The sequence below is a fragment of the Emydura macquarii genome, unplaced genomic scaffold (assembly GCF_026122565.2).
Source record: "Emydura macquarii macquarii isolate MOO-44397 ecotype Brisbane River unplaced genomic scaffold, CSIRO-AGI_Emac_v2 contig_1305, whole genome shotgun sequence".
NCBI classification, from domain to species: Eukaryota; Metazoa; Chordata; order Testudines; family Chelidae; genus Emydura; species Emydura macquarii.
The window spans coordinates 1910213-2047501 of NW_027131442.1; the positions used below are offsets into that span (position 1 = coordinate 1910213).

At 57.3% G+C, this 137289-nt stretch overlaps 6 protein-coding genes across 10 annotated transcripts; 3 read left to right on the forward strand and 3 right to left on the reverse strand.

The window, feature by feature from the left end:
• Positions 1-8918: 8918 nt before the first annotated feature.
• Positions 8919-40176, forward strand: FNBP4 (formin binding protein 4). Of its 4 annotated transcripts, none has more exons than XM_067550657.1 (17): positions 8919-9039; positions 12299-12391; positions 14687-14823; positions 15082-15271; positions 15648-15795; positions 15910-16030; positions 19934-20272; positions 21493-21703; positions 30946-31064; positions 31688-31792; positions 32171-32304; positions 33256-33434; positions 34042-34373; positions 35544-35676; positions 35774-36036; positions 36880-37037; positions 39079-40176. In XM_067550657.1, the coding sequence occupies exons 1-17, from the start codon at positions 8919-8921 to the stop codon at positions 39167-39169; spliced, it is 2874 nt and encodes a 957-aa protein (XP_067406758.1). In that variant the 3' UTR covers positions 39170-40176. The 4 variants fall into 4 exon arrangements, with proteins under 4 accessions (XP_067406758.1, XP_067406761.1, XP_067406760.1 ...); XM_067550660.1 differs by having other exon boundaries at positions 34066-34373; XM_067550659.1 differs by having other exon boundaries at positions 31694-31792.
• Positions 40177-43467: 3291 nt separating this feature from the next.
• Positions 43468-76625, forward strand: AGBL2 (AGBL carboxypeptidase 2). The gene is made up of 18 exons (XM_067550756.1): positions 43468-43497; positions 43785-43848; positions 44750-44896; positions 46291-46479; positions 50306-50413; positions 53437-53587; positions 54993-55772; positions 56561-56720; positions 57916-58042; positions 61726-61826; positions 63358-63488; positions 64247-64319; positions 65214-65309; positions 65733-65828; positions 67281-67356; positions 68655-68861; positions 69474-69525; positions 76291-76625. The coding sequence occupies exons 1-18, from the start codon at positions 43468-43470 to the stop codon at positions 76517-76519; spliced, it is 2817 nt and encodes a 938-aa protein (XP_067406857.1). The 3' UTR covers positions 76520-76625.
• Positions 76626-78218: 1593 nt separating this feature from the next.
• On the forward strand, positions 78219-88171 carry MTCH2 (mitochondrial carrier 2). 2 transcript variants are annotated; one of them, XM_067550662.1, is made up of 13 exons: positions 78219-78395; positions 80818-80902; positions 81778-81884; positions 82358-82384; positions 82771-82827; positions 83703-83760; positions 84122-84173; positions 84380-84439; positions 85091-85184; positions 85534-85581; positions 86125-86192; positions 87636-87711; positions 87971-88171. In XM_067550662.1, exons 1-13 carry the CDS (start codon positions 78309-78311, stop codon positions 88055-88057), a joined length of 906 nt encoding a protein of 301 aa, XP_067406763.1. In that variant the 5' UTR covers positions 78219-78308; the 3' UTR covers positions 88058-88171. The 2 variants fall into 2 exon arrangements, with proteins under 2 accessions (XP_067406763.1, XP_067406764.1); XM_067550663.1 differs by having other exon boundaries at positions 78327-78373.
• LOC137154826 (basic phospholipase A2 homolog 1-like) lies at positions 79116-80269 on the reverse strand. The gene is given in 3 exon segments (XM_067550678.1): positions 79116-79211; positions 79214-79813; positions 80261-80269. Coding segments are annotated over 3 exon segments (705 nt in total).
• A 4848-nt stretch (positions 88172-93019) lies between the features above and the next one.
• On the reverse strand, positions 93020-100771 carry LOC137154859 (glycine N-acyltransferase-like protein 3). The gene is made up of 5 exons (XM_067550705.1): positions 100679-100771; positions 95194-95301; positions 94709-94835; positions 94380-94500; positions 93020-93488 (listed from the first exon to the last, which is right to left on the reverse strand). The coding sequence occupies exons 1-5, from the start codon at positions 100754-100756 to the stop codon at positions 93020-93022; spliced, it is 903 nt and encodes a 300-aa protein (XP_067406806.1). The 5' UTR covers positions 100757-100771.
• A 3786-nt stretch (positions 100772-104557) lies between these two features.
• Positions 104558-133772, reverse strand: LOC137154860 (glycine N-acyltransferase-like protein 3). The gene is made up of 6 exons (XM_067550706.1): positions 133695-133772; positions 128767-128874; positions 106746-106853; positions 106261-106387; positions 105919-106039; positions 104558-105035 (listed from the first exon to the last, which is right to left on the reverse strand). Exons 1-6 carry the CDS (start codon positions 133770-133772, stop codon positions 104558-104560), a joined length of 1020 nt encoding a protein of 339 aa, XP_067406807.1.
• Between the last annotated feature and the right edge of the window lie 3517 nt (positions 133773-137289).

A 137289-nucleotide genomic window follows, 5' to 3' on the forward strand; every position in this document is an offset into this window, starting at 1 on the left:
CTAGGCAACACTCACTGCTTCAGAAGAAATGGCTCTGTCTCCAGGGGAATGCCAGGCTGCAAAGCAAGGCCATGGGCATCTGGGATTTGTAGCACAAAAGGGTTTGAAATAGTGAGTGCTGAGCTACTGTCCACCGCCTCCCGTGCATCCTGCTGTGGGATTTATTCCCAAACAACATGTAAGGTAAGGGCCCGTTTGGATCATATAGTCTGACCTGCAGAGCACAGGGCAAGGAACCTCACCCACTCATTGCTGCACACAGCTTGGTCACTCACAGTTGAACTAACCCATCTCTCTCAGGTTAACAAGAGATACAGGGGCAGTGGGGCTGGCTTTTCCCATCACTGAATCTGTTAATCGAGGTTGCTCGCTGCTCAGCAATGTGCACCATGTAGCCATCTTCAGCTCATGTGGACAGCTAGTGGCTGAATAAAGATCTACAGATAGCCACTTCATTCCTACCACCCCCAGGCTCTGAGTCCTTTGCTTGGTTTCCACTGAAGAGCTGAGGTCCTGTGCTCCCGTGGCAGCATGTTCCACAGCCAGCACCCCCTCTGTTCCACAGAACCCCACCCCACCCAGCCATGTTAATTTGTGCTATCCGTGTGCATTCCCTTTCCACCTCCCCTCGCGGTTCTGTGTGAGGGATGGTAGTATAAAATTTAGTTTTGTATCCGTGTAGAATTTTGGGCCTGCTTGAAAGCTGAAGTTTGTGGGAAGCATATGTAAACAAAGAGAACAAAGGGCACTGTGTTACTCTTGCCTACCCACAACCAGCTGGGTTTTCTTTATTACTGTCAGAAGACATAAGGGATGTGATTAAAATGTTTCAAGGTTAATGGGGGATTGATACATGAATGCACAAATGAAAAGTAGCTCTGAGTCCCCTTCAAGACAGATGCCAGAGCCAGGTCAAGCAACCTGTTGAGAAGAGCAAAGGGAGTAAAGGGAGGTGTGACAAAGAAACACTCAAAGGCTATAAAAGTGACCCTAGCCAAAATATAACCTTGCTCCCTACTCCTCCCATGGTGTTCAAAAGAGGTGGTACCAAAGTTCTATCTTCGAGTGATTGCTCATATCCATTCCAGTATAGGTGTGTGCGCCCCGTGCACAGATCCCCGGAACCTTTTTCCCTTAGCTAGCCCCATAGGGTCAGCTCCGGCGCCCCCTGGAGTACTGCGCTCATGCCGCGGTACATAGGGTGCTGCTGACCCTCAGTTCCTTCTTTCCGCCAGTGACGGTCACACGGAACGTCTGCCTCTTGCATTCAAACGCAAGTAGCATCCCTTACAGTTAGCCTTTGTTGTTAGAGTTTTTTGTTTTGAATAGAATAGTTAACAGTTAGTTAAGAGTAGTTAGTGCCCTTAGGGGCTAGAGCGGAGCCATGCCTGACTCCACAGGCTTTAAAGCCTGCACTCAATGTGCAAAAGCCTTTCCTGTTAGCGACCCCCATGATCGTTGCCTCCGATGCCTTGGGGAGCAACACAGGAAAGAGAAATGTAAAATCTGTAGGTCCTTTAAACCAAGGACCCAGAAGGAGAGGGACGCCCGGTTAAAGGCGATCCTCATGGAGTCCGCGCTTCGACTGGACTCCGAACCGTCACGCTCCCCGGCGGCACCGAGTGTTTCCTCGGTGCGGAGCGCTCCGCCGACACCGACATCATCGGCACCGTCGAAGAAGAAGCGGCGTGAGGCCGCGCACATGGACTCCCCCCTGCTACCGGGAAAGCAGGGGGCCCGACAGGAGATGCCCCAGCCACGTGCCGTGGAGAGTACTCTGGCACCGGCATCTCCTCGCAGAGAGCCTCCCCCCGACTCCTGGGGGTGGGGCAGCGCCTCTGCAGGGGCCGTCGACACCGGAGGCTTTCGCCGCGGCTCGCGCCCTTATGGGTCTGACTACGCCTCCGTCCCCCCCTCGGCTGAGGGTTCCGGGACCAGTGTCTCGGGGTAAACCCGCATTGGGTTACCCGGTGGGTGGAGGAGACAGGAATCGAGGTCTCCCCCCAGACGGCCAGGGAGGGTCGAGAGTGTGGGCTCCCCTCCCAGCTCCAACTCCCAGTCGTCGAGCTCCCCTGCACCGCTGCACCGAGGGCGGTCCAGGGAAAAACACTTGAGGCGAAGGAGATATAGTTCCGCCTCGAGTGGGGACCTGAGTATGAGCTTTGGCACTCCGGTGCGGAGCCCGGCTACTCATCGTTCCCCTGCACCGACTGCCCCGATGCAGACCAGTCTGCCTTCCGCGGCACCGAGACTCATGGCGGCACCGAGAGCCTCGGCACCGCTCGCACCGCCTCCGTCGACACTGCCTGTTACGGCGCCAACAGTCTCGGCACCGAGCGCCACGGCGCCGATGTCGCGATCCAGATCCACGTCGCGACGTCGCTGACGGCACCGTTCCTGATCGAGATCTGGGAAGTACCTACGCAAGTCGTCTAGGGGGAGGGGCCGTGACAGCTACAGCTCTTCCAGCAGCTCCTCCCCTCACAGGCACCGCAGACGCCGGCACGAAGATCCTCCTCATCTAGGAGCCGCTCCCCTTCCAGAGCTCATAAGCATAGGCGGAGTGGCTCGGGCTCAAAAAGGGGAAGGATGGAGCTCAGCCAGCAGGCTCCTGCACCAGCACCTGCATGGCCCCAGGGCCCCTGGCAATGGCCATATTGGGGGCCGTGGGGTACCTAGATGGGGCCAGGGACCACCTCTGTGCATACCTCGGTGGCCCCACCAATGGCCCCCACAACAGACCCACAGGAGGGTCACCCCTCTGAGGAGGGGTCTGACCCTGAGGAAGGGCCTTCCACAGGACCCATTCCACAATCCTCCTCCTCTTCTCCAGACGAGGCGGCGGCCAGGGACACTAGAGCCCCCCTCTTTGATTTTAAAGGCCACCAGGACCTTCTGAGGAGGGTGGCGAATAATCTTGGTCTGGAGATTAAGGAGATGGCAGAGGAGGAGGATCCCCTATTTGGTATTTCAGACACAGCAGGCCCATCACGCTTAGCACTGCCTGTTCATGAGAGGGTAATGAAAATCGCAAAGACCCTCTGGCAAACTCCCTCCTCAGTAGCTCCCACCTCGAAAGGGGCTGAAAGGAAGTACTATGTTCCAAAGGAGGGGTTTGAATTCTTATATACTCATCCCGCTCCAGGTTCACTTATAGTGGATGCAGTGAACCAGCGGGACCCGTCAGGGTGGTCAGGGTAATGCCCCTAAAGACAAGGACAGCAAAAAGCTGGACCTTTTTGGGCGCAAGATGTATTCCACTGCGGCCCTACAACTGAGGTTAGCCAATCACCAGGCCCTCATGGGAAAATACAATTTAAACCTCTGGTCCTCGTTACAGAGGTTGTCCTCGGGGCTGCCCCCCGACCAGGCCACAGCCTTCGCCACGGTGGTACAGGAGGGAGTGGCGGTGGCTAGGGCGGCTCTGCAGTCCGCCAGTGATGCAGCGGATACAGCCAGCAGGGCGATCGCTTCGGCCATCGCCGTGCGCCGCTGCGCCTGGCTCCAAGCCTCAGGGTTGTCCCAGGAGGTCCAACAATCCATTCAGGACCTTCCTTTTGACTATTCCGGCCTCTTTTCCGAGAGGACCGATGAAAAGCTACACGCTTTAAAGGACTCACGGGCCACCCTGAGATCTCTTGGACTTTACACACCTCAGGCCTCGAGGCACCAGAACCGGCCCCAGGCACAGAGGCAGCAGCAACCTCCGCTGAGGCTGCCCCCTAGACCTACTCAGCCTAGGAGGGGTAGGGAGAGGTACCGGGCGCCTAACCGCCGCGACAGACAGGGACCCCCTCAGGGATCACAACAAGGCCCTAACAAGGGCGGTGCACCCCATAAGAAGTTTTGATGGGGTGCATGAGGGCGACACTTATTTCCCCCCCGGATCAGCCCAAACCCTTTCAACACAGACTCCGGCCATACATAGCCGAGTGGGAAGCTATTACCACCGACCAATGGGTCCTCGGCATAGTTCGCAGGGGCTATGCACTATAGCTCACAGCTTCCCCCCCACATTTTCCCCCAACCCAGTCCCTCTTCAGGGACCCATATCACGAGCAACTCCTCATACAAGAGGTCAATTCCCTCCTCATGCTGGGTGCAATAGAGGAGGTTCCTACACAGGAACAGGGAAGGGGATTCTATTCTTGGTATTTTCTAATCCCCAAGGCCAAGGGAGGCCTGAGACCTATCCTGGACCTACGTCGCCTAAACAAGTTTATCAGGCGAAACAGATTCTGTATGGTTTCCCTAGCTTCCATCATTCCTGCCCTAGATCCAGGGGACTGGTATGCCGCCCTTGACTTGAAGGATGCGTACTTTCATATAACCATCCTTCAAGACCACAGGAAGTTTTTAAGGTTTATGGTAGCTGGATTCCACTACCAGTTTTCTGCCCTGCCATTTGGCCTCTCATCCGCACCAAGAGTGTTCACAAAATGCATGGCAGTGGTAGCGGCCCACCTGTGCCGCAAAGGGGTCCAGATCTTCCCCTACCTGGACGATTGGCTGATCCGGGGCAAGTCCAGGGCCCATGTCAAGGACAGCCTAGCCTGTACCTGCGCCACATGCACCAGACTGGGATTGCTCATCAACGAGCAGAAGTCTATTCTCACTCCGGTGCAGCGCATAGAGTTTATAGGGGCCATATTAGATGCACGAGAGGCCAGAGCCTTCCTTCCTCAGACCGGTTCGAGACTATGACCGCCATAATCAATGATCTCCACAGGTCCCCCACGACGACAGCCAGGCATTGCCTTCAGCTGTTGGGACATATGGCGGCATGTACTTATGTGGTGAGGCTGGCTCGCCTCAAGTTAAGGTCTCTCCAGGGGTGGCTGGCCTCAGTGTATGTACCGGCCAGACACAGACTAAACAAAGTAGTAACGGTTCCCGCCCAGGTATTGTCCTCCCTAGATTGGTGGAAGGACCCAGGGGAGGTGCTGAGAGGTGTTCCGTTCAGGGACCTGGCTCCCTCAGTGACATTAATAACGGACGCCTCGGACAACGGGTGGGGAGCCCACATCAGCAGAAACCTGAGCACCCAAGGGCTATGGTCAATACACGAGAAAGCCCTCCACATAAACGTCAGGGAGCTCAGAGCAGTCCGCTTGGCCTGCAAAGTATTCATCAACTTCCTGAGAGGCAGGACAATTCAAGTCCTCACAGACAACACGGCGGCCATGTTTTATATCAACAGACAAGGGGGAGCACGCTCATCGGCCCTTTGCCAAGAAGCCATTCGTCTTTGGGATTTTGCCGTGAGGCACGGTTTTCACATTTCTGCCTCTCACCTCCCGGGGGTCAGGAACGACGAGGCAGATCGCCTCAGCAGGTCGTTCTTACCCCGACATGACTGGTCACTGCACCCGGAGGTGGTGACTTTCATCTTCCAGAAGTGGGGGGTTCCCCAACTGGACTTGTTCGCGTCGTCCTGGAACAGGAAGTGCCCGAGGTTCTGCTCGCTCCGAGGTTGTGAGCTGGGCTCCCTTTCCGACGTGTTCCTTCTAGACTGGACGGGGCCCCTCCTGTATGCGTTTCCCCCCATCCCGCTCCTGCCCAAGGTCCTCTTGAAAATCAAGAGGGACAGAGCGGATATGATACTGATTGCGCCAGCATGGCCACGACAGCATTGGTACAGCATGCTGCTCGACCTGTCTATCGACACGCCGCTCCCACTTCCGAGGCGCTTCGACCTGCTCTCACAAGACCCGGGTCGCCTGCTGCACCCGGATTTGGACTCCTTCCACCTGACGGCATGGAGACTCTGTGGCTGACGGAGGGAGAGAGAGCCTGCTCGGCGCAGGTCCAACGTATTCTGCTGGGCAGCAGGAAACCTTCCACCCAGGTCGTGTACCAGGCCAAGTGGAAGCGTTTCACTTGTTGGGCGGAATCCCGAGGTGTCCCCCGTCCACCTCACCCATACAGGCGATATTGGAGTATCTACTCCACCTAAAGCTCCAGGCCCTGGCACTGGCGTCCCTGAAAGTGCACCTGGCAGCTATCTCGGCCTTCCACAGGCCGATGGAGGGGCGTTCACTATTCTCCCACCCCATGTCAGTTAGGTTCCTCAAAGGGGTGGAGAGGCTGTATCCCCAGGTCCGTGACCCGGTGCCTCCCTGGGATTTAAACCTGGTCCTCACCATGTTGACAGGACCCCCCTTCGAGCCTATGGCTACATGCCCGCTACTCGTCCTGTCTTGGAAGGTAGCCTTCCTGGTGGCCATTACATCGGCTAGGAGGGTCTCTGAGCTTAGAGCTTTAACATCAGAGCCCCCCTACACTGTCTTCTATAAAGTCCAGCTGAGGCCCCACCCAGCCTTCTTACCCAAGGTGGTGTCTCAGTTCCACTATAACCAGAGTATCTTCCTCCCCGTGTTTTTTCCAAAACCACACGGTTCGGAGGAGGAGCGGAGATGGCACCTGCTGGATGTCAGACGAGCTCTGGCCTTCTACATCGAGCGGACCAGGCCATTCCAGAAGTCAACACAGCTGTTCGTGGCGGTAGTGGACCGGATGAAGGGCTCACCTGTCTCCACCCAGCGCATCTCCACCTGGATCACCGCCTGCATCAAGACCTGCTACGAGCGGGCGAAAGTGCCGCTTCCAGGAGCTGTGACAGCGCACTCAACCAGAGCCCAGGCCTCATTGGCGGCCTTCCTGGGAGGAGTGCCCCTGCAGGACATCTGCAGAGCAGCGACCTGGTCGTTGGTCCACACCTTCATGTCCCACTACGCCATCGTGCAGCAGGCGGGAGAGGATGCAGGATTCAGCAGAGCAGTACTGGCGAGAGTAGCTCAACGCTGACTCCTACCCACCTCCAAGGTCTGGCTATTTAATCACCTATACTGGAATGGATATGAGCAATCACTCGAAGATAGAAAACAAGGTTACTTACCAGTAACTGTTGTTCTTCGAGATGTGTTGCTCATATCCATTCCAAACCCACCCTCTGTCCCCACTGTCAGAGTTGGCAGAAAGAAGGGACTGAGGGGCTGCAGGGTCAGCAGCGCCCTATGTACCGCGGCATGAGCGCGGTACTCCGGGGGTGCCGGAGCTGACCCTACAGGGCTAGCTAAGGGAAAAAAGTTCCGGGGATCTGTGCACGGGGCGCGCACACACCTATACTGGAATGGATATGAGCAACACATCTCGAAGAACAACAGCTACTGGTAAGTAACCTTGTTTTCCTAGAATCAAGACCCTCCAAAATGGAACATGACCATGAGTGGTACCAGGGTGGGCACTACAGGAATAAGCAAGCCAAGGAGAGCATGAGGGAGCTCTACAGGTGTGTAGAGCTTTGGTTGGGGGGGAGGGAAAGAAGCTCTAGGGGAATATAGTTATGGCTTCATGCTTGCTTATTTAGCCCCAATAAACTTCTTGCACTGCCTCCACTTCGGATTCTGGCCTGCTGCTTTCTGTCTGCAAATGTGTCTGGGAACTGAGAGACCCTGGGAAGGAAGCACCCTAACACTCTGGCTCAGAGCTGATGATCCTCAGTGACTTACAATGAGTCAAGGACTCTGCTTTCAAGGCAGACCATCTCCTTGGGCCTGGGCTCTCATGTTCTCCGTGCAGCTTGGCTCAACCCTTCTTTTAACCAGGGAAGTGGGGGAGCTTGTGTGACGGAGGGAGTTTTCATAATATTTTGGATTAATAGTGTGTGCCTCAGTTTCCCCTATGTGGTACATGGTTAACTAGGTGGAGGGGAAAGGGTTGTTTGCACTTTACAGAAGCCCAGAGATACAGGCGTGACTGGTGCCTAGCTGCATAGGGCCCCAGGCCTATGGAGAGCCCCAGAAGATAATGGCCACTCCAATTGCCTGGACATTTGGCACCTAGCAACAAATAACCATGGAGGCCCCACCAGCTCTGTAGGAAGCCAGCTGGGTGTGATCAGCTCTGGAGCAGGAAGGACTGGGGAGAGGCCAGGTGGGGCTGTTAAGTGTGGGGCTGCTGGAGACAGGGAGAAGCTTAGTTCTGGCCTGCGATGGGACTAAGGAGGGGTCAGAGGGCTTGAGTCTGGACTGACGCAGACGGACCATGCTGTAACTTTCCGTTCTCTATGGTAACGAAGGACTTCCTAGCTGTGTTCAGACAGCTAACAAACCCCCCAGCTGTTCCAGCGCTGGCTGAGAGTCACTGCAGATCAAGGAAGGGGGGTGTCCTGCCCCCGTTGGGTGTGCGAGTCTTTCTCCGGGGTCCAATCTAGGGGGGCTCGCTGCAGGGAGCTCACGGCATGAAGCAGGGGTGCTGAAGGCTCTGAGGTCCGGTCCCAGGAGGCGGTGAAGCCAGCTGGCTTACCCTTACCCTAGTGAGTGTGACCCTAAGGGGGCCGACACGCTGAACGGGTCCCTCCCAAAGGCTGTTCAAGAGCCCCAGGCCTGCGGATCCATGACAGCTTGGACCTAGCTTCATCCGCTCATGTGCCTGGGCTTTCTCTAGGCAGCCCGGCTCGCCGGCCTAGGCTTCTGGCTTCTCCCACTCCCGGGCTGGCTTCCACTCCTGCTGCTACGGCCAGCTCTCAAGCAGGGCAGGGGCGTGTAGACTAGAGCCCTGCTCGCTGCCTCGGGGAGAGGCCTGGGGTCGAAACACCTGCAGCAAACGGGTCAAATGTCCCGGCTCTGGAGGGAGCTGGAAGCCGGCAGCAGCCCGCTCCCACCGCCACTGACTCCGCCTGTATTACTCGGCGGCTGCTCCTGCTCCTGCTCTGACCCATTGTCAGCATCAGGCCCGGCGCAAGCGCTCGCGGCCTCTCCCAGCCACGCCCCGCCTGCTGAACACAACGCTTCGCTCACGTCACCCGCTCTGCGTTCCAATCCGCGCACGCGCGCGCTCCGTTCCGCTCCGCTCCCACCCGGGCTCTGCGCGCTGTCGTCACGCGCCCCGCCCCGGCCCAGGCCGCACCGCGCGCCATGGGGAAGAAGGGTCGCGCGGCGCCGGGCCGGCGGCCCATCCTGCAGCTCTCCCCGCCCGGGCCCCGCGCCGCCCGCGACGGGCCGGCCCCGCCCGACGCCAGCTCAGGCTCGGAGGCGGGTAAGGACCGGGCGGCGCCTGCTTACGGGAGCCTGGGGCCTGCGGCCGGGCGCGGGGCAGGCCGCACGGGCCGTGGCCGGCCGGGAGGGGGGTGGAGGACGCTCGGGGGGTGTCCCTGGGGGGCGGGCGGGGTATGAGCCGGGGGGGGCGGCGGCGATGTCCCGGGTGGCGGTGCTGCCCCGACCCTGGTCCGTGCGGACTGTGGTCCCCCCCCAGCCGCAGGTGCTGGTCTCGCTGGGTGTCAGCGCTGTGTGGGGGGGTGGGTCTTTTCCTGTTTCTTGGGGGGCCCGGGGCCCTGCCTGGTGCGATGTCTGTCGCGGCCGGTCCTGGAGAGATAGCACCCGCGCTGCCCGTCTCTTGGCGGGCTCTCCCCCGGGTCCCCTCAGCCTGTCAGTTTGGCCCTAGATGCTGGGAGCTCCGCCTGGCCCGGCCAGCCTCGTGAGCGGGGGGTTACATGGGGTTGTTGTTCCCGGGGGGGGGGGGGGACATGTGGTTTAGTCCCGAGCGCTTCGTGACACAGGCAGGCGGGCAATCGCTGGTTGGTGAAGTCAGTGTGTAAGGGCAAGAAACAAACACACACAAGGTTTGGGGAAACTAAGGGCAGCTGAAGTCCGTGCCCCCCCGATGAGCAGTGGGCAGAGAGTGTTTTCCCGCTGTTCCACTGCTGGTTGGAATAACCCCGGAAGGTGATTGTTAACTGCCCCTGGCCTGTGCTCGGGACAGTTTCTGTGTTGCCTTGTAGCCCTCGCAGGCAGGCCGGTGGGTACGGGGTCACTGGGTGTGTTTCTGTATGTGTATTTTAGCCATCACTGGCAAGGCAGTGGGTATGGGGCTGCTGGGATCTGTTCTACCTGTGTATTGTGGCCCTTGCTGGCAGAGTGATGGGCACAGGGCTTTTGGTCTCAACCTGAATGGCTGAGTGCTGCCATACAGTCTAATGCATTGGTTCTCAAACTGGGGGTCGCAATGTGATTAGGTGGGGGGCAAGAACTGTGAGCCTCAGCCCCGACCAGGCACAGTGCTGTGAGCTTCCCTGCTTCTTCCTGGTAAAAGAACATGGGGCGGGTGGGCAAGTGGTGATACACAAATAATGCTCACCCCTCCCACCCCAAAGTTTCTCAGCGCCCCCCCTAGAGGGTTGTGGGGTGGGGGAGTGAGAAGCATCGCCAGGGCACCCTGCATCCAGTTCTCTTTCAAGCAGCAGTACCAGCTGCTCCGTGCATGCAGGTCTGTTTCCCCAGATTGGTGCAGGAGGGGAGGGTGCTGGGGTTAGGGATGAAGGGGGAGTGGGGAGCCCATGGGTGCTAGGGTCGCACTCAGAGGCTTGCTGTGTGGAAGGGGTCACCCATACAAAAAGTTTGATACCCTGAGCCATTAGACCAGCGGTTATCTCTGGTAGCATGTTGGTGCATCGTATTTATTCAGGAGTTCCTTTATTGGATTGCAGGCCTGCAGGGCTTTTCCTTACGCCTTCTTTTGTTTACTGTTGGACCCATGGCTTTCTGATCAGTATGGGCTGTTTCTGCCATTCCCAAATAAGAGTGGAAGCTGCTGGGGTGGTTGGCTGTGTTAAACTTTCCTGGGTTGTCTGTTCAGCCCCCATATCGCAGTAGGTTCCTTTGCTTCTGCCATGACTGATTGGATTCTCCACATAACACTGGCATGGCATCTTGGAGTTGCTTAGTGACAGTTCTAGTTTGAGAGCAAAGGGTTTGTAGATTGTGGAGGTAGGTCCTGGAAAGGATAGCACTGATGTTACATGCTGAGTTTATTTCTTTTTTTTTTTGTGCTTGCTGTGTTACTTGCATCTGACCTTGGATGGTGCCCAGCACAGATTTAATTACAGCACGTTCTGCTTTGCAGCAGCAGGCTCAGTCTTGGGTAACAGATTGATTCAGTCACTCTCAGTGGCTGTAGCAGGTCTTGGAGAATTGGGTGCACATGACAGAACAGTCCCGTCACTGACAAAACAGTATCTAGCCCTGTCCAATGCTCCCAGGAGACCATTCTGCCCTTCTTGTGGAGACTATTGTCTTCTCTTGCATTTCTCAGCCTCCCTCTCCACAGACTTTGTGCCTTCCCAGACTGACAAGACGGCTGCTCTAGTGCTCTGCCCTGTTTGCAATGATAATTTCACCATTGGCAGACCCCAACTCCTAGTCCTATCAGTGCCTGGTTGGTGCCTCACTGGAACACCAGTTGGTATCTGGTAGAAGGGAAGGAAAGATTCTTGTCCATCCGTGGAGTGGGCCACCCTGCCAGTTTCCTGAATTTGTTTCTAAAAGAAGCTTCGAGAGGAAAAATAAAGATCTCAAAATTCACTTAATAAAACAAATACGGCGCCAATGGCCGCCACACGTGCAGTGCAGTAGCACAAGGGACCAAGTGCAGAAAGGGAGGCCTAGGCTTCCTGATCGTTTTGGGTGCGAGCCAGGAATCAGTGGCATAGCATTCTGGGAGTTTCCATGGTGGGCCGGTGCTCCAGGCTCCTGCACAGCAGGGATCTGCCTCTCAGCAAAACCTGGGGGGCTTCCTGTTTAGTAGGTGACTAAGCAGCCTGGTCTCTGGGGAAATTCCTTGGAGAGATTAGCAGCGCAGTGGTGGTGGTGTTGGAGCTACTCAGGGGCACAGAATAGGGTGGTTACATGGGGAGGTTGCTGTCTGCCCCCAGAACAGCCCCTAAAGCTTGTTGGCTCCACCCCGGCAACAGCAATAGGAGCATGAGCTGTCCCTTTTCCCGCTTTGGGTCAAGCCCACAACTGGCCGTGTGTCACACCTCCTCTGCCTTCACTTCTCTCCTTAAAACAAGCTGCCTACAAGCAATCAGCCAACCCACGATGGCTGGCCTTAAGCAGGTCTCGAAAGGCACTGATCTTATTTGTTTAAGAAAGAGAAAACTTGGCAATGATTCCGAGCTGCTTGGTTGTGCACACGGCCCCTTGCTGCCATGCGTGGCTGCAGGTTATTTTCATTACTCTCCTCCACCTCCCCCCTTCCCTCTGCTTGTTAGGTTCACTCGCATTGTGTTTGAGGTTTGGCTGTAATTGTTTGGGGCGAGTGCTTCCGCAGGGCAAGTTGCAGTGATGGTCCCAGGGGAGTGCATCAAGCTGCTCTTTGTGTATTACTCTTGCAGTGAAGTACCCCACGCAGTGCTTACTGGGAAATGAGTGGGGAGTTTCCCCAGCTTCCTTTGGTGGCAGAGGCTCTTCGCGCTATGCGAGCCACTGAAATGACTGTCGCTTTTCCTTCCTTCGCCCAGATGAACCCGAGGTGGTTGGGGAGGTTCCCAGAACCGCTCCAAACCCGCCCCAGATGGCTGCGCCTGTTGGACCTACAGCTGTCAAGCCAACAGGTAGGTGGGGCATTTCTTCTCCCTTTGCTCTCTCTGGCCTTTAGTTCAGCCTGCAGTTATTAAGGGCAAACAGCCAAGTCTGCATCTGATGTCTGGCGCTGGAGGCGCTAGGCACAAAGTGCAGTTGTTGGAAGGCCACTGGCAAAAGTCAAGACGAGGTGTTTGTGCCCTGTTCTGTCTGTGTGTGAAGGAAGCTTTAAAGGATCTTTCAAAGCAAGCATCTCCTGCTTGTGCTTTTCCTTGGAAGGCTCCAGGATGTCAGGTCTTGTTTTCCTGTTTGCACTGAAGGATTTCAGAGATGACTCAGGGCTTAGTCTACACCTAAAATTTCCAGTGGCACAGCTGTACCGATACTGCTGTGCTCCTATAAGAGCACTTGTGTAGACGCATTACGTCAATGAGAGAGATTTCTCCCAGTGACGTAATAAAACCACCTAAACAAGTGGTGGTAGCTATGCGCTGTCCACACAAGCATTTATGCGGGCAAAACTTATGTTGCTCTGGGGGAGGCGGGGTGTGGTTTTTTCACACCCCTGAGCAACAAAAGTTTTGCTGGCATAAGTGCTAGTATGGACAAGGACTGAGTGGATTGTGATCTTTCTTGGCCCTAATTGATGATATGGAAGCAGGGCCCCCACATGGGGGGAAGGGTACACTTTACCGGAGGCTCTGGGGGGCCCAGCCCAGGCTGCAACCCCCATGGGTATGTGTGGGGAGGCCCATGTTACAAGTTTGTACTGGGCCCAAAAAAATTATGCTTGGGCCCTGTGTGGAGGTGTTGAGTCTTTACCCAGCAATTTGTTCCAACCTGAGTAACTTTGAGTAACTTGGTAACTCCGAGTCTCAAACTGCCTGAATAAAAATCCCTTCTCACAGTCAGAATATGTCTATGCTTAAAACAGCATTACAGTGAAGACGCTACCTCTAACCCCGTCAGCGTAGGTAATCCACCTCCCCAAGAGGTGGTAGGAAGGTCAATGAAATAATTCTTCTGTTGACCTGGCTCTGTGTACACAAGGGTTAGGTCATTATGGATCAATCTCTCAGAGATATGGAATTTTCACACCTTTGAGGGAGACAGCTATACTGATATACAACCCTAGTGCAGACCAGGCCTCAGTATCAACTCCACTAGTCCTCCATAGATTCTTCCGTCTAGCCTGTTTTTCCAGGGACTTTCAAACATGAAGAGCGAGTAGAAGAAACTCCTCAGGCTCCTTGTTAGCAATCATCATGAAGCAAAACAAGGAGTGGATACAATTGTTTTTCCCCTCTGTACTCACTGTTAGGGCCCGTCGGGGAGCTGGCTTTGGGACTTTGTGTGCATCACAGAACTAAGCACCCCAGGCTGGAATCCCGAGCTGTGTGCTCTGATGGCAGCTGGGGGGAATGGCTCTTTCTTGGCACAAAGGTTTCTGGGAGGGGAGAAGGTTGCTGGCAGAGCTTTTTTCATTTACAGCAGGCCGATGCTTACAGCCTTATTTAACTTACTGCATTTCAGCAATCTGTTGGGTGTTAGATATGTTTTGTTATTTGCACACATTTCTTCAGTAGTTAAAACAACTGAAACGCCTAAAACTTTGGGGTAGGGAACTGGCTTTCCGGATTTATAGTGCTCCTCAGAACAATTACCTCCATAAACTTTAAATCTTACAGTGCTGGCACATTCCAGACTTCCCCTGAATTAGTGCTTAGGAGGAAGTACCCTGTGAGCTTGCAGCCTCCAAAGCAAAGGGCTGGCAGGGATGTGTGGGGCCTGCACAGCATATTGGGCTTTCATTCTGCACAGCAAGCTTCTAGCCTTCATGGTTGCGAAGTTACATCTGGTTTTAAATGATGTTGTAAGCTCTTCGGGGGCCGGGACCACGACAGTGTGTCTGTACAGTGTCCAGTGCCACAAGATCCCGATCCTGTACTACATTATGGGTAATGATCAGCATCTGAGGGGAGCAGGCTGTGTTGATGGCTCAGCAATGCTTCCTGTGTACTTCGGGTCGTTGCCTTGCCTTGTGTGCATGGTGGGAGAAGTGAGAACTGGCAAGAGGGCCGTAACTTGGAAGCCAGGTACGCGTGGTGTTCAGTTGCTCGGAACCAAAGGAACCGGAGTTCTTTCTGCTCACTTCTGCGTCTTCAGAATGGCCGAGTGTGCCTTGTCTGGCACTCGGAGTTTGCCCAGAGAAGCCTGGCCGGTGGCTGTTTCACAGATCGCATTGAAATATTTTATCTGTCCTCTGCTCTAAACCCAGGCGGCAGTGGGTGGAGAAGCACTCTCACTGGTAACTCTCCTCTGCCTAGGTGGCTTGTGTTTGCTCGGTGCGTACGCGGACAGCGACGACGAGGAGGGAGAGGCACCTGAGAAACCGGTGCCATCCACTGATGCAAATGGCAATAATTCGACAGACATTGACAGCACACTGGCAAACTTCCTCGCGGTGAGTAGGAATCCCGTCCTGTTCTGAGCCAGGGCCCAGCTGGCAGGGATCTGGGGTCGAAAGGGAACATCTCACACCCTTATGACCAGGAGAAAGGTGGGCAGCTGTGCTTTTGCTGGGGCAGAGGATGAAGGAGATGGCAGGGGCAGGGTTCCGGGGCTGTCAAGGTTGGAGGACTTTGCCTGGGTTAGTAGTTGCTCTCTCCGCATGTCCAAAACTGGGGCTTCAACTCATTTGTAAACGTTTCTGTCTTTGAAGGAGATTGATGCCATTACAGCTCCACCCCAGCCTGCTGGATCCACTGCCCCCGCCTCTGCACCCCCGCCGACTCCGCCGCGACCCGAGCCCAAGGAGTCTGCCTCGAGCCATCCCACAGCTACGGCCAACGGGACAGGCTCTGCCCAGCCGGCAGAGTGGCAGTATGACACCCAGTGCTCGCTGGCAGGAGGTGAGGTCTGTGGCTGGGTTCGTATGCCCCAGGGGGTGCAGGCAGCTATTCCAGCCAGGGCAGGGGAGGCTTCATCCCTGGCAGCACGCCAGCCCCTGTGTCCTTTTCATTGACTGGAAACAGCCATGCTCTCTAGCTGTGATGTCAGAAGATGAATGTTGTGCTGTAGCCCCAAGAATGGCACTTTAGTGGCTGACACACACAGGTTTGTGTCTTCCAAGGGCTATTGGTGAGTGGCTGGCACGTGGGGCAAGTGCAGGGACCGACGATGGGATGCCAGCAGCAGCGCACCTGTCTCTTGAGGCATGTGGAGAGGGCTGGGGTGTGGGCTTCGGGCAGCCTGCTGACTCAAAGGTTTTTGATTTTCTTCCCCCAGTGGGAGTGGAGATGGGAGACTGGCGGGAGGTCTGGGACGAGAACACTGGCTGCTACTATTACTGGAACACACAGAGTGACGAGGTGACCTGGGAGCTGCCGCAGTACCTCGCCACACAGGTCCAGGGGCTGCAGCACTATCAGTCCAGGTGAGGCCGGCAGTCATGGGGCCTGGCGCCCAGAGGGGATGGTGGCTGAGGGACGGGGTGCGCTGATGTGCCTGTTCGTATGGGCTCATCGCAGTCCCTGCTTTTCCTCTTTAGCTCTGTTCCAGCTGTTGATGGGAGTTTCCTGGTGGCTGCAGACCTGTACCCTCAGGAGAAAGGGGTCGCTGTTGCCAGCGTTGCTCGTGGCACTCTCCTACCCAAGCGAGAGGTGAAGAAGGTCAGTGGGAGTCCCCCCCCTTCATTGGTTTCTGCAGGATGGCTCAGTGAGATGCTCTGTCACGCCACAGGCTGGCCTCGCTCCTGGCCTTCCAGGGAACAGATGGGCCGTGTCCTCTGCTCAGGGAAGGAAAGAGATAGAGAGCCAAGCGGGGCCTCAGCTATCGACTGAGTTTGGGCAGCTGGGTGTCTCTGAGGCCAGGCTCTCCATCCAAAACCTGCTCTAGCGATTCGATGGATGCCCCAAGTTCCGTTCTGCTCTAAAAAGGGCCCCAAGGTGCTCAGTTTTTGACCTGCCAGCCATGCAAACTCCACCTGGGCTCAGAGCGCCAGCTGGGCATGCTCCGCTCTTCTTTGTGCGCTGGAGCGGCCTGGGGATGCCAGAATGAAAACTGGCTTTGGTGGAGGGGCTGTGCAGGCTCGGAGACAAGGATTGCCTTGCTGGGTGGATCCTGCCGTACCGAGCACATTGCCAGCACTGGTAGCTTCTGCTGTGATCCCCTCTGCGGGGCTAGCACAAGTGTAACAGTGGGCAGTACGTGGCCTGGCTAGCAGGGCAGAAAGACTGCCACTTCCTCTGCTGGAGTTGTGTTGACTCAGAGAGGGCAACGGGAGTGATTTGGGTGCCCTTCGCTCAGCACGTGCTTCGGGAGCTGCCCCGGGGGGTAAGATGGTGCCAGGTGGGGGGGGGGGGGGGTCACTGTGAAGGTTGGACCTCAGGGTTTGCTGTACCAGATCGAAGTGGGGTCCCTCTTGTCTCGGACAATGGCCAGGAGCCTCCGTTTCAATGAAGGCGCCAGGAGCCCTGCACAAGGCAGTGATGGGCACCCTGCCCTCCCAGAGATGGCTTCTTCCAATAACTGGCTGTTGCCCTCCATAGAAACTCCTGCTCCTTTTTCTAACCCTACCAAACTCTTGGCCTGGCTGATAGTTTGTGGCAATGAATTTCCCAGGCTGATGATGCAGAGAAGCGTGTGATCCATTCTGAACGCGCTGCCTGAGACACTCACTGAATGTGACCTGGGGTTTGTGTGTGGGAAGGGTTCAATCTGCACTCTGTCTCCCCTTTCAAATGTCCCTGGCAGGAGAGGGGGTGAGGCGTAGTTTGGAGGAGGGCAGGCTTGCTGTTGGACGGAGGAGTTCAGGGAGGACGTTCTGGGCATCGGGGGCAACTGGAGTGGATAAAAACTACTGACCATCCTCTAGCGCCCCGATGGATTAAATGGACGTCTTCCCCTGGTGGACGGTGTTCAATTCTGGATCCCTTGCCTCGTGAAGGAAACAGGTCAGAGACAGGCAAGGAGAGAGATCAGAGGCTGGAAAAATGTCCCTGGGCAGCACGATGGATTTAATCATGATTTAAATCACCAAGAGAAAATAATTGATTTAAATCAAGTTTCCCACTGATACTTCTTCACATATTTCTTATAATGATGGTGCAAATCTGATCACTAAAACATGTTAATTTACCACTCAATACAGCTTTTTACAACATCTAGGAGGGTATGCTTTGTGTAATTTTTTAGATAACTTTATTTTTATTAATTTAGGAAATAGTACATAATACTCATTACCTGTGTCAAGCTGCAGATGCAGCAGCAGTACGTTAGGTAGGAATGGTAAGAACTAAATCACACACACAAACACAATAGCACTTATATTTTATTAAATTAAATTATGTGACATCTAAGAATGTTTCACATTTGCAGTTGCAACAGTCTCCTGAGTTGCCAGCTGATGGCTGTCCTTAAACTCTTCTTTTTTTTAAATTTCAAATTATATTAACTCTAACAGACAAGTCATCACAACACTACACATACGCTGTCCTTAAAACTTCTAGAACTAGCTCTCATCTTCCCCACTCCCACTGTCATTTTTATTCATAGACTGAAACAGAAATACGAGTTTTCATGCGTTTTCAACTCCCAGTCGATTTCTTAGCTTTGAGTGAATAATATCAAACGATGAAAATATTCCCTCTGTGCCTGCGGAGGAAGCTACTGCTGTGAAAAATTGGCTTAGCAACTGAAAGAACTTTTGTTTCAAGGTGCCTGGCTAATGATTTCCACCAATTCAGGGAGTGACTTTGTTCAAAACATCATCAGTAAACATGTACTGTTTCAATGGTTCCACTCCAGCCCTGAAATTTATTATGACTGACATAACTGAGGAGTGATTTTTGAGATGCCCATGCCATGACAGTATCATCTTCAGAAGTTAGGCTACGTTTATACTGACGGTGGCAAATTCGCTGCCGCCAGATCGATCTTTCTGGATCAATTGAGCAGTCAGCGAGACCCACTTAATCGATCAGGAAGTCGACTGAGTAAGTCCACCCCCTCAAGTAGCAATGTAAACCGTGCGCAGAAAGCAGTCGACGTGAGTTAGGCAAATTACTCTGCGTAGCTTGCATAACTTCCGTCGACTGCTGCTGAATTTCCAGGTTAGTGTAAACCAACCCTTAGGCATCTACGTTTATATCTGGTGTTGCGAGTGTTCACAAGAAAATGAGGGGGAGTTAGTGCTTGATCTATTCACTTCTTTATTGCCTGCAGTTTCACTTTCTGGTGAAGTATTTCTTCAATGTCTCTTGAAGTGCCTTCCAAATTTCGACAGCATCAGCAGTGCAGCAACAATTTCTCTGAAGTTTGTTTACGGCTATGGATGTAGGCTTCAGTATACTGAGCATATCCTCTACATTCCTCTTTAATGTTAGATACTTCGAATGAGATACTTCCGTCTATTTTATCATGGTTTTCTTCACAAAGTTTTATGAGAATAGACCAGTTCTTAATAAATTGTTCAAAACAATCAACCACAGTATTCCATCGAACATTTTGAGGGAGAATTAGTTTGGATCCTCCTGCTCTCTTCAGTGAAGCTGAAGCAAAATGGTTGTTATGGAAGTATTTTGCAACTTCAACATTTTCTTTTATTCCTGGAGAAGACAAGTGTTTGGCTAAAAGATGCATTAAAGTGTGGGGGAATATAGGAAGCTGTGTGTGTACTGAATAATGTCTTCCCTTTTTCTTTCCAGTCCACTCCACTGTTCCTTTCTATTCTGCCTCTGTCCTTTGTCTCTGTGTCTTTAAGACCGTGTCTTAACTACTCTGCCTTGCTTGGCCCAGCTCCATCATCACATAAGCACAGAACAACAACAATCCTAAAATTTAGTAGTTTATTGATGATTTTTAAAAAAATCAAAAAACTCTGATTTAAATCCAAAAAAATCCAATTTTGGGGGGATTTAAACAAAAAAATCATTTAAAAAAATTTGTTTTTTAAATTCACCATGATTGGAAGAGATTGCAAAGGCTGTGGTTGTCCAGATTAGAGAGGACATTGTGGGGGTGAGGAAGAGGAGAAGGGTCAGACGCTCGTGTTAGCCTCTTCCCCCAGGCCAAGCTCAGGGACAGTGAGTCCCTTGCTAAAAGGAAGTATCCATACACCCTGTATCATTGATCTTTGGGCCTCACAGGCCCACAGTGCACCCTGGATGTCAGTGGCTCTGAGAGTCCCAGAAGGAATTGGTCATTTGTCTGGATATTGTAACGCTGGATGTTCACTTGGTAGGATGCAGGATTGAATCTCTCACTGACGGGGCTAGGGAGATACTTTCCATAGAGGCGCATTACTCCAGAATTGTCCACTTCGGGTTCTTGCACCTTCCTCCTAAGCGTCTGGTCCTGGCCGGTATTGGAGGTAGGGTCCTGGGCTTCCTGGAGCAGTGGGCTCGTTTCGTGTGGCAGTTCCTTGATTGCTGCAAATCACTGCCTGGGAAATAGGCCTCATTGCGGGAAATGCTGCTTGTTCCTCCATTTGCCACTATCTGGGAGGCCTAGGGCTGTCAGACAGAGGCAATTCTGGAGCAGGAGAGAATCCGTGACTCCTGTCTGTCTCACAGGAGGTGAATGAAGGCGTCCAGGCCCTCTCCAGCAGTGAAGAGGAGAAGAAGGGAGTGGCGGCGTCCCTGCTGGCTCCGCTGGTGCCCGAGGTGGTGAAGGAGGAAGAGGAGCGCTGGAGGAGGAAGGTGATCTGTAAGGAGGAGGTTGAGCCAGTGCCGGAAGAGGAGACAGCCGCAGAGGGTGTGGCAGCGGCTGCTGACGAGCAGGAGCCGTCCAAGGATGCTCTGGAAGAGCCTTCCCAGGAGGGTCTGTGCAGCGTGGTGCAGTCGGGAGAGAGCAGTGAGGAGGAGGAAGAACAGGACACGCTTGAGCTGGAGATGGTGTTGGAGAGGAAGAAGGTAAGCGACCGCTGGAGAGGGGAGGAGGCGGGTGCCGTTGGGCTCCTGTTGGGACCGTGACTGGGACGGGGCTATCAAGGCTGTTGGAGGGAACCCACATGTCGTTAACAGTCGAGGCGGCCCATAGAAAACCTAGTCGCACTCACCATCCGGCCCCTGTGTGGTTTGTGTCGGAGACTGAGTGGGGGGTTTAGGGGTTGTCCCCCCATCATCTATGGGGCAGAGCGCCCAGAGAGGCGTGTCACAGCCTGCTGCTGCCTCCGGCAGCATGACCCCAAGGCCATGTCGGCCCTATAGTGGCGCAGCTACGGTGCTGCAGCTGTGCCACCGTAGCGCAGTGGTTCAGGCGCTTTGCACGGCGACAGAAGGAGGAAGGAATTTTTCCATCACTGTGGGATCTCCCCCTCCCCGAACGGCAGTAACTAGGTCATCAGAAGTGTTTTTCTGTCCACCTTGTCTCCTCTACACTGGGGGTTAGATCGGCACAGCCACGGGAGGGAGAAGGGAGGCTGTTTTTCACTCCCCTGGGCGCCATAGCTCGGTCGATGGAAATGTGAAGTGGAGACCAGGCCTGAGTAGCGCTGTGCTAGGAAGCAGGGCTGGAGCCTCCTGAAGCAGGGAGCAGCATTGGCTGGAGCATTGCACATAGAAATCTGGCTGTGGGGGCATGTTTCGTGAATCCCCGTCCATTCCCTGTCAGAGAGAATGGTCAGTGGATGGAAAGCTCTGAAGAGGGTCTTTCTCCTCTGGGAAAAGGGACTGCTCCCCCACCCCCACCCCTGGGGGCCTTCTCAGGATTGCCTTTGCCCCAGCCCCCCCTCCTCCACCCCTCTTCACCATGGGTGCACTTGTGCCAGGCTGATGTGCCCTCTGCCAGTGGATTCCTCAATTTCCAGGACAGACGGGCCCCTGACAATCTGGTCTAGTGATTCCTTGATTTTTCACTAGCAGAGCCCACCAACAGCACTTGGCCTTTTTTTTTTTTTTTTTTTTGTGACCTGCCATTACATATGTGCACTTCCTGTCCTGCAGGGCTGGGCCCGGCTCCCCGCTCTGGGCATGGCACATGGGGTCACAGCACCACTCAGGCTTGGCCTGGCCACCCCCTGTCATGATGTCACCTCCCTGTGTATCAGCGGGGGTGTAGCTCCTTGCGAGGCTTTGCCCCCTTCCCTTACAAATCTCCCCACCCACCCACCCTGCTTCTGTCCTCCTGGCAGGCGGAGCTGCGAGCCTTGGAGGAGGGAGATGGCAGCGTCTCAGGCTCCAGCCCACTCTCCGAAGGGAGCCAGTCAGCCTCCCACGATGTAGCGCCCAAGCTGGCCTCCAAGCCAGGGAAGTGGAAGCTTTTTGTCGGGGCTGCCAGCCCAGAGTCCACCAGCCGCAGCTCTAGCAAGACCGGCCGAGAGACTCCTGAAATCGGGGAAGCAGGTAATTTGAGAGACGCTTCCTGGGCCTAAGCCCTGCAAGGAGAGCCGCAGCCTGGCACACCCAGTGTACTGCTCAGCGTGGGCTAATCCTTCCCGTGGCAGGGGTCAGCAGCTCCAGAGTGCGACTGGAGCGGGCAGGGCACCGCTTGCGTCACCGCCATGCTGAGCTCCTTCCTTTCCGTGGAGCCCAGCAGCGGTAATGGCAGGGTTATTAGCAATAGGTGTCTTCTTGGGAGACTCCGTTTGCTTTCTACAGGGAAGAGCCACCCACTGGCACTTCGGGCGCTGGAACGGCTGCGGCGCTAGATGGGAGCCTGCCGTTGTGGAGCAATTCAGAGCTGGCTAGTGGGACGGAGGTTGGCATAGCTGCGTCGGTGTGCAGAGCTGGGTGGTGGTGAAGGGTCCACGCTGATTCTCTGGGAGCTACACCCCATCTGCGTCCCTGAGCCCTGTGTGGGGCATTGGGGGAGGTTCAAGTCTCTGTCTTGTATAATGGGTCTGAGGCTGCTGGAGAAGCTCCGGGGGCTTGGGTCATCAGCATATGTATCAACCCAGCTGTCTGTCCTGCCTCTGAATGGACTGGCTGCTTTCCTGGTGTCTGGCTGGGATAGGGTCTGGCTTCGGAGCATGGGAGGTGGGTGAGGCAGAGCTGATGATTTGCTTTGTTCGCCCACCCATCAGATGGTTTGGGGGTGCTCTAGACCTACAACCGCTGCTGGGGCCTTGGGCGTATTGGCCAAAAGCCCTCCTTTGCCCGTGTACAATTGGGTCAGGGCGGGAGCCGGCCCCTCTCTGGCTTGGCCTTCGCTGCCGATAGCTAAGCCAGAATCTCTCCAGACCAGAAGTGCCGCGCGCTGTCCTGGGCAGCACCTAGGAAGCTCTGCATGGGCCTGCCCACCACCTCCATGGTGCCAGCAGCAGGGAGCAGGTCCCACCTGTCCTAGCTCAGCTGTGCTGACTCCCGCTTGGCTGGCAGCACTGGTGCCAGTGTGCAGAGCTCTGGATGGCCTCAGTCCTGGCAATCGGAGAGACGCTGCTTTCCCCAGGCCCTCCTGGTCAGCATTAAACCCTCAGTGCCAATGACGCGGCCCATGCATATTGACTGCTGGGGGTGGGCTCAGATTCATGTGTAGACTTTCGGTTGCGGGAGGCAGAGCTGGCTGGGCAGGTATCAAATTGGGCCAGTTCCCTGTTGTGTTTGAATCCCTGGTCCCCGCAGGGTCGTGTGTGTGTGTGTGGCGTTTTGTGCCTGTCCTCAGAGACTGCCAGACCAGGCTCAGTTTCTAGCTTGGCTAACAGGTGTGTGGATTGAGGGAGCACCCATCCGATGGGGGGGGCACCCCAGAGCCAGAGCTGGGTAGAAGCCCCGCCTTCCTCGACTGCAGGTACAATGGTCTGACTTGTTAGGGGCGTTTGTCTGCACAGGACGGGCCGTGGATCCATGACAGTGTCTGGAGCCCTCCACGGCGCGAGACCAAACCAGACCTGCCTGGCCCTGAGTAACCCGGAGCCCCTCGACGGGGTTGAGGTTTGTTCCGTCTCCTGCATTCTCTGTTGCAGGGTATTGTATAAACCGAATCAAGTGAGGCTGCTTCTGCCCTGCTGCTTGGCTTCCTGCATTCTAACTTCTTCCTGGGCAACTTGGCCTTGAGTTCTGCAGAGCCCCTCTTCTGCCACTGAGGCAGCTGCCATCACAACTCCCAGCATGTCTGTGAAGTCCTCTGCAGCAGCTGCGCTGCACAGCCAGCCAGTGGCACAGGGAAGCTGGCAGAAGATACACAGCTCTAACTTGGCAGCAAGTACTTGAGACACTGGGCAGCTGTGCCCCATGGATTGGGTGCTGTGCCCCACTGATCGGGCCACCAATGCCCCACCATGCCCCTAAGGATTTCTGGCTTCAGGTCCCTCTGTAAAGTCCAGAGTGCACTTACGGATTCTCTCCATCTCGTGACAAAGTCTCTGAGGCCTGTATGGTGCCTAGCACCGTGGTCCCCTGATCTCAGCTGGTTCCTAGGCCCTACCGTAATGAATGATAGAAATACGAGCCCTTTCCAGAGTTGCCCTTGTACCCTGTGGCAGAGCAGCATGTGCAGTTCCCATGGTCAGTGAGGATGGAGGAGGGCGCGGGGCTCACCATCTCACCGGCCCTTGCAGCAGAGAGAGAGGAGTGCTGGGAATGCGCTCGAAAGGCATTGCTGCCTCGGCCCTGTTTGGATGCTTAGGGCAATCCCGAGTGCAGCTCTCAACGGTCACAGGGAGGCCCCCTGAAAGGACAAAGCCAGGAGGCGCAAGCAGGTGCCAGGCCCCCTGCGCCCCCCAGAAGAATGTTCCTGTGATGGGCTATATCTCGGCAGAGGGGAGTGGCTGCTCGGCAGCAACTCGTGGTACTAGAGGGTCTGAAGGCCTCATTGCTAGCAGCTCCAGAGTTAAATGAAGGACTCCACGCACTTTCTGACTGGCTGGACTCCTCTTCCCCCCAGCCGTCCCACTCTGCCTCCTGAGCCATGGAAGGGCGCAGAGTGGCTGTGGAGGGTCTGGAATAGAGGACACCATGCAGATAAATGTCCCCTTGGCTGGCTCTAGGTACACAAGCGCCTGTCTGCAGTGGAGAAAAGCCGAGCCATCGACTGGTGTGGGGCCTCCCCATGCAGTGAGGCGAGAGGCGGGCGGGACTGGAGTAGGAGCGGTCACAGGTTTGTGGTGGGATGAGATGGGACAGGAAAACTTGGGCTGGAGGAGGAGAGTTTGTAGCTGACGGGGCGTCCTTGCCAGGCCTCAGTGTTCATTGCCTTGGCTGGAGAAAGCATTCAGCGAAGACAGCGCGCTGAAATTCAAACCTCCATGGTGTGAAGAGGGACCCAGGGGGGACACAGACCCCTGACTCTCATGATGGCAACGATCATGGCTGGGGGAAAAACCACCTCGTAGCCCAGAGGCAGGCCCTTGGGCACAGACTTGGCAGGAGAAGCAAATGTGTGCAGTTTTGAGCAAGAAAGCTGTGAGCTGTTGTTTGTTCCTGCTGTGTTTAGGAGACAGGACTCTGCGTCCACTCTTCGTGAATCAACAGGATTGCGCCAAAGTACGGACCTGGTTGGTATCCTCGATTTCTTCTTCGAGTGCTTGCTCATGTCGATTCCATTATAGGTGCATGTGGGCCCCCATGCACGGTTACCAGAACTTTTTTTCCCCTTAGCAGGACCTGTAGGGCTGGCTCTGGAGCCCCGCGCACAAGCCGCAGTACATAAGGCGTCGCCCTACGCCCCCTCGGTTCCTTCTTTCCGCCATTGACAGTTACTAGAACTGCGTTCATTGCTTGCTTAATCCGCAAGTGCCTCTTAGCGTTTTAGTTTTAAGCATTCTTAAGAAGTTATGTAGAATTAGTTTAGTGTATTATAGATAAGTGGTTGTAAATAGTGTAATAGTTAAAGTTTAGTGCCATTAGGGACCTCCGCCAGGCAGCGGGGCATGCCCTGATCTCTGGGCTTCAAGCCCAGTAAGACTTGCAGCAAGCCCTTCCCGCTTAGCGACCCCCACGATAGTTGTTTGAAGTGCTTGGGGGAATCGGATAGGAAGGATAAGTGCCGGATCTGCTAGGCATTCAGGCCAAGGATGCAGAAGGATCAGGAAATTCGTCTAAAGGCCCTACTGATGGAGGCCACTTTAAGACCAGCCTTGGAGCTGTCCCGCTCCCTCTCGGTGCCAAGCACTGCCTTGGTGCCAGAGGGGCGCTTCCACGGCACCGGTCTTCTGCTTTGCCGTCAAAGAGAAAGCAGGAGAAACAGCGCTCAGAGAGGGGTCGTGCCCCCGCACCTAAGAAGGCTAAGGAAGCGGGGTCAAGTGCAGGGCTGTCACACCATCAGGCTGAGCAGACTCCGCAGGAGCAGAGCCCACCACCTAGAGCCCTCAGTCCCCCAAGGGAACTTCCTCTGACTCCAGGGGGCGGAAGAGGCCCTTTGAAGCTCATGGTGCCATTGATGCCGGAGGCATTTCAGTCAGCGAGAGACTTAATGGTACTGCCTTTGCCTCCGACCCCTTTGCCCTGGACGGGGCAGGAGAAGACAGCACTGGCGTTGAAAGGGAAGCTCCCGATGGGACCACCTCAATGGTTCCACAGCTCTCTGGAGCCTCGGAGTGCCTCCCCATGAGCCAGACTACTGAGGAGACAGTCCCCTCCATCCAGGCACCGATCTCCAAGGGTGCGTTCCACATCACCAGTCAGATCGCAGGAGAGGGAACGCCATCAGTAGGGGCATTCAGTGTCGGCGTCTTGACACCGTTCCCGGTCACCGGCACCCAGGACCTTAGACTCGGCTGGGCGGCACCGATCGCGATCGAGGTCCAGCAGATGGTCGGCACCGGTCGTGTTCCCCAGCACAGTTGAGTTCGCCCGTGTGCTCACGGCACAAAACCTGTTTGCCGGCAACGCTCCCTCAGAGATGATCGGTGCCATTGCCAATCTTTGGCACTGAGGCACTCGCCTGTGATGTGATGCTGCTCCCGCTTCTCCTCCTGACAGAGGGCTTCTCTGGCTCGGCACCGGTGTGGGGATCACCGGCACCGGTCATCAGTATCCCGCTTCCCATCGCCGGGGCAGCGGTTGCCAGAGCACCGGATGTCTTGGGAGGCCAGATACCAATCCCGCTCTCTTTGGCACCGCTCAGCAGGAAAAGAGTCAGGATCAGGCCATCGTTGGTCATCAGAGTGAGTCCAATTCCGCAGGGGAGGGTGAAACATCAGCACCCCACCCTAGCCAGCCCCATCGACCTGGAGGTCGGGACCTTACTCAGGATCCTCGGGGAAACAGTCTGTGGCCCCAGTGCCCCCAGCCAAGAGTCACAGCTCGGTCTCCGACGCAGAGTCGGACCCGCTGGAGGGCACATCTGCTGAGGTCTCCCAACAACCAAAGGGGGATGTCTTCCTCCTCTCCGGACCAGGCGGTCACGGCAGGGCCCTCAGCTCCCCTGGACGACTTTCATGCCCACCAAGAGCTCCTCGAGAGGGTTGCATCAAATTTGGGACTAGAAGCTGAGGTGCTTCAAGAGACATCGGCCAACCTCTTTGATGTGCTGGCAGCTGCAGCGCCGGCCCGGGTCGCCCTAGCAGTCCATGAAGGGGTTCTCAAGGTGGTCAGATCCCTGTGGCAGACACGATTCTCCTTACCACCAACCTCTGAAATGGCAGGGAAGAAGTACCATGTCTCCACTAAGGCATTCAAGTACTTGTTTATGCACCCTTCCCCGTCTTCCCTAGTAGTGGCGGCTGCCAACGAACTGGATCGGTAGGGCCAACCTGGCACAACCCCCAAAAACAAAGACGACAAAAAATTGGATTTGTTTGGGAGGAAAATTTATTCTACAGTGAGCCTGCAATTTAGACTCGCGAGTCAACAGGCGCTGCTAGGGAGGTATAATTATAACCTCTGGGGACTCCCTCAATCGTTTCGGTGAGGCTCTGCCCCAGGAGCAAGCACCAGACTTTACCACCCTCCTTGAGGAGGGCAAGACAGTGGCCAGGACTGCCCTGCAGGCAGCGTCGGGTCGATGGCCTCCGTGATCTTCATGTGCCACTGCTCATGGTTACAGTCGACTGGTCTGTCCCAGGAGGTGCAGCAGTCCATACAGAACCTGCCGTTCGATGGGAGTGCACTCTTCTCAGAACAGACAGACACCAAGCTCCACGGGTTAAAGGACTCTAGGGCCATCCTACGCTCACTGGGCCTTTACACACCGCAGACTGCAAGGAGGCAGTCCTGCCAGGAGCACCCGAGATACCAGGCCCAGTGTTTCGGGACCTACCGGAGGAGAGAGAACAGAGAAAAGGTTTTTATTCCCGTTACTTTCTCATTCCCAAGGCGAAGGGGCGGCCTCAGGCCTCTCTTGGATCTGCGGGAGCTCTAAACAGGCACATCAAAAAGTTGAAGTTCTGCATGATCTCCCTAGCCTGTATCATCCTCTCCTTGGATCCAGAGACTGGTATGCCGCCCTCGACCTGAAAGGCACATATTTTCATACCTCGATATTCCCTGGACACAGGTGTTTCTCCGGTTTGTGGTGGGAGGTTTCCACTACCAGTTTATGGCCCTCCCTTTTGACCTGTCATCTGCCCCAAGGGTATTTACAAAATGCATGGTGGTGGTGGCCACGTATCTCAGGTGTTGAGGGGTTCAGATTTACCCATATCTGGATGACTGGCTGATCAGAGCTGGGTCCAGGTCCAGACCCATATGGACTTAGTTTGGGCCACGTATCACTGCCTGGACCTGCTGGTGAACGAGCAAAAATCCACGCCGACGCCAGTAAGAGGATATAATTCACCGGATCATTCTCAATTCTGTGTGGGCGAGGGCATTCCTGCTGCGGTCTCAATTCAAAACCCGGTCAAGCCTGATTATGGGCCTATGAACCTCTCCCCTTACGATGGCACGAACTTGCCTGCAGTTACTGGGGCATATGGCAGCGTGTACTTAACGTGCTGTGGCACGCATGTCTGAGACTCAGGCCGCTCCAGCTGTGGCTGGCCTCTGCGTATGCCCCGAGCAGGTACCACCTGGACAGGGTGGTCACGGTGCCCCCGCAGGTCCTATCCTCCCTGGGTTGGTGGTCAGACCCCCGATCGGTGATGGAAGGGATCCCCTTTGCAGATCTGGCCCCCTCAGTGATCCTGGTCTCAGACGTGTCGGACTTGGGGCCACAGGACACAAGGGACCAGTTTGAGGGAAGACCAAGAATGGCACATAAATATCAGGGAGCTCAAAGCGATCCGCTTGGCGTACAAAGTGTTCTTACCCTTCCTGAGAGGCAAGGTGGTCCAGGTTCTGACGGACAACACTGCTGCGATGTATTATATCAATAGGGAGGGTGGGGCCCACTCCCTGGACCTGTGTCAGGAGGCGATGAGTCTGTGGAACCTAGTGATAGGGCATGATATTTACCCGGTGGCTTCTCACCTCCCTGGTATCAAGAACACCACAGCAGAGAGACTCAGCAGGACCCTCTGGCCTTGCCATGAGTGGGCTCTCCACCTCTTCGCTTCCAAGGTCAACAAGAAGTGCAGTCAGTTCTGCTCCGTTTGTGGGCTCGACGAGGGAGTGCTGTCAGACGCCTTCCTGGTTTCGTGGTTGGGGAAGTTGCTGTATGCATGCTTCAGAGCCTGAGTGGAGGTGGCACACGCTGGACATGCGCAGAGCCCTGGCCTTCTACATTGAGAGGACGAAACCATTCCGTAGGTCCACACAGCTGTTCGTGGCGATGGCCAACAGGATGAAGGGCTTAGCTGTGTCCTCGCAGCGAATCTCCTCTTGGATAACCTCCTGCATTAGGTTCTGCTACGAGCAGGTGACGGTTCCCCTTCCGAGAAGTGTCACCGTTCACTCTGCTAGAGTGCAGGCCCCTTCTGTGGCATTCCTGGCGCAAATGCCCATCCAGGACATATGCAAAGCAGCTACATGGTCGTCAGTGCCCACCTTTTAAGTCCCACTATACCATCGTTCAGCAGGTGTGGGACAATGCCAACTTCGGCAGGGCGGTGCTGCAGTCGGAGCCTCTTTGAATTCTGAACCTGCCTCCAAGGTGCTGCTTGTGAGTCGCCTACAGTGGAATGGACACGAGCAAGCACTCGAAGAAGAAAAGACGGTTACTTACCTTGTGACTGCTGTTTTTCGAGATGTTTTGCTCATGTCCATTCCATGCCTGGCCCGCCGCCGGAGTTGACGGCAGGAAGGAACTGAAGGGGCGTAGGGCTGGTGTGGCACCTTATGTACCATGGCATGTGCGTGGGGCTCCAGGGGGCGCCAGAGCCAGCCCTACGGGTACTGCTAAGGGGAAAAAAATTCTGGTAACCGTACACGGGGGCACGCACACACCTAGAATGGAACGGATATGAGCAACACATCTCGAAGAACAGAAGTTACAAGGTAAGTAACCGTCTTTTCTCCTCCTAATGGAAACAACCCAGCCCGGGCTGGAACATTGATGAACCGGAGGGGCCGTCGTAGTGCAAACGGAGGTTGCGCAGTAGCTGAGCAGGGGTTTTTTCCAGCCCCCGTAACACCCTTCCTCCCGTCCTAAAGGGAGTGGCCCCTGCTGTGTCCGCCTGGCCCTGCTGTCAGGGAGGACTGAGTCTGGGTGCTTGGTCCAGCAGTGCCATTCGGAGGGCTGGCCGTGGTAGTTGGTTTCTATTCCACGCTAACAACCAGAGGGTCCAGCCAATGTCCGGCCGCTATTCCAGGTGCGGCACAAACGTCGTAAAACAGGTTAGAGGTGAACTGCCTGGGATTTTGCTCTTCATTTGGGCGTGTTCCCTGCTCTATGTCAGACCTTCACTGACTGTGCTGGAGGGCTGCATGGGGGCAGCTCTCACGCTCTGAAGGAAGGAGGACGGGGTTGAATCTTCAACATCCTTTCCCCGTTCGTCAGTCGCTGTAGTTAAACAGTCTGTGGCAAAATGAAAGGGCTGCATAAGGTTTGCCTTGTGGCTGGGTGCTTTCGGCTGGGGAGAGAGGCTTGGTGAACACAGTGTGTGTCTACACAACAAAAAACGCACAGCTGCGAGTCCCACAGCCTGGGTCAATGACTCCAGTTCGCGCTGTGGGAGTAAAAACAGTTGTGGAGACGGTCCCACTCAGGCTGGAGCCTGAGTGCTGAAACCCAATGAGGGGGGAGGATCCCGGGGGCCAGCCTTCAACTTGTGTGGGAATGCCTACACGGCTATCTTTAGCCCATAGCATGAGTCTGAGTCAGTTGATCCAGGGTCTGAGACTAACTGCCGTGGGTTTTTTTGTTGGGTAAACGCACCCTAAGGGACTTTGGGAGTTTTGTCTGCCTGGGGGGGCTGGGCCAGGCAGGGGTGCAGGTGAGATGTATATCGGGTGCTCGGCTCTGTAGCTGACTCTAGCAAAGGCATGCTTTATTCCCCACGTTAATTGGTGACTGCAGTGAAATAGGTTATGGACGCATCAAAGCCGGCTGGCGAGATCGTGTCACTAACTTGCCGGCTGCCTTGGGCCTGGGCTACATGACAGGGTTAGATCGACGGACACAGCCTTGCATCGACCTAGCTGTGGGAAGAGACTTCACTTAAATTTGGCTTGAACTTTTAAAATGTGATCGACTAGGGCAAAGCTTTTTTAATTGACTCCCTCCCGCAGCTGCCTGCCGATGGGGAAGTGGGGGGTGTGCAGTGGGTGGTGATTACGTTGCCGTGGGGGAACGGTTAGGAAGCTCATGTGTGTTTTCTCTCCCCCAGCAGCGAGTGCAGAAGCCACCGAGGAGACTTCAGACAAAGAGCTGGAGCCAGAGGAGGTCCAGGACAAAGTGAAAGTGCAGGGGCTGCCCAAAGCAGAGGAGGAGGAGCAGGACCTGAAGGTGGGTGGTGGGGAGGGAAGAATTTGGTATTGGCAAGTGTTTGGGTCTCAACGGCGTCTCTTGGGGGTGGGGGTCCCTGATCCCCTTCCCACCCTCACCATTGAGAGGGAGCCATGTGAGAGTTGGAGCTTGGCCATGGAGCCATGGAGTGCTCTTTTGGGTTGGCCCTCTGGCCTCAGCCCCGATGAAGAAGGGACTTGGGAGGGCTGAGGAAACCTGTGGAGCTGTGTTCGGTTTATCTGACTTGCTTGTGTCTCCTGAGAAGCACTGCGGCGTGTGCTGTGGGTGTGGATGAGACAGTGGCGGTGGGGGGTTCCCTACCACTCGAGTGTAACTCATCCAAGTCGGTGAGGGAAGAGACCTCTTAGCTCATCACAGGGCAGGCTTGTTCCCTGCTTGGTAGCATGAAATGGCTCTGCTTGCAGGAACGCTAGGAGTGGGAAAAGCGGAAGCTGACCCAGGCACTCCACCCAGCCCACTTGCAGCGTCTCGCTGCCTCCCCGGCCAGCTTAGCTACCCTCTGGAGCAGGCCATAGCGGCGTGCATGCTGGCGGTCCTGCCCCAGGGCCTGCGGGCCATCTGCGAGCCGATCCTCACCCCTTACATGCCCTGTCTCTTGGCAGTTTCAGATTGGAGAGCTAGCAAATACTCTGACTAGTAAACTGGAGTTTCTGGGCATCAGCCGACAATCCATGTCCAACTTCCACATGCTGCTGTTGCAGACCGAGGTAACTGAAGCCTTTGCCCCTCTTGATGGCCTGTGCGCGCCTAGAGGAATCAAACACCCTTCCATTCCCTGAGTGCTGGGACTCCCCTGGACCCACTGCTCTAGCACTAGGTGGCTAATAATTGTGTCCCGGCCTTCAACTGGGGCCTACCCCAGCCCACCCAGATAGGACAGGTCCTGCCCTTGTCCAGCACCATCCGTGGGCTTGCTGATCAGGGCCTTCTGCTTCTTTGTCATCAGAGGGCAGCAGCGCATCCCCCGGTCACGCCCTCTGAGGTCGGCCCTTCTCGGGCTGGTTTTGAAGGGGCTCTTGTGGGCTATCGCTGGCGCCCTGTCTTTGATGCCGACGCATGACCGTGTCTCTGCTCGCTTGCCCTAGACCCGTATTGCGGACTGGCGCGAAGGAGCTCTCAATGGAAACTACCTCAAACGCAAACTGCAAGACGCAGCTGAACAGCTAAAACAGTATGAAATAAACGCCACCCCTAAAGGCTGGTCCTGCCACTGGGACAGGTACGCACGCTTCTCCCCTTTTCACCTTTGACCTTTGACCTCTCAGACATGGTTTGTGACCATCACCACCCGACGACGTGGCGCCACCCTGTCCGGAGACCGAGAGCAGCTGCAGTTAGCGGTGCTGGGCAGGCAGAGAACCTCCGGCACTCACAGAGTTTGGGCCAGCCACCAAATTGGAGAAATAAAAAGTCACTGTTAAAAGTGTTTGGAATGGCTTTGGGTCGGTGATTGGACAGAGCTCCCGAGTGTAACTGCGCTGAGGAGGGCGGGCTCGGGGGGTCGCGCATGCGAGAGCTCTGTGCACTTTGCAGGACCTCTGGATTTCTACTTCAACTAACAGCGCTGACCATAAGGAGAGCCCCCTGGCTGCGGATGGGAACCAAGCACGAGATTACTGTCTCCTACCGGCAGGTCAGACCCAAACATTTCTTTTTCTATTTGGCTTTTCTTGATTATTTTTGCTTTGTTTGAAATGTTCGCTCTTTTGTTTTTCAGCTCCCAGAGCCTCTCCCTCTCTCTAGCATTCACTGTATGTTTGACACCAAGAGTATCATACATGGGACCTCGACAGCCCATGAGGGAGCAGCCGCCTTGCCTAAATTGGGCTGCTCCCAATTTGTTCTCCGGAGGCAGTTGCTAACAGTCCTGGTCCTAGAGAGAGCTGGCCCCCCTCCCCCGGTGAACGTTAGCCTGCTTTCCCAGCCCTTCTCTCTTGGAGGGGAGGGCTCAGGGCTGGATTCACAGAGCCAGCAGTGCAAACAGCTTTGAGCGAGCCAGCTCCGAACTCCCACCTCCCTCCTCAGAGTTGTTTGTTGCCTTTGTGAATGGCAGCCCTGCTAGAAAAGGGGCTTCCCGGTGAGAGCACTGCGCTGTCACGGGCAAGGCCCACGTCTGCGTGTCGCTGCAGGGAAGGGAACGTAAAGCCGCCTGTTCTTTCTTGTGATCTAGGGACCATAGGCGCTATTTCTATGTTAACGAGCAGACAGGAGAGTCCCAGTGGGAGTTCCCGGATGGTGAGGAGGAAGAGGATGGGCAGGCCCTGGACAGTAAAGCTGAGGCTGTTCCCAAACCAGCTGCGAAGGAGAAAGCGGAGTCCAGTGGGGACTCCACGGTGGAGAACGCCACAGGTACTGCAGGGCCCGGGCTGTGAGACGGGAGGGGAAAGCAGTGGGTACTGGCTAGAGGGAGGGTGAGCGTGACTAGCGGATGCTGGAGAGCTGATGGTGCCGAGGACGGAGGCAGGCTGGTCCAATGGTAAGAGCACTACTGCTAGTGAGACCTGGTGTCTGTTCCCTGCTCCGCCATGGATTTGCTGTCTGACCGCGGGCCAGTCCCTTGATGCCATGGTTCCCATCTGTAACGGGGTGTGCGGGCCAATCTGCAAGCCAGTGAGGGGCCCCAATAGCAGGTGTCAGAGGAGCTGGTTCTGGACCTGAGACAGAGAAAGGGATGAGGGACCCTCTGCAGCCAGCCTCCCAGAAGGGAGGCGCTGTGCCTGGGACAGCCTTGGTCCCACAGCCATGCCTTTCCCCAGGAGCCCTAGTGCTCTGCCGCAGACAGGATGTGCGTAGCCCCACGGCCCGGGCTGTGGGCGTGCCATGCGCGGGGCCTGTGACGCAGGCATGGCGTATCTCTGCCACCGAAGTCCCAGTAAACAAGCGGCTTCTCGGGAGCACGGAATCGGCACAGCCGAGCGGAGGGACAGGCAAGGGCTGTTCCAGGCGCCATTGTCAGGCGTGTGTCAACCTGTCTCCTCAGGTCCTCTCAGCAAAGACACCTTCTCCAGCCAAGCGCCAGCTTCGTCTCTCGTGCCACTCACTCCCTTTTGGACTGTGCTTCAGTCCTCTGTCCCCGTGCTCCAGCCCCCTCTGCCCTTGGAGGTGCCCCCACCCCCTCCACCTCCGCCAGAGTCGCCCCCGCCGCCCCCACCGCCCCCGCCACCTGGGGAGGATGGAGAGATCCAGGAGGTCGAGATGGAGGACGAGGAGAGCGAGGAACCGCCAGCCCCGGGGACAGAAGATGCCCCTTTGAAACCTCTTCTCCGCCCAGCTGTCCCCAGCAGCCAGGTGAGGGTGGGGAGCGGCTGCTGCCTGAGGCAGGCCCAGGATCGGGGTTGGCCTCACTTGGCCTGGAGTGTTTCCCCATGGCTCTGCTATGTGTCCTTCCTGGGGAAAGCTCCTGTCATCCCATGGACAAGGGCCAGCTCCCTAGGTAATTCTGCCCCCCCTCCCCCCCCCCCCCCCGAGTCCTGAGAGAGGGGGGTTAATATTACCTCTCAAAACCTTTGCCAACGTTCCTCCCAAGAGTTAGTGGAAAGGAGGCGATCATGGGGCGAGAGGCATTGCTCAGCCCAGGATCTGGGAGGGGAACACAGATCGGTTTTTAACATGCAGAGAGGTCATTGAGTGGACTGTGGTTCTGTGCTGTGGACTGGCAAAGCAGGGCCCGGGAGAACAGTGGAGTTGCAATGGATCAGGGCAGGCCCCCCGGCAAAGCCTTCGAGCGAGCTGTCCGGCTGCCGCCTGGAGCTTGCTGTGGAAGAGCCCAAACCCCTTATTCTCTCCAGGGGGATTTCACTCATCTTGGAAGGGTTCCTCTGCCAGGAGTGCAGAATATTTCCCCCAAACACAGTGGAGAAGCATGTAAAACTGCAGAACAAAGTCGAGCAAGGTCCAAGGCCTGCTTTAGGTGAAGCCCTCCCCCCAGTGCTCCGAAGGCCCCTCTGTGTTAGCAGCTCACTCAGCTGCACTGCGCCCCCAGCGTTCGGGAGTAGCCTGGTTGGGTGGGGGCAGCAGGCAAAGCAGGACCTGGCGGGACAGGAGCTGTGGGCGGCTAAGCATTTGGAGGAGGCAATGGGTGCCAGCTGCAGCAGGGCGGTGGGGAGGGTGCTGTGCATGAGATGGGGGAGGACGAGCCCCAGGGGGCGGTGAAGTCCCGAGACAAGCCAGAGATGTAGGGGGGGCAAGGACAAGCTCAGTGTGGCGGGCCGGCATGGTGATGGGCTCCCTCCCTTGCTAGGTCACCCAGGCCTATGCTGGCTGTGAGCAGAGCTCAGCTCAGTCTGAGGCTGTCTGAGAAGTCCTGGCTCGAGTGGGGATGTCCCCTCGCCAGAGAGAGCCCTGAGTGAGGGGCGTCAGGTGTGGCTGGCTCAGAGTCAGCACAGGGGCCGTGGAGATGTCTTCTCTGCCCATGCAGAGTCATGCAGCCCCCTGACGACGCACCCCCTCTGCTTGCAGAGTAACTCCGAGGGCAGCGTCTCCGCTAAACCACAGAAGAGGAAAGCCAGTGAAATGAGTGCAGGACTGGTGCAGCGAGCAGCGACCATCGGCAGCTGTCCTGTTCTCTACAGCCAGCGCGTCATGGCAGTCAGTGAGTACCAGCCGTGGGGCGGCTTCTGAGTCCGGGGCGGCATCTGCAGGGGGCGTTCTGGGACGTACCAACCTCCTTCTCTCTGCTGTGTCCGCAGGCCCTCAGCCCCCAAGGCCGAGTCTCCAGCCGAGTTACCTGGGCGTGAACGCGCCAGCCCTCATCGGCTATTCGGAGTGTGCTGTGCCCGTTAGGCTGGCGGCCACCGTGGCGCAGCCAGCCCCTCCTCGAGGAGCCCTGCCTGCCAAAGGGACTGTGGAGCAGCCGCCTCCCCCTCCTCCACCACAGCCACCACCGCCTCCACCGCCCCCTGCCCCCAAGGCACCGCCTCCCGAGAAGCCTCGCAAGGGGAGGAAGGACAAGGTAGGGGCGGGCTCACGCTACCCAGAGCCGGGGAGCTACTGGCAGCAAGAGATGAGTCGGGAATCCTGGGTTCCCTCCCCAGGGCTTTGTGACCTTGGGAACCAATCACTTCCCTCTGATTGTGTGTAAAGGGGGCTGACTGATGTTTGACGCACTGTGGGGTCCCTGAATGAAGGGTCAAGTATCGTCCTTGCTGACTGCGAGCAGCTCACCCCGCTCCTGGGCTGTGGTTCCCTTTTATGTGAGGCAGGTCAGCTGCTGAGGACCATCAGGATGGGGCCTGCACCGGGCTAGCAGGAGTGGCTGCTGGTCAGCCCTGGAGTGGGTGGCCAAGCTGTGTTGGGGGCAAGATCCGTTCTCTCCTTGGTGGTAGCGAGAGACACCAATTTCCTGGAATTCTTGGGGCTCATCCAGCATCAAGGGGGGCTGTCTGTCCATTGCTGCCTGGGGCCCGTAGGCGCTACCATAATATGCCTAGTGAATAATGTTCCGTACCCAGCAGAGTGGGATTCTGGTCTGTGGCTTGCAGGCGCTATGGTAATATAGTAATCAGTGTGTGGCAGGGATTGTGCCTGTGGGAAAGGCCTGCCCGCCTCTTGATTCTTGCCCGTCAGTCACCCCAGGTCTCCCAGCCGGCCACTGGAGCAGGCTAACGTGCCCCCACTGGAAGCTCTGATCCGACACTGGCATCAGCTGTTTTTCCCACACGTGCTCTGCCTCCATCCTTGTGGATGTGTCTGGGTTGCCTTCCTCCCCCGCACCCTTGCCCTGTGCAGGAGAGCCACTCCTCTGTGCCCACGGTGCCACCTGCATGGTCCCACCCTTCTCCTTCTTCGTGTGCAGGGCAAGAAGGGGAAAGCGAAGATGCCGTCTCTAGTGAAGAAGTGGCAGAGTATTCAGCGGGAGCTGGATGAGGAGGAGAACTCCAGCTCCAGTGAGGAGGACCGGGAGCTCACCTCCCAGAAGCGCATTGAGGAGTGGAAGCAGCAGCAGCTAGTGAGGTAGGGTGGCTGGGGGTGGGTGGCAGGAAAGGGCCAGGAGCCTGCGCCTCATGTGTACTCTACACCTGCTCATAATCCAGTTCCTGCTACACTCCTGGCCAGGGGGGCAGGATCAGCACAGGGGTCCCAGCCCCCCTGGACAGGGCAACATGGCTGTGCCATGCTACCTCTGTCAGACCAGGACCTTCTGCTAGCGCCAGACTTGCCCCTTTTCTCTGTGCTGCAGGCCCCTAGAGAACCTCTCGCTGGCTCCAGCCTCTCAGATGCCGGCTGAGTCTGTGGCCATGCCCGGGCCCTGGAGTGGATTTGTTTCCTGTGGGTATCCCGACAGCTGTGAAGGGTTATTGCTCTCTCCTCAATGAGGCACTTCCTGGTGCCTTTCACCTATCTCCAGACCGCCGTAGATCACCCTCACCCAGATCAGCCCTCTCCAGCCTGCCTATGCAAGCAGCGTGCTTGGTCTGGTCAGCAGGAAAGGATCTTGGCTCTTCTAGCAGATGCCCCTTTCCTAGGACACTCGGCCCGTCCTCAAGGGAGCAGCAGTGCCTTGCTGGGCCACTTACTGCACATTGTGCTGAGCTGGGATTCTCCGCCAGTCCCAGCGCAGGGGCGCTGCTTGGCAATTGACCACAATGATACTTTCTTAACTACAGCCCTCAGCTCCCCTTCCAGCGCGTAGGGCCACCTGTCCCATTGCCCAGAACCATGCATGGCCATTGACCAGCACCTTTGGGCTCGCAGTCTAAAGCAGAGGCCCTGGGGAATGCGAAGGCAGGGGGAGAGGGCATAGGGGGAGAGAAGACACAGCTAGATGTGCAGCCTGCTATCATCCCGCAATGGGCTGAGTGCAGGTGGCAGGGACTAGGTCCTGCCTGTCAGATCTCAGGGCCGCGATATTTACAAAACTCCAATCGGCTGAGCTTCTTAGCCATTTCTGCTCCTCCCCCAGGGTCCTTCCAGGGCCCCCCGTAGCCTAAATGCCCCACCCTGAAGATGTGAATAAGATCTGCCCATCCCTGAGAGTGGTGGAAGCTTGAGTGAGGGGAGCACATGTAGGGGACGGGGGTTGGATAGCTAGACCCTCTCATCAGATCTGTTGCTGGGGAAGCCTGACAGCTGGACTGTTGTGGGGAAGGGGAGGAATTCCCTGCAGCAAGGGGACAGCGCAGGATGGGATTTGCTTGACTGAATCCTTCCCACCCCCCACTCCCAGCAGCCACAACTGCTCCCTGGCACAGCGCCCCTCTAGCGGCTCTGGGAGACCACAGGCAAAGGACTAGTTTCCAGCCAAAATGCACCTGTCGCTCTCCAGGGGGTTGATAAGGCCTGTCTGTGGCGTGGGAGGCAGTTGCCAACTTGGCATGGCATGCACATTCCCTGTCGTGCTTCCTCCACAAATGGAGGCTCCATGCCCCCAGCAACAGATCCGTACCCAGCAACAACAGACGGAGCAGCGTGAGGTGGCGCACGTGGGGGCTGCTAGGCAGCGCTGGCACTAGGGATGTAAAAATTGATTTAAAATCCGTTCAAACGTTCTAAAAATAAAAAGTTTAAACGCTGGGGCTGGGGGGAGGGGGGATGAGCGTGCTGGGCAGCTCTCATTCACGGGAAGCTGAGCCAAGCCCAGCTGCGGCTTGTGCCCCGCTTTCCTGCTGGGCTTCCCCTTCCCAGCCGGGAGTCGAGCCCAGCTGCGGCTCGACCCCCTCCCACCCTGCGCTGGGCTCTGTGCTTCCCTGCCAGTGAGAGCTGCCCAGCTGCCATTCCCCTCTGCCCCCCCCAGTTTAAAAGGTAACCAGCTGATTACCGTTTAAACGATTAACCTTTTACATCCCTAGCTGGCAGGTGCTTCTTCGTGCCAGATGGTGTCCTTTTCAAATCTCTTGTATTTACGATGTAGAGGAGTGTGGGATCTGTGAGGCTCTCTGTCCCAGGGAGAACAGCTGGGTGCTCTGGCTGAGTCCCATAGGGTGGACTGCGCATGCTCTGCCCGGATCCCTTTGCACGTGACCTGCAGGGTCTGAGGTGCTCTTTGTCCCCACAGTGGCAGGGCGGAGAGGAACGCCAATTTCGAGGCCCTGCCGGAGGACTGGCGAGCGCGGCTCAAGCGAAGGAAAACCACTTCCAGCACATGAGGCAGCGGCATTATTTTTTTACACGTGTACAGTTGAGCCTCTTCCCGACATGACTGTTGTCAATAAATTGTAACTTTGGGGCATCCCGTTTCAGTTGAATGGGCTGATGCAGCGATCCCCTAGACTGGAAAGTCTCGGGGGGAGGGCGGGGAGGCTGGATGTGAAAGGCCTGTTAGATAATGGGCGGCCTGGACCGGCCCTGTGCTCGCCGTTTGGCTCCTGGCACAGCAGGTGTGCTGGCCATGAATTGTCCATTTCAGGGCTGGGCTCTGGCAGCAATTGCACCAGGCAGTCGCCTTCTGCGTAAAGCTTTGCCTGGGAAGAGGAGCTGAGTTGAGCTTGGAAGCCTCTCCCTTCCCCCTACGGTTTAAGGAGACGGCGGCTCTTCCTTGGCTTTCAGACCTAGCTCTCGGATGCCTCCTGGGGTTGCCATTCCCAGCCCCTCTGCCCCTGAAGGCGCTGCAGCCCCCTCGTGTGTGCGCTTCCCCTGTCAGCCAGCCGGTGGCCAGACATCCCCGAGAGCTGGACGAGCCCTTCTCTCGTTTCCAGGGCTCTGTGTGCAGGCCTAGGGCAGCACAGCTCTTACTGCCTGGTGGTGTCAGAGAGACAAGTCCATTGTGCCTGGGCCATAAAACCTTTGATCAGCCCTTGGACATGCTCAGTGGGCTTAATCCGGGCCCATGGTAAGGCCAGGGGGCTGGGAGGTGGTGGGAGGCCAGATGCCAGGAGCCTCTCGTGGAAAAGCATTTTTGTTTGCTCTCTAGTTTTCCCCCCGTTATAGGCCCCGCCTCCTTTCGCTCCCCATCAGTCTCATGGCTTCAGCGAAAGTAGTGTTTTGTCCATGGCAAGACCCCATTCTTCCTCCCCCTCTTTCTTTGGATCAGAATCAAGTAAAAGTCACTCTTCCCACTGAAGGGAAAGCAGTTCGGGTTTCCAGCGGTTTGTTTTTCTCGTTTTTGGCTTTGTAAATTTGTACATAAACATGAATAAAACCCCTTTTTATACTTCACAAACCGCGTCTCCTTGTACTTTGACCGGGATAGACGATGCACCCTGTGAAACGGGCTGGGGGGGCATGTGGTAGAGTTGCATTCTGGGTGATGTAGGCTGTCCCAGCTGTCGCCCCGGCCAACCGGCTAGCAAAGGAGGGTCTGTCTGACCTGAGCAGGCAGTCACTCTGGGCCCCGGGAGAGGGACTCGTTGAGCACTTGGGGGCACTAAAGCAGGTGATGCAGGCTCAGCCATGCCAGGGAATCCCTCGTCGGTGAGGCTGGATGCCAGCTCTGATGATCAGCACTCAATCTCCTTGCCTGCTTGGTGGGCCTGTGACATGCTGGGTGCTGATTATGGGATTTTTTCAGCCTCGTTCATTGCATTGGCCCTTCACTCTTGCCCTTGTCCCCTGCCCCACAAGCACTTCCTGCTCGTAAACCTATGTTCTTATGTGACAAACGGAGGTTCCCAGGAGGGTGGAAAGATAGTAGGTTTTTACCAAGTCACAGCTGGGTAATCCTAGTGCAGAGGTTCTCAGCTGCGGAGCACAGGGGTGCAGAAAAATGTCCCTGTACTTCCTTGTGATAAGTGGGGGAAAGCGGAGAACAACTGTTCTAGTGAATCCTGAAGATAAAATTGAACTGGCATGATCAAAAGCAAACCCTCTCTAGGCAGTGGGGATCTGGTATATAACCTAGGCAGAGCTGTGCCAGTAGGGGGGAAACAGGCTGGTATCAGTCACAGCACAAGACTGCTCTGTGTGTAGGGAAACAAGAAGCAGCCAGAAGCAGCCAGTTCTCTCTCACACACACACACACACACACACTATTGGCAGGACCAGAGGAAGCCCCTTGGGGGTCTGCTAGAGGGCCCGGCCCACAAAGAACAGGACCAGGCAGTGCTCAGCATCTGATTCCTGTGTTGGTTTGTCGCTGCTGCCTGTGCAGGAGTCAGGGTGGCACACATGGGCATGTGCAATACACCTCCCCCAATCCCAGTGTGGCATTGAACCCTTGCTGGGGAGCAGAATCCAGCTCAACACCAGCTCCCATTTATACACCACACACTCAATCCCTGTGGGTGGGGGGAGAAGCAGGGACAGACAGTAGCCTCCTCTGCTCCTGGAGCCGGGCTGCTGCTTTCTCCAGGGCCTGCTGCTGTACTACCTTGGCTTGGTAACCCCTGTCCCTCCTCATCGCTCTCTGTTGCTAATCTCTGCCAGCGGCAGCTTCTCTGCTGGCTGCCCTCTTCTTCCTCTCCCATTACACCCTCGCAGCTTCTCACCTCCCCATCCTTTACCTTGGCTTCTACCAGGGCAGCAGAAATGCCAGCCTTGCCCATGGGGTGTCCTGACCCTTCTCTCCCCACCACTGAGATCTATGGGGACAAGGTGGATGGAGGCGGGGGAAGTCAGTGTGGTCTGTAGGGGCAGTAGGGCCTGGTTTCTACATGCACACACCTGCCAACCTCTGGGGTGCCTATAGGAGCTGTAGGGCCTGTGCACCTGTAAAAAAGTATATAAAAGTTCCTGAACTGTTACAATAACTGATGACTACAAATGTTAAGAAAAGACGTGAGACAGAGACACAAATAACTGAATTTGTCTCAACATAGAGGCCAAGTTGGTATGATTCAAGAACTCTTAAAATCACACTTGTTAAAAACCAATGTGGCGCCGGCAGTTAATGAACCAAAATTGGTATGTGGGGTATTAGGCCTAATTGGTGGACAAAAAAAATGAAGAGATGCGCTAGGCTGCCCATCACTGCCTTTTTGGGACCTTAAAAATTTTGTGGGGATAGAAGAACAGAAGGAGGCTCTTGGAGCGCGCTTCACCAGCCTGCCAGCCACCCCCACCCTTGCCTGGCATCCCGGGTCTTTGTCGTCTTGATCTGGAGAGGTGTCCTGACCTGACCCAGCCAGAGAAAGAGGGGCCCAGATGACATCGCCATCCCTACCAGTGCCAATTGAATCCCAAACATCACCTGGGGTGACAGGTTTTACCAGTGTGATGCCATCTAAGACCCAGACTGTCAAACAAGGGTTTTTTTTCCCCTTCTGGAAACTCTCTCCAGCTAAAGGGGATGGGAGAAAGAACTGTTAAAATGAAAGTTTTATTCAATGCTTCACAGTGTAAAGGCTTTAATTGTTTTTCCTTTTCTGTATCTTTAATAAAAAGTGTAAAGGATGTTTAATAAGGTGTTGGCCATGGTGCTAAGCAGCCTGAAGTCACTGTATCTCAAGCCCCATGTGTTGTTTAGCATTGTTTAATGTTGAACAATGGTTGTGTTAATGCCTTTAGCCCATATATTTCACCTAAATTAATACAGCTGGTCCAGTCCACTCATGGTCACATATGCAGGTTTTGGGGCCATGGTCTTTATACACACACACGTTCAGGTCTATGGGGCCGGTAGGGCCCAGTCTCTACATACACACGTGTTCAGGTCTACGGGGCCAGTAGGGCCTGGTCCATACACACGTGCAGGTCCTTGGGGTTATGTGAGCGGTAGTGGGACCAGGTTATTACATGCGCAGGGCTATGGGGCAGTAGGATGTGGTCCATATGCATAAGTGCAGGTCCCTGGGATTATGGGGGCAGTGGGGTCTGGTCTCTACATGTGCAGGTCCATGGGGCAGCAGGGCCCGGTCCGTACACGTACACGGTCCCTACACACACACACAGCGCGGAGGCCCCTGTCGGTGCGGGTCCGGGGAAGGTCTCCAGGTCTCCCCAGCGCGGGGGTGGGGCTGGGGGCCGGCGCGGAGGGAAGGCAAGGCTTCGATTTCACTTGGCCCCGCCCCTGAAGGATGGAGCCAATGAGGAGTGAGCGCTCCCCGGGAGCCACGCCCACGGCCGGTTGCTGGGATACCGCGTCCCGGCATGAGGAGAGGACGGGAGCAGGACGGGAGGCTGCGGTGAGGGGCGCGCGCGGGGGGTGGATCAGGGCTCCTGAGCGGGAGGGGAGGGGGAGCAGCGCGGAGGGGCTGGGGCTGGAGCACACGTGGGGCAGACCATGGGTGTAATGAGAGCGGCGGGGGGGTGCCATGTGGTTGGAGTGTTCCTGGCAGACACCGCAGGATCGGGGAAGAAGCCCTCCCCTCTGAGAAATGTGCCCTGGGTCCAGGTGCCCTGGGTCCAGCGAGGGAGCGGGATGGGGGGGTGCAGAGCTGGCGTAAGGGGGAGAGCGTGGCATGGAGGCCTGGTTTGTGTCTGGCCAGGGGCTGGGGGCTGTCAGGTCCCTTCTAGTCCCCTCGGTGACTGGTTTCTCTGCTTCCCCCTAGAACTGCCGCCTCCACCTGTCATGTGCCCAGCCCAGGAGCCAAACCCTGAGGTTAGTGCAGAGCCCAGCCCTGCAGAGCTGGGCTTGGGGGTTATGGGCGCCTTTCAGCCACTGATTTCAGCCACTGCGGCCATGCCATGGGGGACTGCAGCAGGGGGAGGGAAGCATGGCAAAAGGGGTGGCATCAGGGTGGGCAGAGGTGAAGAGACTGGGACTGGCCAGTGGCTAGAGGGGATTGGCCCTGTGCACTCTGACCTGTCTGTTCATTAAATTCCTGTGTGCTGGCATCTGAGGGCATGGGGTCCTCGGTCTCGCTTACCCTTCTCTTCCCTTCCCAGCTGCTTGCAGACCCCTATGAGAGCTTCATGCACCACCATCTCCAGTACTATGGCTACTTCAGAGGTAAAAGCACCCGGGGCAGCCTGCTGTTTTCCAGCCCACAACGTTCCACTGGTTGGCAAACAGTGACTCAGTGCCCACCGGATGCCTCTGGGTTTCACCTCCACACCCCCTTCCCTCTAGACTGCCGTCCTGCACTGGCACAGCATGGCGGGGCAGCTGTGGGAAGGGGACACTGCCAACTGGAGAGCTAGGCAGTTTACAAATGTGCTTTTTACAGTGATATTTTCCTGTATTTTAAAGTGTTTTCCCTCCCCTCTTTGGAAACACCCCCCAGGAGAACAGGCTGCCGGCTGAGTGCCCAGAGCTGCAGTGAATGACGCTGGCTAGGCTGCATGCTGTTATACAGGGATCAGTTCAGCATAGTCCTTTTTGCCTTTAACCTCTCTGGTAGGCTGGGGATGGAGCAGGCCCATCTGTGTGACTGTGGAGTGGACTGTGTCCCGCTTGAAAGCTGGCAGCTCTGGAGCAAACTTGGCACCCTGGCAGGATCCCAACACAGTACTGTGCTCCTGATTCTCTGATCACATAGCTCCTCATAGAGCCAGAAGGAGCCAGAGCTGGTATTCAAGCATCTAGTAACTGCCAGCTCTTTCTGTGCCTATAAGGAGCCATGGAACCAGGGACTCGTTCTCAGCTGGGCTGAGTGCCTCCTCCTGCATCTGGAGGCTGGCTAACCTTTTCATGTTAAATGACTGAGGTCCCGAGAGGATCCTACAGCCACTAGCTCTTCTCTCTAATGCTCAGAATCAGAGTAGCTGGAGGCTGGAAGTCCTGCTGGGTTCAATCTGGTCCACCCCCAGGAGCAGTGCTGGATCATTCCCTACAGCACGTTGGCCAGGCTAGCTTTAAATGTCCCAAGAAATGGAGCTTCCCCAGCACTGACAGCAACATCCCTTCTTAGATGAGGAAAAAACTGCGCAGAGCAGCTCCCTTGTGCCGCGAGAGCGCAGACCCGAGAGCTCAGGCTGTCTGCTGGAGCAAGAGACTCTCCGGGAGAGCGGAGCATCGGACTGCAATTCCCTTCAGGACAACAGGAAGAAGCTGATCTGTGAGTGAGCAACTCAGCATGAGGAGCCGGGTTTCCTGTGGCCACAACAGCGAGTGGCCCAGTTCAGCAGCCGTCTGCAACTCAGAGGTTGTATTAGGTTGGGGAGAGAAAGCTGGGGGCAGGATTGGGGGTGAACTGTAAGCACTCACATTAGTTGAGCCAGGCCTCGGTGAGCGTAGTCATGCTTAGCCTTGGGTTCCCTTCTGGGAACCTCCTTCCAGCCGGCAGGTTTATCACCATCTCCATCTCGGCAGGGCCACGTTCTCCCATGAAGGCAGCCTCCAACCCTCCTCTGGGGAAACGGTCAGCGGGTCGCAGCTGGCTTTTTGGCCACTCCCCCAGGCATGACTTGAGCCTGTTGCCTTTGGGCCAATAACAGTGTCACTCCCATGCTCACACTCCCTCCATGCCAGTGAGGGCCTCCCAACACCCCCTGAGAACTGACAGCACCCTCGCCCTGGGGCTGGATGGGGGGGAGGGCTGCGTGGCTTAAAGCCCCGAAGGCAAAGCTGCTTTTGAGATCCTGTTAAAACATCAAGTTTATTACAAAGACACTAGATTAAAGTTGATGCTCAGTGGCGACACTGCTATTGGCCTATGTGCCTGGCTCTGGCTTGGGAGCACAGCCTACGCAGCTCTGTGGCACAAAGACTGGTCTGTGTCTGCCCAGCGCCCAGCACAAGGGGGTCCTGGGCCATGGCTGGGGCCCCTGGAAGCTACTGCCACACAAACCATAGATCACAATGGCTTTACGGGGGGGTGGTGACACTGTCTGAACCAGTTAAAGGTAAATACATCTATAAAGGGACACACAAACTCACGGAAAGGACTATCCCCTTGAGTGTATGCCAGGGAACTTTGCTGGTGCAGGCAGATCCGCTGCCCCACACCAGACAATACCCCCAAATCCTAGGAAGGGGGAAGGGCATCCCTGGGATGGGCAGACCATTGGGATCCCACTCTCTGAGAGGCCATCCACAAGCAGCCAAACTAGAGCTGCCCCTACGCAGCCCTGGGTTGTGCTATGGCTGGGTGGCCCTGAATCACGGAGCCACCGCCAGGCCCTCTCCACCACGTCCACTGAAGAGCAGCTGGTACCAGTTCTCCTAGCCCACTGGTTGTGTCATCCCGGGCAGCGTGTCCCCGGAAGTGCTGGGCGGTTCTTATTCCTATAGCCTGCTGGCCGTGGCAGTGCTGCGCCCCCTCCTGGTTGGCAGTGTCTGCTGCCGGCTGAGACACTGGGGCCAGGTGTGTTTGTGTCCCACTGCACGAGTCTTTTCCTAGCAATGCCCAAGTCCTGGTTCTGCCGGATGCGTCAGCCATGAAATTGGGGCATCGGGCCATGCAGTGTGCTGCGAAGGAGTCCCCAGCACCCACTCCTCTTCTCTTTGTAGGTTCTCTCATGCTGGAGGCGGCACTTCTCAAGAGCAAACAGCTTCTGTTCAATCACCTTGAGGGCCCCGGGGTCCGACGCCTGCGGGAGCCGCGGGGTCTTTTTGCTGTGCCCACCTTGAGAGACCCCCTGCAGGCCCCACGCTGGCCAGTGGAGTGCGAAGTCATCGAGGAGCAAATCCAGCATATCGGTAATTAGATCTCTGTGTGTGTCTGTCACTGCCCCCTGTCCTGTGTGGGGCTGCCAGGGACTCCCATCCCATCAGGGCATCGGTAACTGGATCCTTGTGTGGGTCACTGCCCCCTGTCCTGTGTGGGGCCGCCGGGGACTCGCAGCCCATCAGGGCATCGGTAACTGGATCCTTGTGTGGGTCACTGCCCCCTGTCCCATGTGGGGCTGCCGGGGACTCCCCAGCCTGTCAGGGCGCTGGCGCTAACAGCCATTGCAAATCCTGGGCAATGTTGCTAGCTCCTGCAATGGATGGTGTGTTTTCTAAAGCTCCGGCTCCTGGAATCACATGACTACATGAGACTCTCAGTGTCCATTTTAATAAAAGACTCTTCTAGCCCTCACGGTCGCAGAGAAAAGCTTGACAGGGTGGCCCCAGACAGCACTAACACCAGAGGTCAGATAACAAGAGCCCAAATGGAGGAGGTTGTAAAATGTCTTGATTTTTAAGCCAATCTCATGATTTTGGGCATCCTGTTGCGTAAGCACATGGAACAGGGTCTCTCGGGGAGGTCAGGCAGCTCCTGGGGTGATATACAGGGGCTCCAATAAGATGGAGGCTGCGGTGAGTCTTCATACTTGAATAGTGACTTCTCTTCAGCTGAGCAGAGAACGAGGCTACCAGATTGGGCTTAGTCCATCCTCAGCATGAAATCCACCAGTACAGCCTTGAATGGGAGCCCAGCCCATAGGAGCCTGGTCAATTGCATTAATGGCTAAAGAGGTAGATCCTAACATTAACACATGAAACGCCGCCCAGCAAATTGCACACACTTGCCAGGTTTTGTTCCCCAAGGCACCCGCACAAGCTTTCAATTCCTTTGGAAAGAATAAAATTCAACCCCATTTAAAGAGCTTTAGAGCCTCGCTGAAAACCTGTATCTGGTCAGGAACGCTTTGGCCAAGAGGTCCATTCTTTTCTCGCTCATGGTTGTGTCTAGTCTGGTTTGGAGTCCCCAACACCAAAGCTCCCCCGACTCACTTGACAGACTGTTCCATGCCCTACTGCGTCTCACTGCTATCACCCCAACACTCAGGCTAGCATGGCCCTTTCTGCCTTTCGCCCTATTGTTCCTTGATCTTCCCTGTTCTCAGTAATTCCCCCCCACTCAGACAGAACACTCCCCTGTCTTTGGCACTGCTTAGCTCTCCTAGCCCACTCATCTTTTTCTTGCTTCTCTCCTCTGGCCCGCCTCTGGTTTTCAGTCTCTGCCAGGGAACGTGGTGCTCAGAGGTCAGAATGATTGGACATACACAAGTCCATGGGGCTGGCTGCAATGCACCCGAGGGTGCTGAGGGAGTTGGTTGAGGTGATTTCAGAGCCATTGGCTATTATCTTTGAAAGCTCGTGGCAACAGGGGGAGGTCCCTGAGGACTGGAAAAAAGCAAATATAGTGCCCATCTTCAAAAAAGGGAGGAAAGAGGATCCAGGGAACTACAGACTGGTCAGCCTCACTTCAATCCCTGGAAAAATCATGGAGCAGGTCCTTAAGGAATCCATTTTAAGGCACTTGGAAGAGAGGAAGGTGATCAGGAACAGTCAACACGGATTCACCAAGGGAAAGTCATGCCTGACCAACCTGATTGCTTTCTATGATGAGATGACTGGCTCTGTGGATGTAGGGAAGGCAGTGGATGTGATATATCTTGACTTTAGCAAAGCTTTTGATACTGTCTCTCACAGTTTTCTTATCAGCAAGTTAAAGAAGTATGGCTTGGATGAATGGACTATAAAATGGATAGAGAAATGGCTAGAGCATAGGGCTCAACGAGTAGTGATCAATGGCTCCATGTCTAGCTGGCAACTGGTCACAAGCGGAGTGCCCCAGGGGTCGGTCCTGGGGCCGGTTTTGTTCAACATCTTCATTAATGATCTGGAAGATGGGGTAGATTGCACCCTCAGCAAGTTTGTGGATGACACTAAGCTAGGGGGAGTGGTAGATACCCTGGAAGGTAGGGATAGAATACAGAAGGACCTAAACAAACTGGAGGATTGGGCCAAAAGAAATCTAATGAGGTTCAACAAAGAAAAGTGCAGAGTCCTCCACTTAGGAAGAAAGAATCCCATGCACAGCTATAGACTGGGGACTGACGAGCTAGGCAGAAGTTCTACAGAAAAGGACCTGGGGGTAACATTGGATAAAAAGCTGGATATGAGTCAGCAGTGTGCCCTGGTTATCAAGAAGGCTAATAGCATATTGGGCTGCATTAGGAGGAGCATTGCCAGCAGGTCACGGGAAGTGATTATTCCCCTCTATTCAGCATTGGTGAGGCCGCATTTGGAGTATTGTGTCCAGTTTTGGGCCCTCCAGTACAAAAAGAATGTAGACAAGTTGGAGAGAGTACAGCGGAGGGCAACAAAAATGATTAGGGGGCTGGAGCACAAGACTTATGAGGAGAGGCTAAGGAAACTGGGCTTGTTTAGTCTGCAGAAGAGAAGAATGAGGGGGGATTTGATAGCAGCCTTTAACTACCTGAAAGGGGGTTCCAGGGAGTATGGGGCTAGGCTTTTCTCGGTGGTGGCAGATGACAGAACAAGGAGCAACGGTCTCAAGTTGCAGTGGGGGAAGTCTAGATTGGACATTAGGAAAAAGTTTTTCACTAGGAGGTGGTGAAGCACTGGAATGGGTTACCTAGGGAGGTGATGGAATCTCCATCTTTAGAGGTTTTTAAGCTGAGGCTTGACAAAGCCCTGGTTGGGATGATATCGCTGAGGTTAGTCCTGCTTTGAGCAGCGGGTTGGACTAGATACCTCCTGAGGTCCCTTCCAACTCTAATATTCTATGATTCTATGAATGCTGTGCCTGCCTCCCAGCCAGCCAGTAGGGCCTAGTGGACTAATCGTGGTGCTAGAAACCAGACCGCTTCTCCCCCTGGGTGATGATTAGCTTCATGCCAGGTTATGCTGGTCTCTGTGGCGTTGGGGAGGATGCTCAGCACTTGGGAGAGATGTGGCTAAGAGCCAGCGTTACCCACAATTCTCTGCCTCTGCTGCAGCCCAAGTGGTGTTTTCTCTGCACAGAACTTGCCAGCCAGTATTTTTTTGGCCCTTGGGGTCTCCCATTCTTGTCAGGAGGGCGATGGGGGGGACTTGAAATGGGCGTTTCCTGTTTTTCCCATGTGTGAGTCTGGACAGGTGCGAACAGACAGGTCAGGGCAATGTTCCTGCCCCCTTGACTCCATGCATTTGCATTAAAACCCTGTGGAAGATGATTGACTGGCACACAGGGCCCCCACATGAGGGGGAAAAAGGGTACACTTTACCGGGGCCCGGAGGCCCTGGGGGGCCCGGCCCAGGCTGCAACCCCCATTACGATGAGGAAAAAATATTTCATGGCTTATGAGATTGTATGTATGGGATGAGGGATTGTGGTATGTGTGTGGGAGGGGGCCCATGTTACAAATTTGTACTGGGCCTGGAAAAATTATGCTTGGGCCCTGCTGGCACATATTCAAGAGGGGACTGGCTGGCTCTGAGACCAGGCTGCTCTCTCACTGCACAGGTGCTTCCCCTCCAAAGCAGATTTACTCCACCCCGTCCCCCAGTGGGCTATTAAAAATCACAGAGTGAGCAGGGGGGCTCCATCACAGGCATCCCTGGCTTGTCTTTGTGAAAGCGAGGATGCTGGCTGTGAACACATGGGGCAAACCCGGCCTTTCTCTCTATTATTACTTGGCAGAGGGGCTCAAGAGCTCTTTTCAGGAGGGCGCTTTTCTTTACCCTGTGGGACAGGTTCCCATATGAAACCCCTGTAAGAATAACTGGAACTGTTCCCCTGTCTCTTCAGAGTGGGTGCCATCTGAACCGGAGCCGTTCTATCAGCCCACAGGAAACGAGCTGGCACCACCAGTTGTGGGGGAGAAGAAAGGAACCATTGTCTATCACATAAACCCAGGTATTTGCTCGTGCGGCGGCACTAACAATACTGACTAACCTGGGTGTGGAATCCGGGAGTCTGTTTCGGGCCTGCTCTGGGGCAGGGCTAGGATACCCTCGGCAGGTGTCTGAGAACATTGGCTGCAAGCTGGCGTGTTCTCTCTGGTTCTGACACGGAGCAGGACGAGAGCTGCCTGCTGTCACGGGAAACGCTCTGGGGTTCTGGCCGCACACGTGCAGTCGTGCTCCACGCTTTAGGTGGTGGATCTGCAAAATTCTCCTCTCCAGCTTGTGAGATGTGAAGATAACCCAGGGCCAGATCCAAAGCACAGGGAAGCCAGTGGGAAGCCTTCTGTTGACCTGCCCAGGCGTTAATTGGGAAATCATTGGTTAAACCATAAACCTTTAGTGGGCTGGAGGCCTCTATAAATGGCTGAAAGCTGCCTTTTCTCTAGCACTCCTAATCCCCAGATCACCGCTGGAGTGGGAAAGACTCAGAAGTCCCAAAACAGGAGTGTTCCCTGGGCTAGGTTTTCTAGCTGTAAGTGTCCCAGGCAAGGCAGTTCTCACCCCTTCCTAGGAGGAGCAATCCCACAGCCTGAGCCATCTCTCTGTCGAGGAGTCGGGTTCTGATCTGCTATCCAGCAGTGCGATGCAGATTCTGGAAATCTCAGCCCATAAGCGGGTTGCTGGGAAATGGCCACCAGTCACTACCCAGCAGCTTTGGTTAGCAGGGCCCAATTCTCTTGCTGGTTTTCTGACCAAGTGGATGCTAACCATTCCCTAGGAGAGAGGCTGAGAGTGGGTAGGTGTCCCCTAAGGCACTCAGGATAGCTCCCAAGGACACATAGGGTGTTCTTTACCTCCTCTGCTCCGTCAGGAAGCACTGCTCTTGGACACCCAGTTCCAGTAAGCCAGCTCTGCCCTCCCAGTGAACTCTCCGTCACCCTTTTGTGCCCAGCTTAGAGCTGCCCTGTGCAACATTCCTGCTCGAACAGTGGGCACTCCAGGCTTACTGAGTATACATCTGTTATTGGAGCTGGAGGTGGAATTTCCAGCCTGATCAGCGCTAGAACGGGTACCTCTGTCTGGGATAGAAATTACCCCTCCAGCTCCAGTGTACATGTGCCCTTTGGATATGTCTACACCAGTGGTTCCCAACCTGTGGCCCATGGGCCAAAAGTGGCCCGCAGGGTCTTTCAAAGTGGCTGCAGAAGGGAGCCTCTGCATAAGGACCCAGGTGAAGTGCATTGCTGCGGGGCTACAAGACGAGGGGACAGGAGATCAGCGCTCCCTTTCCCCCTGGCTGCAGCAGGGAGCACAGCAAAGCGCTCTGCTTGGGTCCCTAGGTTCTGGGTCCCTGCTGGAGCCAGAGAGAGGGGAGCACTGATCTCCCATCTCCCTGGCTGCAGAAGGGAGCCCCCGCCTAGGCACCCAGGTGGAGTGCACGGGGCTACCCAGGACGCGTGCAGTTTCCCTGCTGCAGCCAGGGGGACGGGAGATCAGTGAGGAGGACTCCTTCCGTCTGGCTGCAATGGGGAGAGATGGGGAGCTGCTGGTGGAGACTGGTGGCCCTTCAGGGTTGTAAAAATGATATCTGTGGCCCTTGAGTGAAAAAGATTGGTAACCACTGCTTTATAGCGCCTGTGCCGGCTGTGCCAACATAGCCCCCTTGTGGAGACGGGAACACCGCCTCCCCACAGAAGCCCTCTTCCCTCGCGGTGGCACGCGGGGGTGTTGGCAGCACGGCGACGTCGGTTAGGGTGGTGGGGTTTTCACACCGCTGACGGCCACAGCTATGCCCATGTAACTTTTAAGTACAGACCCAGCCTACGTGTGGCCACCTTTGGGGGTTTGCCGTTAGGTCTGGCAGCTGATCAGTGCTGAGCCTAGTGCTCCAGGGAGTCGTGTCCACACACAACCCTTCACGAAGCATCACCCTTGGGGCTCTGGGCCCTTAGGGTACGTCTAACCAGCAGAAAGAACCCCCACAGCAGCAAGTCCCAGAACTGGCTCACCTGATGGGGCTCGGACGTCGGGACTAAAACCAGCTGTGTAGTTGTTCCCACTTGGGGTGAAACCTGGCAACAGGGGAGGGTCTCGAAGCCCAGCTACAGCCTGAGCAGAAGCATCTGTGCCACTACTTTTGGAACCATGGCGTAAGCCCAGATCAACTGACCCAGGCTCTGAGGCTAGCTGCTGTGGGTATTTTTTGCTGTGTAGATGTACCCGTGGTCCAGACATGTCGTAACAGAGCTGTTTCTGCGCCTGGTACGGAAATCCCATTTTCTGCAGCCCAGGGGCAGAGGCTCAGACCGGGATCCTGATCCCGCCCTGCTGGCGTGCAGGGCTAACCATGGAGGTGGGTGCTGCAGCAGGCCCACGCTCTGTCTCCATCCCTCTGCGCTCTCTCCAGTCCCGAGAGAGGTGGCTAACGTGATACCGGCACACCGCCATCCACTCTCATCCCGGCAGTGACCCTCAGCGGGAGAGGTGCATCTCATAGCTGACAGAGTGCTGGCCTGTGACTCAGGAGACCTGGGTTCTGTTCACTGGCCTGCTGGCTGTCATGTCACCATCCCAGGCCTCAGTTTCCCCATCTGTGCAATGGGGATAGTGACCCTGACCTGCTTTGTGAAGAGCTTTGAGATCTATGCATGGAAAGCGCTAGATAATCAAGGCTTGGGGATTCCATACTGCCCCCCAGGAAGCCCAGAGAAGGCAGGAAGGGGGCTATCTCATGGGTGCAGGGGAAGAATGCCCGAGGGTGAGGGGGCATGAAGCAGAGGCTGAAGCAGAGTCAGGGGGGCGACAGATTCAGCTGCAGCGGGGTGTTGGCTCAGTGGTGGGGGTTGCTTTGGGCACTTGAAGCACAGAGGTTCCCTGCCTTGGACTGGCACTAAGCCTGAGTCACCACGACAGCAAATTCCCCTTCCTGCATCGGAGGGCAGTGGACCCCGCACAAGGGCTCCGCCGTGAAGAGCAGGGAGCTGGCCCCAGCGCAGGCTACAGGTGTGACAAGGGCGTCTCCTCTCCCAGCAGCAGCCAGAGGCTCCTATTTCACCTGCTCCCGTGTTGGAGGTGCGCAGGGGCCCATCATGTCACCCACCATCAGCCTGGAAGGTCCAGAGGACACCACCCTGCTCTTTGAATCCAGGTTTGAGAGCGGGAACCTCCAGAAGGCAGTCCGAGTGTGAGTGAAACGACAGGGGGCAGAGGACGTGGGGCTGTCTTCAGTGGGCAGGGGAGGGGAGGGGGAGCTTCCCAGCTAAGCCAGGATGGCCCTGGAGGGTGGTTGTGTTACGTAAGACAGGGGCATTAGGAGAGGAACTGAAGATGTGCCTCACTCATGGTGTCCCTGAAGTGCTTGGATCAGCCCCATCCCAGGGAGCAGGTAGGGGGCGCTGCCTCCCCAGCTTTCCACGCAGCCCCAGGAGCTGCTCTGTTGGGAGCCAGAAGTGCACAGAGCAGTGCTCTTCCTTCTCTGCTGCAGCTCCCCCAGTGGTTGCCTTCTGCAGTGCAGGGGAGGAGCTTTGGGTACCTCATTGCTGGCCTCTCTGCCAGGCTGGGGGATCAGAAACAGGGCTTGACTAGCCAGGCCAGAGCCAAGGCGCTGCCTGCACCCACGCCCCACTGGAGGGGAGGAAGGAGGAGAAACTGCCCTGTGATGGCTGCCGGATTCTCTGCACCAGCCCAGGTTAGAGCAGCCTGGGAGTTGCTCTACTTTGTGCCAGCCAGCAACAGTCCCAATACCTCTGCCCCATGTCCTGTGCACCAGGAGCTGTGGGAAGGGAAGCCATCCTACACACTGCCTGAGGCTGGAGTCATCCTGTGGGGAAAAATAGCAGGGTGTTCATGTCTTTACAGCCTGTACCATAATGTGGACGCACAAGGGGGCAGAGTTCAGATTGCCTAGACATGTGTGAAGCTGGCATTTCCTAATGATCTAGTGCTGGATTTGCCATCTGAAGAACATCCTTTTAACTTAGCTCTTTGCATGACATGGTAATGAATGCTAAGAACAAAGACCTATTTCCCCAGCACAGACGAGCGCACTGTTGAAAGATTAAGGGAATCTCGGTCTTTGTTCACGGCCCACATAAAGAGAAGTGAGGTAGAAATATAGAAACCTTCTTGCTGGAAGGTTGCAATGGAATGTAACTTTATTGCTTACAATCCAGAATGTTAATGTTAACGTTAAACAGAGAGAGACAAAGCAGGCTGCTCTCTAAGGCAGCGAGGCCCAACTCATCTCATCTTACTCTAGGCTGGATCTCTATTGATTGATTGCGGAAAGACCCAGATCGCATGCTTCCTTATAGAGCCCCTGGCCTGCAAGCATGACCAGGCAACCCCCTGAAATTGAGAGTGGTAGCTTATAATTTTAACAGTTTTCAGTACACCGCAGTTCTAACTAGAGAATGCTGTTTCAATCAAAGTATCTAACACCCCCGCTCAGAAAAGCCCAATAGCCCGGCTGCTGATGTGCACAGAGCAGGTCTGCCTGTCTGTCTGTGGCCTCTCCTGACCTCTGCCCAGAGGCTTGTGCAGGGAGATGCTGCTCTGGGGGTCTGCGAGTTTCTCTTCCCTCTTTGCAGAGGCCCCTTCGAGTACGAGCTGACGCTGCGCACGGACCTGTACACGAGCAAGCACACCCAGTGGTTCTACTTCCGGGTCCAGAACACCAGGAAAGGCGTCACCTACCGCTTCACCATTGTCAACCTGATGAAGCCCAAGAGCCTGTACTGCCTGGGGATGAAGCCACTCCTGTACTCTCAGAAGGAGGCGCAGACGCACGGCGTGGGCTGGCAGAGAGAGGGAGCCAACATCCGGTACTACCGGGGCAGCTCCGAGGAGGGCCGGGCGATGTATTGTCTGACGTGGACGGTGTGCTTCCCCCATGATCACGACACCTGCTACTTTGCCCACTTTTACCCCTATACGTTCTCGGACCTGCAGCGCTACCTGCTGGGGGTGGCCAGCGACCCGGTCCGCTCGCGGTATTGCAAGTTGCGGGCCCTGTGCAGCAGTCTGGCCGGCAACACTGTCTACCTTCTCACCATCACCAGCCCGTCCCGAAACCCTGCTACCACTGCTGCCAAGAAGGCTGTGGTGCTGAGCGCCAGGGTGCACCCTGGGGAGACCAACGGCTCCTGGGTGATGAGAGGCTTCCTGGACTTCATCCTGAGCGACTCCCCGGATGCCCAGCTCCTCCGCGAGCTCTTCATATTCAAGGTGGTGCCCATGCTCAATCCAGACGGGGTGATCGTGGGGAACTACCGCTGCTCACTGGCTGGGAGAGATCTCAACCGCAACTATCAAACCATCCTGAAGGAGTCCTTCCCCTGCATCTGGCACACCCGGAGCATGATCAAGAGGTGAGGGGCGGTGCATCGCACTCAGTCTGTAGCACACAGCATCCAGACCACCGTGACGTAGCATGATAAAGAATACTCTGTTAATTAGAGGCAGTGTGACCTAATGGTAGAGCACTGGACTGGGCTTTGAGACCTGGTTCTATTCCTGGTTCTATCATTAGCCTGCTGAATGTCCTGGGACAAGACACTGCCTCGCTCCATGCCTCAGTTTCTCTATCTGTAAAATGGGGATAATGATCCTGACCCCCTTTGTAAAGTTTTTTTGAGATTTACAGATAGAAAGTGCTAGATAAGCACAAGAGATTATTATAAATATATGTACAGAGAGAGAGAGAGAGCACATACACCAAAATCTAAGATAAGAGATGGCTATTAATGCTGCAAAGTCAATCAGTCCAAAATGTGGAATGCACTGACTGAGTGAACGTGTACGCTTCAGTTAAACACCCCCGCCAGCCAGAGTCAGCTGGCACAGGCCCGCCACGGGTGTCTAATTGCAGTGTAGACATATCCTGAATGACTTCTAAAGGAGAACTCTCCCCTGCACACGTTTCTGCAGCTCAAAACTGGCTCTGTAGAAACTTTGCCAGACTAATCAGTCTCGGCAGAACTCTGGCCTGAGCAATGTCATCAGGGCTGATTTCAGATAGCTCGCTGTGGCATGCAAGAATGGAGCGTTAATTTCCCCCTCAACTGAGCAGAAGTCGGCAATACGATCTGTGTCCCACATGTGATTCCATACATGCCTCCATACACACGTGTAATTGGTTCGGCATTTCTTCCTGCAGAGTCCTGGAGGAGCGGGAGGTTCTGCTGTATTGTGACTTCCACGGGCACAGCCGCAAGAACAACGTCTTCATGTACGGCTGCAACAACAAAAGTGCTCCCGTGCAGCAGCTCCATGAGCGCGTCTTCCCACTCATGCTCAGCAAGAACGCCCCTGACAAGGTGGGTATGGAGGCAGCCCACAGGAAGGAAAGGGGCTTCCCACAGCCCTTTTCTACATGCATCCAGCCCGGAGGAGAAGCCTCGTCTCCACTCTTTGAGCCCCTCACTGGCCACCCTGGGCTGGGTAGGGTCCTGGCTGCATGACCTGGGCAACTCTACGTATGATTCCCAGAATTTTGTCTGGAGTCTGCCTGGGCAAGGCAAGCCAGCTGCTTGTGTATCAGCCACTGGAGCGGGGAGGATCACATCACAGAGCTAGGAGGCAATGGTACTCTGTTCTGGGGCCACGACAGAGCTGCACCTAGGCTGCAGCGTGCAGACTAGCCCAAAATGCACCAATAGTGCAGAGGGCAGGCTCCCCAAGAGCACAGGGTCCCTGTGGAAAAGGCAGTATGGGATCATCCAGTTACCACTGTATGTACAGCCAGGGACTGAATCTGCACTGGGGGCAGGGTTAAGGCTTCACTAGGGGTGGAGTGAAGGGTGCACAGACAACCTTAAATCTAGCATTTCCTAGCTTTAGAGTTTTTGTCTTTGCAACCCTAAATCATCTTTGAGCGCTGAATGCCCTGGCCCCATTGACATCTGTTGCAAAACTTCTTTTGACTTTGTAGAGCCAGGATTCTCCCTAGTGTGGCTGTATGAAGTGTGTTTGTGTATTTAGGCAAAGTTAAGGTTGCCTAACCCTGCCCATTCCAAGCCCCTGGTTTTCAGCTGTGTATAATTTTTCCAAACTTTAGCTCTTGGAGCTGGAACTTGCCATGGCAGGTCTCTGTCTTGGGCTGAATTTTTTGGATTGTTTTAGCTATAGTTATTCAGCAGCTTCCAAGAAGGAGGTGAGGGACACAGCTTTGCTAAGAAGCTAGTGCTGGCAGGGTAGTTACAGTAAATCTTAATGATAGTGTCGGTACCCCAGCCTGCAAGAGTCGGGTGGCCAAAGGGCGCTGGCATTAGAAGAAACAAGATGGTATTGAGCAAGGACAGAGCGGGCTGCATATCAGGAAAAGCTTCCTAATGCCGAAGGGGCTATTAAACTGTGGAATAGCGTCCCCAAGGGAAATGGGGGAAGCCCCTTCAGTTGGGACATGGGAGCCCTGGAAAAGGAGTCATCTGTCGGGAACAATACTACCTGGGGGGGTACAGCCAGGATCTCTTGCTGTCCCATCGTGGTGCTGATCCGCCCGGGGTGTTGTAGTTTTCTTTCCACAGCTGTAAGTTTAAGGTCCAGAAGAGTAAAGAAGGGACGGGACGGATTGTGATGTGGAGGATGGGAATCCCCAACAGCTACACGATGGAGTCCACCTTCGGCGGCTCAACCCTGGGTAAGGGCAGCATTGTCCCAGCAGGCAGCTGGGCCAGGAGGGAGCTGGGGTGATGGGAGACAGGAGCTCTGCTGGAACAAGGCTGTCCACTGCCCTTCAATGAGTCCGCCTGCTTCCCCTCACCACGCTGGGCTGCCACTGCCAGTTGCCCTGGGATGGCACCAGCCTGCAGCGCAGCTGGCCTGAGTCGGGGTGAGAGTTGGTGCCCCACAGCAGTCGGCACAGAGAGGTGATTGGGGCCTGCTGTGTAGTGCAGCTCTGCCCAGGGCTCCACAAACCCATGGGCAAGCTGCATCTAGCCGCGGGATGCCACCTCTGCTTGCCCCCCCCCTCCCCCCCCCCCGGCAGGGTTTGGGCACAGTCTGGGAGGCAGACGCCAGAAGGGAGCAGCTGAGGAGGAGGAGGGGGCTGTCAAGCAGCACTAGAGAATGGGGCAGCGCAGGGGGCCAGAGGGAGGAGCCAACGAGGAGTACGAAGGTGAGAGCGAGACACCTGGTTGACGAGATGGCGGGGCTGTGGGCAGGCAGCTCAGCTGGGGAAGGATGAGTCCGTGAGTCACCAGCATAGGGATGGGAGATGGAGCTCTGGGGGGATCCCCTGGAGAAAGGGAGTGAGGGGAGAGGAGGAAGGCGCCATGGACAATGTCCTGTGGGACCCTATGGAAAGAAAGATAGGGTGAGGGGCAGTGTAGGGTTCCTCCCTCTCAGGGTCAGAGCGCCCCCATCTGCGGATGGGAGATAGGTGGATGGAGGTTCATCCAGGTGGACTGACATGCGGCCACTCAGCAGGGCTTCCTGTCTCCGCCAGAGGACCCAGCACTTGGCCCGTGGGCGGGGATCCCCACTCCCTGGCTGGCGTGCACCAGCACTCTCTAACGCTGGCCCCTTGCAGTGTGGGGGTTGAGCGCCAAAACAGTCTATGGCCTCAGCCTCCTGGCTGGAGCAGGCAATAACCACACCGTCTCTGGGGCACAGCCCTCTGTGGGAGGTGGGCTGAGCAACAAGCCTACTGGCTCAGGCATCTTAGTCTAAGGTTTTGTGCCCAGCCAGCCCATAGTATGGGGTGGAGTAGGGGAACCCACGCCCACACTGCTCCACCAGGTCCCAGACCATGGCAGGCAATCCCGCCACCAGGTCAGCAGGGAAAAATGCAGTTGCTACCCCGTGTCCCACCAGCACAACCAGACCAATCTCAGTTTTCCTGGGCTACTCCCAACCAGTTCCTGCCGGTGTCGCTCTGTTGCAGCTGGGCTCTGGCTCACAGTTGGAAAACCCTTCCATCAGTCTCTCCTCGGGGTCTTCTGTCTCCTGGGGCAGTGGGTTGCTGGTCTTCTCCATCCTCGGTTCTGGGCCGTGCTCAGGGCTCAGCTCCCTGGAAGAGCAGTCTGCCTCCTTCCTGGTCCAGCCAGAACTGAGCTGCAGGGCACTGCTTTTATTCTTCTGGCCAGGCCCTGCCTTTCCTGCAAGGGGGCAGGGCAGGATCAACTGTGTCTTCCAAGAGAAGTTAACCATCTCTGCACTGGAGGGAGGCCATTTTGCCTTGCCGCTCCATCCGTGGCCCCACGAAGTTGCAGGACCTCCTCGTCAACCTCCTCCAAGCCCTGGTCAAAGTGGCCATCTACAAGACCAGGGAGAGGAGGTTGGCTGGAGGGGAGGTGCCCTGCAACTATGGGGCCTACTTCCGTTCCTCTGTCCACTCGCATCTGGACACAGTTCCTCTGGGCAGCGTCTGGCGGCTCCCTTGACACCTTCCGGGAGCAGTGGGCGCTGTCCAGGGTTCTCTGCTCGGTGTCCCATTCCAGTTCCCTCCGTTTGACCCTGTGAACCCCATGCCCGCTCCTTTTTTCATTAGTTGTCCCACAAAATTACTTGTGTCCAGTGTACTTGTGGGTTCAGTGACTCCTCCCCCCCAGGGGGAGGGGCCTTTAGCAGTGGTTGGGCTTGCCGGATCACAAATAGTACAGGCAGGGAATGCCAAGGGGCAGCCAGAGAACTGGGGAGGGCTGAGCCTGGAACACCAGGCAGGGCAAGATGTGCAGAGGGTGGGGTGCCCCCGTGTGGAGCTCTGGAGACAAGGGGATGAGGCTGGAGCTGATCTCTGAGACTGCGGTGGGAGCAGAGTGGAGAGGGCTAGATGGGGGCCCAGGGTGGAGTGGGAGAAGAGGGATGGATAGGGGCTGAGAGCAAAGTGCAGGGGTGGGAGGGCAAGGGCTGGCTTTCTGGGCCTGGGGGAAGCAGTGTGTATGAATTGGGGGGGAGGGAGGGAAGAAAGTGGGGCAGAGGGAGGTTAGCAGGGGGAGGGGATGGGGTCGAGCGGGCGGTGGGGCTTTGGATGGAGAGCCGGCAAGAACCATCTCTTCTAATGACCAAGGAGATGGAGGAGGGGCGGGGGCAGGCCTTAGCACAGTCTGTCCATCCTGGGGGCAGGCAGGTGTGAGAGCTGAAGGCTTCAGGTTAGCGACGGGTTGTGGAGAGGGACTCCGGGGGTGCAGGAGGTGAAGAACGAACGAATGTGACAGCACTGAAGGGGGAGAGCTGGGATGTGGAGTGGAGGAGGCTGGAAATGGCTGGAAGTTGAAGCTAGATACATTCAGACTGGAACTAAGGCGTCAATTAACCATTGGAACAACTTACCGAGAGCCATGGTGGAGTCTCCCTCACTGGCAATTCTCAGATCCAGCCCGGATGAGTTTCTAAAACCAGGAATGATTCTGGCCCTTGGCCGGTGTTACCCAGGAGGTCAGACACGATGATCCTGTTGGTCCCTCCTGGCCCCGCACTGGAGGGCATGTCTGCCTGCCGTGGCAGCATGCGGTGGGGGCGGAGTTCCAAACTCCTTCCTGCGCGGGGCGCTGACTGACTCGTGCAGACCCCGCTCCCATCCCACACGTCCGTGTGCCTTGGCACCCTAACCCCCGGCACGCATCGCCACACGCAGAGTCAAGCCCTGAGGCTCTACGGCTGCGGGAGCAGGAGGCAAGTGCAGGGGCTGACCTGCGTGCAGAGGACAGGGCTGAGAGGAGGGTCAACAGCAGGAGTCCCCTGCCATAGGGCACACTGTGGCCTTTACGGCAGAGCCAAGTATGGCGCTGCACGGTGCCGGCTAGGCACAGAGCCCGGCACAGCCCTGCCCCTTCAGTGCCACTGACAGCCTTGATGCATGTCATGGATCCGCAGGTCTGGTGCTCTGGAGCAGCTCTGGGACGACCCCTTCAGGGTGCCAGAGCCCCTTAGGGTCTCACTCTGTCACTAGAGTAAGCCGCTCAGCTCCACCGCCTCCTGGGACCAAACCTCTAAGCACCCCTGCTTCACGCTGTGAGCTCCCTGCAGCAAGTCCACCTGCGAGGAGCACCTGACGGGGGTCAACAGCCTTTCCCCCCCTACAGTTAACCATGTAGCATATGGGGGAAACTGAGGCGCACGCGGCATTCATACAAATGATCACAGAAAATCCCCACTTTGTCACATGGCTGCATTCAGCTCTCAAGTGCCATGGAGACAAAGGGCTGTGATAGCAGGGAGAGCCGCTGAGCAGCCTGGGGGAAGGTGGCTTGTGCTGCTGGGTTGGTGTACCCTCTGCTGGGCAAACCCAAAGCCTGCGTTGGGGTGGGAGGGGAGCGCCAGGCCTGGGCTGGCATGTTCTGAATCCAGGGTCCGCAGCCTGTGTCTCTGCCCCTCTTTTAGGCAGGAAGAGTGACTCCCACTTCACTTCGGAGGACCTCAAATCTCTGGGCTATCACGTCTGCGACACGCTGCTGGATTTCTGCGACCCTGACCGCTCCAAGGTGAGAGCAGGCTCCATGCAGCCCTGTTGCAGGGGCTGGGGTAGGCAGGGCCAGGACTGGGGGCATGAATGGGGTTGATGTCCAGGAGGTTCAGCTGGATTCCACAGCGTCTGCTCCTGCCCAGATCCCGGATGTGGGAAATGAGGTCCAAAGCCCTGAGTGCTGCACCCAGGGAATTTATACCCACCAGTCCCACAGCTCCTCCCTGGGCTCCCTCCTTTATCCCAGCCATCTCCTCGGCTTCCGTCACCCTGCCTGGGATACTGCCAAGGCTAGAGCGGCCCAACCCATTGCCTCCCTGAGCTGCCAGCCATTTGCCTGCCTCGTGTCCGTAGGAACATACACAAAGGGATCTGCCCTGGGCATCTTGTGACTGCAATGACGAGTGGCTGGCACCATATGTGTCCCAGCTGTGGGTGTGCTGTAGGCATGGGGATGTGCTCAGGGCATGGGAGAGCACAGGCAGGGGTGGGATTACACCGAGAAAAGTCATGCTGGGCCGAGGGCGTGCATGGTATTTGGTACCAGCACAGTGCAGGCAGAAGAACACGTGGAGACACTAGGACCTATCCCAGCTGTGGGCACACTGGGGGCATAGGTAGGGACGCAGGCGGAGGAGCAGCGTTACACCAGCCCTGGGCACACTGGGGGTGTAGGGATGCAGGTGGAGAAGCTGTGTTACACCAGCCATGGGAACACCAGGGGCATAGGTAGGGAGGCAGGCAGAGGAGTGGAGATGGCACCTTAACCTATGTGTTTGCAATCACCGGGTTCCTTTGTGCACTCTGTTATTACTCTGAGTTCCAGGGATCCACCTGCCAGCCACGGCAAAGGAAGTCTCTGTTGTTGTCTGTCTGTACTGGACAACTGTGGGATCTCTGTCAGCTCATCCAAATGTCTCAGCCCTGCCCGCCATGTCCCAGAGCCTAGTCACTGAGCCTGGGAGCCGGGTGGCCCCACTGGCCCAAGCAGTTTGTCAGTATTCTCAGGGCCTTGCAGTTTGTTTCCATTAGGAGGAGAAATGGATGCTGTCAGTCAGGGATGGTCTCGGTACAATGCTGTTCAACTGCAAAGTATGCATGCAAAGTCCTGTCCCCCTGATACAGCAGGAACAAACAGCATCGGGTAGTGTTCTTGCTCAGAAATCCCCCAGCCTGCCCTCCGGGGTGGTCTGCGCCCAAATAGCTGTGTCTCTGCTTCCTACCAGGGCCTCAACTGCTTGTCTTGCTGTCTGCTGGCTTTCCCTTCTCTCACACACAACTTGCCAAACCATCCCCTAGCTCATGTGTTTGCAATGAGCCATGGGTTGCCCTCAGACCACACAGTTTAACTCTTTGCCATGTGGCTAAGTGCCTTGGGTGGTAGCTTCTATTGTCTCCAGCTCTCTCCATGAAGGGGCTTAATTGCTCCCTCCCTTTAGCCTGTCTGTGCTGCAGGGGATGGGTGTGGCTAAGCAGAGACTCAAGGAGTGTTCTCCAAAGTGAAACTCCTTCCTGCTGAAGTGTCTGTGAGCTCTTGCCTCTACCCTCAGTTCCTGCAGTGTCTGTCTGAGCTACAGGAGCTGCTGCAGCAGCAAATCCATCAAAAGCTCAAGGAGTTGGGGCGTGGCCAGGACTCAGATGGCACCTGGAGTGACATCTCTTTGTCAGACATTGAATCCAGGTACCTCCTCTCCGTCGCCCTCCAAGGAGCATCCTCCTAAGCCCTCCTAAGCTGGTGGGGCTGGCCATGCCTGTCTCTGAAGGAGCCTCTGAGGGAGGAGGGTGGGCTGAGTTCATTGCACTTCTGGCTGAGGATGTGCTGTGGCTGATTGAGGGAAGGCTGGCTGGCCCCTATGAAATCCTTTCAACACCTGGCGCCCCACCCCACAGAAAAAGGCCTGTAGGTGCTTCTCTGAGTCCAGAAACCCCCCAGAGCTGCGTGGCTGTGCTCCTGTCCAGCCTTAGGGAACCCCCAAGTGAAATCTGCCCCCGTCTCATTCTGTGCCTAACCCTCCTGGGCTTTGGTTGTGCCCAGCCCCTCGGGACCTGCCAGGCAGCGTGAGTTCAGCAGGACCCTCCTGGTTCACGGTAGGGAGGAGATGTCCTGCTAGCAGGGGGCTCCAAACGGAGCGGACAGCGGCAGAGCGAGATCCAGTGGCGGGGAGTGACAAATCCAGACTGGTAGCAGGGAGGGGAATGACTGTGGGAACAGATGCCCAGGGCCAGGGTGAGTCTCCGCCACTTGGCGCCTGTAAATCCAGCCTGGATTGTCTCTCTAAAAGCTCCGCTCCAGCTCAGCCAGGGGTTCTGGGCTGGCCGCGGGGATGGCTGGGGGAGGCTCGTTCTCTCTCTTCTGCAGGGTGGTCAGAACGGGCCCTTCTGGCTTGGGAACCCAGGAGTCCGTGCAAACAGCTAACGGACTCTCTCTGCCCGGCACAGCACCAGCGGCTCCAACAGCTCCCAGTCCGATGGCCTCCCCGCTCATTTACTCAGCATGGCGGAGAAGGTGAGAGCCTCGCGGCTGCGTGAGGAATCTAACTATGGGCAGCACCCGGGTGGGAGGAGCTCACCAGGCCAGTGCGAATATCTGACCCTGGGCACTGGGCTCCTTGCCCCCCCATCCGATGCCCCATGCTCAGCCCCCGGAGGTGAGGCCATTATGCGCCACATGAGGGGGGCATTCTCCTGGCAGCTCCCAGTTCCTCACCGTGCCCACCTGCCCTTCTAGAAGGGGCTGCGTAGGGGCCATGTGGCGGCTGGAGGCAGACGGGGTGAAGCTCTCTCATGGGAGGGGGCGGGGTGCTAATACAAACATCTGCAGCACACTGGAAATGGCGGGGCAGCGTAGTCTGGCTGGGCTCCCCGATTCGCCAGCAGCCCGGCGGCGCAGCTCACCCTTCCCCATCTGCTGCTGGAGCATTGGGACTTAGGAACCCCACTGCCTGCAGCGCCCAGCTGGGGAGGATTCAAAGGCCCCTTCAGTTGCCCTGTTCCAGGGTGGAACTGGGCCCAGCTGAGCGCAGGACAGGACAGCCATTGCCTCATTGGGAGCAGCACGGGGAGGGCTGGGTCTGTCTGCGGAGCTTCCACCACCATTCAACAGGTGGGCAGCGCTGGGGTCTGCTGCTGCCAACGAATGCTGGACGCATGCACGTTCCCGAAGCACCGACAGCGAGCGGGGCGACCCACGGGCCAGGCCCTGGGCAGACGAGGGTAGCGGGATGGGGTGGATGGGGGCCACTTTTGCATGTGACATCCCCTGGGCCTTGGTTTCTTTTGATGGACTGAGAGCTGGAGCCAGTGGGTGGCAGGGATCGGTGAGTTCCCATGGGAGCAGGGCCGTCCCCTGGCAGAGCTGTGCTGAGCGTGAGGTCCTGCCTTTCCTCACCAGTTCCGTCACAAGAAGAAGAAGAAGAAGCGGCTGCGGACGAGGACAGAGAGGAATGAGCTGCGGCAGAAGTACGCCTCACGCCAGGGGCTAACGTGTCAAGACAAGGCCCCGGTAAGAAATGCACCAGCTGGGGCATGCCACAGAGCTGCTTCCTCCCGGGGCCAGTGATGCAGAGGCCTGCGAAGGGCCTGTGAAGGGCCTGCGACGGGCCAGCCTTGGGTCGCTGACCAAAGGGTGTCATGGAAGCGGTTCTGGATCTGTCCCTGTTCAGCTTCCTGCCCTGCAGGGAGACCGAGGCCTTGTCCACGCACGCACGTTGCAGAGCGACTCACATACTTTGGGTTTAAAATTCCTCAGTGAGCTCTGCGCCCCGGGGACTCTCCCATGAGTGAGTGCGGTTCCTTACTCAGAGGAGCGCCCCAGCTTGCACTCGGCCTGGTGCATGCTCACTCTGCCAGCGGCTGGCTGAAGGGCTGCGGGAGGAGGGGATTGCTTTGCTCGCTTTAGGAAATGCCTCTCTGAGTCTCATTGCAGGGGGCAGGGGAAAGAAGCCTGGGGAGCCCCACCTGCCGGAATCACCAGCCTGCCAGCACGGCAGCTCTGTGCACCGAGGACAGCTCTGGCAAACAGGTGCAGTGGAGTCTGTCCATCCCCCGTTCCCCTCCACCCCCTGTTCATGCCCCTGCTATATTGTAACAGCACCATCTGCTTTGCCCCAGTGCATAGCCAGGGCCTGGTGACTACAAGAGGATCTGCACCTGCGACACCCAGGAGGGGGTGTTGGCTCATGGGGGAGCCCCAGCTGGGGAGGGTCTGTCTCCCTGACTCTGGGCACAGTATGGAGTCTGCGAGGGCTTACGCCGCAATGAAACACTCTCCAGGTTCCACACACGCTGCGTTGAAACACCATAACACTCCTACAGAGCAGGGCGCATCCTGGCAGCAGGGGCAGCGGGGACGGACACACCCAAGCAGGGATCATCCCTGCCAGCCAGGGGTAGCAGGGACAGGGACACGGACACACACACAGACTAGGGCTCATCTCTGCCATCAGGGGCAGCAGGTACAGGGACGGACATACACAGCTGGGCATACTTCCACCAGCAGGGACAGACAGACACACACAGAGAAGGGAGCTTACCCCCACCAGCAGGGGGCAGCAGACGTGTGTGCACGCCCACACACAAACACACTGAGTAACATCTCTTGATTATTCTCCCTGCCTGCCACCCCAAGCACCCAGATCTGATGCAGGGCAGTTCAATTTTTGCTCCTTCTTTTGATGCTTATTTGCCAACTGCCCCTGCCCTGCCTGGTGAGAGCTGGGCACACCCTGCCATAACCCTGACTCCCCCATGCAGCCCCTTTGTTTGTCTCAATCACCTGTTAGGTCTGCTCTGGGGCCAAGGCCATCATGGATCCCATGTTCATGCAGCTCCCAGCACGGTGGGACCTGGCCTGGCTGAGAGGCCTCCAGCCACTACGGAGGTAGAAATGTTTGACCCCAGTAGCCAGTGGACACGGTGGATGAGGGGGGCATGGAGGAACAGCAGCTCCCTCCCAGTGCCCATCACGGCAGGGTCCCTGTTTCTATTCTGCAGGGTGGGAAGTGGGAGGGGTTAGTGGTCTCTCCCTCCTTCCCCCCCATGACAGGTCTTCCGTGTGGAGTTACAGGGTTGGAGCAGGCCTGCGGCACTGCAGAAGATCATGGCCCTACTGAAGGAGATTCACAGCACAGTAAAGTCCAAGGGGATCGGGCAGGAGGCCCAGGGCGAGGGCCAGGTGACCTGCTAGATTCTCACGGCAGATGGGGATTTTACACAAAAAAGGGGCTATCGGAGCATCTCACTCTTGCTAGAAAAATAACCGAGGGCTGGACTTTCAAACAAGCTGCTCTGAGCTCTTTGGAAACCTGGCCGTCTGCATCGCGTGGGAGACGCAGAGCCCTTCCCGGCGTGGCCCAAACGGCTTCGCTACGGTGAAGTGGCTGCCATATGCACAGCCCAGTGCCTTGTCTCCCACCCCATAGCAGGGGCCGTCGGCGTGGAGACAGGCTGAACGTTTCAATGTTTTCCCGCCCAGGGCAGGACTCTGGAAGCTGTCCTCATTTCAGATCTGCAGAGGAGAGAACCTCACACCAGCCAGGAGGAGCTACCAGGTCTGGGAGCAAGAAGGTCTTGGCACATCTTGTGCTGTAGAAAGGGTGTGTGTGTATATGCGTGTAATTATGGAGTAACCACAGCTGTTCCATAGTTAAAGTAGCTACCAAGTTTCCATTATAAGCTCAGTTTTGGCACCCCACCTAAAACCCACAAACCAAAGGAATGGCAGGCTCAGAACTGGGAGGTTGGTTCTGTGGCAGAGGTCGAATTTTTCCACCACTTTTGAAGTGACAAGACCAACCTTCTCGTTAACGATCGTCAGTTGCTAATTTGCCCTTCCTAGCAACGGAGCCCAGAAAGCAGGAGGAAGATAAAATGCAGCGTCCAGCCCCAGGTTTATACAGCCCAGTCTCCTTAAGAAGGGTTTAGGGCCCGGTCCAGCTCCCATTGGCTCAGAGAGCACCAGATGCCTGCTGGAGACCTTAGCTTAAGAGTGCAGGGTATCTCTACGCCACGGAGACCTAGCTACACTGGCACAGCTCCCTGTGTAGCCTGTCGCTGTAGGAGCTCCAGTTCCCTGAATGACAGCAGCTACATCGACGAAGCCCTCTTGACATAGCTGCGTCTACCCTGGGGTTTGTCAGCATAGCTACATTGGTCAGGGCAGTGGTTTCTTCCCCCAACCCCCGAGCAGCATGGCTATGCTGAGACAGCTTTTCAGTGGGGAGCTGGCCCCAGATGCCGTGGGGGGGAGGGGGTCGGAGGGGGAAGGTGTGGCATGGATGAAGAGAACATGTGTCCCTCTGACAGGCATAAGAGCTAAGCCTGTCTGCTAGTGTGGCTGGAGAACTGGTGGAGGGGGGGGACACACCTCTCTGCTCTGCTGCCTGAGAGTCTCTTGCTAGTCTCAGACCTCCGGTCCCCAGTCCCTGGGGTTCATAGGCGGGCAGGGCAGAAGGGGAGCAGGGAGGCAGCTGAAGAGGGAGAATGGGGCAGGGGAGCAGACCCTCAGACACTCACTGGGCCCCCTGCAGGCCACCAATGGTGGCCTCCATCCTTAGGACACTTGCTCTGCCCCCCCCCCCCACTGCTGCAAGGCATGTGCCCCCATCCACTGATTCCATAGGGTCTGCAGGGTCCCTCCTGAACCCCGCCCCTTGGAGCCCTCAGGGGCTTGCTGACGCTCTGTAAGCCGGCTGGGGCATCCCCCAGTTGTGTCTTGCTAAGAGCATGGGGGCCGGCGGGCGGGGGATGGGTGGCCACCCTGCCAGAGCAGGCCTGCCCACAACTCCCAGGTACTGGGTTGTGCCCCTGGGATCCAACCCTCTGCCCCCTGCTCTTTGTCTGCTCCCAGAAGAGCGTCTGTGGGCGAGTAAGCTCTGCCGCCAGCACAGCCCTGGGCCTGAACACCTGTGGAAGGCCCGGCAGCCCCAGCCCCTGTTTATCACCACGCTGCCCCCGCCGCAGCCACAGAGACCCGCCGGCACATCGCCCATCAGGGAGCACCCTCCGCCCTTCCACGCTCAGCTGGACAGAGAACCCCACAGCACACGGCATGCAGGTGAGTGCAGGGAGCAGGCTGCGGGCTGGCACCGCGGGGGGTAGTGCCCTCCTGCAGGGAGACGGTGTGCTCAGGGCAAAGGAAAAGGCCAGGCACCTGGCATGGGCTGGGGTCAGCCCCCCAGCCTGGCAGACCTGGGCTGTTCCCAAGAAATTCCTCTCCCGCCCCAGCCTGGCAGAGCTGGGCTCTTCCAGGGATATTCCTCCCGCCCTCCCCCGCTTGGTATAACTGGGCTGTTCCAGGGGCACTCCACCTCCCACCGACCATGAGGATGGTGGGGTGGTATTCGGGCCCCATCCCTGCTGCAAGGAAGCTAAACACAGTAACGTCACATCCCACGAGCTCAGCCTGGGTCCCACTAGGGGTAAACAGTGGGTGCAAAAGAAGCCTCTCTCCCGTCAGGGAGGGAGCTGATGATCTGTGGTGGGAGAAGGGAGAGGAATCTCTCCAGTCATGGCTCTACCCTGGAGATGCATGCGGGGGTCTCTTCCTCCCCCCACATCATGGCCCCTCAGGCCCTGCTCCCTGGGAGCCGCTCTGAGAGCTAGAGCAGGTGTTGCTGGGTCCTGTTGTTTCTTAGTGCTCTGACCTTTGTCTCCCCTTTGTCCCCAGGCAGCTCAGCGTTGGCGCACTCTGCATCCACTGTTGGAGCCCGCCCATGCAGGTACCGTGTTGCCCCCCGGCTCCGCGCCGGAGCTCCCTACTGCAGTGCTGTACGTGTGCAGAATGGAGCGGATGGGGTAGCTGAGGCTGAGCCCAGCTGTGGCCCCAAGGGGGTTTGACTGCTCAGCACATGCAGCAGCCCCACTAACGCTCCCAGCTTCCCCAGCCCTAGAGAGCACCCCTGCCTGCTTCCTCTGCAGGGACCCAGCTCCAGCCTGGTTCCTTCTGCTCTGCGGCTGAGGAGGCGGGACCGGAGCAGTCAGTCGCCAGGGAAGGGGCACTCAAAGCCTTCGAGTGGCATGGAAGCTCCATAAAGAAACAGCCAGGGGTCTCTGCAGGCATACATGCCTCTGAGCATGAAGGGGATTGGGGCAGGTACATGGCAGGGTCGAGGGGTTGGTCCAGCCAGAGATCTTTCAGGAAAAGGAAATCCAGTCTGAGCAAAGCCAGCGATTATAGCTGGCGACATGCAAAGGGGAACTTAGCTCATGGGCACGGAGCAGCAGATTACTGAGGGCATAAAAGCTACCAAGAGGCAGCTCTTCTTTGCGTGGCTGCAGACATGTTTCCACTCGGACGTGTGAGCGCCCAGAACACTGGAGCTGGAGAACCTTTGTGTGGCAGCACTAGTTGAGGCAGCTATTGCACCGTGCCTCCTCATGGCCTCTCCTGAGGCTATATGAGGGCAGTGCCCCATCCCCTGCTTGCCCCCGCCCCTGCTCTCAGTTCCTTCTCACTGTCCACAGCCTGACTCAGAGATCCTCCTGGTTACTGTGCCCCAGCGAGATTACTTTGTGTAACTAGTTCATGTTAGCCCTGTTAGCTAGTTAGGTTTAGTAGTTCGATGAGTGGTTTGCTAGTTAATAAGGCTGGCACGATGCCCTCACCAAGTTTTAAGCACTGTCCTTCATGTGGGGTGGCTATCTCGACTTGTGAGCGCCACGCTGGATGCTTGCTGTGCCTGAGAGGGGGGCACATGAAAGAAAAGGGCTCCAGCTACTGGTCATTCAGAAAGAGAACGCACATTGCCTGAGACCCACGCCTGAAGCAACACCTCAAGGAGCAACCCCAGGAGCATCTGAGACCTGGCGCAGCTCACCCGGCCCTTCAAACTACGTCAGAGCTAGTGCTGATTTCTGATAGACCACCAGGCTCAGATTCTTCTCCACGGAGAAGAAAGGACCATTCTCCTTCCTCTGGTCCTCCAAGGAAGTGAGCTCACAAAAGTAAACAGAGCCACTCCAGGGCTCAGAGAGACTCTTCCGTCTCTTCTAGGAGGAGCGTGGGGCATTACCGAGAGCCGGACCATCTATCTGCTCCCTAGTACCAAGGAGAGAACAGACTGGTATCATACTGTCGACTCTGATAACCTCCTCAGGACATCTGTTGAGTCCAGTACCAGCAATGTTGGTTTTGGCACCGACAATATTGACCACAGGCTTTTCAGGCAGCAGTTGATTTACTCTGCCTCTCTGTCCCAGATTCTCCTCTGACACAGGAGTCCTCAGCTGTGGTGGTGCCCCCTGCAGTCCTGGGTCAGTCTGTGTTGGTTGCTTTGGACTATAGACTGTTATTGGCGTCTCCCTTGTTACCTGTTAAGAAACCCACCAAAGAGATGAATCCAGTCCCATCAGCAGCACCAAGACGTCCTGCTTTGGTACCAATACCATTTTCGGCCTGATGACAGCACTAGTCCCAGTCTCCATGCCTTCAGTACCAAGCCATCCTTCGGATACGGTACCGACCTCTGCACCAGTACTGACAGCCTTCCCGGGACCGAATTTTAGTGCAGCCTCAACTTCCCAAGCAGTACTCCTGGCACTGACTACTGTTCCATCCTTGATACTGGTCCGGTCTTCTCACTGGACCTCAAACAGATTGGGGAACTTGGTAGGCCTGGCAGGTTTAGCTCATCTGTTGCCCGCAGACTATTTAGGGTTCCTTTCAGTCAAGTTCAGAATCGTTCTCTATCTCTCCGTCCCCTTCCAGATGTCGATCGCAGAAGTCCTCTAGACGTTCTCTGGAGGATCAGCAGCATTACCAAGACAATACCGGCTTTGCAGAGACAGGAATTCTTGGCCTGGTACATACTGGCCTCCTGTACCACATTAATTTCCTCACTGGCCTCCTTGGAGTGCCCCCTCTTCTTCAAGGTCTTGATCATCAGTTCACTCCAGAGCTAGGTCATTGAATCCTTCTGTTGTCTCCCCTCCTGACCCACCTAGAATGGAGACACAAACCGACATGGCTCCCACTGAATCGACTACAGCAGAACGACCCCTTATCACAGGGACAAACTTTACCATAGGAGAGTCCATCTGTTCCACTTCCTGTCATCCTCATCACCAGACGATTCCACCATGCTGGACTTGTCTGCACTTGTTTCAGAAGATTTTAAGTCTCACCAAGACCCCTTAAGGAGGATGGCTACCGCCTTGGGCATCCAAGCTGACTTTGTCCAAGGGAATACCAATAAATTGGTGGACATTCTTCAGCTTTCAGCCCCCGCAAGGCTAGCCCTCTCTATAAATGATGCTGTTTTGAAACCCGCAAAGACCTTGTGGCACATGCCAGTTTCCCCACCTCCCACAGCAAAGCATACAGACAAGTGGTGCTATGTCCCCAAGCAAGGATTTGAATGTTTCTACTCACGTCCAGCCCCAAACTCCTGTGTGGTAACTGCTGCAAATGAGAGGTTGCCACAGGCGAGATACAAGCTGAACTCCAAGAAAAGGAGACCAAGAGAGTAGGTTTAATGGGGAGAAGATTTATTCTACCTCATTGCTACACAGGCGCATTGCTAATCCACAGGCGCCTTTTTCTAAATATGATTTTGTAAACTGGGACGCACTGTCCAAATTGACTGATAAGTTGCTGGAGGATGCCATGGAGGAGTTTAAGACATTCCTGGCAAAAGGTCGACTGGTGGCTAAGATGTCACTACAATCTGCGCTCAAAGCAGCAGATGTTTCCCCCAGGATTATGGCTGCAGCTGTAAGAATGAGAAGAGCTTCTTGGCTACAGAATTCTGGGATAGCTCCCGACATCCAGTGGAATATAGAAAACTTCACCTTTGATGAGTGGTTCCTCTTTTCTAAGAAAACTGATGAAACCTCTACATTCTTGTAAGGACTCTTGAACTACAGTGTGTTCACGGGAGTCTGCACCCCAGCTAGTAAGAGACGGCATTACAGGGAACAGCAAAAATACCCTCAGTACTCCCAGTGGTATTTCAGGCAGCCAACTTATTCTTCCAGGCAACAAGACTTTTCCAAGAGGAGGCACAAATCACAGAGGAGAAGGTCCTCAGGTTTTGCCTCTAACAAGCCAGCTTGTCTCCCATCAGCTTTGAGCCAACAGACCATTTGACTCATGTCTCTAAGTCGGCATTGCAGTGGTCTGATCTTCCAGTCATATCTCCTTCCGCCTGCATCCTTTTGGTGACAGGCTATCCTACTGCTGCACTGCTTGTCCACAGACAGAGGGATTTTAAGCACTCTGGAATTGTCCAATTCCTAACCATCCCACCCTCCTACCCCATCCCTTTTCAAGGACCCATTTCATGAGTTACCACTTCTTCAAGAGCTCCAGACTCTATGCGCTTCAGGGGCCATAGAAGATGTTCCCTTCAACGTTGGGGAAAGGGGTTCTATGCAGGTTACTTTCTGATCCCCAAATCCAAGGGAGGGCTGACACCTGTATTCAACCCCCACGATCTCAACAAGTACATCAAATATATGAGATTTGCACAGTCACCCTTGTGACAGTTCTCCCCTCGTTGAACCATGACTGGTTTGTTGACCTCCATTTTCAAGACACCTGTTTCCATGTAGCAGTGTTACCAAGATACTGGAAGTTCCTTGGATTTGTAGTGGCAGGTCAACATTATTAATACTCAATACTCCCTTTTGGTGTGTCCTCGATCCTGGGGGCATTCACCCAATGCATGATTACAGTGGTGGCCTAGCTCGGGGGAATGGGGATTTGGGGCTTCTCTCACTGGGACAATTCACTAGTGAGGGGCGAATCTGAAGGTCAAGTCCTCCATCATATCCAGTTCAGACTGTGTCTCTTCAATCAACTGGGGCTGATCTTGAACAAAGGGGAAGTCACACCACTTCCAAGGCAAAGAATCAAGTTCATTGGGGCCCTACTAAACTCTCCAAGTTCAAGGGCCTGCTCTTAGCTCATTGAGGGTTCACTTGACACTGATCTCAGCGTTTCATCCCCCGATCCGAGGCAAGTTGGTATTTTCCAAACCCTTGGTTGTCCGATTTCTGCCAGGTGTTATCCACCTCTTCCCACCTGTAGAAGAAGAGGTTCTTCTGTGGGACCTTAACAATGTGCTTGCTGCACTTGTAGGGTCTGCATTTGAGCCTCTAGCAACCTGTGCTCTGTCCATCCTTTGCCAAAAAACAGCCTCACTTGTTGCCCTAACGTCAGCAAGGAGGGTAAGTGAACTGCAGGACCTGCAGATACTCAGCTATTGAAAGACAGAGGAGCCTCAAGGTCACATCCAAAATTTTTGTCTAAGTGGTTTCACCACTTCACCTTAATCAAACTGTATTCTGGACTCAAATGCAGATGAACAGGCCTTCATGTGTTGGATGTAAGACGAACCTGGGAGTTCTGACTGGACAGGACTAAGCCAGTTTGATTATCACCCTGGCATTACATCTCCTATGCAGACCAGAAGAGCAATCAAGTGGTTTCGGGTCTGACACTTTCCAGACGGATTACTTCCTGCATTACGACAGCATATGGGGTAGCAAACACCTCCACACAGGCTCTTGGTTCACTCGACAAGGGCCCAAACTGCCTTAGTGGTATTTCTTAGGGACATTCCTATATTGGAGATATGCAGGGCTGCTACTTAGTCTTTTGTGCACAGTTTTACCAAACCCTGTGTTGTCAGGAGTGCTTCTAGGGCTGATGCAAGGTGCGGAAGAGCAATTCTGCAGTCCCTATTTAAATAGATGCCGAGCACCACCTCCTTTCCATATTGCTTGCAAGTCAGCGAAGTGGAATACACTTCTGCAACCACTGGAAGAAGAAACAGTTACTGTAACCCTTGTTCTTCTAGATGCAGATGTAGATGCATACTCCATGACCTGCCCTCTGGCCCACCTGCATCGGAGTCTTCAGACAAACAGATTCCAGTGCGAAGGCATTGAGGGGGGGTTGAGAGGTACTGCCCTTAAATAGCCTTAAAGGTGTTGTGAGGGCATTTGCCACCCTAAGGGGCACTGCTACACAACGTTCTCTGGCTTCGGTGTGCTGGGCGTGCACACCTGAGTGGCATGCACGTCTGCACTCACCCCCTGGAGAACAACGGTTATAGTACAGGTCAGGAACCGTTTTCTCTGCAATCCAGTCTGAAGCCAGCGAGAGCTGGGAGATGGGTGCTGGGGTCTTGGGATTTGGTTTTCCCTGGTCGCATGCAAAGCCCTAAGAACCAGCTGTAAAATGAGGTTATTTGCGGGTGCTGTCTCCTGGGAGCCCCTTGACCCAATGACCCCAAACTTGCACCCCAGACTCTACCCCAGCTCCACAGCTGGAACAGCAGCTTTCAAGACAATCTGAGCATGAGTGTGGGTTATAGAGCGCTTGGATAAACTGAGCAAGGCTTTTAACAGCCAGCCGTAACTGTGAGAGCCCCTCCAGCAACTCCTAGTCCAGGCTCACCATGACTGTGGGGGTGAGCTTGCTACACTACTTACTGAGCTGTGCTCTAGGGGAGAAATCTGGGGGAGCCCTGCCTGAGACAGCCCCAGTGTACTGGGTTAGTCTAGGGAGCCTTCTCCTTGGGGAGCTTCCTGGGAAGGAAGGCTGGAGTCCTACTGCTGGGCCTGATGGCTCTGATCTGCCTCTTACCTCTGCAGCGCAGAGGAAACCCCACAGTGGGAATAGGGGGCCTGGTTCCTGGGAGCAGAGATGCCCCCATGGCACCAGTGAAAGGAGGGGAGGGGCAGTGTATAGCGGTCTGAGCACAGAACAGCTCATTATACTGCCCCACAGCTCCACAGGCCTGGTCCTGCATCTCAGGAGTCACGTTACAGAGGGACAAGGATGGCCTGGACCGAGGCACTTTCCCTCTGTGACTCAGCCTCCTGTTCCAGGAGGTGCCCCGCCCCCAGCTCTCTGCTATCTCCAGAGGGATGGGGCTCACCTCAGAGGAGCCCTTTCCTTCCAGCTCAGCAGCTTTGCCAGTGAACATCCAGACAGAGCTTGGAAAGTGCAGAGCCTGGCCTGGGAGTCCAAGGGCTGGATCCCTGCTGAGCTGGGGCATGTAACAGTGACACTGACACTGCAAGGAGCTCCTGGAAGAGGGGAATTTGGGGTGGGGACTGTGGGAAGAGCGGGCACAGAGGGGAGGGGACATGGAGAGATAACGACCCAGGGTGTCAAGGGAATGGGGCAGTGATGGGCAGAGCCTTTTGAGTGGGCTGGGAAATGGAGGCAGGAGATGGAGAGGAAGGCAGCTTGTGGGCAGGCAACAGGGAATGGCCCTCCTTGCGCTGAAGGAAGCAGGGGCAAGATGGAGCTGGAGGTGACAGAGCTGGGGAAGGGCCCAGGGCCAGCACCTGGTTGGGAGGGGGCACAAAGGGACTGGAGATAGAGCAGCCTGCCGGGGGAAGGAGAAAGGGGCTAGAAGGTAAGAGGCTGGTGGGCTGGAGGTGGGGGATTTGGCAGGAGAGGATGGGCTCAGGCCCCGCAGCGAGGTATCCCCAAGGCCTGAGCAGGCCCACCTGTGTCTATCCCTTAGGACTGTCTGGTGGAGCCCCGAGCTGCCAGCTGTGACTCTACTGTTGAGCAGAAACCTCTTCCCCAGACCCCAGATCCCTGGCCAGAGAGCGCCCTCTGGACCCCACAAGCTAAACCAGAGCCAATCACAGCACCTTCTGCCTCCCCGACGAGTGACGTGGAGCCTCCTGGACCTCCAGCCCCCTCACATGGAGCCAGAGAGATGCAAGAGCCCCTCCCGGCCCCAGTGAGGGGCTGCGATTCTCCCCTCCAGTGCCCCCTCCCTCCTGTTCGGCTGCATTCGCAGGCTCATTAAAGGACTTTGGAAGAGAGTCATTGGGCTTTCTCAGGGAAAGATGCTATGAAGAGTGGAGGGGGGGCAGCACAGTCTGAATGGCTTGAGGTCAGATCTGCAAGGGGTAAGCAGGGGAGCCCCACAGACTGTTCAGGAGCCCCCGTGGCTGGGGGTGCAAAATGCCAGCTGACTGCACCATGAGTGTTGCACTGTAGCCTTGCCTCGTGCGGGCCCAGAACATCAGCCCATTGGCGTGTGCAGGTAACGCTGCTCAACCGGCAGGGAGTGCAGCTGTCAGCCTGTGGCCCCAGTGCTGACTCACTGCATTCATCTCTGTCCCCATCTTCTGCAGGGCTGGCTCCATCTGGCCCAGCCCCATTAATACTATGACCTTGGTCCCCCTACTCCTTATTCTCCCCTTATCCTTGGTCCATCTCCTGGGCCAGGTGTCCGACTTGCAGCTCTCCTTTTCCACTCCCACCCACCACACTGCGCTGGAAACAGCTCCGGCAGACAACAAGGCACAGGGCATGGTGCTGTCGGAGAGTCCTGTTTATTCAAAGTATCTCCTGTGTTTTCTCAAAAAGATAATGCAGCAAGGCAGCCAGGGGCAGCTCGGCTCAAAGGGAAAACCTCCCCAGAGAAACTGGGAGCGGGGCATTATTGCAGTAGGTCTGCCAGCAGGGCCCGGGCACGCCTAGCTACCGACTGAATCTTGTTGAGATGCATTCATCGAAGAGTCTGCCTGAATGTGCGGGTCATTCAGGGCTGCATGGAGAAGGGGCAGTTAGCCACCACAGCCTCTCTGACGGTACACAGATGAGGGCCCCGCAGCCCTCCTGCTGTCCGTGGGGAGGCATCGTAGAAGAGGGGCCGTCACCCAGCAGAGACGACTCGGACACGACTCGAGCTGCACGGGAACCTCGGTGCTGCTACAATAAACAGAACCCGTCTCACGGCTGGACACGGCCAAGGGCTGACCTCGGCAGCGTGTGGGGGTTGGGGTGGCTCAATCCTCACAGGCAGCAAAGGGGTGGCACGTGCTCCTGTGTTGTCAGTGTTTGGGGTGAGGGGGGCCTGTGCCCCTGAAGGAAAGAGGGGAGCCAGGCAGTGCTGTTAGCCCCAGGCATGGGGGGTGCGGTGGGGAGGGCCGGCCACGGGGACGTTGCTGAAGTGGAAGCAGCTGAGGTGGGTCGCGGTGGGTGTGATGAGCCCGCCGTGCTCAGGAGAGGCGCTACACCAACCGCAGCAGGGCTCAGGTGAACAGAGCTGCTCGGGCAGGGGGTGGCTGCAGGGAAAGGCCTGGTCCGTCCTCCCCCCCTCCCCGCACCGAGCCTGGGCTAAGGGGGAACCAGCCCCTCCCCCCGCTCTGCCCGCACCAGGGCGACCACAGGGCGGGGCCAGAGACAGCCCCTCCCCCACCACGTGACTCCGCCCGCACGACGTCATCCCGAGAAAGAGGGGCTTGTTCTGTTCAGCCCCGGCCGCAGCCCCGCCTCCGAAGGCCTCAATTGGGCCGTTTGCTAAAGCAGGAAATGACGATCCCCAGACGGGGCGCAGCGTCGCGGGGGGAACCGGAAGTCGAAGGCCGGATACCCGGAAGTGCCCGGCCGGGAGTGGCAGCCCCGCCTCCTCGTCCTGCCCTTTGGCCCGTCACGTGGGGGAGGCGGCGGCGCGGTCGGTCGGTCGGTCGGTGACTGAGGGACGTGCCCGGCCCGGCTCGGCTCGGCTCGGCTCGGCTCGCCATGGCGGACGCGGCCTCCCAGGTGCTGCTGGGCTCCGGCCTCACCGCGCTCTCGCAGCCGCTCATGTACGTCAAGGTGCTGGTGCAGGTGAGAGCGGGCCGGGGCCCCACGTGACTCCCCCTCCCCCCCCGGAGCCGCCAGGCTCCTCCCCCCTCCCTCCCCCGCGCACAGCGCCCCCGCCCCCGCCCCCCTCGAGGAGCGCCTCCCCCCGCCCCCGCTTCAGGCAGTGGCGGGACATGGGCGGAGCGCGCGGCCGGTGCCTCCCCCCCCCCCCCCGGGCTGGGCGCGGGCCCCAGAGCAGCAGCGAGCCCCCCCGGCAGCCAGTCGGCCTGCGACGGGTGGATGCTGGGTGCGGTGCGGTGCGGTGCGGTGCGCTGGGTGGGTGGGTGGGTGCCCGGCTGGCCTGAGCAGCAGCAGCCCCAGAGCCGCCCCGGCGACGCGGTGCCCGGGTCCCTTCTCTGCTCCCCGCCCGGCTGTGCAGCCGCCAGGCTGACCCCGTTCTCTGCCCTCCAGGATGTCAGTGCGGTGTTGGGGGCACGGCCGCTCTAACCCAGCCACAGGGCTTAGCCCCTCCTCCCCCCCGCTGCCACCTCCCTTGCAGAGCGCAGGCAGTGCTAGCACAGACCGATCCCCGAGTACCCCTGCGGGGGCCGTAAGCGACCCCCCCACACACGCTCCCTGCCCTCCTTTTGAAGCCACCACGGCTCTATCCCGCCCTCTCCATCTACCCGATGGGTTTGCTCAGACCACAGCGATAGCTCCCAGCAGTTGTGGAAACAATTTACTTCTGTGCAGCAGCTTCACTCTCTATAGAAACACAGGGACCACATCTATGCACATCCCCATGAAGCAGAATCCACTCAGTTGCAGGGAGGGGTTTCGGTCCTTGGCTCCCAACTCGGCCCAGGGCCCTCGCTCTGAGAGCCAGTGGCAGGAGGGGTTGGGGAAGGCGTCTTTCTCCAGTGCAGGATTTCAGTCCTGTTGGGGAAGGTGGCCGGGCAGGAGCCCTTGGGACCGGCGCACAGCTCTCTCCTGTTGTAGAAGAAATGCCTCTTCCTAGGCTTTGCTGCCATCAGACACTCTGCAAACTGCCTGTCGCACTCGCAGGCCATCCTGCCGCAGATGCTCTGAGAGCGGCACTCTGTCCTCGACTGGCTACACGCAAACTCATAGGGCTGCCACTTCACTCTCCCCCGGCATTCCAGGGAGACCCTGGCATGGCGGTAGCAGCAGTCATGGAGGAAGCAGCACTGGTCTACTGTGTCCAGGGGTGTCCCGGAGCCCCCGGTTCCACAATGGCACCCATACAGGTTGAGGGCGAACAGTGGGGTCCGCAGTCTGTGCCGGTAACACCACAGAGTGAGACCCAGTTCCAGAAGGCTGCGTCTCCCTCGCCTGCTGCACTCAGCCTCATGGGCAGACGGAGACAACAAAGTCACCAGCACTAGCCACACAGCGACCTTCATTGGGTCCACGGGCTTCTGCCTTGGGTGAGCCTGAACGGTCTGATGGCCAGAGTGGCTGGGTCGGTTCCTGCAGCTCCCCTCCGGTCCTCTGCTCTTTAGAGCTGCCCTGCCGCACAGCCCCCTTCTGCTTTACCTGGTGTCACTGGCTGGCTGTCAAGGCCCAGCCCAGTGCAGGGGCCGTCTTGTGCCATCCCTGGCTGGAAAGACGCCACATTCCAGCGCACAAGAGCATTTAACCTTTGAGCCGCCAGGGCAGTCCCCTGAGTTCCCAGACAGTGGTCTCATGGAAGCACCATACTCTAGATCTGCAGGGCACCCAAGTGTCAGTGGAGAAATCCCTTGAAATCATTGTACAGCCAAATCCATTTGTAATCTGAAGGAGCAGCTGGGAGGTTAGCAGAACTGCCTGCAAACCAGATTGCTTGGAACGACCCGAGTTTGTCAGGGTCATGCACCGGATCATTCAGTCGGGCAGGTGCCCCTCACCAGCTTCATATCTAACCCTGTGTCTGGAATGTGTAGATATCAAGGACCATAAGTGAGAGCTCCAGAAGTGTGCAGGGTCCTTTGCAGATAGTGGGTCTCTGGCCTGAGGGACTTGCCACCTAAACTGGGAAGCTCGAATGAAAGAGGGTGATATGCTGTGTGCTGGAGAAAGTGGGGCAGGGAGGCATGTTTGGGGAAGGGTGTCATCCAGAGATGGGACATGATTTAATTCAGACATGGTCCTTAATTTTCTTTGGGGGGGGGAAATCCATGTATTTGTGACTCTCCTGTGCAATTCCAAAGGGCAGCAGCTGGGGCTCCCGGTCTCCCTGTGTCTCACTGGCAATGGGTTAAATCACAGGCCGTGCTGAATGCCTCCCACAGGCAGATTGTGGAGGCATTTGGGCACACCACTAAATATAGTGGATTTGGTTTCTGAACCCTTCAATTAGCTGCAAGGCACTGACAGTCCCAGACTGGAAGGGTGCACCAAAAAACAACCAAGCTTTGTTACGGTCCAGGGGCAGATTGCTGCAGACTGTCTGTTTCTTTTGAAGGTGGGATATGAACCACTTCCTCCGACCCTGGGCAGGAATATGTTTGGGCGACAGGTTTACCAGCTGCCGGGGCTCTTTGCATACGGTGAGTCCCTGTCTGTGATGTACCTGTGGATTTGCAGACAGGGCAGGAACGAAAGCCCCAAAGGATGAGGGTTGTAGTTATTGGAATCAGGATGAGGCCCCCCCCATGCCTGGGGGAAGAAGCCAGACCTCTCAGCTGTTCTGGATTTCATGGAGTCTGACTTGACCTCCAGATACCCTGTAGCCCTGGATAAAGTGCACTGAGCTGGGAACCAGGAGACCAGGAATTCAAAGGTCACCTCTACTCACTGCTGTCTCTATTTCCATGCACTTCACAGCCCTCATTGCCTACCACATTCCCGTAACCCATCCCCGACAGGCGAACAAGCATTAGCCACCTCTCCAACAAAGGCACTGTTCACAAAGCCATGTCAGGAAGGGCTGGGACTAGAGCCCTGGTCTCTAACATTGCAGACCCACTGCCTCTCAGAATCAGTGTGTCAAACATACGTGCCTTGGTTAACCTATTGATGAATCCTGCGCTCCCCTGCTTAGGGGGAGTTCTGCCGCCAGGCACCCTGCTGGCAAAGTATGTCTCAAGTTCCCTTTGGGGCTGGCCCGCAGAGGATGTGACCGTGACTCCTGTAGGCCCATTGCTGGAAGCCTGCCTCTCTGAAGACTCCCGGGGAGGACAAGGTCCTGGTGGTTACATGCAAAGGAACAACTCACATTTCTTTAATCACACCATGAGGAAACGTCCTTTAAAACAAGCTTCGTAGTTTTACTCCCTGAGTCTGTCTGCTGCAGAGCGGCATGCAGCAAGACGCAAGGGTCCCCCACGTTGGCTGTCTGCCCCGCGTTTGGGTTGTGGGATCCCAGGCTGGAGCAGAGCGGAAGGCACTCAGGGCAAACCCTCATGCGTGTGTTGTCTCACAGCTAAGCACATTATGAAGATAGATGGAAGAGCCGGACTCTTCAAAGGTTTGACTCCCAGACTCTGCTCAGGAGCCATTGGCACCATCGTGCACAGCAAGGTGTTACAGGTACGAGGGGCCGGTCGCTCCAGCCCCGGGCAGGTAGCAAACCCTCTTACCAGCTGCTGCTGCCCATCGCTGTCTGCATGGCCACAGCTGGCCCACCCTGGAGGTGTAGGATAATTCCTACAAGGCGGCTGGACTTGTCCAGGCCCCAGCTCCGAAGGGGGTTCCTTGTGCTCTCGCTCCACACACAGGAGGTGTCCAGTGGGCTGAGTTGTGGCCCAGCAGAGTGCTGGCTCCTCTCGAAGGGCTTGCTGTGATGTCTAGCAGCCCCATTGTGTGGCAGGTGTCCTGGGGCTGTCTCCTCTGTGGGTGTGCTGGAAGGGAGCTAGCTAAGCAGGAGGGCTGCTTGCTGTCTGTCTCCCCCAGCCTGCATGCAGGGGCTGTGAAGCCCGGGTGCGTGTGCAACCCTCTCTGACTGCCCAGGCCTCCGTACCTCAGTGCCCTGGCTGCATTAACCATGTCTCCTTGCTCCCTAGCGGTACCAGGAAGCTGACCAGGAGGAGGTGCGTGGGAGCTGGTTTCTGGGTCCTTTCCCTTGCAGGTGCCTCTCCCAGGTCTGCCTTGCCCTGGGGAGATGGTAGGAACGTACCCTGTCAGGAGCTCAGGGGATGGGGAGATGTCCACTCGTGCAGAGCCTGGCGCGTTAAGGGATGGGGGGCGGCAGTCTGGGAGGATGGGCCTAGCGGGCTGTGGGGTGGGCATGGCCTGGCTGATTTCTAGGTACTATTGCCCTGGGAATATTGAACAACAAAGGGGACCAAATAACTTTCCCGAAGGCAGTGCCTGCTGGTCTCCCTGGCAGCTCTGAGGAGGCGGGGAGTGTCATTCGGGGAGTGGGCGGGGGGATATGAACTCTCCTGCCTGAACCTGTCTCGCTCCCTCTCCCCAGGAGCCTGGAGCCAGCCTCAAGGAGCCAGTGTCCTCGCTGGAGCAGGTCATCAAAGAGGTGAGCAAAGGCCCCGCCCAAGGGAAGTTAGTGGCCGGGGCAGTGTGTGGGGCTTGTGGTCCTCCATTGATGGAGCTGGATCTCTCTGCGGTGATGTGCGTGTCGCGCTGTCTGGAGTATCTTGTCCATCAGAAACAGGGCAGCCACCCCAGGCTGGTGGTGTGTTCCATAATTGGATTTCACCGCGCTAGTAACAAATGTGAACTCCTGGATCACCCTGCCAGTCTTACCAGTGTGCATCCTCCCTCTCTCCCATCTGGAGCTGTCCCTTCTCCTCTCGGCCCAGTGAGTCGTCATCTAGCACTGCCGCCTCAGCAGGGTCCAGGCTGACCCCCACTCCTCTGGAGTGCCCGTTGCACTGTACTTCTCTCCACCCCCCCATCACTCCCCTCCCCTTCTTTCCTGCAGACTCTTGCCCCTGCCCCACATGCCAGGTTTCATCAGCAGGGCACTGCACGGCAATGTAATGCCTTCAGGCGCTGCCTCCTGCTGGACTCTAGGCGTGCCTGGCTATGTGGGGCTGAGGCCTGGGCTTGCCCCCAGTGTTAGGCGTCCTCTCGCTGTTGGGCCATGTCGCTGGGCTGGGCTGGGCTGGAGTGCGCTGGCCACGTGCCAGCAGCCGTGGTGTGGACAGGGGCAGAATGGCATTTGCCCTGCAGGGAGCTGGTTTCTGGCACCTCCCATAGTGTGCAGCCTGGGAAATTACCACCAGGCTCTGCCCCCACCATCTCCTGCGTTGCCACCTGCCCCCCATGCTCTCCCAGCCGCCCTGTCATTTCTCTCCCACCCACCCCTGCCACGGCCCCCCCACTCCCTGTTTGCTCTCAGCGGCACCTGTGCCCTGGCTGTGCCCTGATAGCCGCTGTCTATTCCAGACCTCCCGAGAGATGGTTGCCCGTTCTGCTGCAACACTCGTCACCCATCCCTTCCATGGTAGGTGCCCGGCGCTGCTGGGGGGTGATTGGGTGGGGCACACGGCGGCCCTGCTCTGGGGCCAGTGCAGGGGCAATGGGCTGGGTACAGGTCAGGCCCAGCCCTCCCTCAGCAGAGCTCTGCCCATGGCCAGGAAGTGCCTGGTGGAATCAGCCCGCTAATCCTTGGTGGCTGAGGCCCATGACCCCACACGGATGCCCTGAGCTCAGAGACTCCCACTGTTGCCGCATCTGGCCAGGCAGGACTGGTTCTGCGGGGCTGCTTGCCCTGGAGAGGGCACTCTCTGGTGGGGGCTGGAGGGGGGGCAGCCCGGCTCCCCGCTCCCCCCCGCTGACCCCGCTGTGTCTGGCTTTGCCCGCAGTGATCACGCTGAGATGCATGGTACAGTTCATTGGCCGGGAGACCAAGTACAGGTAAGGGCACGATGGGAGGGGCTGGGGGCGGGCTTGCTGGGTGCCTGCCCCCGCTGGGGCTGCCAGGGCAGCTGTTGTGGTCTGTGGGGCCCAGCTCCGGGCAGGGGGTTGCACACAGGTGGCCGGCAAGGGGCAGTTGACCCGCGGGACATGCTGACATTCCTACGTGTGTGATAGCGCATCTCTCCTCTCTTCCGTCGGCCCAGTGGCATCTTCAGCCCTTTCGTCACCATCTACCGGGAAGAGGGCATCCTGGGCTTCTTTGCGTGAGTCCTGCGGCCAGGAGGCAGTGGGAGCCCCTGGGAGGCGGGTGTGTGTGCCCAGCAGGGGCAGGAAAGGGGGGTGCCATTGGGAGGTGGGGACGGGGCCCCTGTGAGGGTGGGGAATGGGGGGGTGGCCTTGGGAGGGAGGGCAGCAGGGACTTTCCTAGAGGATCCTCCGGCTTGTTTGCTGGCCCATGGGAAGTGGCTGTGAATTCTCGTCTCAGCTCCCCCACTGGCTGCTGTGCTGTTCCCGTGCCCTGCGTCTCAGCCCTCAGTGCTGACCAGCTCCTGTGCTCGAGAGCAGCCCCTCCTCTCCCCCCCCCATGGGACAGGAGGACCCAGCCGTTAGGACACTAGCATGTGACTCAGATGCCTGGGTTCAGTCGGCCACAGACTCCCTGCGAGCGAGCCTGGCCGCATCCCCGAATCTCGCTGTGGTGTGGTCCCCATCAGTAGCTCGGGGATAATAGCCCTGCCTGTGCTGGGCGGGGGGAGACTCATCCGCGATTGTGAGGTGTGCCGGGGCTGTGGGGGGAAGGACCAGCTCATCCTTGCAAGAGAGTCTCTTGTGTTGAGGGGGCTCCTGCCGGCCAGGACTGGGGAGGGCGTCTGGGCCAGGGCAGTCCACTCACTCACCTGCCGTGTTTCTTTCAGGGGGCTCGTTCCCCGGCTGCTGGGTGACGTGCTGTCGCTGTGGCTCTGTAACATGCTGGCCTACCTCATCAATACCTATGCACTGGAGAATGGGGTAGGCCCTGCAGCATTGGGGCGTGGGGTCCGGGGGCAAACAGAGTTGGGTGGGGGGCTGGGGAGTGACTGGCCCAGCCCAGCAAGGTCCTGTCTCTGCGCTGGGTCTCGCCGGGCGCTCCCCTTTGTGTGCTGCTCCCCCCCAACCTCAGCGCCTGGCCGGGGAATCTGTCCTAACAGTGGCTGTGACCCCCGTGGGGGATAGTTTGGGTTTCAGGCGCTGGTGGAGGGCAGCGTGCGGGCTCAGCACTGGGAATCAGGGCAGAGGCAGCCCCCTGTGTCTTGGGGTGAAGGGGGTGGGGGCTGCGGCTAGGGGTCTCCTTGTTCAATGCGTTTCCCTCCCTCTCTAGGTTTCCACCATGAGCGAGATGAAGAGCTACTCACAGGCAGTCACTGGAGTGCGTGTGTAACCCCTCCTCTCCTCTGTGGGCGGGTGGGGAGCAACTGCACGGGGCAGCCCCACAGCGCTGCCCTGGGGCAGGGAGTGGGGAGGGTTAGTGCCCTTAAGTGAGTCCTAAATCACTAGCTGGTGCTGCGTGGTGGACCTACGCTCTAGCGCACCGTGGCCAGGCCCCACACCCGGGGCTCTGCCCAGACAGCCCCTCCCCTTGTCCATGCTCTGCCCGGCCCATCCTCACCCGGCTCTGTGGCTCAGGCCCTGTGTTGTCTGGAGAAACTGCCCCCTGGTGAGCAGAAGGGAAGGACAAAGACCCCCTCGCCCAGCTGTGAGTCACTGAGTGCCAGCGAGCTCCCGCTCTGGGCAGGGTCCCAGCACGTGGAGGAGACTGCCTCGGTGCCCTGCTCTGCTGGGAGCTGTACAGAGGGTCCCGGCCCCAGTCATGCGCCCTCTCTCCCTCCCCGTGCCTTGTGCTCCAGGGCGCCGGGGGTGCCGCCGAACCGGCGCCCAGCCCTGCTAACTATGGCCCATCTCATGCCTGCAGTTCTTCGCCAGTATGCTGACGTACCCCTTCGTTCTGGTCTCCAACCTGATGGCCATTAACAACTGTGGGTGAGTGCCCCGCACGCTGTCCCAAGCCAGCAGCGCCTTCTCTTTGCCACACGAGGGGTGCCTGCCCCAGCCCTGAGGAGCACGGGAAGCATCGGCTCCTGTATGGAAGGCCAGTGGGGGGACCCCGTAGGGTTTCCTCTGGGAATCCAGAACCAGGCTTCCAAGCTGCACTCTGTTTACGATGATCCGGGCCCACAGCATCAGACACTGATGTGCAGTGGGAACAGCTGGCGCAGGCAGGCCGGAGCGCTCTCCCCAGCCCGGACACGGCACCGGGGGGGGCAGATGTTATCGAAGGATGGCGCATTGAGATACAAGGAAATGGCTTTTCACCCATCGGGCGAGGGGCCTGTGGAACGTGCTGCCACAGGGAACTGAGTGAGGTTCAAAGAGGGCTTGGGCTCTTTGAGGGAGAACAAAGCTAGGCAGCGTCGAGGGTCCTGAACCTCCTGCTTTGGGCTAGAGCCCGTTCCCCGGGGATCAAGCGGCAAATGAAAGTGGCAAAAGCTGCCCAACCCCTGGCGTGAGCTGGCCAGAACCATGTAAGGGAAGGGAAATGAGCTGCGCCAGGGAGAGGCACCTTCCCCACGTATAGCTGCATCCCTGCTTGGGCTGGCACTGGGAATAATCACCCCCCCCCCCACCCGCATAGTCACCCCGGCGAAACGCCTCTGGGCCTAGCGACCAGATGGCAGGGTGAGACGGGGGACAGATCATCCCCCTCCCTGCTGTGGACTCCCGCCCTTCGCTCTGCAGCTGGCTGATGTCGGAGCTAGGATCCTGGGCTCTGACCGCATCTGTCCTCCCCCTCCCCCCCAGCCTGATGTGGAGCTAGTCCACTCCTGCCTCTCACGTAGGCTCCTCTGGCCTGTGGCTCCCCCCTTCCCCAGATGCCTGGCAGCCTCTTGGGCTCCCTGGCCCTGCGGCGCCTCCCCTCCCGCATCATTGTCGGCTGCTTGGCAGGAGCTAAATCGCAGCTTGCAGCTTCCCAGAATAGATCCAGGCCTCTTCAGCCATGACAGCCTCTCCTTACATGCCCTGCGGTAGCAGCTGGGACTTTGGGGGTGGGAGTTGGTGGTTGCAGCCCCCAGCTCTGCATGATTCCAAGGGTGCCATCGCTGCTGGCGAAACAGCCAAGGGGGGTAGCCGGGAGGTCCTGGAATCTGGCTCAGGCCCCGTTAAAGCGACGTGGCCCGGAAGTGGTGCTCGGGGGAGGGGGGGCGTGGAGGCCTCTGGGAAGTGTGCTGCCGTACAGGCCCAGGGCCGAAGCGGGGGGTGACTGGCTGCTGCTGGAGGCTGTGGGCTGTGTTTGCAGGCTCGGAGCAGGGCTGTGCCCATGCAGGAGAGCCCAGGGCACGGTGGGCATGTGGTCCAGTCCCTATGCGAGCGGGCGCCATGTGGCATGGCTCACTGCCACTCACTCCACCCTCTCCTCTCTTGCAGGCTGGCTGGCGGCCTTCCCCCCTATGCACCCACCTATTCCTCCTGGTTAGACTGCTGGAGCCAGCTGCTCAAGGAGGTTTGTCACACTCACCCCAGCTCAGCGATGGGGCAGCCAGGCCTGCCACTCGCCTCGGGACGGGGGTGGGGGTGTGTTCTCAAAGGGCTACGCAGTGTTGAAGGCAGCCCCCCGAAGTTGGCCCTGCTGTGAGAGTAGCAGGGCTATAGGGTGGGGAAGGGCTAGGCAGGCCAGGGTCTGGACCCCCTGCAGTTTGGCAGAGGGAAGCTGGCGAGGGGCAGAGCAGGGTGTCTTGACGGCTGTTTCCGCTCCGTTGCAGGGGAACATGAGCCGAGGGAACAGCCTGTTTTTCCGGAAGGTGCCTACAGGGAAGCTGTACGTGTGGGACGAGAAGAGGTTCCGCTGAAGCCGGAGCCGGGCGAGGGCCTGGGGCCAAGGCGGGGCCCGACGCACTGAATGATGGGAGAGTGATGATTTCTATACAGTTTTTTAAAATAATGATTTAATCTTGGGAAATGGAGGAGACCGTGTGCGAGTCTGAGTCCGTCATGGAGCACTGCGGGCGGTTCCCTCGCTAGGGTGTGGGGGTTTCTGCCCCGGGGGGCTGGCTCTACCCCTGGGGATGTGCCAACCCTTCTCTGCTGTTGGTTCTGGCAGTGAGCGGGCACCGTGCGCTGGCCTGCTGGCTGGGACCCCCAGCACTGACGGCTGTCACGGCTCCACAAGATTGGTGCTATGCCTGCGATGTACCAGCCCCCCAAGCGTTCTGCTCTTTTTCCAGTACAGGCCATGTGGCCTCCCCCCCTCCGACACAGAGCCTCTGGGCTCCAGCCTCTTGCTTCAGCCCGTGAGCTCTGCCCAGCACGTCCGCCTGGGCCAGATGGCAGGGACAGACCTGGCCCCTCTTCGGGGACTCAGGCCCCTGGCCTGGGTTTGCAGTGACACGCCGCAGCCTTTCCCACACACAACAGGTTTATTGAACCCCTGGCACCTGGCCTGGGGTGGTTCTTAGGGCTGCAGGGGGAAGTGAAGGTGAGGGCACCGGTCCATTTGGACAGGCCAGGGACCCACCCACCCAAGCTCCTGTGGGATCCGCTTTTGGCTCCTTCCCAGCTGTGGGTTGCTAGATGCAAATGTCCCGCCCACTGGCATTCCCCTTGTCTTTGCAGTGCCTCCGGTGACCATTTCTGCCCCCTGGATGGTTGTGTGATGCCCCCACTTATCCCCGCTTTGCCCCAGGAGCAGCTTTTTACCCTTTTGCACCCCCAGGGCAGCAGTGCAAAGTACAGGGGGAAACCCAGGCATCCTAAAAACATGACAGACAATTCTCACTTTCTTCCCCTCCCCCTCCAGATTAAGGGGTCAGGGTGTCCCACCCTTCCTGGAAACTCTACTGGCCCCACGGGCTGGGCTTGGGGCCTGTGAGGAGCTGCAGTGTTCCATCCCCTTCCACACTGCCACCAGCCTATAGCAAGGGAGGAGAGAGCCCGGCCAGGTCTCCTGAGAGGGGGAGGAAAGGGGCCGGCGCAGCAGCACCAGGGATGTGCGGGCTGAGCCCACGGACCTGGCCCCAGAGCTTTGGAAAGACCAGTCCCAGCTCCGCCCCAGGTGAGCAACAAAGTGCCCAGGGCATGGAGCGGGTGAGCAGCCCCCTGCTGAGCCCTGCCCCACAGCACAGGCTCCCTAGTGCTGCCCGGGCACTGGGGCAGCCATGTGAGCAGAGAATGTCCCCTGCTGAGCCCTTGCCTGGCTCCTTGTAGCACTGGGGCCGGCACTGACAGCCAGGGGAGAGTGTCCCTACTGCGCCCTGCCCTGCCCCAGGGGACAATGGAGCAGGAGCCAGTCTCCTTCACCAGGCCCCGGCTCCCCCAGGGCTTAGAGCAGAGCTCCCTGCTGGCAGCTCAGTGGGTCCCTTCTCTCAGGCAGTGGAGCAGGGGGCTGAGCAGGTCTCAGTGGCATATTACAGGGAGCCCAGCCAGCATCCCCTCCTCGCCCTGCCCAGGGATGGAGGGAGCCAGTGGGGCCAGGCCCTGCACTTCCCAGCAGCCACGAGAATCTCTGACCAGTGTTGGAAAAATATTCCAAATGAGGTTCGTTTACCCTGCACCAGATAAAAAAGAGATCTAAGCAGGTATTTGGGCAGTCTCCAAGTTTTATTTCTGCAGAGGTCGGACACTTCCCAGCAAGTGGTCAGTGTGAGACCTCGAAGGCATGCTCTCTTGCATATTTATACAAACATAAACATAAAATTACATATGCATAAATTCTTAGTGCTCATTGGTACACTCAAATTATTATTATAATTGCTATTGGCTTTACATTTTCTACATCTTTTAACTATAAACATATGCATAATATAAAAGATAAGGGCAGAAGATTTCAACATATCTATCAAAATTGTCTAGTCTATTTCCCAAGACTGAAGAGAAAGCAAAAATTACTTAAGGCTGACTCCTCATTTCTCCTGTTAATCTCTCTCTCTGACCTTGGCAGAGATAAGCACCATAAACAAAGAAAAGAGGAGGGGGTGGCTGATTTCAACAGAAAGCAGAACACTAAAAACAACTAAAATGGAGTAACTGTGGTCAAGCAAACAATTATTTTCTTTCACCAGCCCACGGCCTCTGTGCCCCACACCTCATCCCTGCCATGAATCATAGAGTTGGAAGGGACCTGAAGAGGTATCTAGTCCAACCCCCTGCTCAAAGCAGGATTAACCTCAGCTAAATAATCCCAGCAAGGGTTTTGTCAAACCTCTAAAGATGAAGATTCCACCACTTCCCTAGGTAGCCCATTCCAGTGCTTCATCATCCTCCTAGTGAAAAACTTTTTCCTAATGTCCAACCTAGACCTCCCCCACTGCAACTTGAGACCATTGCTCCTTGTTCTGTCATCTGCCACCACTGAGAACAGCCTAGCTCCATTCTCCCTGGAATGCCCCCTTCAGGTAGTTAAAGGCTGCTATCAAATCTCCCCTCATTCTTCTCTTCTACAGACTAAACAAGCCTAGTTCCCTCAGCCTCTCCTCATAAGTCTTGTGTTCCAGCCCCCTAATCATTTTTGTTGTCTCCGCTGGACTCTCTCCAACTTGTCCACATCCTTTTTGTAGTGGGGAGCCCAAAACTAGACACACTACTCCAAATGCTCCCTCACCAGTACTGAAGAGAGGGGAATAATCACTTCCCGCGATCTGCTGGTAATGTTCCTACTAATGCAGCCCAATATGCTATTGGCCTCCTTGGCAACCAGGCCACACTGCTGATGCATATCCAGCTTCTTATCCACTGTAACCCCCAGGTCCTTTTCTGTAGAACTGCTGCCTAGCTCGTCGGTCCCCAGTCTGTAGCTGTGCATGGGATTCTTCCGTCCTAAGTGCAGGACTCTGCACTTGTCCTTGTTCAACCTCATCAGATTTCTTTTGGCCCAATCCTCCAGTTTGTTTAGGTCACTCTGTATCCTATCCCTACCTTCCAGGGTATCTACCACTCCCCCTAGTTTAGTGTCATCTGCAAACTTGCTGAGGGTGCAATCTACCCCATCCTCCAGATCATTAATGAAGATGTTGGGGCACCAGCCAGTCGCTAGGAACGGCCGTGCTGGGAGTCACTGAGGAAAGAAAGCCCAGCACTGAAGCAGCTGGGGGCAGGCTCGGGAAAGCTCCCCAGCCCCTCTCACACAATTCTCCCCTCATCCCCCGGTAGGAGATTCCCACTGGAGGGCCCGGGTCCGGAGGTTGTTTCAGAAAAAGCCTGTCTCCCTCAGCTGGAGCTTGAACCTGCAGCGCGTGGGCTACATGCAGCTGCCTTGCCAGGTGAGGGAGCCGGCCTAGTGCTGCCATGCCACAGCCCCATGGCAGGTGGTGCAGGGCAGACACAGCGAGAGCCAGTGATGCCCAGCCACGGCGGCTGCCCGTGGGGCAGGGGCTCTCTGAGGGGGCAGTGAGCACATCCCTGCCCAGAAGAGCCGAGGGCCGGGGTGAGATCCACTGGGTGCGTGTCCGAGGGGAGACAAACCCGGAGCGTGGCCAGGCCTCATTCCCTTGCTCGACCAAGGGCTGAAAGCGCGTCAGGCCGAGGGTGCTGCCTGGTGCCAGAGATGGGCAGGGCAGGCGTGTGAGTTCGCCACGGGGCAGAACCAGCCGAGCCTGTGCAGCGCGGCTATTCCGCAATTCGAAGCCAACCACGGGCCACGCTCCTTTCACCCAGCTATCATCCTGAGCCACAGCCCAGGCGCTGCCTCTGCAACAGCACCGGGGGAAAGGAGCCGGCTTGTCTTGGGCCCAGCTGCCCTCCAGCCCCAGGGGCTCCACCCACCAGCCATTCAGTTACAGCCCCACACGCTGGCCCCCCGCATCACTGAGATGCCCGGAGCGAGTCCCCTGCCTGTGGCCTCACGCCCTGCACCGCGTCCTGCCGGCCGCACTCGCAAGGCACCAGCCTGCAGCCATAGAGGCTTGTCCCTGTGTCACTCCAGCAGCAGATGTGGGCTGGGCCCATCCCCGCAGGCCATGGATCAAAACCGTCCTGTGCTAGCCCCTGACACAGGGAGAGCGGAAAGACTTTAGTGCGCAAGGCAGGAGTGGGCTGGGCCCGTGGCCCCCGGGGACCTCCCTGGCTCAGCAGCACCTCTGGTCTCAAGGGGAGACCGCAGAAGATGCAGCCCTGAAAAGTGAGACTCGTGGGGCTGCTGCGGGCTGCTGTATGACAACCCCCAGGGTGCCAGGAGCGTGCCAGGTGTGCTGCCACCCACATCCTGGCAGTGTAGGTGTTTCAGCAGCTAGGCCTGGCAGGTCCCAATTACCCCATGGCGCAGGGCTAATGGCCAGGGTGTTGTCCTAGGGCTGGCAGGAGAGGAGGTGGTTGCAGCTCCCCTAGGGCCACCCCAGCTCTCAGGAGCAATAGCGGTTCCTGTCTGGGGCAGGGCACTGGTGGGTTTCCAGGCCAGGCTCAGTCAGTGTGTCTCAGTGGGGCCCTTTGCACCGGCTCCCTGCCTGGCCCCTGCTGTTCCCACCTATGACCCCACCCCTACTGCACCCGGCTGTGACGTCCGCCACAACCAGCCTGGTCCCTGGGGCAAGCCAGCTTCAGCGCGGCTTGTGCTGCACCTAGTGCCCGGGGACTCCTTGTGCCTGCCCTGCTGCTCCGGCTTCACGCCGTGTGGGCCGTGGAGAGGAGGGCAGGGGGTGCGGTGGGGTCTCCGGTCTGTGGGAAGGAGGACGGGGCTTGGTGCGGGCTCTGGGGAGAAGTGGAGAGGCTCAGCTGGGCACACTGGGCTAGGAGGAGCAGGGCTGTGGGCTCATAGTTGCCGCCCCCCCCCAAGATGTTCCTTCTCCTCCCCTCCCCCAATGTTATGGGCTGTGGGAGCACAGTCATCCCCCAGAGCTGGGCGCAGGGCCCAGAGCCAAGTCCAGGGCACTGGCTGGCTGGGCTTGGGTGGGTCTGGGCGTCACCACCAGCTTGTAGAACAGCCCAGACTGAGTGTGGAAGCCGAGGCGGTGCAGGGAGCGCTGCGAGGGTTCGTTCTCGGGCAGCACCCTGGCATACACAGGGAAGCCGCGGGCATGGAGCTGTGCCGCCAGCGCCCCAATCAACACCCCGATGTAGCCCTGGCCGCGGTGCCCGGGGAGGGTGTAGCCGTGCGTCAGGCAGGTCACAGGGTCGGTGAGGGTCCAGGAGATGGGGTGCCCATCAGGGGTCAGCAGGCAGGCGCTGGGGAAGTGGCGGATCAGGAGGCCCAGGTAGCGCAGGCTCCAGCTGTTCCCCCCGAAGTCCCAGGTGTCGTTGAGCAGCGCGGTGTGGGCTGGGAAGACGGGGGCCAGCGTGAGACCTTTGCCCGGCCTGTAACACAGGACAGGGGGTGATAGACCCGGCACAGGGAGGGAGTGAGCACAGGGGGGTAGATCTGGCATGGGTGGGGTGAGCCTGGGGAAGGGGATCGACCAAACATCAGGGGAGATCGATCTGACTTGGGGGGCAGTGAGCCGGGGGGTGGGGAATCGACCTGGTACAAGGGAGGGGAAATGGAGCAGGCAGGACACAGCATGTGAGGGGAAGGAGGTTGCAGAGCAATGAGGTGGCGCAGGGAGGAGGGGGTGAGTCTGAGGGGAACAGACCCAGCATGGGGCAGACCGGAGGGGAGGGGATAGACCCAGGCCCTGGAACGTGGGGGAAGGGGAACTGAGGGGGGAGGGATCAACACACTCCAGACCTCGCCCAGCAGCGTCACGGCTGCCAATGGGCCTTGGTCAACCCCCGACCCCTGAGATGAAAGTGCCAGGGCTCAGTAGGCATCAACCCCCCTACCCAGGGATCTGCCCCTGATGGGGAAGGGGGGTATAAGGGGGTCTGTGCTGGGAGCCCCCCCCCCAGCGGAGACAGTGCGGGGTCAGGGCAGTGCCCGGGTACAGAAGGGTTACAGGCTGCCTCCCCGCTACTCTCCCCATCGTAGGGGGCAGAGACCAAGGAGCCTGCCTGGCCAGCCCTGCCCCGGAGCATGATGGGAAATCCCTGGCAGCATGTGCCCGTGGCCTGGGGCTGTGTGGGGGGCCGTGGTGATTCCCCCAACCCCTCAGCACCATGAGCCTGGGGAACTCACTGCCACCAGATCCAGGGGGGCAACGGAGGCCTCTGGCCAGGCACCTTGGGGAGTTTCCCTGCCCCCTTCCCTCTAGCTCTGGCTGGTTGTGTCCATCACCCCGTTCTCCTTGCCCATGGTAGTGGGGCACCTACCGGTGCTGGGGCATGGCAGGCGGGTCTGGATGCAGCAGGGTCTGGTACTGATACGTCTTCACATCAAGCCCCCTGGCCCTGGCGATGTCCCGGACGGCCTCGCACAGCCCATCCTGCAGCCCTGCAGGGACAGACACACACCGTGAGCAGGAGACCAGGGAACAGGGGGTTCCCAAGCTTGGCTCATTCAGGATCCTGGGGTGCGGGTGGGGAGCAGATCCCAGGGCTGGATGGAAAAGGGGCCCAGGTGGGTTCCTTGGGGCTAAGACCCATGTGGGGGAGGGGCTCTGTGGCGCTGCCCCCCTGTGTGTGGGGCAGGAGGGGCTCACCATGTATCTGGAAGGCCTGGCTCCAGTCCATGGCGTGGCTGCTCCCCAGCAGGGCCCGGCAGGCGCCCTCCTCCTGGTAGAAGGCCGAGTACAAGTTGGTACAGTAATTGCCAGGGTCACACGCCACCTGCAGGGGGGACACTGCCTGGGGGTGAGCGCAGCCTCTGAGCCCCCTCCCCCTTGACCCTCAGGGACAGCAGCGGGAGCCAGTGGGGGAGTCCCGAGGGCCAGGGGGAGCAGGGCACAAGGAGCCCCACAGCAGAGAATGAGGAGGTGTGACTGGGCAGGGGGAAGGGTAGCCAGGATGTGGGGTGGTGGGGCAGACCAACGAGGGAGGGTAGAGAAGACACCAGGCAGGGAGAGGGACAAGCAAGTGGGGGAAGGGGTGGGGCAGGGATGACATCAGCTGGGGGAGGGGGAGGAGCAGAGATGGTGCCAGGCAGGGGGAGGGACCCAGCAAAGGGCCCTGGGGCGAGGGCCCGCACCTCTCTGCGTGGCCGAGTGAGGACGAATTTGAACTCTGGCCATGAATCCACCAGCACCTCCTGGCCCGCCGGGTTCCCGTGGTTGACATGCATCACAGCGCCATAGACCTGCCAAGACAGGGAGGTCAGAGCTGCAAGAGGACGGGGGTGAGGGGATGTCAGGGAGGTGTCTACGATCCCTGGGATTGGTGCTAGGCCCCAGTGTTCACACTGTCCTTGGAGGAGACCCTAGTGCACCAGCCCCCCCCAGGGGCCCTACTCTTCCCACAGGGCAGGCCACGTGGCCTCACCACCTCCAACACAGAGCCTCTGGGCTCCAGCCTCCTGCTTTGCCCCGTGAGCTCTGCCCAGCGCGTCCCCCTGAGCCAGATGGCAGGGACCGACCTGGCCCCTCTTCGGGGACTCAGACCCCAGCCCGGGCTGCAGGGACACACACACACACACACACACACAGAGAGCGTTGTCAAGCCAGGCGGCTTCCTAAGTCTCCCTTTGCACAGCACGGGGCGGCCTTGGGCCAGCAGCGAGATCTGAGAGTTAAAGCAGCATCGATGTGTCCAATCCCCTCCCTCAGGCGATGGCCTGCCAGGCCCTGTCAGCGTTGGTACAGCTCAGTTTCTGGTCACAGGCACTTTCCATACCCAGCTCAGAGCTGTCTCATGTCCTCCCTCAGGGCTGGTCTCGTCAATGACGCTGGCAGGGAGTTCGTGGGGAGTTTCATGCTGCTCCCAGCTCAGCTCTTCCTCTGTTTCCCCAGGGAGGGAGGTCTTGCGCTGGGTCCCTTGGCCGCAGCCTTAGGCTAGTTCTGCCTGAGCCCCTGTGACTCACATGTCCCGTGTGGAGATAGTCGTAGACCCTTCCTCTGCCCCACTCAGATACAGGGGTTTGCTTCCAGACAGGCAGACAGACAGGTGTCCTGAGCCTAACAGTCGTTCCTTAGTGTTACAGGTAAGGGGGAAAACCCTGTCTCCCTGCCAGCCGAGCTATTTGCATTTACACTGAAACCTCCGGTTGTTCACGCTTTGGCTGACACTGGAAGAGGGACTGGATTTTGTCTGCAAGTGATACAGTCACTCCCAGAAGGGGGTCAAAGCCAATGTCCTGGAGGACCGTGATTCCCAGCACCACCGTCCCCGACCCTTCCTGTGTCTGTGCTGGGCTCTGAGCCCTCGCTAGGGCACCCGGCACCACATGTGGATCCTTCTTGCAGGTGGCTCGGTCTTTCAGCGTTTGCTGGGGCTGTACCGCACAGGGTCTGACAAGGGGGCAGAGGGGCTCAGAGGGCCCGGTGGCCTAGAGGTTAGTGCATCTGATGTACAGCCCCTTGCACCTCTGTCGGGGTGGAAGAGTGGCCTGTTTCTGGTCCTAACCCAGGAATCTCCAGCTCTACACCTGCAGCTGGACCTTGGCCCGTAAGGGGCCATGCATGGTAGTGGAATTTACACTCTCTCTGTGCCCGGAGCCTGTGGGAAGCAACGTTGGCAGGGTCCTCCCTGCATCGAGGCCACGCCCGCTGTCCTTGGCTCCTTTCCACCTCTGTGTAAGGAAACTGTTCGTCCTTTACTGAAACTTAATGGGCATTTTTGGCTGGACATCTTCTCCCAGCGCCAAAGGACAGGGGAGGGTCGATGAGGAATCAGGCCCATGAGACAGACAGACCCCACGGCCAGTGGGGAGAGGCCAACACTCCAGGTCAGTCTGATTGACAGGGCGGACAGGCCAATGCGGGAGCCAGGAGGGGGGCAGGTCCCGTGCTCCGTGATGTGACTAGGGAGCTGCGGGCAGACCTAAGGACAATGCGATGCCCTGAGCCAGGCATTGGCGAGCCAGAGCGCCCAAGGAGCAGCCCCGGAAGCTGAGACGCACCGAGAGATGCAGCCAACCCGCAGCATAGAAGCTGCCCAGGGAGCAGAGCTGGGCTGGGAGCGGAGAGCAGCAGCCGCGCTGGGCCTGGAGCTGGAGCCAGGGTGGGAGCCGTCCGGAGCCGGATGCAGTGAGTGAGCAGCTGGAGAGAGTGAGGGGGGCCCTGGGCAGAGGAGCTGGGGCAGGTAGACGCCACCAGCCACGAGGCCGTGCAGGCTGGACTGGGAGGAGGGTTGTGACCCTGACAAGGGCAGCGCTGGGGAGAAGGGTCCTGCCACCTAGAGCCTGGGGCGTGTGGCCACCATCCGACCCACGGCGTCCCTGCAGTGCAGCCAGGGCCTGGGACGTGTGAGAAACAGACTGTGAGTGTCCCTCTCACCCCAGAGACGCTGTGTCTCTGGGTCCCTGTGCCAGGGGCGGCCTTGGGTGATTTCCTTTAACCTGTCCCATTATTTTCCTCTATTATTTAATTGGTTGTTGTTTAAACAATCGTGTTTGCTCTGAGTTATACGCACTGATCAGTGGGTCTGGGAAGCGTCGGGTGCAGAGAGACACCCCATGGTGGGGACACCCTAGTCCCTGTCCTAAGTGACCAGGGCAAGTCTGGGGGGTCGAGCTCACAGGAATCCTGAGCCCAGCCTTGTCGGGGTTACAAGGCCTCTGCCACGCAGGAGGGGTGGGGGTGAGGGAGTCGTCCAGGTCAGGCAGGCCTCTGGTAAAGGGAGTGGGAGTGAGGCCTAAGATCCTTTTGCTAACCAATTACCTGGATAAGTCAGAGCTTGTGTGGCAGGCCGGAGGGGCTAGCTGGGCCCAGTACTGCCTTGTAACCCCTCAGTGTCTTCCCAGTAACTACCACCTTCTACCCACTGGGAGTCAGATGAGTACAACAGGATATGGGGACCAGTGCCTGGCATGGGAGCCCATCTGTCACCACGGCCCGTGCCCCAGAGGAGCTGGCTGGGCGACTGCTTTCCTCTGGCACTTCAGTGCTGTCCTTCACTCTCAGAGCCTGAGCTTCACGCTGCCTCCTCAGCTGCCCAGAGGAGGAGTTAGCCCCTCTGTCCCCAGCAAACCCTATTTCCTCAGTCCTCCGCCATTTTGCTCACAGAGGCCCTGTTTGCCTATAAACGTTGCACCTCAGGAATTTGCCGTCTCTCAGCAGGACCCACCACCAGAGTCGGCTGCTCTCCTCACTTTGGGTTTACCCGACTCCCACTTCTGGGGCACCTCCCCTGGTTCCCTTCCCAGGACCCATGTTAGGTCCTTGTGGGTCTCTTCATACCCAGAACTACTATCCAGTAACGCATCTGCTGAGTGCCCTGCACTGGGCAGCTCCTCAGACTTTTTAAGCTCGTGGGGGGGGGCATCTCAGAGAGTTCTTCCAACCCAGCTGGGTTATACAAACCCTCCAGCAAGCGCTACCTGCCCCGTTAGCCAGTTGTGGAGACAAGTTCCCGGCAGAGCCGTGGCTTCCACAGACGTCACAGCCTGGGTCATTTCATACCCCAAACCTTTTCCTACAAGCCTCATTGGTCAGTTCACACTTCAGCAGTGGAGGCTTCTTAAACTGTTCCTAGTCCCCCGTATCCACGCTGTCCATCCAGCTGTGCACCTCCTGGTGTTGGACCCAGTAAGGGAGTGAGACACGGAGCCAGTCCACAAGATCAAACCACCAGCCTGCTGAAAGGCAGGGAGGTCGGCATCTGCATCCCCCTGCCTTAAAGTGGGGCCACAATTTGGTATCTAGGCTCCCTGCAGAATGGGCATCCTGGGGCTCTTTCCCACTTCCCCCTTGGTGGGGCCTCTCACCCCTCCTCCATCTCCAGCTCATGCTTCACTGCTTCTCTTCATGTTTTTGCTGCTCCTCAGTCAGCTGCTTCCCTTTCAGGGACTGCTAGCTCCTTGACTTTCAGCACTAACTCCTACTGCTTCAAATCCCTGAGGACACCCAGCTGGGGGGAATCAGGTCTGGAGGATGTCCTGCTGCTGCTTCTGTTACTCTTGGACTTTTGTCAAACCCTGCTTGGGTCTGGACCCTGCTTCTGGGTCCCTCCATCCTCTTCAGCCTGCAATCAGCTGCGCCTTGTTGAACTCCCCGAGGCGGAGCCCTCTCTCCCTGCCCTGCTTTGCCATGTGTGTCTCAGGGCCGTGGTCCTACACCGGCTTCTTGCTGTTCCCTTTGACAAAGCTGTTTTCACTACTGGTGCATTCAGTATCCCACCACTACCACCAGCTGAAAGCAAACGGCCTGTGTCTCTTAGTGCTGAGAGCAAACGTAACCCGCTTCACCCACGGGGCAGCCAGGCAACATATGGCGCGGGGAAAGTGAGGCACACAGAGGGCTCATAAGACACTACAGAAATGCCCATTTCCCACAGGGCAGAGCTGGGGCTCCAGAGTCACGAGGGAACCCTGGGACGTTCACAGACAGAGGGGGGATGGTGACAGCCATGGGGACCATGATTGGCTGGCACCCAGCTGTTCCGCACGGTGAGGGGCTGCCATGGAGCTGCCCACATTTCCACTGGCTCACACAAAACCTCCCACATTGCGATGGGCTGGCCCAGAGCCACCCTGCTCTGATTGGATGGGCAGGTGCCGCCTGCTACACTGGGTGAGCAGCAGGTATTTTATTGGTGGGGTGCTGGGTTCGGAGTTCGGGAGGCAGGAAGGGCAAGTGAGGTGAGGCTCCCTGGGGGAGAGAGGGGCCCCCGCCACCCTCTCACCCAGGTGAGTAACCTACCACCTCCCCCACTGCTACCCTCCCCCCCACTGCTACCTCTACCCCGCGGCGGGCAGCCTGTGTGACGAAGTGGGAGCTTTCTGTAGTATGCTTCTCATTCCTATGTGCACCCAGGTTTCCCTGGCGTCTTGCACGACTCTGCAGAGCGTGGGAAGGGCAGGGACAGGGGTCCGACTCCCTAGCAGCCCGACTGGAGACCAGAATCGGTAACAAAGGGAAATAAGCCCACACCTCTGAAAGGAGGATCTGGAGATACCGTGGAAACCCCGATGGCTGGTATGGACATTGACACAACCAAGTGCCCAGCAGCCAAGAAGGAGATTCGCCCCACTGCTCTGCAGTGGAGAGGCCCCAGCTGGAGACCCACTGCCAAGAAGGGTTGGGAGGGGGGCTAAGAAATGACTTTTGGAGGGTCTCAGCACCTGTCACCGGGATCTAAGGACAAAGGGAGGGAGCCAGACACGGGGCCAGGATGGGCTGGGGCTTCACCTTCCCCCTTTACTGACCTGAGGACGTTCTGATGCTGTAGCTGGGGGACTAATGAATAACTACTGTGTTTTGCCAAGGCGGCCGGTGTCTCTGCAAACGCTCAAGTTTGCATCACGTCCACATGGGCCCAGAACAATCCTCCAGCAGTGGTCTGGCTGGGCTAGATTTGTTGCGGGGAGCAACGGAGACCCATCGCTGGAGTCCCAGGACCAGCCATGATGGAGGCCGTGCACCTGCCCCAGTGGAGGTGTGTGGATGTCCCTGCCCTGCTCCCCCGGAACTGGAGAAGGGGCCTGTCCCCCAGCCCAGTCTGTGCCCCATCACCCAGGGGACATAGAGGGACCTTCCCCTGCTCTCTGCCCAGCCCCAGGGTGGGAGGGATCTTGTCACCGGCAGCGTCTCAGGCAGGCCCCGCCGTAGCAGCCCATCCAGCAGCCGCAGCTTGGAGGAGCAGCTCAGGATCAGCATCTCTGGCCGAGAAGGACCTTCACAGCTTCCAGCGGGACAGTGCGGGGGGCACCTGTGGGGCAGGCAACCCATAAGTTCCCTGTGACTGTCTCCCACCCCCACAGACCAGCGGAGAGATCCCAGCCCTGCCAAAACTGCAAACACTATGTGTAGACCCTACAATAACTGCCCAGTCTGTGTGCTGCCTTTGAGATCACTCAGAGACCCTGCAATAATTAACCTGTTTGTATGCAGCTCCCAGAGACTCTGCACTAACTAACCAGGCTGTACTCAGCCCCCATGTTTACCGGACCCCGTAATAAGTAACAAGTCTCTCCAAAGCCATCATGCTCACCACAGACCCTGCACTAACCAGTCTCTGTGCAGTCCCCGTAACCACCAGAGACCCTACAATAACTAGTGAGTCTGTGTGCAGCCCCTGTGAAACCCGGACACCCTACAGTAACTAACCAGTCTGTGCGCAGCCCCCATGTTCACCACACCCTACAATAACCGAAAAGTTTGTGTGCAGCCCCCATGCTTACCAGAGACCCTACATCAACTAACTAGTTTGTACGCAGCCCCTGTGACCACCAGAGACCCTGTAATCACTAACCAGTCTGTGTGCAGCCCCTGTGCCCACCAGAGATCGTACCGTAAGAAGGTCACCCTAGCGCCATGTGCTGCCAGGGCTGTCTGAACAGGGTGGCCCCAGCTGCTCCCACTCACCTGGGGGCGAGTCTGTGCCAGGGGTTGGAGCAGTCCTGGGCACACTTGGCGTCTGCCTGTCTCTGCTGTGTCCTTCAGGGACTGCTCCAGTCCCTGAGCCCCACACCAATGAACCATTAACAGAGTTTGTGTCAGCCCCGAGGCGGTGATGTCCTGCAGTCACATGGCACAGCTGATCCTGTTTTTGCTCTGTGCAGAGGTGGAGGGCCTCTGGGGAAATTCAGATGCACCCAGAATGCAGCAGGGCCAGAGCAGAGTGAGAGCAGGGGCTGCCTGCCCCCCAGCACCACTGATGCCCCTCCATCCCGATCGGCAGCCCCCTGCTATCCCAGCCCTGGCTGGGCTCCCTCTGCCAGTGCCCCTCAATCCCGCCTCATCTTGGTCACTGTGTGTCTGTGCCGCAGCTGTTTGAAGGCCAGAAGGAGGGTTCAGGAAAGATTTCTTCCAGGATGGGGTCCCCATCTAGCATGGGTGGTGGTGGTTGGATGACACCCGTATGGGTTCCACTGTGGGATGGTAGGTGGTAGATGGGGTGTGAGGTCAGAGGGGTTTTATTTCTGTACTGAAGCAGGTTCTTTTGGGCTATTTGGGTGCCCCTTCCATGATGGGATCTACTTCTCTGCTGGAGTGTCCTTGTGTGACGAAGTGGAGATGCTCCTCATGTTTTCGCTGTGTGCGCGACTCAGTTTCTCCCTCACGTTACTCATGTGTTTCGGTGATGGGACCCGGTGTGTGATCAATGCGGAGACCAGGAGAGGGCAGATGGGCCTTCCCCGGCCTCATGTTCAGACAACGGGGAGACCCTCCTCTGCTCTCGTCAGTCAAAGCAGCTACGACAGGTTGTAACTTCTTGCGCAGGAAAGAGAGAAAGGACTGGGGAAAGGCTGGGGGAGGGGTCTGTCCGGTGGCTGGAGGAAGGAGAATCGCCCATGAGGGGTCGAGGGGTGTCGGGCCCAACAGTGGGACTCTGAGACCTGCTGTCGGTCGTTGCTGTAACTCCTAGTTAAGCTGCTAGCGACGTCCTTCTACTCTGTGATCCTGAGAACTAATGAACCCTTCTCGCTTCCACACTGGCTGTGAATCGCTTCTGACTGCAAGGTGTGGTGCCTGGCCCTTGGGGGGGGGGGGGGGGGGGGGGTGTAGGGCACCCCAGGGTCCCAGGGTCCCATCCAGGGGGGCAACAAGGGTAGCTCGGGCAGAGCGGGGGCAGGGCTGCACTGGTGTGTACAAACCCCATTGGGGGGCGGGGCAGACTCCGAGCACTACAGTCCTGACTGGCTGCGCCCCAGGCGGTTCCAGAGCTCCGTCCCAGGGGCTGCGTCACCCGTGGTAGCAGAGGGTGCTTGGATGCAGACGCGTGTCTGGCAGTAAGTGATTCAGGAGCAGTGGGTGTAAGGGGAGTGGAGGGAACAGCGAGATGGAGTACCACCGTCTCCTTACGAAGGACACTGTAGAGCTGAGCAGAGAGAGGTTTGCGCGTTAGAAGGCTGACCGGGGCGCAGCTGATTGCCCAGCTGCAGGAGAGCAGCCGGTCTCTAGAGCCAGACCCACACCCAAAGGGGAGTTCCGGGGGGCTGGGAGTGGCAGCCAGCAGGGGGTCTTCACAACCAAGCTCTCCCCTGGATGTGAGACGATTGGGGATCAAACTACAAATAAAAGAGCTAGAAAAGCAGCAGGAGCCTGAAAGGGAGGGAAAAGAGCAACAGCGGCAGCATGCGAGAGATCAACAGGAAAAAGAGAGGCAGCATGAACTGGAGTCGGCCAAGAGGACGGGCACCGTGGTGAGTGCGGGTAGAGCCCAGGGTGCCAGCTCTGCAGGGCACATAGACGCTAAACTTGCTGCCCCATTCAAAGAGGGAGGGAATAGAGATGCTGTGACGCTGGTTGAATTAAGGAGACCATTTATGATATTATCTAACATCCCAAAGGACCTGGCCCCAGAGCTTTGGAAAGACCAGTCCCAGCTACTCCCCAGCCCCAGCCGCGCAACAAAGTGCCCAGGGCAGGGGGCGGGTGAGCAGCCCCCTGCTGAGCCCTGCCCCACAGCACAGGCCCCCTAGTGCTGCCCGGGCACTGGGGCAGCCCTGTGAGCAGAGAGTGCCCCCCACTGAGCCCTTGCCCGGCTCCCTGTAGCACTGGGTCAGCACTGACAGCCAGGGGAGAGTGCCCCTACTGCGCCCCGCCCTGCCCCAGGGGACAATGGAGCAGGAGCCAGTCCCTTGACCAGGCCCCGGCTCCCCCAGGGCTTAGAGCCGAGCCCCCCGCCGGCTGCTGACAGGTCCCCTCTCTCGGGCAGTGGAGCAGGGGGCTGAGCAGGTCTCAGTGACATATTACAGGGAGCCCAGCCAGCATCCCCTCCTCGCCCTGCCCAGGGATGGAGGGAGCCAGTGGGGCCAGGCCCTGTACTTCCCAGCAGCCAGGAGAATCTCTGACCAGCCCACGGCCTCTGTGCCCCACATCTCAGCCCTGCCGTGCCGGGCTGTTCGGGCGCCAGCCAGTGGCTAGGAACGGCCGTGCTGGGAGTCACTGAGGTAGGGGAGAAAGCCCAGCACTGAAGCAGCTGGGGGCAGCCTGGGGAAAGCTCCCCGGCCCCTCTCCCACAATCCCCCCAGAGGAGATTCCCACTGGAGGGCCCGGGTCCGGAGGCCGTTTCAGGAAAAGCCTGTCTCCCTCAGCTGGAGCTTGAACCTGCAGCACGTGGGCTACATGCAGCTGCCTTGCCAGGTGAGGGAGCCGGCCTAGTGCTGCCATGCCACAGCCCCGTGGCAGGTAGCACAGGGCAGACACAGCGAGAGCCGATGATGCCCAGCCACGGCGGCTGCCCGTGGGGCAGGGGCTCTCTGAGGGGGCAGTGAGGGCCGAGGTCTCTGGGGCAACTGGTCTCTGGCGCAACTAGTACCCGGTTTCATGCCATGTGGGATGTGGGGAGGAGGGCATGGGCTGTGGGGAGGAGGGGACGGGTCTTGGTGGGGGCTCTGGGCTGTGGGGAGAAGTGGAGAGGCTCAGTAGGGCACACTGGGCTAGGAGGAGCAGGGCTGTGGGCGCATAGGTGGCGCCCCCCCAAGACGTTCCTTCTCCTCCCCTCCCCCAGTGTTACAGGCTGTGGGAGTGCGGTCGTCCCCCAGAGCTGGGCGCAGGGCCCTGGACACTGGCTGGCTGGGCCTGGGTGGTTCTTGGCGTCACCACCAGCTGGTAGGACAGCCCAGGCTGGGTGTGGAAGCCGAGGCGGTGCAGGGAGCGCTGCGAGGGCTCATTCTCGGGATTCACCTTGGCGTACACAGGGAAGCCGCGGGCATGGAGCTGTGCCGCCAGCGCCCCAACCAACACCCCAGCGTAGCCCTGGCCGCGGTGCCTGGGGAGGGTGTAGCCGTGCGTCAGGGAGGCCAGGGGGTCGGTGAGGGTCCAGGAGATGGGGTGCCCGTCAGGGGTCAGCAGGCAGGCGCTGGGGAAGTGGTGGATCAGGAGGCCCAGGTAGCGCAGGCTCCAGCTGTTGCCACCGAACTTCCAGGTGTCGTTGAGCAGCGCGACGTGGGCCGGGGAGACGGGGGCCAGCGTGAGACCTTTGCCTGGCCTGTAACACAGTGTAGGGGGGATAGACCTGGCACTGGGGGGGTGAGCCTGCGGGAGATCGACCAAACATCAGGGGAGATCGACCTGACTTGGGGGGCAGTGAGCCTGGGGGTGGGGGATCGACCTGGTACAAGGGGGAGGGGAAATGGAGCAGGCAGGATGCAGCATGTGAGGGGAAGGAGGTTGGAGAGCAATGAGGTGGCGCAGGGAGGAGGGGGTGAGTCTGAGGGGAACAGACCCAGCATGGGGCAGACCGGAGGGGAGGGGATGGACCCAGGCCCTGGCACATGGGGGGAGGGGAGCTAAGGGGGGAGGGATCGACATTCCCAGGGGGGCTCTCTGGGGGTGCCCAATCCAGACCTAGCAGCGTCACGGCTGCCAATGGGCCTTGGCCAAGCCGTGACCCCCAAGAAGACAGCGCCAGGGCTCTGTGGGCAGCATCCCCCCTGGCCAGGAACCTGCCCCTGATGGTGAAGGGGGGCGTAAGGGGGTCTGTGCTGGGAGCCCCCACTCCTCAGCGGGGACAGTGCAGGGTCAGGGCAGTGCCCGGGTACAGCAGGGTTACAGGATGCCCCCTCGCTGCTCTCCCCATCGTGGGGGGCAGAGACCGAGGAGCCTGCCTGGCCAGCCCTGGCCCTGAGCATGATGGGAAATCCCTGGAAGCATGTGCCCCTGGCCTGGGGCTGCGTGGGGGGCCGTGATGATTCCCTCAATCCCTCAGCACCGTGAGCCTGGGGAACTCGCGGCCACTAGATCCAGGGGGGCAATGGAGGCCTTAGGCCAGGCACCCTGGGGAGCTTCCCTGTCCTCTCCCCAATTCCTCAAGCTCTGGCTGGTTGTGTCCATCACCCCGTTCTCCTTGCCCATGGCAGTGGGGCACCTACCGATGCTGGGGCATGGCAGGCGGGTCTGGATGCAGCAGGGTCTGGTACTGATACGTTTTCACATCAAGCCCCCTGGCCCTGGCGATGTCCCGGACGGCCTCGCGCAGCCCATCCTGCAGCCCTGCAGGGACAGCCACGCACCGTGAGCAGGGGACCCTGAGAGGTGCCCATGGAACGGGGGGTTCCCAAGCTGGGCTCATTCAGGATCCTGGGGTGGGGATGGGGAGCGGATTCCAGGGCTGGATGGAGAAGAGGCCCAGGTGGGTTCCTTGGGGCTATGGCCCATGTGGGGGATGAGCTCTGCGGCACTGCCCCCATGTGTGCGGGGTAGGAGGGGCTCACCCTGTATCTGGAAGGCCTGGCTCCAGTCCACGGCGTGGCTGCTCCCCAGCAGGGCCCGGCAAGCGCCCTCCTCCTGGTAGAAGGCCGAGTACAAGTTGGTACAGTAATTGCCAGGGTCACACGCCACCTGCAGGGGGGACACTGCCTGGGGGTGAGCGCAGCCTCTGAGCCCCCTCCCCCTTGACCCTCAGGGACAGCAGCGGGAGCCAGTGGGGGAGTCCCGAGGGCCAGGGGGAGCAGGGCACAAGGAGCCCCACAGCAGAGACTGAGGAGTTGTGACTGGGCAGGGGGAAGGGTAGCCAGGATGTGGGGTGGTGGGGCAGACCAAAGAGGGAGGGTAGAGATGACACCAGGCAGGGAGAGGGACAAGCAAGTGGGGGAAGGGGTGAGGCAGGGATGGCATCAGGTGGGGGAGGGGGAGGAGCAGAGATGGTGCCAGGCAGGTGGAGGAACCCAGCAAAGGGCCGTGGGGCGAGGGCCCGCACCTCTCTGCATGGCCGGGTGAGGACGATTTTGAACTCTGGCCATGAATCCACCAGCACCTCCTGGCCTGCTGGGTTCCCGCGGTTCACATGCATCACAGCGCCATAGACCTGCCAAGACAGCGATGTCAGAGCTGCAAGAGGATAGGGGTGAGGGGGTGTCAGGGAGGTCTCTATGATCCCTGGGATCGGTGCTAGGCCCCAGCGTTCACACTGTCCTTGGAGGAGCCCCTCGTGCGCCAGCCCCCCCAGGGGCCCTACTCTTCCCCCAGGGCAGGTCCCACAGCCTCACCGCCTCCGAGACAGAGCCTCTGGGCTCCAGCCTCCTGCTTTGCCCCCTGAGCTCTGCCCAGCGCGTCCCCCTGAGCCAAATGGCAGGCACCAACCTGGCCCCTCTTCAGGGACTCAGGCCCCCAGCCTGTGTTGCCGGGACACACACACACACACAGCGTTGTCAAGCCAGGCGGCTTTCTGAGTCTCCCTTTGCACAGCACCGGGCGGCCTTGGGTCAGCAGCGAGACCTGAGAGTTAAAGCAGCATCGATGTGTCCAATCCTCTGCCTCAGGCGATGGCCTGCCAGGCCCTGTCAGCATTGGTACAGCTCAGTTTCTGGTCACAGGCACTTTCCATACCCAGCTTAGAGCTGTCTCATGTCCTCCCTCAGGGCTGGTCTCGTCGATAACGCTGGCTGGGGACACGTGAGTGGGTTTCATGCCGCTCCCAGCTCAGCTCTGCCTCTGTTTTCCCGGGGAGGGAGGCTGTGCGCTGGGTCCCTTAGCCGCAGACTCAGGCAAGTGATACAGTCACTCCCAGAATGGGGTCAAAGCCGATGGGATAAATACCAGGGCAGGAGAGGAATTATTTAAGTTCAGCGCCAATGTGGACACAAGAACTAATGGATATAAACTGGCCATCAGCAACTTTGGACTTGAAATTAGATGCAGGTTTCTATCCATCAGAGGAGTGAAGTTCTGGAACAGCCTCCCAAGGGGAGCAGTGGGGGCAAGAAACCGAGCTGGCTTAAAGACTGAGCTTGATACGTTTCTGGAGGGGATGGTCTGATGGGACAGCCTAGTTTGGCAATTGGCTGATCTTTGACGTCTAGGTGTAAATATGCCTAAAGGGATGCTAGATGGGGGGGGTTCTGAGTTACTACAGGGAATTCTTTCTTGGGTGTCTGGCTGGTGAGTCTTGCCCAGGCCAATGCAGGAGCTGGGAGGGGGGCAGGTCCCATGCTCTGTGATGTGACTAGGGAGCTGCGGTCAGAGCTAAGGACAATGCGGTGCCCTGAGCCAGGCATTGGTGAGCCAGAGCAGCCCGCGAAGCAGCCCAGGGAGCCGAGTCGTAGCCAGCCCGCGGCAGAGAAGCTGCCCAGGAAGCAGAACTGGGCTGGGAGCAGAAAGCAGCAGCCACGTTGGGGCTGGAGCCGGAACCGGAGCTGAGGCTGGAGCCGTCCAGAGATGGGTGTAGTGAGCAGCTCAGGCAAGTTAGGGGGGCACTGGGCAAACAACCCGGCCCACGGTGATGCCACCAGCCACAAGGCCACACGGGCCGGACTGGGAGGGGGATCGTGGCCCCGACGGGTGCAGCGCTGGGGAAAAGGGTCCTGCCCCCAGTGTCCGGGGGTACATGGCCATTGCCAGGTCGAGTGTCTGACTGCATCGGTATAGTGCAGCCAGGGCCTCGGGTGTGTATGAAACAGACTGTGCGTGTCCCTCACAGTGCCAGGGGGCGGCCTTGGATTCTTTACTTTAACCTTTCCAGTTATTTCCCTCTATTATTTAATTAGTTGCTGTTTAAACAATGGCATTTAAACAATGGTTCTGAGGTATACAAACTGATCAGCGGGACTGGGAAGCGTTGGGTGCAGAGAGACACCCCGGGGTGGGGACACCCTAGCCCCTGTTCTAAGTGACCATGGCAAGTCTGGGGGGTTGAGCCTACAGGAATCCTGGGCCCAGCCTTGTCAGGGTTACAGGGCCTCTGCCACGCAGGAGAGGTGGAGGCAGGTCCTCCAGGTAAGGCAGGCCTCTGGTAAAGGGAATAGGAGCGAGGACTCAGATCCTTTTGCTAACCAGTTACCTGGATGAGTCAGACCTTGTGTGGCTGGTCAGAAGGGCTAGCTGGGCCCAGTACTGCCTTGTAACCCCAACAGTGTCTTCCCAGTAACTACCACCTTCTACCACTGGGAGCCAGATGAGTACAACAGGACATGGGAACTGGTGACTGTCATGGGAGCCCATCTGTCACTACGGCCCGTGCCCCAGAGGAGCTGGCTAGGCGACTGCTTTCCTCTGGCAGTTCAGTGCCGTCCTTCACTCTCAGAGCCTGAGCTTCACGCTGCCTCCTCAGATGCCCAGAGGAGGAGTTAGCTCCTCTGTCCCCAGCAAACCCTACTTCCTCAGTCCTCTGCCATTTTGCTCACAGACGCCCTGTTTGCCTATAAACGTTGCACCTCAGGAATTTGTCGCCCCTCGGCAGGACCCACCACCAGCATTGGGCGCATCTCAGAGAGTTCTTCCAACCCAGCCGGGTTATACAAACCCGCCAGCACAGCACCACCTGCCCCATTAGCCAGGTGTGGAGACAAGCTCCCAGCAGGGCCATGGCTTCCACAGACGTCACAGCCTGGTTCATTTTGCACCCCAAACCTTTTCCTACAGGGGGTCAGTTCACACTTCAGCAGTGGAGCCTTCTTAAACTGTTCCTAGTCCCCCGTATCCACGCTGTCCATCCAGCTGTGCACCTCCTGGTGTTGGGACCCAGTAAGGGAGTGACACACGGAGCCAGTCCACAGGGTCAAACCACCAGCCTGCTGAAAGGCAGAGAGGCCAGCATCTGCATCCCCCTGCCTTAAAGTGGGGCCACAATTTGGTATCTAGGCTCCCTGCAGAATGGGCATCCTGGGGCTCTTTCCCCACTTTCCCCTTGGTGGGGCCTCTCGCCCCTCCTCCATCTCCAGCTCATGCTTCACTGCTTCTCTTCATGTTTTTGCTGCTCCTCAGTCAGCTGCTTCCCTTTCACGGACTGCTAGCTCCTTGGCTTTCAGCGCTAACTCCTACCACTTCAAATCTACTGGAGGGGAACCAGGCCCTGAGGACACCCAGATGCGGGAAATCAGATCTGGAGGATGCCCTGCTGCTGCTTCTGTTACTCTTGGACTTTCGTCAAACCCTGCTTGGGTCTGGACCCTGCTTCTGGGTCCCTTGATCCTCTCCAGCCTGCAATCAGCTGTGCCTCGTTGAACTCCCGGAGGCTGAGCCCTCTCTCCCTGCTCTGCTCTGCCATGTGCGTTTCAGGGCCGTAGTCCTACACCGGCTTCTTGCTGTTCCCTTTGGCGAAGCTGGTTTTACTACTGGTGCATTCAGTATCCCCCCACTGGCACCATCTGAAAGCAAATGGCCTGTGTCTCTTAGCGCTGAGAGCAAACATAACACGCTTCCCCCACGGGACAGCCAGGCAACATATGGCGCGGGGAAAGTGAGGCACACAGAGTGGTCATAAGACACTACAAAAATGTCCATTTGCCACAGGGCAGAGCTGGGGGTTCCAAGTCACGAGGGAACCCTGGGATGTTCACAGACTGTGCGGGGGATGGTGACAGCCACGGGGACCATGATTGGCTGGCACCCAGCTGTTCCGCACGGTAAGGGGCTGCCATGGAGCTGCCCACATTTCCACTGGCTCACGCAAATCCTCAGAGCCCAGAGCCCCCCTGCTTTGATTGAATGGGCAGGTGCTGCCCGCTACACTGGGTGAGCAGCAGGTATTTTATTGGTAGGGTGCTGGGTTTGGATTTCCGGAGGCAGGAAGGGCGAGTCAGGTGAGGCTCCCTGGGAGAGAGAGGGGCCCCCGCCACCCTCTCACCCAGATGAGTAACCTACTGCCTCCCCCACTGCTACCCTCCCCCCCACTGCTACCTCTACCCCGAAGCAGGCAGCCTGTGTGACGAAGTGGGAGATTTTTGTAGTATGCTTCTCATTCCTATGTGCACCCCAGTTTCCCTGGAGTCCTGCACAGTGCTGCAGAGCGTGAGAGGGGCAGGAAGAGGGGTCCTACTCCCGTAGAAGCCCGACTGGAGACCAGAGGCGGTAAGAAAGGGAAATAAGCCCACATACGTTAAAGAGCATCTGAAGAGACCATGGAAATCCCATTGGCTGGGATGGCCGTTGCCAAGAAGGAGATTCCCCCCACTGTTCTGCAGCAGAGAGGCCCCAGCTGGAGACCCACGGCCAAGAACAGTCGGGAGGGGGGGTCTAAGAGCCGACTTTTGGAGGGTCTCTGCACCTGTCACCGGGGTCTAAGGACAAAGGGAGGGAGCCAGAGCCAAACACGGGGCCAGGATGGGCTGGGGATTCACCTTCCCCCTGTACTGACCTGAGGACTTTCCGATGCTGTAGCCAGAGGAATAATGAACAACTACCGTGTTTTGCCAAGGCGGCCGGTGTCTCTGAAAACGCTCACGTTTGCATCGCGCCCACATGGGCCCAGAACAAGCCTCCAGCCGGGGTCTGGCTGGGCTAGATTTGCTGCGGGAAGCCATGGAGGGAGACCCATCACTGGAGTCCCACAGCCAGCCATGATGGAGCCCGTGCTTCTGCCCCAGTGGAGGTGTGTGGATGAGAGCCTGTCCCTGCACTGCTCCCCCCGACCTGGAGAAGGGGCCTGCCCCCCACCCCAATCTATGTCCCATCACCCAGGGGACACAGAGGGACCTTCCCCTGCTCTCTGCCCAGCCCCAGGGTGGGAGGGATCTTGTCACCGGCAGCGTCTCAGGCAGGCCCTGCCATAGCAGCCTCTCCAGCAGCCGCAGCTTGGAGGAGCAGCTCAGGATCAGCATCTCTGGCCGGGAAGGACCGTCACAGCTTCCAGTGGGACAGTGCGGGGGGCACCTGTGGGACAGGCAACCCATCAGTTCCCTGTGACTGTCTCCCACCCCCACAGACCAGAGGAGAGATCCCAGCCCTGCCAAAACTGCAAACACTATATGTAGACCCTACAATAATTAAGGAGTTTGTGCGCAGCCCTCGAGATCACCCAGAGACCCTGCACTAACTAACCAGGCTGTGCTCAACCCCCATGTTTACATGACCCTGCAATAACTAACACGTCTCTCCAAAGCCATCATGCTCACCACAGACCCTGCACTAACCAGTCTCTGTGCAGTCCCTGTAACCACCAGAGACCCTACAATAACTAGTGAGTCTGTGCGCAGCCCCTGTTCCCACCAGAGACCCTATCATAAGAAGGTCACCCTAGGGCCATGTGATGCCAGGGCTGTCTGAACAGGGCTAGGGTGGCCCCGGCTGCTCCCACTCACCTGGGGGTGAGTCCGTGCCAGGGGATGGAGCAGGCCTGGGCACGCTTGATGTCTGCCTGTTCTCTGTTGCATCCTTCAGGGGCTGCTCTTGTTCCTGATCCCCGCGCCAATGAACTACTGACGGAGTCGTGCCAGCCCCGGGGATGTGACATCCTGCAGTCACATGGCACAGCTGATCGTGCTTTTGCTCTGCGCAGAGGGGGAGGGCCTCTGGGGAAATTCAGATGCACCCAGAATGCAGCAGGGCTAGATGTCCTGGAAAAGATCACGCAGTTTCTCTTTTAGGATTGGATCGAGCAGAACTTTAATTTTTACATACACACAGGAAGCTATAGCTATAGGGAAGCCCAGACATCATGTCCCTGTGCTGATCTCTGCAACTCCGCCTTGGTACAAAATACAGATGGCTTATATAGATTTTTAAGATTCCTTTTTACATATAGATCGTATAGAGGAGTTTGATACTTAACAGGTCATTTACCACACATAGGGTACTTATAACACACAATGGAGGTCTCACGGTGCCAGCATGTCCCGGTGATTCTCCCAGTGCCAGTGAGTCCTGAGTCACATGTAGTCACTTGTTATCTACCTGATAGGGTATGGCTGGGTGTGGCTACAAAGGTAGTTAATGTCTTACAACATAGACAAACGATTTTGCATTTCTATTGTAGTTCTAAGATATCCTGCCCAATTTTAGCATTTCTATCACAGTTCCAGTCTAAGGCATCCTGTCTGAAGTTTTGTGATTCCACATTCCCCCCTTTTGTACTTTTAGTACAACTTCAGGAGTTACATTCTCACAAAGATTTTGGCCAGATAGGGCATAGTTTTCTGTTGCTTCTTACACAATTCACTATAAGAGAGGGAACCATGGAAGTATCAACATTTCTAGCTAAAATTTTACTAAATACAATCTCGGTTTGCCTGTGCCACGAATCCATTTCCTGTAGTCTAGGTTCAAATACTTGTCCCGCTATACGTTAAACTTTCCCACACTTCTTCACTCTCATCCAAAGAGAGGTCCAGGCACCTATTCTTCTCGCATACTGACCAGTGGGGCACAGGTCCGGGAGGCCCTGGCTCCAGATTGGTCCAATGCCTTATCCACTGGGCATGCTACGGGGAGGCAAGGGAGGCGGTTCACTGCTTGGAGAATCATACCCAAAACTACAGGTACGGCCTTCGATGAGAGGCTAGGGTATATACGGCTTGTGAGATAGCGAAGGCAGAAGGCTCTAGAAAAGTGATCCTATTTGCGATCTAGGAGGGTGGGCGGGCGGTAGCCCGCCCACCGTTCAAGGCCCCTCCCCCAGCCTAAGGGGAGGAGCCACCGGACCTAGAGGGCAACTAATTCCGGGGGACAACAAATGTAAAAACAGGAAGGGGCGTGAGGGTCAAAGGAATAAAAGAAGGGAACTGGAAGGGGACACCGAGCAGAGAACCCCAGACAGCGCCCACCGCTCCCGGAAGGTGTCCAGGGAGCCAGCGGACGCCGCCCAGGAGAACTCTGCCCGGAGACGTGAACGGAGAAGGGAACGGAAATAGGCCCCACAGTCGCAGGGCGCCTCCCCAGCTAACCTCTCCTCCCTGGTAGTATAGATGGTGACTTTGGCCAGGGCCAAGAGGAGGTTGACGAGGAGGTCCCGCGACTTTGTGGGGCCACAGACGGGATGTGCGTAAATAAACAAGTGCGGGGAGAAGTGCAGCCAGAACCTCAGCAGGAGGTTCTGGAGGAGCCGGAAGAGGGGCTGCAACCTGGCGCACTCCAGATACACGTGCGCCAGGGTCTCCCTCGTGCCGCAGAACGGGCAGGTGTCGGGGCGGGGGGTGAACCGCGCCAAGTACACGCCCGTGCTCACGGCTCCATGCAGGAGCCGCCAACTGATGTCCCCGGTGGGCCGTGGGGTCAAGGTGGAATACAGGCTGGCCCACCGGGGGTCCCCGCCCTCTAGAGGTGGCAGCAGGTCCCGCCATTTGGTATCGGGGCGGGACACGAGGGCAGGGAAGTGAAGGGTGTGGAGCACGAGCGTGTAAAGGTGGTCTCTCGGCGCAGTTCGGAAGGGGACCGGCTGCAAATCGTGCAGCCGGCTGGGTGCGTAGGGAGGGGGGGGCCCGAGCGGGCTCGCGGGGCCGGGGCCCGATGGAGAGTGCCGGAGGGCCGGGGCTGAGGGGCAGGCAGGGAGTACCCTCTCCCAGGACCCGCACGAGGTAGGCGTGAGCAGCGGGGGGCAAGGCTGCACTCACCTCCTGGAGTACGCGCCGGGGGGTATGAAGGGTGGAGAGCCCCATGCGCCGAGCCAGCGCGTGGAGATCCACCCAGTCCCCCCGGGCGTAGTCCAGGAGGTCTCCGATCTCGGTGACTCCCGCCAGGACCAGCCTCCGTCGCACTGAGGGGGTCTCTGCCACCTGCACACCGAGTTGTGGGTTGTGTAGCAGGGGCTCCGCGAGGAGATCCTCTCCCTCGGGGACCAAAGGGGGCCTGGAGGCAGAGACCAGCCTCCAGGTCCGGAGGAGGTCCTGGTAGAAGACCGGCAGCTCGGAGAGGTCTCGCGGAAGACCCCTCGGGTGGAGAAAAAAGAGCTGCCGGTCGTATTGGAGCCCTCGGAGGAAGGCGTGCGCCAAGTGGCTCCACGCCAGACTACCTGCACCATAAAGGAGTCTCTGCAGGGCCTGGAGGCGGAAGGTGTGGACCTGGCTGCGGATGCAGCACAGGCCCTGCCCCCCTTCCTCCATGGGAAGACTCAGAATCCCTGCAGAGACCCAGTGCAGTCCTGGCCAAAAGAACTCCAGAACTAGCTTCTGGAGGTAGGCCAGGAACCTCGGGGGCGGGACCAGGGTGTTGAGGCGGTACCAGAGCATGGACAGGACCAGCTGGTTGAGGACCAGCGCCCTCCCCCGAAGGCGAGGACCGAGGAGGGAGCAGCCTCAACACCGGCAGGGGGTGCGAGGAGCGTGGGGGCAGAGGGGCCTCCGGCCGGGGACTCCTCTAGAAGGGACTCTAGGAGGGAGATGGTACCACCCTCAGCTGCCGCTGCAGCCTCCTCGGCCGGTGCAGGGGGCACGGCGGAAGGCCCGGGTCCAGCAGCCCCCTTGCGGGACTTGCAGGGACGTTCACCCCCCTCGACGACGAGGGGGAGGGGGCGCTGGGTCCCGGCCTTGCGCTTGCCGCGCTTACCCTGCACGAGCACCCAGCCCTCCGAGGTGGAGGGCTGGGCAGTGGGGGCAGGGCCAGGGGGCAAGAGTGCAGGGGACGGGGTGTGGGAAAGCGGAGGTGGGGTAGCAAGGGGAGGAAATGCCTCGCCCTGGGGCGAGCCCCCTCCAGCGCCCACCAAAGGCAGCCCTGGCTCCCTCTCCCCTGCAGGCCCCGCTGGACTGCTCCGGGCGTCAGTGGGGCCCGCCCGCTCGTCTGGGCACACCGGGGGAGGCACCCCCAGGGCCCGAGCGGAGGTGGCAGGTGATGGAGGAGGGGCAGCCACAGGGACCGCGCGGCTGAGGGGGGCGCTGCCGCTGGCCTGGCCGGCACCCCCCTGGGTCCCGGGTGTCCCGGGCTCCTCGCTTCACCGGGCCAGGGGGCAGTCCCTTCGGACGTGCCCCGTCGCCCGGCAGAGGAAGCACCGGGTCTCACCTGCACTATAATGGATCCTGTACTGGGCCCCTTGATGGGGCACCAGGAACGACCCCTCTAGCGCCTCTCCGCCATGCGCCATCGGCGGCAGCTGGAGCTGGACCCTCCGGCGGAAGGAGAGGACGTGGCGGAGGGCGGGGTCCTTACAGCCGAGGGGAAGCGGGCTGATGACGGAGAGGGGCTTCCCCAGGGCAGAGAGGAAAGGCAGAAGGGCGGCGTTGGGGAGGAAGGGCGGAATGGAGGAGAGGACCACCCGTACGCCCAGGTCTTCCAGGGGCTCCACAGGGACGTGGACACCCCCTACCGCCAGGCCCGTCACCACCGCCTCCTGGGCAGCAGCCTCCGATGCCAGGAAGAAGACCACCTTCCCGTACATCTTGGAGGCCGCCACCACGGCCGTGGGCCCCACCACCCGCGCCAACGCCCGCACGTAGGTCTCTACGTGGGGCGAGGCAGGCACCAGGAGGCAGCGGACCCCATGCCTCCTGGTAAGGGTGGGGAAGGGGCCCCGGCCTCCAGGGATGGTGCTGGAGGCGGCGGGCGGGCCAGATGACACGGCGGCGGGCGGAGGACCCGCAGCGACCTGGGCGTACGCTCTGGGAGCGGCGCCGCCCCAGAGCTGGTGGAGGGAATGGCGGGGGAAGGGACAGCAGGGGATGGGGGAGCAGGCCCCACCACGGGCGGGGGCGCTGTCTGGGCAGGGCCTTTGCCCTTTTTCTTCCCCTGGCCCTTCTTCCCGGCCAAGGGCGCACCCCCCTGAGCAGGGGGGCGGGAGCTGGAGCAGCGGCAGAGTCCCTAGAGTCCCCTCCTGGGGCATCCACTGCCGGAGCCCCGGGCCAGACGGCCGGTGGCCCGGTAGAGGTGGCGGGGGTAGATGCCTTGGGCGGGAGGGGGGGCTCGGGGCAAGGGGCAGGAGTGTCCAGGGAGGGGGTCCCAGCCACAGACACGCACGCCATCCTGGGAAAAGGTAGGAGCGCAGTGGGAAGGGTGGGAGTTAAGGGGGGCGGCGGCAGAGGAGGCGAGAGGGAGGGGAAATTGGAGGGGGAAGGGTGTGGGAGCAAGGTCGGAGGGGGGTAAGGGAGATGGGGAGGGGAGGGGAGTGGAGTGGAGAGGAGAGGGGGGAGGGAAAGGATTGGGTAGGTGGACCGCTCCTCCCCGCTAGGCTGAAAGCAGGGGAGGAGGGCACCAGGGCAAGGGAGTAGGAGGGGGGGGGGGCAATCCAGGCAGGGGCACAAAGAGCACACTCACCAGCCCAGGTGGAAGCACCGGCTCCTCCAGCTGCACTGGGAGCAGGGGCTAGTTCAACTTAGGGGAGGGGGTGCAGTGTGTGTGTGTGTGTGTGGGGGGGGGGAGCAACAAAAAAACGGGGGGGGGGGTCAGGTAAAGGGGGCCATGAGCACCACAGGCCAGGAATACTGGGTCAGGGCAGAGGGGGAAGCTGCAGCGGAAGGGAAAGGGGGTCGGGGCTAAAGCAGGGCTGGAAAGGCCCTGTTGCAAGCCCACTGAGCCTGGGCATGACAAGGAGTAAGCCAGGGGCAGGGGCGGGGCAGACAAACAAACAAACCAGGGGCAGGGTTAGGGCAGACAAACAAAGCAGGGAGGAGGCTACATTGTGGGGAAAACTGCAAAGAAAACAGGGGGCAGTAACAGGGAAGGGGGAGGGAGAAGGGAAGGGGAAGGAGTGCCCCAGAGGCTGGGGCCAGGGGGGGCAGCAGCAGGGGAAAGGGTACTCACAGCTGCAGCAAGGGAAGCAGCAGGCCCCCACAGCCAGCTGGGGGGCAAGCAGACAGGGCCCCCAGGAAGGGGCAGCAGGGGCTCCCCAGGGCAGCAGACTCCCTAGCAGCAGTAGGGAAGGCAGATAGGGAAGCCTCAGAATGCTCCGGGCTCTGTTCCCTGCAGTTTAGCTGAGAGTCGTTAGGGGGCAATTAGGAGCAGCTGGGGCTAATTAGGGACCAGCCAGGTGCTCCATAAAAACCCTCTGACCCAAACAGACAGGGCATGAGCTGGGAGGAGCAGAAGTGCGGTGGGATGGGATAGATAGGAGTGGAGTGGAGTGGAGTGGAGTGGAGTGGAGTGGAGTGGAGTACTGATTGTGAGGAGGGACAAACCAGAGTGCAGAGATTCTGTGGAAGAGCAGGCTGGAGGAAGGTACCAGGCTCAAGAAGCCAGAAGGTGGGGGAAAATTAGCCCAGGGGAAGAGAGTTTGCAGCTGGGAACACGGTGCCAGCAGCACATAGCTGCTTCTCACAGGGCTCCTGGGCTGGGACCTGGAGGAGTGGGTGGGCCCGGGTCTCTACCCCCTCCTTGGGGAAACTGGAGTGGCTGGAGATGCCCTGACCCACTACAAGCAATGGAAGTGTGAGGCCCACTAGGGTGTACTCGGCTATCTGCCACAGGCTAAACATTCCTAAAAGACAAAAAATAAAAACTTCAAACTTATTCAAATACACAGGCTACATTAAACCAAGTGAGATTAACAGGCAATTCAGGGGCTGGCCAGAACGTGCTGGTTGCTTTAAGGATTTGGACTTTCACAGTGAAATGGAAATGTCCATTAGTTGCTGGATTTGTTTGTTGTTCTCCTCTTCCCTTTGGAGCAGTTCGGAATACAGCAGGTACATTTCTTTTTTGTTCTCGGAGTTCAATCTCGTTTTAGGGGTTCAGGTAAACTGTTTCAAACATAACTTTAAACAATATTGTAAGAGTACTACAACAACATATATAACAATCATGATTATTAAGATTGAAAAGATACCATACATAATTTTCTTTCCTAAAGGTCCTGTGGCAGGCAGCCAGGAGGTCAATGAGGACCACAGTTCTTCATAGCCCCAATGAGTGTTTTCTGAGGCTACCTGGTGCAATATCCTGAGCTGAGATTGAATTTTGTGAAGATCTGTCTCAATTCTTTTATTCTGGTTCACATACATACAGCAACTTGAATTTATTAAGGCACATACTCTGCCCTGGGAGGCTAAAAGAAAATCTAGGGCCATACGATTTTGGGTAGTGACTTGAGACAGTTGGGAAACTTCTTCTTGCAAAGTTTGAATAACGTCCATATTAGCATTCCCCATTGCTTCTATGGTGGCAGAAAGGTTGACTACTGTCTTTTCCAACTCGGTTACCCCTAGCAAAGGAAAAAGAGGCTGTAATATAAGGTGGGTTATCTGAGGCCCATTTGTCTAGTGATGCAAGTATAGTCACTAATGGGATACCTTGCTTTGGGAGTGCTGGTCCGTGAGTGCAGATCCAGCAATTACTGTGATTATTCTGGTCAGCAATAGATTGGGACAGTTTCACGAGGACGTTAGAGTTGCAGTCAGACAAGACAAATGAAAAGGTTAGGGATAAGATAACAGCTAAGGTTTTCATTTTACCATCACCAGAGTCTCTTACAGTTTTCGCGGTCTTAGATTGTATTGATGCTTTGGAGTTTCGTCGGTATTGACTGAGAACAGATGGCTGGGGGAGGGGTTCTCTCTGCGATCTTTCAAAGTCTCAGGGTTCCTTGAATTGGGGTTTACCAATGGGGACCGAAATTCTATTGCCCTTGAGTCTAAAGGCATTGGAGTCTTTTTGCACTGCGGGGTGTGAACCCAGTTAGGATATCCTTGACATTGCACAGTGGGATTAGTGGTTAGCAACACTAAATGGGGTCCTTTCCACCAAGGCTGCAGTGCATTCTGTTGTTGGTGGATCTTTACAGAGACCCAATCTCCAGGTTGTAGGGAGTGGCATGGTTCTGTTGCAAGTGCTGGAAGGGCTTCTTGAACCTGTGAGTAGGTAGACTTGACACACTTCATTAATAATTTACAATAGTTCAGTATTACATCATCCATTAAATGTAGATCCAATTCTTGCCTGTTTGGCGGTGGGGTGTGTGGCAATCTCATGAATCTGGCCATAAGGATCTCATGTATGTTAGAAATACTGTCAACAGAAAACATGGACTAACATACATGAGAGCTATAGGCAAGGCATCTGGCCACTCCAAGCTGGTTTCTGCACATATTTTGGCTAGTCTAGTTTTCAAGTCAGAATTCTTTCTTTCTACATCTCCGCTAGACTGGGGGTGATATGCACAGTGCAGGTGTTATTGAATTCCTAAGGCTTTACATATGTTTTGAATAACCTGTCCTGTGAAGTGGGTCCCTCTATTGCTGTCCAGAATGAGGGGCAACCCAAACCTAGGTATAAATTCTCTCAACAGTTTCTTGGCGACAGTTACTGCATCTGCTCGCCTACAACGATGTGCCTCTACGCATCCTGAAAACATATCAATAATGACTTAACACATATTCAAAGTTACAACATTTAGGCATTTGAATGAAATCTATTGACAAGTTCACAAAGGGACCCGCACGGAATGGGGTGTGCTGAAGGTTTGGTCTTTTCCCTCTGGCTATGTTATGGGCTAGGCAAATAGGACAGGTGCTGCAGTGCTGCTGTGCTATAGAAGAAAAATGTGGGGTAAACCAATCACGCTGAACTGCTGTGATCATCCCCCCTTTGCTCGTATGAGCCACAGAGTGGGTCACATGGGCAAGGTAGGGTAAAAGGGCCTTGGGCACTACTAGGCAGCCATCCAGGGAGCGCCACGAGGTTTCTGGGTGCACTTGGCACCCTTGTCGGAGCCAGTCCCCTCCCCCCCCCTTTTTTTTTTAAAGGTATAGTGTATCAGGCTGAAGTGCCTCTTGGTGGGAAGGGGTGTGTGTTTGTGGTTCTGTTATTTTAGTATTTCATGAAAACAGGATTGGGCCAATGTTCTTTTTATCCAACAACACGCGGCACACACACTAATTAAACAAATACAACTTAACACTAAAACATTTCACAATGGGTGTAGTATAACAGACATTATCTCTGTGGAGGTGGGGGACTATCCAGTAAAAACATCATACCAATGATGTGCAGTAAGTTGTTTTTTTTTTTGTTTTTTTTCTGCCTTAGCAATGCTAATCATTTTCTTATTAGAATGTGAAATTTGAATAGTCCTGTTTCCAGCATCTTGCTTTGTTTGCTGCAGTAACCGGGTTACTTTTGCTCCCTGTAACAAGTGATCAGCTATTTCAGATCAATTTAACCCAAGGCTCACTGAAAATTCTGTTAGGCTGGCACTGAGAGTTGTAGGTAGGATTTTTGGTAGGTAATATGTATGGTTTGTGGTATACAGAACACTTACTTTGCATTTGCATTCATTTACAGGGGGTTTGCTAGTACTCCGATCCTCCCAGAATACCTCTTCCCACGATGATATACAAACACATTGTCCATTGTATAGAACTGTGGTGGTATTTTCTAATTTATCCCAAATACATGTTCCCACTGTGGTAGTTCTGCTGCATGGTTCTATGGAGGAAGGTATGGATAGGCAGACCCATTGTTGGGGGTTCCAGGCACTACACCCCTGGTGTGCAATAGTTTTCCCTCTCTCCTGGACCACTGACTCATAACCCGGGGTAACCAAAAGGATCCTGTGGACAATTTTGATAAGGGGCTTACCTTCCATAATTCTACCTTCATAAATTGCTGGTGGGCAATTCTTGCAAAGACCTATTTTGACATTCTGAGGCACAATAACCATGACTCTGCACCCTTCCTGTTTGGCAGTGCAGCTGGTTCTACAAATTAGGATGTACACGCACTTTTGTAAAACAGTCAAATTCATTCCAAGTAACACAGGTTTTACAGCAAAATAAAGAGTATACATTACTTTTAACTGATTATATTTAAGTTCAGGCACTTGAAATTCAAAATTACATCCCCTCATCTCTATAATACTGCAAAAACATCTCTTTTCAGGCCCCCTTTTCCTTCCAAATTCATTGATCTTGATTGCCCTTTATTTCTCCTCCTTGCTACCTGATAGAGGATGTTTTTGTAAATAAAGTTACAATGCTTCTTGATTTTTTTCTGCTTCATGCAGTATCTCCAATACCATACACAACAATGTTAGTAACAAGACAAACAAACACAAAACATAGAACACAACACAATTTTTGTTGCAACCGTAGATCCATGGTTTTGTTGTTTAGCTGTTTCACTGGTACCAGTTTTTCCTGCAGTTCTGAAAGACAAAAAGAACATTTTTCTACTCTCTTTGGGGGGTGGCAGATTATTGCTTAGAATACTCCTTTCTTTTACATAGCTCCTTTCTGATTGCAGGCAAAACAGACAAATTACCCTGATATTTTCCTGTGTTTTTTGTTCTCTAGGCAGGCCAGGTTTGTTATGGCTTCTCCCTTTTAAGGTTTTAGAGTGAATTTCTTTCACAAGGTGGTGTACCTCAGTTTCCCTTTTGCTTGGGCTGGACGGGTTATATACCACCAGGTACTGGGCCAATTTATCCTCTAAATTGGAAATTGTGTGGACGTTTGCTAATGCTTGTCTTGTCCACGTATTGGGACCAAATTTGTTGCAAAGCAGAGGAGAAGGGAGTCTTCTCTTCTATAGATGGCAGAGGGGTCAGTATTGTAAATTCTTCCCCTGTGGATAGCTTTTGGTTTTATGTTGTTGTTGTTGTTGTTTTCCTTAAACATATTTTTTGGATTTTTCATCAGTCCTCTGGTTCCTAGCAATCAGTTTCTTATCCCAGGGGACTGCAAAAATACTTTGTTAATGCACGGTGGATTTCTAATGTGCTTTGATTTGGGACAGCTACTAAGCCCTGTCCCAAGCTCTTCAACAGGCAGGCAGACTCCTGCGCTGTTGAAATAGATAGATCTGTCGGGGACCACGGTCTAGCAGGTCCTCAGTTGTTTCTTGAATATGGGGTACCCCTTCTAATGCTGGATACAGATGTCTAGGGCCTGAATTTGGGGGATAGGCCAATTTCTCCCGTACCTCTTTCAATTGCTGTTTTAATTTTTCCTGGAAGTCTTTGAGACTCCAAGTTTGTGACTTTTTGAAGCTTCACCACACCAATCAAAAATGCATCCCATTGTGACTGGGATACTTTGGATCCATGAGACTCTTAAATGCATTATCTTATCCAAATCAAACGTTCCCACTTTGGGGAACTGCCTGGCCGGGTCACTCTTGGTATAAAAGTGCCATTTCACCAGAAACTTGCAAGTTCTGGGAGAGTATTGTATAATCAGATAATAAGCTGGGGTTCCCTTCGGGGGACCTGACACTTGCCTAGATTGTCCTGTCCCCGTTATCTCTCTCTCTCTCTCTCTCTCTCTCTCTCTCTCTCTCTCTCTCTCTCTCTCTCTCTCTCTCTCTCTCACTCACACAGGAATGGTTTATTGAGGAATCCGCACAGCTTCAATTCAGCCCACAATTCTGCCGAGGTGAATGAACCCGATAACGGAACACTTATTTAGCGGGAGGGGGTTGGGAAGGAGACAAGACAGAAAAGGGGTCCTCCAAAGTCACAGGAGTCCAAACCCTAGGCCCGCCAAGTGACCAAGGCTAAGGTGTCTTGGACAACTGATCATGAATCAGAAAAGGGGAAGGGGTAGCCTTGTTGCTGCAAACACTCCACCTGTCTGTTGGGTCACTGGGTTTAGGCAAGCCCCCCTTGCAACTTGACTCTCACCGGTCATCGCCAACAAGGCTAGCAGTGGAATCAGGGCGGTTAGAACTTGCCTTAGTCCAAGACCTGGTCAACGGCTCATTTTGTCAAACACAATCATTCGGGACTCACTCATTCGCCTTAGTACCCCTTAATGTGCTGCTGGGTGCAACGCTTAAAACTGGCGAGGTGAGGACCTGATAGCGTCCTCAGCCCGCAATACGAACCCCCAGACTCTCCCTGCGTGCTCTCCAGAGACAGACAGACAGACAGAAAGTTTAAAAGCTCACCTCGACCCTTAACAAATTTCGGATCTCGCTTCGCTGTTCTCTAATAGGAAGCCTACGGGCAGCCCTCCTCCGAAACCCCGAATAGAGATTTAAAAGGTCTCTTACCTTTTGAGTGGCGCCTGGGGTTTGGCGGGTAGCAGTCCACGGTTCTTCCTAGACAATACCAGCTCTTGGAGAGCCGAGTCACGGTACCAAATTGTCGTAGAAAGATCACACAGCTTCTCTTTTACGGTTGGATCGAGCAGAATTTTAATTGTGACATACACACAGGAAGCTATAGCTATAGGGAAGCCCAGACAGCACATCCCTGTGCTGATCTCTGGAACTTCGCCTTGGTACAAAATACAGATGGCTTACATGGATTTTTAAGATTCCTTTTTACATATAGATCGTATAGTGGAGTTTCTGATACTTAACAGGTCATTTACCGCACATAGGGTACTTATAACACACAATGGGGGTCTCACGGTGCCAGCATGTCCCGGTGATTTTCCCGGTGCCAGTGAGTCCCGAGTCACATGCAGTCACTTGTTATCTATGTGAGAGGGTATGGCTGGGTGTGGCTACAAAGGTAGTTAACGTCTTACAACATAGACCAACGTTTTTGCATTTCTATTGTAGTTCTAAGACATCCTACCTGTATTTAGCATTTCTATCACAGTTCCAGTCTAAGGCATCCTGTCTGTATTTTTGTGATTCCACACAGAACAGAGTGAGAGCAGGGGCTGCCTGCCCCGCAGCACCACTGATGCCCCTCCATCCCGATCAGCAGACCCCTGCTATCCCAGCCCTGGCTGGGCTCTCTCTGCCAGTGCCCTTCAATCCCGCTTCATCTTGGTCACCGTGTGTCCGTGCTGCAGTTGTCTGAAGGCCAGAAGGAGGGTTTGCATGTTGGAAGGCTGGCCTGTGTGCAGCTGATTGCCCAGCTGCAGGAGAGAAACCAGTCTCCAGAGCCAGACCCCCACCCAAAGGGGAGTTCCAGGGGGCTGCGAGTGGCAGCCAGCAGTGGGTCTTCACAGCCAAGTTCCCCCCTGGATGTGAGACGGTTGGGGATCGAACTATGACTAAAAGAGCTAGAAAAGCAGCGGGAGCCTGAAAGGGAGGGAAAAGAGCAACAGCGGCAGCATGCGAGAGATCAACTGGAAAAACAGAGGCAGCATGAACTGGAGTAGGCCAAGAGGATGGGCACCGTTGTGAGTGCGGGTAGAGCCCAGGGTGCCAGCTCTGCAGGGCGCATAGACGCTAAACTTGCTGGCCCGTTCAAAGAGGGAGGGAATAGAGATGCTGTGACGCTGGCTGAATTAAGGAGACCATTTATGATATTATCTAACTGTCATGTGGGCTGGCTTGAGAGGGGGGCAGTTAGTGTATTGTGTGACATCAGCATGGCAGAATCATAATAATCCATGTGGGATATGCCATGTCAGGTGTGGTTAGGGAGGTTATGATATGCTAAGTAAGAGAATAATACTTATGTTAATGTGTAATATGTGAAATGGAAGTTATAGATGTATTTGAGATATCTGTTTCAATCGTGCTGTCGGGGCAACACCCCAGATAGGATGGCTGCAGAACAATGGCCAGCGTAATGGCCCATTAAAGCCTTCCCAGGTGCAAGGGGCCCAGAGAGAGAAGCCAGCATCACTAATGAGTCACCAGAACCTGCTTACGTGACTGGACCCCAGGCACACCTGAAGAGTCACCAGGATTGGCCCATGTGACTCTGGACTCCATTTTGGGTCTTGTGACTGTCCATAGGCCGCATGGCTGGGGGAGGGGGTTTATAAGCTCAAACCACACGATCCATCTTGGTCTATGATCCTGTCCAGCTGCAGACACATACCTACCTCTGGACCAATTCATCTTGCAACTGAACCGAAGGACTTAGACCCATCCAGGTACTGGATGTGAACCAGAGGGAAGTATACAAGCCTGCAAATCCACATCTCTTCCAGAAACCTGATGTAAATGGACTTTTAATCATTTGTATATCTGTGATTTTAACCCTTTAACATTTCTCTCATGGTTTATTTCTTTCTTTTTACAATAAACCTTTAGTTTAGATACTAAAGGATTGGCTGCCAGCGTGGTATTCTGGGTAAGATCCAAACTTATATTGATCTGGTGCTGTGGCTGACCCTTTGGGGTCAGAGGGAACCTTTTTAGTAAAGAGCATAGAGTTCTAGTAACGGGTCTCTTTACTGGATCTAGTGCTGATTTGGGAGCCTGGAGCTGAAATGCAATAAAGGGGGCTGTAGGCATTTGTGGACTGGCTTCTCGATAACCAGTGTGGGGAAATCAGAAGCAGTTTGTGGCTGGTTGGGAAGCCGGGCTTCAGTGTCACCCACCAGCGTGGGAGGATCTACTCTCCTTTTGAAGCCTGCCCTGACCGTGGCGTTATCAGTTGGCTACCCTGAGCACCGGTCGTATCACACTAAAATACCAAGGGACCTGGCCCCAGAGCTTTAGAAAGACCAGTCCCAGGTCCTCCCCAGCCCCAGCCGTGCAACAAAGTGCCAGGGCAGGGAGCGGGTGAGCAGCCCCCTGCTGAGCCCTGCCCCACAGCACAGGCCCCCTAGTGCTGCCCGGGCACTGGGGCAGCCCTGTGAGCAGAGAGTGTCCCCCACTGAGTCCTTGCCCAGCTCCCTGTAGCACTGGGGCCAGCACTGACAGCCAGGGGAGAGTGCCCCTACTGCGCCCTGCCCTGTCCCAGGGGACAACGGAGCAGGAGCCAGTTCCTTGACCAGGCCCCGGCTCCCCCAGGGCTTAGAGCCGAGCCCCCCGCTGGCTGCTCGCAGGTCCCCTCTCTCGGGCAGTGGAGCAGGGGGCTGAGCAGGTCTCAGTGGCATATTACAGGGAGCCCAGCCAGCATCCCCTCCTCGCCCTGCCCAGGGATGGAGGGAGCCAGTGGGGCCAGGCCCTGCACTTCCCAGCAGCCAGGAGAATCTCTGACCAGCCCACGGCCTCTGTGCCCCACATCTCAGCCCCGCCAGGCCAGGCCGTTGGGGCACCAGCCAGTGGCTAGGAACGGCCGTGCTGGGAGTCACTGAGGTAGGGGAGAAAGCCCAGCACTGAAGCAGCTGGGGGCAGCTTGGGGAAAGCTCCCCGGCCCCTCTCCCACAATCCCCCCAGAGGAGATTCCCACTGGAGGGCCTGGGTCCGGAGGCCGTTTCAGGAAAAGCCTGTCTCCCTCAGCTGGAGCTTGAACCATGTAGCCCGTGGCTACATGCAGCTGCCTTGCCAGGTGAGGGAGCCGGCCTAGTGCTGCCATGCCACAGCCCCGTGGCAGGTAGTGCAGGGAAGACACAGCGAGAGCCAATGATGCCCAGCCACGGCGGCTGCCCGTGGGGCAGGGGCTCTCTGAGGGGGCAGTGAGGGCCGAGGTCCGGGGTGAGATCCACAGGGTCCGTGTTCGAGGGGAGACAAACCCGGAGCGTGGCCAGGTCTCATTCCCCTGCTTGACCAAGGGCTAAAAGCGTGGCAGACCAGGGGTGCTGCCTGGTGCCAGAGACGGGCAGGGCAGGCGTGTGAACTTGCCATGGGGCAGACCCAGCCAGGCCTGTGCAGCGCGGCTATTCTACAATTCAAAGCCAACCACGGGCCATATTCCCTTCACCCAGCTATCGTCCTGAGCCACAGCCCAGGCGCTGCCTCTGGAACGGCACCGGGGGGGGGGGGGGGGGAAGCGACCTGGTACAAGGGGGCGGGGAAATGGAGCAGGCAGGATGCAGCATGTGAGGGGAAGGAGGTTGGAGAGCACTGAGGTGGTGCAGGGAGGAGGGGGTGAGTCTGAGGGGACAGAACTAGCATGGGGCAGACCAGAGGGGAGGGGATGGACCCAGGGCCTGGCATTTGGGGGGACCGGAACTGAGGGGGGAGGGATCTATACTCCCCAGGGGGGCTGTCTGGGGTGGCCCAATCCAGACCTAGCAGTGTCACGGCTGCCAATGGGCCTTGGCCAAGCCGTGACCCCTGAGAAGACGGCGCCAGGGCTCAGTGGGCAGCGACCCCCTAGCCAGGAAGGGGAAGGGGGCGTAAGGGGGTCTGTGCTGGGAGCCCCACCCCTCAGCAGGGACAGCACGGGGTCAGGGCAGTGCCCGGGTACGGAAGGGTTACAGGCTGCCCCCCCCACTGCTCTCCCCATTGTGGGGGCCAGAGCCCAATGATCCTGCCTGACCAGCCCTGCCTCTGAGCATGATGTGAAATCCCTGGCAGCATGTGACTCTGGCCTGGGGCTGCATGGGGGGCAGTGATGATTCCCTCAACCCCTCAGCACCGTGAGCCTGGGGAACTCACTGCCACTAGATCCAGGGGGACAATGGAGGCCTCTGGCCAGGCACCCTGGGGAGCTTCCCTGTCCTCTCCCCAATCCCTCTAGCTCTGGCTGGTTGTGTCCATCACCCCGTTCTCCTTGCCCATGGCAGGGGGGCACCTACCGGTGCTGGGGCATGGCAGGCGGGTCTGGATGCAGCAGTGCCTGGTACTGATATGTCTTCACATCGAGCCCCCTGGCCCTGGCGATGTCCCGGATGGCCTCGCACACCCCATCCTGCAGCCCTGCAGGGACAGCCACGCACCGTGAGCAGGGGACTCTGAGAGGTGCCCATGGAACGGGGGTGTCCCAAGCTTGGCTCATTCTGGAGCTTGGGGTGAGGAGTAGATCCCAGGGCTGGATGGAGAAGGGGCCCAGCTGGGTTCCTTGGGGCTATGGCCCATGTGGGGGAGGGGCTCTGCGGCACTGCCCTCATGTGTGCGGGGCAGGAGGGGCTCACGCTGTATCTGGAAGGCCTGGCTCCAGTCCACGGCGTGGCTGCTCCCCAGCAGGGCCCGGCCGACACCCTCCTCCTGGTGGAAGGCCGAGAACAAGTTGGCGCAGTAATTGCCAGGGGGCACCTGCAGGGGGGACAGTGTCTGGGGGTGAGCACAGCCTCTGAGCCCCCTCCCCTTGACCCTCAGAGACGGCAGTGGGAGCCGGTAGGGGATCCCCGAAGGCCAGGGGGAGCAGGGCACAAGGAGCCCCACAACAGAGACTGAGGAGGTGTAACTGGGCAGGGGGGTCTGGGCAGCAGGAAGGGGAGCCAGGATGTGGGGCGGTGGGGCAGACAGAAGGAGGAGGGTAGAGATGACACCAGGCAGGGAGAGGGACAAGGATGTGGGGGAGGGGGGAGGGCAGGGATGACATCAGGTGGCGGAGGGGGAGGAGCAGAGATGGTGCCAGGCAGGTGGAGGAACCCAGCAAAGGGCCATGGGGTGAGGGCCCGCACCTCTCTGCGTGGCCGGGTGAGGACAATTTTGAACGATGGCCATGAATCCACCAGCACCTCCTGGCCTGCCGGGTTCCCGCAGTTCACATGCATCACAGTGCCATAGACCTGCCAAGACAGCGAGGTCAGAGCTGCAAGAGGATAGGGGTGAGGGGGTGTCAGGGAGGTCTCTACGATCCCTGGTGCTAGGCCCCAGCATTCACATTGTCCTTGGAGGAGCCCCTCGTGCGCCAGCCCCCCCAGGGGCCCTACTCTTCCCCCAGGGCAGGTCCCACAGCCTCACCGCCTCCGAGACAGAGCCTCTGGGCTCCAGCCTCCTGCTTTGCCCCCTGAGCTCTGCCCAGCGCGTCCCCCTGAGCCAAATGGCAGGCACCGACCTGGCCCCTCTTCAGGGACTCAGGCCCCCAGCCTGTGTTGCCGGGACACACACACACACACACACACAGCGTTGTCAAGCCAGGCGGCTTTCTGAGTCTCCCTTTGCACAGCACCGGGCGGCCTTGGGCCAGCAGCGAGATCTGAGAGTTAAAGCAGCATCGATGTGGTCCAATCCCCTCCCTCAGGCGATGGCCTGCCAGGCCCTGTCAGCGTTGGTACAACTCAGTTTCTGGTCACAGGCACTTTCCATACCCAGCTTAGAGCTGTCTCCCGTCCTCCCTCAGGGCTGGTCTCGTCGATAACGCTGGCTGGGGGCACGTGGGGGGGGTTCATGCCACTCCCAGCTTAGCTCTGCCTCTGTTTTCCCGGGGAGGGAGGCCATACGCTGGGTCCCTTGGCCTCAGCCTCAGGCAAGTGATACAGTCACTTCCAGAATGGGGTGAAAGCCGATGTGGTAAATACCAGGGCAGGAGAGGAATTATTTAAGTTCAGAGCCAATGTGGACACAAGCACTAATGGATATAAACTGGCCATCAGCAAGTTTAGACTTGAAATTAGATGCAGGTTTCTATCCATCAGAGGAGTGAAGTTCTGGAACAGCCTCCCAAGGGGAGCAGTGGGGGCAAGAAACCGAGCTGGCTTAAAGACTGAGCTTGATTTGTTTCTGGAGGGGATGGTCTGAGGGGACAGCCTAGTTTGGCAATTGGCTGATCTTTGACGTCTAGGTGTAAATATACCCAAAGGGATGTTAGATGGGGGTTCTGAGTTACTACAGGGAATTCTTTCTTGGGTGTCTTGCTGGTGAGTCTTGCCCAGGCCAATGAGGGAGCTGGGAGGGGGCAGGTCCCATGCTCTGTGATGTGACTAGGGAGCTGCGGTCAGAGCTAAGGACAATGCGGTGCCCTGAGCCAGGCATTGGTGAGCCAGAGCAGCCCGAGGAGCAGCCCAGGGAGCCGAGTCGCAGCCAGCCGGCAGCACAGAAGCTGCCCAGGAAGCAGAACTGGGCTGGGAGCAGAAAGCAGCAGCCTCGCTGGGGCTGGAGCCAGAACCGGAGACAAGGCTGGAGCCGTCCAGAGCTGGGTGGGGTGAGCTCGGGCAAGTTATGGGGGCCCTGGGCAAATGACCCGGCCCTGGGTGATGCTACCATCCATGAGGCCACGCGGGCCGGACTGGGAGGGGGATCGTGATCCCGATGGGTGCAGCGCTGGGGAAAAGGGTCCTGCCCCCAGTGTCTGGGGGTGCATGGCCACCCCCAGGTCAAGTGTCTGACTGCATCGGTATAGTGCAGCCAGGGCCTGAGGCATGCGAGAAAAAGACTGTGCGTGTCCCTCACAGTGGCAGGGGGTGGCCTTGGGTGCTTTACTTTAACCTTTCCAGTTATTTTCCTCTATTATTTAATTGGTTGCTGTTTAAACAATGTCATTTAAACAATGGTTCTGAGGTATACAAACTGATCAGTGGGTCTGGGAAGCGTCGGGTGCAGAGAGACACCCCGAGGTGGGGACACCCTAGCCCCTGTTCTAAGTGACCATGGCAAGTCTGGGGGGTCGAGCCTACAGGAATCCTGGGCCCAGCCTTGTCGGGGTTACAGGGACTCTGCCATGCAGGAGAGGTGGAGGCAGGTCCTCCAGGTCAGGCAGGCCTCTGGTAAAGGGAATAGGAGCGAGGACTCAGATCCTTTTGCTAACCAATTACCTGGATGAGTCAAACCTTGCGTGGCAGGCCGGAGGGGCTAGCTGGGCCCAGTACTGCCTTTTAACCCACTCAGTGTCTTCCCACTAACTACCACCTTCTACCCACTGGGAGTCAGATGAGTACAACAGGAAATGGGGACCGGTGACTGGCGTGGGAGCCCATCTGTCACCACGGCCTGTGCCCCAGAGGAGCTGGCTGGGCGACTGCTTTCCTCTGGCAGTTCAGTGCCCTCCTCAACTCTGAGCCTGAGCTTCACGCTGCCTCCTCGGCTGCCCAGAGGAGGAGTTAGCCCCTCTGTCCTGAGCAAACCCTACTTCCTCAGTCCTCCACCATTTTGCTCACAGAGGCCCTGTTTGCCTATAAACGTTGCACCTCAGGAATTTGCCGTCCCTTGGCAGGACCCACCACCAGCGTCGACTGCTCTCCTCACTTTGGGTTTACCTGTCTCCCACTTCTGGGGCACCTCCCCTGGTTCCCTTCCCAGGACCCATGCTAGGCCCTTGTGGGTCTCTTCATACCCAGAGGTACTGTCGAGTATGTTGCGCAGTTCCTCAGGCTTTTAAGCTCGTGGCGGGTGGGGGCATCTCAGAGAATTCTTCCAACCCAGCCAAGTTATAAAAACCCTCCAGTGCAGCGCCACCTGCCCCGTTAGCCAGTTGTGGAGACAAGCTCCCGGCAGGGCCGTGGCTTCCACAGACGTCACAGCCTGGGTCATTTCACACCCCAAACCTTTTCCTACAGGGGGTCAGTTCACACTTCAGCAGTGGAGCCTTCTTAAACTGTTCCTTCTCCCCTGTATCCGTGCCGTCCATCCGGCTGTGCACCTCCTGGCGTTGGGACCCAGTAAGGGAGTGACACATGGAGCCAGTCCACAGGGTCAAACCACCAGCCTGCTGAAAGGCAGGGAGTTCAGCATCTGCATCCCCCTGCCTTAAAGTGGGGCCACAATTTGGTATCTAGGCTCCCTGCAGAATGGGCATCCTGGGGCTCTTTCCCAAATTCCCCCTCGGTGCGGCCTCTCGCCACTCCTCCATCTCCAGCTCATGCTTCACTGCTTCTCTTCATGTTTTTGCTGCTCCTCAGTCAGCTGCTTCCCTTTCACGGACCGCTAGCTCCTTGGCTTTCAGCGCTAACTCCTACCGATTCAAATCTAGTGGAGGAGAACCAGGCCCTGAGGACACCCAGCTGGGGGGAATCAGGTCTGGAGAATGCCCTGCTGCTGCTTCTGTTACTCTTGGACTTTCGTCAAACCCTGCTTGGGTCTGGCCCCTGCTTCTGGGTCCCTTGATCCTCTCCAGCCTGCAATCAGCTGCGCCTTGTTCAACTCCCCAAGGCTGAGCCTCTCTCTCCCTGCCCTCCTTTGCCATGTGTGTCTCAGGGCTGTGGTCCGACACCGGCTTCTTGCTGTTCTCTTTGGCGAAGCTAGTTTTACTACTGGTGCATTCAGTATCCCACCTCTGGCACCATCTGAAAGCAAATGGCCTGTGTCTCTTAGCTCTGAGAGCAAACGTAACTCGCTTCCCTCACGGGGCAGCCAGGCAACATACGGCGCGGGGAAAGTGAGGCACACACAGGGGTCATAAGACACTACAGAAATGCCCATTTGCCACAGGGCAGAGCTGGGGGTTCCAAGTCACGAGGGAACGCTGGGATGTTCACAGACTGTGCGGGGGATGATGACAGCCACAGGGACCATGATTGGCTGGCACCCAGCTGTTCCGCACGGTAAGGGGCTGCCATGGAGCTGCCCACATTTCCACTGGCTCACGCAAAACCTCCCACGTTGCGATTGGCCAGCCCAGAGCCCCCTGCTCTGATTGAATGGGCAGGTGCTGCCCGCTACACTGGGTGAGCAGCAGGTATTTTATTTGTGGGGTGCTGGGTTTGATTTCGGGATGCAGGAAGGGCGAGTGAGGTGAGGCTCCCTGGGAGAGAGAGGGGCCCCCGCCACCCTCTCACCCGGATGAGTAACCTACCACCTCCCCCAGTGCTACCCTCCCCACCACGTCTACCTCTACCCCGTGGCAGGCAGCCTGTGTGATGAAGTGGGAACTTTCTGTAGTATGCTTCTGATTCCTATGTGCACCCCAGTTTCCCCTGGAGTCCTGCACAGCTCTGCACAGCGTGCGAGGGGCAGGGACAGGGATCCTACTCCCGTAGCAGCCCGACTGGAGACCAGAGGCGGTAACAAAGGGAAATAAGCCCACATACATTAAAGGAACATCTGGAGAGACCATGGAAACCCCATTGGCTGGGATGGCCGTTGCCGAGAAGGAGATTCCCCCCACTGTTCTGCAGCAGAGAGGCCCCAGCTGGAGACCCACGGCCAAGAAGGGTCAGGAGGGGGGTCTAAGAGCTGACTTTTGGAGGGTCTCTCCACCTGTCACCGTGGTCTAAGGACAAAGGGAGGGAGCCAGAGCCAGACACGGGGCCAGGATGGGCTGGGGCTTCACCTTCCCCCTGTACTGACCTGAGGACTTTCCGATGTTGTAGCCGGAGGAATAATGAACAACTACTGTGTTTTGCCAAGGTGGCTGGTGTCTCTGCAAACGCTCACGTTTGCATCACGCCGACATGGGCCCAGAACAAGCCTCCAGCCAGGGTCTGGGTGGGCTAGATTTGCTGCGGGGAGCCGTGGAGGGAGACCCATCGCTGGAGTCCCAGGGCCAGCCATGACGGAGGCCGTGCACCTGCCCCAGTGGAGGTGTGTGGATGAGAGCCTGTCCTTGCACTGCTCCCCCTGACCTGGAGAAGGGGCCTGTCCTCCACCCCAATCTATGTCCCATCACCCAGGGGACACAGAGGGACCTTCCCCTGCTCTCTGCCCAGCCTCAAGGTGGGAAGGGTCTTGTCACCGGCAGCGTCTCGGGCAGGCCCCGCCGTAGCAGCCCCTCCAGCAGCCGCAGCTTGGAGGAGCAGCTCAGGATCAGCATCTCTGGCCGGGAAGGGCCTTCACAGCTTCCAGCGGGACAGTGCGGGGGGCACCTGTGGGGCAGGCAACCCATCAGTTCCCTGTGACTGTCTCCCACCCCCACAGACCAGCGGAGAGATCCCAGCCCTGCCAAAACTGCAAACACTATGTGTAGACCCTACAATAATTAACGAGTTTGTGCACAGCCCTTGAGATCACCCAGAGACCCAGCACTAACTAACCAGGTTGTGCTTAGCCCCCATGTTTACAGGACCCCGCAATAACTAACACGTCTCTCCAAAGCCATCATGCTCACCACAGACCCTGCACTAACCAGTCTCTGTGCAGTCCCCATAACCACCAGAGACCCTACAATAACTAGTGAGTCTGTGCACAGCCCCCGTGTTCACCAGACCCTACAATAACTCAAAAGTTTGTGTGCAGCCCCCATGCTTACCAGAGACCCTACAATCACTAACCAATCTGTGCGCAGCCCCTGTGCCCACCAGAGACCGTACCGTAAGAAGGTAACCCTAGGGCCATGTGATGCCAGTGCTGTCTGAACAGGGCTAGGGTGGCCCCAGCTGCTTCCACTCACCTGAGGGTGAGTCTGTGCCAGGGGATGGAGCAGGCCTGGGCACGCTTGGCGTCTGCCTGTCTCTGCAGCGTCCTTCAGGGCCTGCTCTAGTTCCTGATCCCCGCACCAATGAACTATTGACGGAGTCGATGCCAGCCCCGGGGATGTGACGTCCTGCAGTCACATGGCACAGCTGATCGTGTTTTTGCTCTGTGCAGAGGTGGAGGGCCTCTGGGGAAATTCCGATGCACCCAGAATGCAGCAGGGCTAGATGTCGTGGAAAAGATCACGCAGCTTCTCTTTTAGGATTGGATCGAGCAGAACTTTAATTTTGACATACACACATGAAGCTATAGCTATAGGGAAGCCCAGACAGCACGTCCCTGTGCTGATCTCTGCAACTCCACCTTGGTACAAAATACAGATGGCTTATATAGATTTTTAAGATTCCTTTTTACATATAGATCATATAGAAAAGTTTCTGATACTTAACGGGTCATTTACCGCACATAGGGTACTTACAACACACAATGGAAGTCTCATGGTGCCAGCATGTCCCGGTGATTCTTCCATTGCCAGTGAGTCCTGAGTCACATGGAGTCACTTGTTATCTATCTGACAGGTTATGGCTGGGTGCGGCTACAAAGATAGTGAATGTCTTACAACATAGTCAAACGATTTTGCATTTCTATTGTAGTTCTAAGACATTCTGCCCAAATTTAGCATTTCTATCACAGTTCCAGTCTAAGGCATCCTGTCCGAAGTTTTGTGATTCCACATTCCCCCCTTTTGTACTTTTAGTACAACTTCAGGAGTTACATTCTCACAAAGATTTTGGCCAGATAGGGCATAGTTATCTGTTGCTTCTTACACAATTCACTATAAGAGAGGGAACCATGGAAGTAGCAACATTACTAGCTAAAATTTTACTAAATATAATCTCGGTTTGCCTGTGCCATGAATCCATTTCCTGTAGTTTAGGTTCAAATGGCACTTCTTCACTCTCATCCAAAGAGAGGTCCAAGCACCTATTCTTCTCGCATACTGACCAGTGGGGCACAGGTCCGGGAGGCCCTGGCTCCAGATTGGTCCAGTGCCTTATCCACTGGGCATGCTACGGGGAGGCAAGGGAGGTGGTTCACTGCTTGGAGAATCTCCTCTGACCTCCCTCAGTCAAAGCAGTGACATTTTTGTCCCAAATACATGTTCCCAGAGAGAGAAGGACTGGGAATGGGCCATTGTTGGGGGAGGGTATCCAGGATATTGCTCCTGAGGGATCGGAGGGATCCTGTGGCCAGGCCAAACAGATCACTCACACACACACAGGAATGGCTTATTGAGGGATCCGCACTGTTTCAATTCAGCCCATAATGCTGCCGAGGTGAATGAACCCGATAACGGAACGCTTATTTAGCGGGAGGGGGTTGGGAAGGAGACAAGAAACAAAGGGGTCCATGTGTGCAAACCCCATTGGGGGGAGGGGCAGACTCCAATCACTAGAGTCCTGACTGGCTGCACCTCAGGCGGTTCCAGAGCCCCGTCCCAGGGACTGCGTCACACGTGGTAGCAGAGGGTGCTTGGATGTAGAGGAGCGTATGGCAGTAAGTGATTCAGGAGCAGTGGGTGTAAGGGGAGTGGAGGGAACAGCGAGATGGAGTACCACTGTCTCCTTACGAAGGACATTGTAGAGCTGGACAGAGAGAGCTTTGCGCGTTAGAAGGCTGGCCGGGGCGCAGCTGATTGCCCAGCTGCAGGAGAGAAACCGGTCTCCAGAGCCAGACCCTCACCCAAAGGGGAGTTCCAGGGGGCTGGGAGTGGCAGCCAGCAGGGGGTCTTCACGGCCAAGCTCCCCCCTGGATGTGAGACTTTTGGGGATTGAATTACGACTAAAAGAGCTAGAAAAACAGCAGGAGCCTGAAAGGGAGAGAAAAAAGGAACAGCGGCAGCATGCGAGAGATCAACTGGAAAAACAGAGACAGCATGAACTAGAGTAGGCCAAGAGGACGGGCACCGTGGTGATTGCTGGTAGAGTCCGGGGTTCCAGCTCTGCAGGGCACATAGACGCTAAACTTGCTGCCCCGTTCAAAGAGGGAGGGAATAGAGATGCTGTGACGCTGGCTGAATTAAGGAGACCATTTATGACATTATCTAGCATCCCAAGGGACCTGGCCCCAGAGCTTTGGAGAGACCAGTCCCAGCTCCTCCCCAGCCGCGCAACAAAGTGCCCAGGTCAGGGAGTGGGTGATCAGTCCCCTGCTGAGCCCTGCCCCACAGCACAGGCCCCCAAGCGCTGCCCGAGGCACTGGGGGGTCCCTGTGAGCAGAGAGTGTCCCCCACTGAGTCCTTGCCCAGCTCCCTGTAGCACTGGGTCAGCACTGACAGCCAGGGGAGAGTGCCCCTACTGCGCCCTGCCCTGCCCCAGGGGACAATGGAGCAGGAGCCAGTCCCTTGACCAGGCCCCGGCTCCCCCAGGGCTTAGAGCCAAGCCCCCCGCCAGCTGCTTGTGGGTCCTCTCTATCGGGCAGTGGAGCAGGGGGCTGAGCAGGTCTCAGTGGCATATTACAGGGAGCTCAGCCAGCATCCCCTCCTCGCCCTGCCCAGAGATGGAGGGAGCCAGTGGGGCCAGGCCCTGCACTTCCCAGCGACCAGGAGAATCTCTGACCAGCCCACGGCCTCTGTGCCCCACATCTCAGGCCCACCACCATGTTGGGGCGCCAGCCAGTGGCTAGGAACGGCCGTGCTGGGAGTCACTGAGGTAGGGGAGAAAGCCCAGCACTGAAGCAGCTGGGGGCAGCCTGGGGAAAGCTCCCCGGCCTCTTTCCCACAATCCCCCCAGAGGAGATTCCCACTGGAGGGCCTGGATCCAGAGGCCGTTTCAGGAAAAGCCTGTCTCCCTCAGCTGGAGCTTGAACCTGCAGTGCGTGGGCTACATGCAGCTGCCTTGCCAGGTGAGGAAGCCGGC

Coding starts and splice junctions, on each gene's coding strand:
- FNBP4 (XM_067550657.1), top strand. CDS start 8,919: ATGGGGAAGAAGGGTCGCGCGGCGCCGGGCCGGCGGCCCATCCTGCAG. Junction 21,704..30,945: donor TCCTGAAATCGGGGAAGCAG/GTAATTTGAGAG, acceptor TCTCTCCCCCAG/CAGCGAGTGCAGAAGCCACC. Junction 34,374..35,543: donor CAGCTGTCCCCAGCAGCCAG/GTGAGGGTGGGG, acceptor CTCTGCTTGCAG/AGTAACTCCGAGGGCAGCGT.
- AGBL2 (XM_067550756.1), top strand. CDS start 43,468: ATGTGCCCAGCCCAGGAGCCAAACCCTGAG. Junction 55,773..56,560: donor ACCCGGAGCATGATCAAGAG/GTGAGGGGCGGT, acceptor TTCTTCCTGCAG/AGTCCTGGAGGAGCGGGAGG. Junction 69,526..76,290: donor GTTGGAGCCCGCCCATGCAG/GTACCGTGTTGC, acceptor TCTATCCCTTAG/GACTGTCTGGTGGAGCCCCG.
- MTCH2 (XM_067550662.1), top strand. CDS start 78,309: ATGGCGGACGCGGCCTCCCAGGTGCTGCTGGGCTCCGGCCTCACCGCG. Junction 82,828..83,702: donor TGGAGCAGGTCATCAAAGAG/GTGAGCAAAGGC, acceptor TGTCTATTCCAG/ACCTCCCGAGAGATGGTTGC. Junction 83,761..84,121: donor CGTCACCCATCCCTTCCATG/GTAGGTGCCCGG, acceptor CTTTGCCCGCAG/TGATCACGCTGAGATGCATG.
- LOC137154859 (XM_067550705.1), bottom strand. CDS start 100,756: ATGCTGATCCTGAGCTGCTCCTCCAAGCTGCGGCTGCTGGATGGGCTG. Junction 95,302..100,678: donor GCCTGCCTGAGACGCTGCCG/GTGACAAGATCC, acceptor CTGTCTTGGCAG/GTCTATGGCGCTGTGATGCA. Junction 93,489..94,379: donor CCTGCCATGCCCCAGCACCG/GTAGGTGCCCCA, acceptor CCTGTGTTACAG/GCCGGGCAAAGGTCTCACGC.
- LOC137154860 (XM_067550706.1), bottom strand. CDS start 133,772: ATGCTGATCCTGAGCTGCTCCTCCAAGCTGCGGCTGCTGGAGGGGCTG. Junction 106,388..106,745: donor TCACCCGGCCATGCAGAGAG/GTGCGGGCCCTC, acceptor TCCCCCCTGCAG/GTGGCGTGTGACCCTGGCAA. Junction 105,036..105,918: donor CCTGCCATGCCCCAGCATCG/GTAGGTGCCCCA, acceptor ACTGTGTTACAG/GCCAGGCAAAGGTCTCACGC.